This window comes from Cryptomeria japonica, chromosome 11 (assembly GCF_030272615.1).
Source record: "Cryptomeria japonica chromosome 11, Sugi_1.0, whole genome shotgun sequence".
Lineage (NCBI taxonomy): Eukaryota > Viridiplantae > Streptophyta > Pinopsida > Cupressales > Cupressaceae > Cryptomeria > Cryptomeria japonica.
The window spans coordinates 188,442,891-188,587,069 of NC_081415.1; positions in this window are offsets into that span (position 1 = coordinate 188,442,891).

Genomic DNA, 144,179 nt, shown 5'->3' on the forward strand with positions numbered 1-144,179 from the left:
ACACCAACAAGGCAATTCACCAGCACTACCAAGATCAGATTCTACACTGACACTCAGACTACCGGCATCGGCAATAAAAGGAAGCATACCGGCACAGGAAGCCAACATGAATTTTATTGATAATGTATTTTGTTTATTATTGTAAAAACATTATAAGCCGACTTGGCATGATGTAAAATGACTCTTATATAAGAGAGATCATTGTAGAACATTGTGAGAATATAGGATTATTATGGAGGAATGTAATTAGGTGAAATTAGGTAGACCTATTATGTGAATTATAGGTTAAGGGTTTATGTAAGAAGCAGAGAAGAAACCAGTACTAGATCTGGCATTATAGATGCTATTTTGAAGCAGTACAAGACACTGGATTTATATAATCCATTTTGTAAGTCAGTGAGACTTCCTATTTTGTACTTGAGTAGTGAGCTCTAAGCACTTGGCCTTCCTTCATGTGCAGGCCCCTCTTGTAACAGTAATATTCTCTTATTGGCCAGTAAGTGAATATTGTGGGTCACAAATCCCACCGAGGTTTTTCCCATACTAGGTTTCCTCGTTAAAATATTGTGTTATGGTGTGTTTTTCATGTGGTTGTTTCTATCTGTGTTTATTGCATTATTTTCTGCTTACCAGTAGACAGTATTAATATGTTCTACATGTTTTAAGTCAAAAAATTGCTCATACGAATTAGATATTGATTCACCCCCTCCTCTCAGTATCTGTGGGAATCCTAACATTGAGTTGCCTTCATCATGTTTCAGACTAGTAAAAATTTAGACTGACTTCAGGCTTTTGGGAACATAAAATACATTTGTTAAAAAAAATGGGTAAAAAAAGTTCATGATTGGGTTGATTTAGACCCACACCTATTGTGCCTTTTATTGAAAAGGGGCAAGGTTATTGTTCTTGTGTACTTGTTGTGTTTTCTTGTCAAAGAAATTCAAAACAATTGAAACCAAGTATCCATCCAACAAATCTACCTCAAACATTGATAAACAAAACAACATCAACAAGTGAAAACAAAGTATCATTTTATTTTTTTATGACCATCACTCATATCTTGATAAAAAGGAGTCTTCATCAAAAGATCAAATTAAAGAAGAAACAATTTAGTTCAAAATCTCTTATCAAAAGATGGAAGTTTTTCTATATCAATAGACAATATTTCTCTCACATAGGGTATTCTTACATCATATGCACTTGTACCTGCAAGGAAAATCCAACAAATTTGATAAAGAGCCTTTGAGAAATAGAGCTTTTACTTAGTATAGAGCTTTTGATTATCACAAAAACAAAGGGGACAAGATCAATCCTGCTTTCTTTCCTCAAATTTGTATTACATACAACGAAGCTTGAGGGGAACCACCAACCCCTGTAAGAGAGGAAGAGGTAGAAACCCCCTTCATAACAAAAGAATTTTATTAAGACATATATACTCTCCACTTTCACATTCAAAAATCACAAATCCATCCAAACTCTTAAATGCAAAGAGGTCTTGTCCTTATTACTTTCAGATATTGCTTAAATCAAACCAACAAATCACTTTTAAGGTGTCTCTACATCTAGGATCAATCATCCTAAGAGGCATTTCTACAAAGGTTAAAACTAGTTTATGATTGCATCCTCTCATTGCTAGGTAGCTTGGTTTGTAACACATCTCAAACCTTGCTATACCTCATCACATTAAAATGATTGAAAAACACAAGAGCAGTTCACAAAGAACTCTGTTGACATGCAGCCTTCTTTGTTAGAGATCTATCTTCCATCAAACACTTCATCACCCCCTCATAATCACTTTCACAAACATAAAAAATATGGCTCAAACAAGATCAATGAGAAACCAACAACCAGAGATTGAAGAGGAGGAAGGAAACCTCAATGATTTTCATGAGGCCATTGGAGGATGCACTAATGATGAAAATCCCAACACTCCAACTCCATAAGATATAGAAAGAATGCAAAATAATCCCAAATTCAACAAACTCTTTGATGAAATTATTAGAAACAATGCATATGCTCATTTCTTAAAACTTGCTCAAGAGGGTGCCAGACTACCCTCCAACTTTGATACAACACAGATACGACAAACATCCGGGCAACATAGCCATCACGATGGTGGAGGAGGTAGAGACTAATTCCTCTATGACCCTAATCATCAAGTGAATCCTCCACCTCCTCCTCCTCCTCCTCCTTCAGAAATAGACATGTTGAGGAAACAATTAGAAAATCTCGCTCAACAACTGAATAGTAGTGTGAAGACTACTCAGTTTTCACTTAATGATATTTGTTCCTATCCTTTTGGTAGGAACATGATTATGCCACCTTTTCTGCGAGGGTTCGAAACACCCAAATTTGAAAAGTATAGAGGCAAAGGCACAACCACACAATGGTTTTCATGACTACCAGGTGGCATTAGAACATTTGAGGAACTGGTCCAAAAATTCATCACTCATTATGCACACAACATAGAACAAGATGTTACCATGGCACATTTGTACAAAACCAAACAAAAAATAGGGTATTTGTTCTCAACTTTCCTACAATGGTGGAGGCAACTATCTAGTTGACAATCCCTTCATCTACCAGAGCAAGGACTAGTGGAAATTTTCATTTCCAACTTAAATGATGAAATGGAATTTTATTTAGACATGAAGGGCACATAATCCTTGGAAGAGATGATCACTTAGGGACTAAAATGTGAAAGAGACCTCATCAAAAAGGACTTATCAAAATTTACAATGAACCCAAAGATGTTCCTGTTGTCTTCAAAATCTGATTCACTTTAACAAGCGTATAGTGGCATGATAACTCTGTATGCATAAGAGATATTAAAGAGAAGGAAACTTCCAGGACAACATATGACAAGGTTTGATTAACCTTCTACACTTTGAACTTATTCAAAGTCCAAGCAGGTATACCTTTGTGAACTAAATTCACACTTTTAAAAGATAAATCCACAGCAAACCAGTCCAAAAACTAGTGGATCTAATCACCTTAAAACTAACTGAAACAAAGGAATGAAAATTGTACTCATGTTCAGTATTGACCTACAAAATATGTAATAGACAACCTTGATCTATACCAGTGCCTTATCCAAGGTCATAGAGTCATCTAAATTCAAACAATACTCCCACAATCAAATATCTCCACATATCCCACTAGTTTGGTTTCTGTAGATCCCTATATATGCCTGACACATATAAGAATTTATTCATACCAAATTAAACTACGTTCATCAAGATTCAAAGTATCTCACAAGGAATTTACTAGTAGAAGTGATTCCTGCATATTTAATTCCCCTCCTGAAGAGAAAAGCTAAGAAACATATCTACTGAAAGTTGCCTTACAACCCTTATTCAAACGAAATAACCCTAGATTATTCAGAATGAAACAACAAACACTTGCAAACACAATTGAAGACAACACAAAGTTTTTACTCAAAACCAATGGTTTTTATATTGATATTTTCTTCAAAAAAGTATTACAAGAAACATTTGAATATTCTCCATTAAAACTTGGAAAAGCTCAAATAAATTTCTGTAGCATTTTCTTACAATTCTTTGCGATCATTTTCCACTAGACCTCGTATCCATTTATAACAATATGGATGCATACAAAGCTTTAGACTTTCCTAGGAGATTTTGTTACAATCATTACTTTTCAAGAAGAAATTACAAAATCTTTTACAAAGGTGGTTACATGTCCTTTTCAACCTCTATGGCTTCTTCTACTTGTTGTCTAGTTGCAACTTCTTCTAACTACTCTACATCCTGTATGGCATATTTTCTTGTCCACTCATTGTATACATCATTAGCTGGCCATGTGAAGTTAATCACCTTTGCTTTTGTCTTGGCTAACCTTTTCCAAGAATTCCTCATTTTGTTAACCTTTTAATTGAGAAAACCATAATGAGATTTGATTCTCTCTATATCCTCAATTGTTATGACAAAAATGGAAGCATCTTCTGAGTTAATAATTCCTTTTATTCTAACTGACAATTTGGCTTCTAATTCCTTAAGCCATACTTGTTTGTCCTTCAATTGAACTGGGCTAGCAAAACCCCCTGGAATTAATTCAAATACTTGATCAATGTACTCTTTCTTGTACAAATTAATCTTTCTATCTACATTTTCTATTCCTTCTACTAATTTTACTAAGTCCTTTGTGGTATCACAAGTGGATTTGATAATAGGATCAGCCCTTGCTTCATCATAGGATACAAAAATAAGCTCCAATTCCTACTCTCTAGGCTTCTACTTGTCAAAAATAGGCATTAAAACAACCTTATCTCCATTAAGTTCATTCCACATATCTAGAATCTTGCTCATGTTGTTATACAATAATGAGGCTCCCATGCTGTCGGCAAAACTTGAAATTGTAGCCCTTACTCTTTCTTCATATTTCTTTGCATATGAGGCTTGAGCCTATTTTAAATCCTCCAACTCATGAAAAGTGATCTCAACCAATTGAGAGCCAGAAGGTGCTAGAGATGGTGGGAGCTCAATAATGGGGCTAGTAGGTGGAGGTCTTGTAGGAGAAGAGGAGATCATCAATGTTGAAGACTCACCTTGATGGTACTGTCCTGCCAAATGGATTTTTAGCTTGGCAATGATGTTGTCTTTACCCCTTACCTCTTCCTTGGCACTATTATAAGCTTTTAAAACTGTCTCCAACTTAACCTGGAGATCTTCCTTTTCCTTGGCCTCCCTTTCTACCACTGCAACACTAAACTTTGCAGTCTCTAGCACAGTGCTAGCAGCTTCCACTACTCCAGTGCTCTGAACTCCTTTTACTATCATTCCACCAAGGTAACTTGACCCTGAGGTGTCCTTATTCTTCTTATTTTCATCTCTTTTAAGAGACCACATGACCAGTGCAGCATTGTCTTTGCTGAAAGTGACTCCCTCCATAGGTTTGGTCTCATTTCCTACTACCTCTAATACCAAGGCATCTGCTATGTCCCATTCGGGGAGAGTGATTACCCTAGCCTGTGCCACCATGTCTCTTCCCTGCTCAAGAGTGATGGTCTTAAACTCATCGGCCATTTCTTTCTTTATCTCTTCCTCCACCACAGTTGGATCTCTGTGGGGTTGCTCACCTTATCTCTTTTCACACCTTGCATTATATTTGTCAATGTTTTGCTTCCACACAAATTGCATGAATGCTCCTGATGCAACAAAGTTATTGTCAGCCAAGAAATCTTCACTAGCTTGTTTGATCTCAGGGTCCCACTCCTAGCCTTTAAACTCATTAGCAATGATGTTCATTTCAGTAGTAAGGGGCTCTTCTGGCATTCCCTCTTCTACTTCATCATATGTCTATGCTATTTCTCCCAGACTGCCTAACTACAATAGTTGCTCAGCTACTACCTATTCATCTCCTATATGGATAGGGGATTGAGATGGAGAATACAAAGGTTCATCAGATTGTATTTCTTTTCCCACTCTTTGTTTCTTTGGGCTATCTTGAATGCCAATGAAATCCTGTATCTTCCTCTTTCCTTTAGAGGTAGAGGGCTCCCCTATTGTAGGAATCAACACACTATAATTGGACTTCTTATGCAACATGTAGTCACCAGGAGGGATTGCTCTAGTGGATGTAGACCTACTTAGAACTAGTCTTTCTTTCTGAGGGTTGTTTTTAATTACAACTTCCCTCTTTTCTTTTAATGTTTGCATCACATCCTCAAAGCAAAGAATCAAGAATTTAATCTTCTCCTCAAAAGGGTGAAAGCTAGACAATGGGTCATAGCTGGTATCAAATTGGTGTACAAAGTCTAAGGCTTTTTTATAAGCCACCCACTTTTCCTTCCTCAGCTCTTGCTCATCTAAATCAAACTCGTTCCTAATGAGGTCTTCAGGAAACTAGAATTGGTGGGGTTTACCTCTGCATACTACCCTCTTTCTGAACATGATGTTGAAGAAGTCTTTAGGGTCAGCACACTGAGATACTATAGTTGACAAATGATATGGCTGAAGGAAATTTTCAAAATATTTCCAACCTCCTTTAATTATCACAAATTGGTGTGCTATGGTAACTGTAGGGAAAATGGTCCCTTTACCTCTGCTTGTTAACTCTACCTTCTGCAGACCACCAATCTGCTTGAGGATCTCTGCAATTCCCACTTTAAGAGGGACTTGATAGGGTAACAAAAATGGAGTGCCTGTGAAACCATATACTCTGAAAACTGTGGAGACAGGGTATAAGTAAATATCACCCCAATTGTCGACAATTTTAACATTCTCAGCAAACTCTTTTGGCCTAATGAATTCCAAAATAACCTTAGGGACTCTTGGATTCTTTGAACAGATAAGAGTCCTAATCTTAGATGCAAAACACTTATCAAACTTTAGAAAGCTTGCATCTTCTTTGTCCCATGACAGCATTGTACTCCATAACTGCACTGGCATCTTTTCTCCATTCTTCTCTTTTACAAGATCCATCCCACTTGCAAAATAGTCACCACCCTTGAATTAAAACAAATGCATGAGGAAGGAGTACCACCCAAAAGGCCTATCCACTTTCCCATTCTTTATTCCTATCAATCCTTCATGGATAGCATCAGTGATAAAGGAAACATAATTAAAGGTCACTGTCAAAGAGGGATTCAAAATTTGAGCAACCATCAACATGTAATGGGTTGGCATATTTGCTTCAACATCTTCTCCTAGAATTTGGCAGAGTGACCAATATAATCCTTTGGCCCTAAGGGTAAACAAATTTAAAAAGAAAGGCTCCTCAATGTTAGGTCCTACAATTGTTAGCCCACCTATCTTCACAAAGAATTCTTTGAGAGGCCCATTTCTAAGGTGGTTCCTCTGCACACTGTATACCTAAGCTAGTGATTTAAAATTAATAGGCTCTAGAAAATTAGTAAATTCACTAAGCCCAAAAGCATTTTTGAATTCCTCATTATTTATTTCAATGAGGGTTTTCCCACTTATATCTTTAACACTCCTTGTAATTGGGTCATAGTTGTGTGAAATTTGAGTTAGGAGATTCACATCCATAAATACTCTAGGGACCACTAATTTGCCAACATCCAACTCCCAGATACTGTTATGTGGGGCTAAGGAGTTTCTCATGCCAAATCCAATTTTAAACAATCCCAACCCAGACAACCCAATTTGAGGGTCTCTTAGCCAGTTACCCTTATCATATAATCCCTCCCCTATTTTTAAGTGAGGAGCTCTTGGCACAAGTTCTTTTACCTTTGTGGCCACATTAGTTGACAATGTCAACTGTTCAAGGAAGTCATCACAGATAGCCCTCTCCTGGTAATTAACCTTTCCTGAAAATTCTCTCTTAGGTGCCATCTTTAAAATTATGCAAGCAATCTAACTATTACCCCCAACTATTTTGTGACAAATCAAGACCTTAATTTAAACACATTGTTAAGTGATTGCCAAATAAGAGTATAAGAGAACCTATTTTTTGCTCGAAGAAACTTGCTTTGCGACTGAAGAAATTACCTTTGCAACCGCTTCTCTGCAACTATTCTTTAGAATGATACCTTCATTCAATTATATGAGATCATATATGGTAGTCGAGCTCTAACTATGACATTAATACCGCATGCTTCAGCTGTCCTTTCAGAATTGAATTCATAGAAGAATTTGAAAATTTTGCTCCAACAGGTCACAACATGCCTGTGTATTTTCCTTTTCGCTCTTTCACCACTTCACAGAGCATAACATCCTAGCAATTTTGCTTAACAAAATCATGCCAGCCATCCTATCAGATGAGACTTGATCGGCCTTTATACTATCTTAACATCTCTACCTTTGCATCAGGCCCTACCTCTTTTTGCCACTTCGCAAGCTTTATCCCGTGAGCACTTTCCTTTCGTGAAGCTATGCCAAATGTTAGATGGAGCTCTAACCACTTGGCTTTTATCCCTTACCAGGACCGTCAGCTTTTCCACTAACCACACCTCATCCTGATGGCTAACAATTTTTTGCTTTTTTGCATAGCTTAACCCGCTTTCAACTTTGGGTCACGAAACAACATGAAGCATTGGATCAATCTTGAGATGACCATCCTTTAAGCAAGACCTTTATGCTTGCATCACTTACCCTGCTCTTCCACTGGTTACCAAATACCATGTGGTACTCAGCCATTAGCCTTGGAAAACTCTTCGAGTTTAGTTCAAAGTCAGCCACGTGTCGTATTTCTCTTATAACCACTGGTTACACCTTGGTTCCCTCAATCCTTTTTGAAACCACATGTCAATCGACATGTCACCATCAAGATTTACGCTAGGAAGAACTTTCTTTTCTCTTTCACCATTTCGCAAGCCTTAACATTCAATTAATTCGCAGCCACGAAACAACGTGAGTCCTTGGATCTTTTTAGAGTTGATCCCCTTTTACCTTCATGCTTTACCTATTCTTTGGGCCCCAAAAACCTTTTGCTATTTCACAGGCTTTAAAGCATGAGCACTTTACCTTCATGAACTCACGTGGACTGCTAGATTAGAGCTGACTTCCTCAATGCTTAACAACCTACTAAGGTTCAGCAGATGTGGGCCCTCTAACTCAGCTCTATCCTCCTGGTGTCTAATCATTCCCGAACTGACATGTCATCCTTTTATTCACGGAGAGAAAACACTAGATTCCACTTCATCCTTGCCACATGGATCTGCCAAGTCACTTCACACCCCGCAACATGACTCATCCTCTTGGACCCACCTTTTAATCCTTAGATCTGACTTGCTAACTACTTTGACTTTCTACCACGTGCCATCATCTTACTCGCCATCTCAACCAACTGGACTGCTTTCCTAGAATGTCATGTCATTTCACTGTTTCACGAAAGCTATCCTTTGAGCATCTATCTTATGCAAAACTGCGCTAACCATTGGACCTTTGAGAACCTACGCATCCGTTATGCTTTTATAAAACTTATTTTTCCTGAGCCAAAAACCTTTCGCTGCTTTGCAGGGCATAACATGCTTGCATCTATCATCCATGAAACAACGTGAACCGTCAATTTTTCTTGAACTGGATCACCTTTTAGCCATTTGAAAAGTTTTCACCGCCGGGTCCCACCAAGCCTTTTCGCCATTTTGCGAAAGGTATTTCACTTTCTATTTTTGGCTACGAATCAATGCCAACTGTTAGATCTTGAGCGAGATGGAGTCCCGTTAAACTAGACCAAATGCACACAGCTAAACATGTTTTTTCCTTTCACTATTTCGCATAGCTTAAAACATCCGCAACTTCACCTAATGAAGTAGTGAAAGCTGTAGATCCATCTGAGAACTGCATGACACTTACTAGACCCGACAACATTAGAAGGAAAAAGACATAAGGCATAAATTTTTTTACGATTATTTAATGACTGCCTAGGTAAATGACAAGGGAGAACACCTCACATGACCCCAAGACCCATTACTTAAGTGAATTAAAGTAACACAGGAATAGAAACCAAAGGGTTTTAATTAGACATTTCAGTGATTTAAAACCAAAAACCCTAAATCCTTAAAGACTTAACATAGATTTGAAGCAGTTAATAGTGTGCTTGACTCAAAATTTCAAAAAACTTAGCCAATTATGGGAAAAGAAAACCCATTTCTTAAACAGTGATAATAGGTCCTTGACCACATTATAATAGTGATAAACCAAAATTTTGGAACAAAATTAATAACGTTGTTAATGACGGGATAGTGGATGCAAGAATAGTAAAAAATGCACAACCTATGGTCAGGTTTGCAGGACAAAATCTTGCTCCTAAAAACAACACCATCACTAATCCACAAAATCAAGGTCGCAATACGCAACAAGAGGAATCAAAACAAAAGCAACAAAAGTACAAGCCAAAATGCACATATACACCCTTGGGGGAACCTATCGAAAGATTCTTACGTGAATTGGTATCCTCTAGTCTTGTGACCTTACAAAAAACATCTAATTATGAGCCTCAGGTCAATCCTCCATGGTGGCAAGATCATGAACATTGTGAATTTCACCAAGGAAGAGGGCATAAAACAAGCAATTTCCATCGACTAAAAGATCTTGTTCAAGATCTTATTGATAGAGGAGAAATTGAAATAGAAGGAAATGACCCTAAAACATTCAATGATGGTCACTTAATGTTAATGAATCCACTTCCATCACATGATCAAAGGGGTCTTTCCACCTTAGGGAGAAACGTAGATACTACAACTAATTATACACAAATTGCATATAATAATACCGTGAATCACCTTTATGATGTTGATGAACAAGTTGCAACTCTTACCATCAAAAATACAAATCTTTCATTCAACATTGTTATGCATCATAGCAAGATTACTATTCGAGCAACACCACAAGGAATGACACCCCTCCCTAAACAATATAATCTTGTAGAGAAATTGGATAAAACACCAGCTCTCATCTCCATATTAGAGCTTTTGCACTTATCCACCTCACATTAAACAATCTTGGATCAAGCTCTCCAAGAAGCATCAGTCCTCGCCAACCTCAACACAGATCAATTTCAAGCCATGGTTGGTAATCTAAAGTCATCACCATGTCTCACTTTTACTAAAAGTGACCATGCTTCCTTCCAACAACCACATAATGCCTCCCTCCATATCAAAGGATTTGTAAACTATTATAGAATCAAGTGAGTCTTGATTGAAAATGGAGCTGGTTTGAATATATGCACCTTGCAGTTAGTCACAACATTGGGTTATTCAGTAGAATCAGTGGATGCCAGCAAAAAGATAACCATTGAGGCATATGATGATGCAGAATGTTCTTCTAGAGGAGATGTTGTATTACCTATCAGGGTTGGGCCAGTGGTGAAACATATAGTCAGCCAATTTCTAGACCTTCTTTCGCCATATAATCTCTTGCTAGGAAGACCTTGGATACATTTCATGCAAGCTGTTTCAGCCACCTATCACCAATGTATCAAGTTTCCACATAACAGTGTAGAAATTACAATCCTCGACGAAGCTAATCCATTTGCATATTGTAATAATATTCACCATCAGCCAGAGATTATCATACCTAACAACATAGAAGCTATCCCTTCCTCATCATATGTTAATCCAAACTCTCTTTCCAGCTTAACAACCCCTATGCTAAAGCAGAAGAAGTTGAAAATGAAAATGGCTGAGGAAGGTCCCAAGGAATATAATCTTAGACAACTCTTTTATGTTGGGAAATTACTCACATCCCCTAGAAATCATGGCAAACCCCAAGGTTCACTTCAAATACCACTGGCCAAAAGAACTTGCACTTTGGCACAATTCACCCTTGGTAAAAGTCAAGAGGAAACAATGGATGAAGACATGACATAATGGATCTACAAATACCCTATCAAAAAATGTGAGATTTTGCCAAGATCAAGAGCTCAATGAAAATTACAATAGAGAGACAAAATATTGATAGGAATAAACTATATTCTATCAAGATGTAAATACTAATCAACTGGATCATCAATTGTTACATATAATGAATATGAGCCTTATTATATAGGCAAGGCTATATGGATATGTGAGCACACAAACATGACATGTGACTCAATAAGAAATAATGGTAGGTAGGAAATAGGTGTGGATAGGTAGGAGAAACAATATAATATTCCACATGAGGTGGATCACCCACTAAATGTGGAATGTAACAACAAGATAAGTCCACAAAAGGTGGAAATTCTCCTACACACATTATCCCAATGTGGCACAAACACCCAAGTGTCTCATACCCAAACTACTATGAAATGCATTTCCTAAGTAAACTTAAGTAAGGTGTAATAATATCCATGATGGATAATTATTTACACCAACACCCCCCCTTTGTTAGCCACCAAAGCTTGTGACTTTGAAGATTTGATAATCCCCATCTTAGTCAACTTAGATTGCTCAAGTATCAACATCTCTATGAATAAATCAAATGAGGGAGAAGTGTATGAGGAACCTTGAGCTAACATATGGGTGTGAAAGCTAGATACAAAGGATGCATACTCTGAAGGAAGCTTGTCTAACAAGCTGTAAACCAATTGAGCATCCTTTTTGTCAATTCCACAATCCTTTAGCTTTGGTCTTAGCTGAATTGGTTTTGTGACATAATATTGGATTGTATCAAAATCCTTGGGATCCAAAGTTGTGAGTTCACTATCAAGCTTGTAGTCCTTAGTCTCATCAACATGACCATACAATTTCTCAAAAATATCCCAAGCCTCTTTAATTGTTGTACACTTATCAATGTGAAAAATGAGGTCATCTGATACATACTTTCTAAGAGTTCCAAGTGCTATAGCATTCTTAGTGAGCCATTCAAGTTGAGCATTAGGATTAGTTGGTGATGTAGTAGTTCCAGTTACATAATGAATGAGTCCTTTTTCCATTAGTTTACTCCAAGACTTAATCTTCCATGAAGCATAATTATGAGGAGTTAAAAGTGAAAATCTAGGAGAACCCATAGCACCAAAATAAAAAAAAACACAAGATAGAGAGATACACAATCACACAAGACACCCCCCCAAATTCACTCAATCAAGAAACCACCCCCCCCCCAAAATTAAAGAAGGTGATTTGGAACTTTATACTTAGTGCGTATACAATGGGCCACTTGCAAAACAAGGCAAAGTAGAGTTCTGATTTCAATTTACAACTTCTCAAAATGAGATATAAGAGACTTCAACAAATACTACTATTGATCTAAACTGAGATCAAAGTGAAATACAAGTACCAAATATGCCAAGAATGCCCAAATACTAAAAGTAAATTTTCTACTTAAAATAACTACAAACAAATGGCATATTATGAAATTAGACAAAAAATATGCACTTTCAAAAAAAACGGGACCTGAAAAGGAGGTCGTATGACCCCAAACGAAGCCTCTAAAGTTGCAAAATCGGGGATTAGATAGGTACAGTCATGAAGATCTATAATTGCTGAAAAATATGTCTATTAAAATTAGAAAATTCTTCCACCACTATGAAGAGCATGAAATTATAGCCCATTTAAAAAAATATTGCACCAAAAAAGGAGCAAAAATGAGCAAGATATGGCCTTCCAAAGTTGAACTGCAAAACTGAAAAGCTCAATGAGGGGGTTAAAAAAATTTCAAAATATTGCTGACATGGCACTGACATCAGAAAATGATGAGCTTAAATTTGACATCCGTCTGGCCATAAAATTTTTTTTCTTACCTTGCATGGTTGTCTGTACAGTACGGACTGACATGTGGCAAACTCTAATTGGCTTAAAAAATGACATGGCAGTACAAAAATCTGATTGGGTAGGTCCACGTGGCAAAGGTTGCAGACTAGGTGATGGGCCCGATGGCTATCAAAAGGCTAGTGAGATGTTTGTCGGTGGCGAGCCAGGCTAGAGCAGTGGGTCATTGGTCGGGGAGTCACTGGTCATCAATCGAGGAACAACATGCCATAAGAACTACGTGGAGGAGAACTTGGACGACAAATGTGTTGGCAGGGACCGGGTATGGCAGTAAGCGATGGCATTCGTGCAGAGGCAACGCCCTGCAAAAATCTTGCAGCACACATAGGGTACAAATATCACAGTGGGGGCAGGGGGGGGGGGGTCTGCGGACACCCCAAAGAATTTTTTATTTATTTTCAAAAAAAATTTGTTTTGGAAAATATATTTTTTTAAAATTTTGAAATTTGTACGACTATAGCCAAAATAGGCAAAAAAAAATTGCTCACCAAATATAGTTGACTTTATAGTCAAAATTCATGGAAACGGCCTCCCAAACTCAACCGTGATGTCCAAATTGTTGTATGATGCCCCCAAAACATGAATATCCCCAAATCCAAAAATTTAAGCCTCCAAAATGTCTCCAAAAGACTATCAATGAAACCCTATAGGCTCTGATACCATGTGAGATTTTTCCAAGATCAAGAGATCAATAATTAGTACAATAGAGAGAGAAAATATAGATAGAAATAAACTGAATTCTATCAAGATGAAAATACTGATCAACTGGATCATCAATTGTTACATACAATGAATATGAGCCTTCTTATATAGGCAAGGCTATATGGATATGTGAGCACACAAACATGACATGTGGCTCGATAAGAAAGAAGGGTAGGTAGGAAATAGGTGTGGGTAGGTAGGAGAAATAATATAATATTCCACATGAGGTGGACCACCCATTGAATATGGAATGTAACAACAAGATAAGTCCACAAAAGGTGGGAATTCTCCTACACACACTATCCCAATGTGGCACAAACACTTAAGCGTCTCATACCCAAACTACTATGAAATGTATTTCCTAAGTAAACCTAAGTAAGGTGTAATAATATCCATGATGAATAATTATTTACACCAACAAAAAATAAAGCCCAAAGGCTAAGCTCCCCACTGACAAATATGGAAAAGGCTTCACCATAATGCAAAGAATAGTGCTTTGGGACATTGCAAATAAGGACGACATGATCCCTTACAACCTAAGTTGAAACCAAAAGATAAAACTGGAGTAGGTTTTCAAAAAGAATCTCTTCCTAAGCTTCGATTCAAAGGAAAAACCAGCAAACCCTTGTATCAGCCAGTTACTCCAAGGATGCAATCATTGAATAAATCTGTAGCACCAACAACCCTATCAATAAAACCAGCAACACCAACAGCACCAACAACCCTATCAATGGCACCAATAGCATCAATAGAGCCAATAACCCCATCAGAAGCATCAGTACCATCAACAACATCAACATCACCAATAACTCCATCATCAACATCAGTACCATCAACAACATCAACAACACTGATAACCCCATTAGTAGCATCAGTAACCCTAGTTATACCTACAACACTAGCAATCCCACCTATAAAAGTACATAAGCATATAACTAATGCACTATTCAATTCAAAAGACATCCCAGCTTGGTACAGTAATCAGATGTTATAGAGTGATTCAGAGATAGACTCGCATGAGTGGGAATGGGATTTAGTGAATCTAAATACTTCAGATGAGGAAGACACATCACCTCCACCACCTTGTAAGGATATCCCATTTTATGGAGTGGCATGGATTAAAACTTTTTGGGTTCCTGAGCAAGGAGCAACTTCCACATGCCCTACATCAAATCCTACACCATAATTTGACAAGGAGAGTACCATCAATGAGCTTCACATCTCTATATTAACTCTCACTAACTCCTCCTACGAACTCAACTTAATCAATGAAGTAATGCCTATCATCCCTCCCAAACTCATTAAATGGAACCAACCAAATCCCCCATGCCTTGACCATTTCAAAAATGATGAGGCACTCATAGACTTTTTAGAATTACGGGATAACATACAAAGCAAGGATCATAAAGCTAGGGTTTCCATTGAAATTAATAGCACAACATACTTTGGGGTAGATGCCAAACCTTTCAGCTGCAAAAATATTACAATAAAACATGGATCTTCTAGTGAAAACCACACCATGGCATTGTTTGATCCCAAAATAGTAAAAACAAAGAGCGTATCCAAAGGTGAAAACCTCTCCGAGGCACCTAAGGATGAAAGGTTTGACATCCTCCCCTTTAGTACAAATCAGTATAGATCAACCATCCTAATAGAAGAAACAAAAGAATTCATTGTGGGGACCCCTGAGACTCGTCACCAAATACATTTGGTATCTCTATTAGCTCTAGAGGAACAACCAAATTTTGTGGAATTCTTCCAAAACGTCAAATCAACTTTGCATGGTCTTATGTAGACATGCCTGGCTTAGATCCAGATTTGGCATGCATCGCCTAACTGTAGTAGAAAGAGCTAAACTTGTCAAAGGCTGAACTTAAAAAGCTCTTGGATGTTGGTTTCATCAGACCAATTGATTATGCAGAGTGGATCTCCAATATTGTACCTGTTGGTAAACCTAATGGGGGTATCTATATCTATACAAACTTCAGAGATTTGAACAAAGCATGTCCTAAAGATGACTTCCCCTTACCAAACATCGACATGATTGTTGATCTAACAACAGTTCATGCAATGCTTTCTCTTATGGATGGCTTTTTAGGGTACAACCAGATTAAGATTTCTCCAGAGGATCAAGACAAAACTTCTTTCACATGTCCATGGAGAACTTACTATTGGAATGTGATGCCATTTGGCCTGAAGAATGCAGGGGAAACATATCAAAGAACCATGACTACCATCTTTCATGATATGATGCACACCATAATGGAAGATTATGTTGATGATTTACTAAGTAAATCATTAACAAAAGAGGGTCATCTTGCAATACTAGGTAAAATATTCGACAGATTAGAACAATATCATGTCCATCTCAATCCAAAAAAATATTTCTTTGGAGTAACTTCCAGGAAGCTCTTAGGACACATTGTCTCAAGTAAAGGCATTAAGGTAGATCTTGTGAAAGTCAAGGCAATCCTAGACATGCCACCTCCAAATAATATCTGTCAGTTGAGGACATTACAAGGACGGCTACAATCAATTCGGCAGTTCAATGCTCAATTGACTGATAAATGTCATCCCTCCACCCATCTCTTGTTGGAAAATGCACACCCCAATGAGACATTGTAGGTGATTGAAGGTTTTGTCATTGATGGCAACCTTACAATCCTATGACACTGGCAAGGCATTCCACTGGCACTAGTAAGATCAGACTCTACACTGGCACTCAGACCACCAGCACTGGCAATGAAAGGAAGCATACCGACACAGAGACCGACAGGATTTTTGTTGTAATATATTTTGTTTATTATTGTAAAATCATTATAAGCTGACTTGGTAACATTGTAAAATGACTCATATATATAAGAGATCATTGTAGAACATTTTGGTAAGGATGGAGGAATGTATATAGGCAAAATAAGGCAGACCTATTATGTGAATTATAGGTTAAGGGTATATGTAAGAAGCAGAGAAGAAATCGATACTGGATTTGGCATTATAGATGCTATTTTGAAGTAGTACAAGACACTGGATTTATATAATCCATTTTGTAATTCAGCAAGACTTCCTATTTTGTATTTGAGCACTGAGCTCTAGGCACTTGGCCTTCCTGCATGTGCAGGCCCCTCTTGTAGTAGTAATATTCTCTTATTGGCTAGTAAGTGAATATTGTGGATCACAAATCCCACTAAGGTTTTTCCCACACCGGGTTTCCTCGCTAAAATATTGTGTTATGGTGTGCTTTTCATGTGGTTGCTATTATCTCTATTTATTGCATTATTTTTTGTTTACTAGTATACAGTATTAATATGTTCTACATGTTTTAATTCAAGAAATTGCTCATACTAGTTAGATATTGATTCACTCCCCCCTCTCAGTATCTGTGGGAATGCTAACAATTGGTATCAGAGCTTGGTCCTCTATTTTCATAAGCCTAACAACTTGAGGAAGATCTTGACATCGGTAGAGATGGAAAACTTGATGAAGCAACTTGAAGTAGCTCTCTCAGACTATGATGGAGAAAAATTGAAAAATATCAAACTTGAAGATGATCTAAAAGCAGCTCAGGATATTATTCAAGCACTTCAAGAAAATCTTACTATTGCAAGAAATAAGAGAAGAGAACTTTGTGAAAAGATGCAATTTGAGAATGATGAAAAGGAAACTCTTAATGATATGATAAACAAGCTGAAGCTAGAGAACATAACAACAAAGAATGAGATGCAGGATATGACTATGAGATTTTGTAAGGAAATTGAAGATAGAAAGAAGAATGAAGAAGATTTGACTAGAAGACTAAGTGATGTAGCAAATGAGAATACAAGACTTAGCTATGAAAATGATTTGTTGAAGATAGATCTGATGCACACACTGAATGATTCAAATGAACTGATGAGATAGAAAGAAATCTTAGAAAGAGAACTAGATACTGCAAATCAACACAAAGTGAAATTTAAGAAAAGCTTAGAAGAACTTGGTGACTTGTTGAAGAATCAGAAACCTAAAGGTGACACTTGTGGAATTGGCTTTGAAGTGGTAGAAAGCTTCGGTACTGCAAACACACAAGATCATAGCAAATCGGTAAGACAACCTACTGCTTACAAATTTAATGGCAAATGCTATAACTGTAATAAGTATGGTCATAGAGAAAATCAATTTAGATCTAGAATTAATTAGAATACCAATGCACCCACCGGTCAATGTTCAAAATGCAACAAAGTTGGTCATAATTCTGAAAGTTTCAGAATGAATGTAAGATGTTATGTTTGTGGAAGATTTGGACACTTATCTAATCAATGTAGAACACAAACCGGCATAGGTTATCGGAAGGCTATTGAGAAAAATAATGTGACTTGTTATGCTTGTAACAAGATTGGACATATTGCAAAATTCTACAGAAGTAAGGCACCACCGACAGACAACAAAGGTTCTAGTTTGAAAGGAAAAGAAAAAGTTGAAGAAGTTAAGCAAGAATTCTCAAAACAATGGATTAGAAAGTCAAACCTAAATGGTGTTGGGAATACTCCTCCACCAGTAGAACCAAGCAACACTCCACTAATAGAACATAGTAGCACTCCACCAGTACGAGACTCTTCATCTAATTGAAGAAAATTTCTTTGAGGGTTTGGAAATCAAATGTGAAATATGCTATTATTCTCTCGGTTGATGGTGAGAAGTAGAAATTACTTTTATACTGGCAGAAAAAGTTAAGTGACTACTTAACCGACATGCATTAAATGTGGTAGTTTGCAAATTAACATTTTAAAGTAGTGATTTTGGCTCCATTTTACTTCACCGAGCATTCAAACATTCAAAGAGAGCAAAATTTCCAGAGCTAAGGCATTTTGAGTAAAGAGGCAAAGCATTTCAGCAATCAATCTTTCCAAGGCAGAAAAAGGTATTTATAATCATGGCATCCTCTTCTGTACCTAAATTCATAGCAAACCCTACTATAGTCGAGGTAATCAAATGCCCTAGGCCCGTATTTCAGGTAGTTCCCGAGATAGCTAAAAAGGATGATAATGTTGGTGCATTTTCCCAAATCCCCAAAGGAGTTGTTTTTGCAGAAGACCCTAGAATGTACATCCATTGCCATATAGATGAATTAGGTGATGAGGAAATCAAAAACATGCACAAAATTGTTATATGTGATGATTCTGGTAATGTGAAACCTAAACACAAAATTATTGAAACCCTAGGATTCATTGAATTCCTCAGCATTATGGATTTCCCTAAGGAAGTTATTAGGATAGTATTGAGTAGGGTACGTGGTGAATTCTTTTGGCTAGATTCGGTTCATAAAATTACCAAGGAAGTTGTGAAAGCTGTGACAGGGTTACCTTCCACTGGTAATAGACCAGACAAGACAAAGAAGGTCTCAAATGACCTGGTAATGAACCTAACAGGTGCAACATCCGACAAAAGGTCTTTAAGGGTTAATTGTTGGCATATGCACACTCCATTGAGACATTGTATGTGATTGAAGGTTTTGTCATTAATGGCAACCTTGCAATCCTATGGCACCAGCAAGGCATTATACTGGCAAAGCATTACACCAACAAGTTAGTGCACCGGCATCAGCAGATCACACTCTACACCGGCACTCAGGACATCGACACTAGCATAGAAGAAAGGAAGTATACCAGCACAAAGGCCGACATGATTTTGTTATATTATATTTTGTTTATTATTGAAAAACTTTGTAAGCCGACTTGGCAATTTGTAAAATGACTCTTATATATAAAAGAGATCATTGTAGACATTTGATATAGGAGAGGTAAGCATAAAGAAAAATATTAGGCAGACCTATTATGTGAAATATAGGTTAAGGGGTATATGTAAATAATAGAGCATGAACCGGTACTGAATCTGGCATTGAAGATGCTATTGTAAAGCAGTACAGATATTGGATTTGTATAATCCTTATTGTAAGTCAGTGAGACTTCCCATTGAGCAGTGAGCTCTAGGCACTTGGCCTTCCTGCATGTGCAGGCCCCTATTATAAGTAATATTCTCTTATTGGCCAATGAGTGAATATTGTGGGTCACAAATCCCACCAAGGTTTTTCCCACGCCGGGTTTCCTCGTTAAAATCTTGTGTTATGGTGTGCTTTTCATGTGGATGTTCTTGATTCTGTTTATTACATTATTTCTTGCATACCGGTACACTGTTATATTATGTTCTGCATGTTTTAAATTAAGAAATTATAACTACTGGTTAGATACTAATTCACCCCCCCTCTCAGTATCTGTGGGATCCCTAACAATTGGTATCAAAGCCTAGTCCTCTATTTTCAAAAGCCTAACAGCTTGAGGAAGATCTTGACACTGGTAAAGATGGAAAATCTAATGAAGCAATTGGAAGGAGCTCTTACAGACTATGATGCAGAAAAATTGAAAAATATCAAATTAGAAGATGATTTAAGGGCAGCTTAGGATATCATTCAGGCACTTCAAGAAAATCTTACTATTGCAAGAAATAAGAGAAGAGAACTTTGTGAAAAATTGCAAAATGAGAATGATGAAAAGGAATCACTTAATGATCAGATAAGCAAGTTGAAACAAGAGAACATGACAACAAAAAATGAAATGCAAGATATGACTATGAGATTTTGCAAAGAGATTGAGGATAGGAAGAAGAATGAAGAAGAAATGACCAAAAGACTAAGTGATGCAGCAAATGAGAACACAAGACTTAGCTATGAAAATGGCATGTTGAAGACAAATTTGATGCATACTCAGAATGACTCAAATGAACTGATGAGACAAAAAGAAGTCTTAGAAAGAGAACTAGAAACTGCAAATCAACATAAAGAAAAATTCAAGAAAAGCTCAAAGGAACTTGGCACCTTGCTGAAGAATCAAAAACCTAAAGGTGACACTTTTGGAATTGGCTTTGAAGTTGGTGAAAGCTCCGGTACTGCAAATACTCAGGATCACAGCAAACCAGTAAGACAACCTAATGATTATAAATTCAATGGAAAATGCTTTAACTGTAATAAGTATGGTCATAGAGCAAATGAATGTAGATCAATAAATTATCCGAATATCAACACACCCACTGGTCAATGTTCTAAATGCAACAAAGTGGGTCACAACTTTGAAAACTGCAGAATGAATGTGAGATGTTATGTTTGTGGAAGATTTGGACATTTATCTAATCAATGCAAAACACAAACCAGCATAGGTTATGAGAAAGCTATTCAGAAGAATAATGTAACTTGTTATGCATGTAACAAGATTGGGCATATTGCTAAATTCTGTAGATGTAAAGGAACACCGATAGACAACAAAAGTTCTAGATTGAAAGGTAAAGAAAAAGTTGAAGAGGTTAAGCAAGAATTCTCAAAACAATGGATTAGAAAAGTTGATCTAAATATTGGGAATACTCCTCCACCGGTAGAACAAGTCAATGCTTCATCGACAAGATAGAGTGATGCTTCACTGACAAGACAAAGCAGTGCTCCACCGATAGGAAGTTCTTCATCTAATTGGAGAAAATTTCCTTGAGGGTTTGGCAATCTATTGATACATATGCTATTATCCCCTCGGTTAGAGATAAGAAGTTGGAAATTACTTATTACCGGCAAACAACGTTAAGTGAAAACTTAACCGGCATGCAATTAATGTGGTAGATGGCGAAAAGACACTATAAAATTAAGATTTTGGCTCTATTTCACTTCACCAAGATTTCAAATTTACAAAGAGCGCGAAGACTCCGAGCTAAGGCATTTCGAGCAAGAAGCAAGAACACTCCAAGTAATCATCCATCCTAAAGGCAGTAAAAGGTATTTAATCATGGAATCCTCCTCTACAATTGAATACATAGCAAACCCTACTATTGTTGAAGTGATAAAAAGACCTAGGCCCATATTTCAGTTAGTTCCCAAGATAGCAAAGAAGGATGATACCTTAGGTTATTTTTCTCAAATCCCTAAGGGAGTTGTTTGTGCTGAAGACTCCAAAATGTACATCCACTGCAACATTGAAGAGTTAGGAGATGAAGAAATCAAAACCATGTTTAAAACTGTGATATGTGATAAAACCGACAATGTAAAAGATGAACACAAGATCATTGAAACCCTAGGATTTACAGAGATCCTTAGCATTCTTGAATTTCCCAAGGATGTGATTAGGATAGTCTTAAGTAGGGTACATGGAGAATTTTTCTGGTTAGATGCAATCCACAAGATCACCAAGGAAGCTGTGAAAGCTGTCACAAGGTTACTGACCACTGATAAAAGACTAGATAAAACCAAGAAAGTATCAAATGACCTAGTTACAAACCTAACTGGTACAACATTCGACAAGAGGTCTCTAAGAGTTAATGATGTAACAAATATCAATGTGAGATTCATCAACAGGATATTAGGATATAAAGCTACTCATGCAAATAGACTTAATTTAGTTTCAAGCTTATGCATTAAGAGTGCTTATGACATGGTCACAGACAATGCAAAAATTGACATATGTGAGTGGTTAAAGGATGAATTAATTGACAACCTTGGAAAGATCAATAAGGACAAGAAAGGAACTTTCAGATTTGGAAATATGTTAGTATGTCTGATGCTACACATAACAAAAGAGGTTCCCAGTATAGGTTACAAAGAACTTGGATATGATATACTAGTAGGCAAACAATTAACAAAGCTATTCAAAAACATGGGTGAGAACAAGGAAAACAATATTAATGACTTCTTTCAAGCATTAAAGACCAAAATGAAGAAAAGAATAAGGTTATCACAGAAGATTGTAGACAAATACAAAGATGAAATATGCTTTGTCATTAAGAAAGATGAAATCTGGATGGAAGCAGTCATCCCAAGGACAATTTGGGTAACCGAGATGGGCTATGAAATAGATGATCACATAGTTGAAACATATGCTAAAGCACTTCTGGAAGCCCCTAGTGAACCTAAGGAAGAAGTATTTGGTAGTGTTGAGACTATAGAAAGCCAAATACAATCAAAGAAAAGAGTAAAAAAGGTTGAGTCATTTGTAAGAAAAGGTTCTAGACAAACAAAAGCCATAAAAGAAGATGTATTGAAGAAAATCGGTATGATAGAGGATGAGTTGACAGCTCCACAACCTAAAACTCACCTATCACCGATAGGTACTTCTTCGAAAGGTGACATGCTAGCAACATTCAAAAGAGTTGTAAGAAAAAGAGATCCCTCACCAGCAACCACACCCTCACCTAGGAGGACAAGGAAAAAGCAACAAGCAGTGAGATCTCCAGTAAGAAAGGCCACACCAAAAAAGAAACTAACACCCAAGAAGAAGAAAAGGACAAACAAAGACTTGGCCCCTCTTGATATACTGCTGAATGAAATCACAGAGGAAGGTAAATTGAAGAACATAGAGAAAATATATGACACTCTAACAACTGATGAAAAAGAGCAAGTTGAAAATAGTGTTATATTACATATGGATATGTACAAGAAGTTTTTGATGGAAGTAGTCAATGAAATACCAAATGAATTATTCAACAGACTAGAGGCAAGAAGACAAGCAGTAATTGACCTGGATAAGAAAATAAAGGTTGAAAAGTTACTAGCTGTGTATCTGGTAAACTCACCTAAAGAAATTGATGACCTAATTGCTCAAGCCAACCGGTCAGTATTTTCTACTGCACACCGACACATTGCTTTAATGGTAGGAAGAGTCAATGAGGTGATAGAGGAAACTGAAAAATGGATGGGATATATTCCTGGTTGAGAAAGAAAAACAAGAAGAGTATAGGAACCCCAAACCCATAAAAGTTTATCAGAAAGATAGAGACAAGGGGAAAGGAAAAGTTGGTGGACCACCAAGTATCAAGGGTAGAGACAACTTACCCCCACCTTCTTTAAATACTCCACCGGTAAAATCAACAACTACTAAAGATCAACTGGTAGCTGAGAGTATGGATTTAGATGATGGCAATCCTAATCCTGAATTCCTATATACTATGGATGTTGATACTCAGAAGATTAACATAGTGGTAAACAAAGATACAACAGATAAGACAGATATGGCTAGTGAGCCTCCGGTAGCTGAGGAAACTGATAAACCGACAGAAGATAAAGAGCAAAAGGTAGAGACTGTGACACCGACTAAGGCAATGAAACATATAGAGAAACAAACAGAGCTAAAGGCTCCAAAACAACAACAACCGGAATAGGTACATAAAGAAACAGTGCCCGGCAACTAATGAAGTAGGAAAACCATTGCTTAAAGAAATGCATACACAAACAGACCTACCAAAGGTCAAAACAAGCTTGGTTACTTCCACCGGTACTCAGATTGTTGGATCATCATCAGGATATAAATCAACCAATGTGACTGAGGTACTACTTGATTCTATCAAGAAAATAACCGACTACAACTCACAAGCTTACAAAGCAATTTATGATACCATACCAATTTTGAAGGTAATTGCTCCTAACTGTAATATAGATAACAAAGATTCTTTAGGACAATTGGATACACTGTGTAAATATATTTCAAAAAACATTGAGAAAATAAAAGAAGAGTCAGTGAAGGATAAAGTAGAAGTTGAAAAATAGAAATTCTTTGATGAGCAAATAAAGAAGTGTAATAGATATTTTGACACACTTCTACCGGAATTATGTAATTTGTTAAAAGAGTACAAAAATCTGTACAAAGATACCTATAAAACAAACTTTTTGACTGTAGATATAGACAAGAAAATGAGCAAGGTATAGGATGAGATCAATAAACTTGCAGATAGTTTTGTCAACTCACCTGATACACTATCAGTTTTTGAGGAGAAGATAACAAATTTTGAGGAAGAACTACTTAAATTGGAAAGAGAGAAAGAAAGGATAATAAATAAGGCAAAACATTTGAGATCTAAACAAAGTCCAAGATTGGACTATCTAGCATCTCTATGGAAGGAAATTTTTGAGGCACTAATATAGGGAAGCAAAATATCGGCAGAGCACTTGCAGCATCTCACCGGTACAATGAAGAGAATAGAGACAACAATAAAGGATAGCAAGAAGTTTATGGACAGTATAAACTTGATTTTGGGAGATCTTTTTCAAATTATAACTACCTAGCTACAAGGTTGAAACCACAAACTCTACTGACAACTTGACAACCTTTGTCATTGATGCCAAAGGGGGAGTAGTGGGATGAGAAAATTCAAATCACAGGACAGGAATCATATGCTCAGGGGGAGCTCTCACATTTTTGGACTACACATTTTTGGATACTTGTTTGAATTTTGTCATGAGTGTTGCCATCAATGCCAAAGGGGGAGATTGTTGGCATATGCACACTCCAATGAGACATTGTATGTGATTGAAGGTTTTGTCATTGATGGCAACCTTGCAATCCTATGGCACCGACAAGGCATTATACCGGCAAAGCATTACACCGACAAGTTAGTGCACCAACATCAGTAGATCACACTCTACACCGGCACTCAAGACACTGACATCGACACAGAAGGAAGGAAGTATACCGGCACAGAGGCCGACATGATTTTGTTATATTATATTTTGTTTATTATTGAAAAACTTTGTAAGCTGACTTGGCAATTTGTAAAATGACTCTTATATAAAAAAGAGATCATTATAGACATTTGACATAGGAGAGGTAAGCATAAACAAAAATATTAGGTAGACCTATTATGCGAAATATAGGTTAAGGGGTATATTTAAAGAACAGAGCATGAACCGGTAGTGAATCTGGCATTGAAGATGCTATTGTAAAGCAGTAGAGATATTGGATTTGTATAATCCTTATTGTAAGTCAGTGAGACTTCCCATTGAGCAGTGAGCTCTAGGTAGTTGGCCTTCCTACATGTGTAGGCCCCTATTGTAAGTAATATTCTCTTATTGGCCAATGAGTGAATATTGTGGGTCACAAATCCCACCGAGGTTTTTCCCACACCAGGTTTCCTTGTTAAAATCTTGTGTTATGGTGTGATTTTCATGTGGATGTTCTTGATTCTGTTTATTGCATTATTTCTTGCATACCGGTACATTGTTATATTATGTTCTGCATGTTTTAAATTAAGAAATTCTAACTACTGGTTAGATACTGATTCACCTCCCCCTTTTAGTATCTATGGGATCCCTAACATTAATGATGTAACTGACATAGATGTAAGATTCATTAGCATGATTCTAGGTTACAAAAAAACTCATGCAAATAGACTTAACTCAGTTTCTAGTTTATGCATAAAAAGTGCTCATGATATGGTTAAAGATAATGTGAAAATTGATGTATGTGAATGGTTAAAGGATGAACTTATTGATAATCTAGGAAAGATCAAGAAGGATAAGAAAGGGACATTTAGATTTGGCAATTTACTTGTATGCTTAATGCTACATATAACCAAATAGGTGCCCAGTATAGGTAACAAGAACCTTGGATTTGACATACCGGTAGGGAAACAACTATCTAACTTGTTAAACAATATGGGTGAAAACAAAGAGAAGAATATCAATGAGTATTTTCTAGCATTAAAGGCCAGAATCAACACAAGAGTCAGACTGTCACAGGAAATTGTTAACAAATATAAGGATGATATATGCTTTGTGATTAAGAAGGATGAGATCTGAATGGAAGCAGTTATCCTAAGAACAATTTGGGTTACTAAAATGGGTTATGAGACCAATGATCACATCATTGAAACATATGTAAAAGCCCTTCTAGAAGCACCCAAGGAACCTAGGGAAGAAGTATTTGGTAGTGCAGAAACCATTGAAAATCAAATTCAATCCAAAAAGAGAGTGAAGAAAGTAGAAGCAACTATGAGGAGAGGTTCAAGACAGGCTAAGGCTATCAAAGAAGATGTACTGAAACAAACCGGTATCACTGAAGATGAGTTGGAAGCACTACAACTTGAAACTCACCTTTCACCAGTAGCTACTTCTTCAAAGAGTGATATGCCTGCAACATTCAAAATATTTGTAAGGAAAAGGGAACCTTCACTGGTATCCACACCTTCACCTAGAAAAACCAGGCAAAAACAACAGGCAGTAAGGCCACCGACAAAGAAGAAAAAGTTAACACCCAAGAAGAAAACTAAACAAAACATTGCCCCAATTGACAAACTACTGGATGAAATAACAGAGGAAGGAAAGCTTAAGAACATCAAAAAATTATATGATACATTATCAGCTAATTGCAAAGTGCAAGTTGAAAACAATGTTATTTTACACTTGGATATCTACAAGAAGTTCTTGATGCAAGTTGTAGATGAACTACCAGATGAACTATTCAAGAGACTGGAAGCAAGAAGACAAGTTGTTGTAGAGCTTGACAAGAAAATAAAATTGAAAAATTGCTTGTTGTCTACCCAGTTAACTCACCGAAGGAGATAGATGATCTAATTGTAGAAGCTAATTGGTCAGTATTCTCAACTACACACCGACATATAGCACTTATGGTTGGAAGAGTAAATGAGTTTACAGAGGAAACTGAAAATGCATGGGATATATTCCTTGTTGAGAAGGAAAAACAAGAAGAGTATAGAAACCCTAAACCAATCAAGGTATATCAAAAAGACAAGGGTAAGGGGAAAAAAAAGGTTGGTGGACCTCCAAGCATCAAAATAAGAGATAATTTATCCCCGCCGCCTCTGTTTAATCCACTAGTAGCAACAACTGAAGATCAATCGACTAATGAGAGTATGGATTTGTCACAAGAGGATACAAATCCTAATTCTAAGGTACTATACATAGTTGATGTTGATACTTAGAAAGTCAACATTATGATAGACAAGGACTCAACCAGTAAGACAGACATGGCTAGTGAGCCACCGGTAACTGATAACACTGATAACACCGATGGAAAAGAGGCTAATGATAACACAAGGCATCAGGCAGAGACTCAAATAGAAGAAAAAATAGATCAACAAACAGAGCAACAAGTAGAGCGATAGGCTCTAGAACAGCAACAGGTTAATGTGGAAACAGTGCCACCGACAACAGCAGAGCAACAAAAACCTTTGCTTAAGGAAATGGAAACACAGACTGACCTACCAGAGGTCACTACAAGCAATGTTATTTCCCCCACTGGTGGACTTCAGAATGTTGGTTCCTCCTCTGTAGGATTTAAATCAACAAATGTAACTGAAGTTCTTTTAGATTCTATAAAGAAAATAACAGATTGTAGTTCATAGGCATATAAAGTTATAGATGACACAATTCCAATTTTGAAGATGATAGCTCCAAAATGCAATGTAGATAATAAGGATTCTTTGAGTCAACTTGACACTTTGTCTAAGTATATTACTGACAACATAGTGATAGTTGAACAAATAAAGGAAGATGCATTCAAAGAGAAGTTAGAAAAAGAAAAAGAAAAATTCTTTGAGGATCAAATAAAGAATTGTAGAAGGCAATTTGACACACTTCTACCGAAACTATGCAGCACACTTAAGGAGTTCAAAACTTTGTATAGAGATACTTGCAAGACAAACTTTTTGACAGTTGACATTGACAAGAAAATGAGCAAGATACAGGAGGAAATTAATAAGCTAGTTGATAATTTTATTAATTCATCTGATTCATTATCAATTTTTGAGTAAAAGATAACAAGTTTTGAGGAAGAGTTACTAAAGCTAGAAAGAGAGAAGGAAAGAATAAAAAGTAAGGCACAAGATCTTAAATGGAGACTAAGTCTAGAATTGGACTACTAGTATGTTTAAGGAAAGAAATATCTGAGGCATTAGTACAAGGACAGAAAACACCGACAGAGCAAATGCAATACCTCACTGGTATAGTTCAAAGAACAAAGGCAGCAATAAAAGATAGTAAAAAGTTTCTTGAAAGCCTAAATTTGGTTTTGGCGGATCTTTTTCAAATTGTAACCACTTGGTTGCAAGGTTGAGATAGGAAACCGCACTCTATTGACACTTTGACAACCTTTGTCATTGATGCCAAAGGGGGAGTAGTGGAATGATAAAATAAATCAGTAAAAGACTCATCTTTTTAGGGGGAGTTTGCACATTTTTGGTAACATATTTTTGGACTACACCTTTTGAATTTTCTCATGAGTGTTGCCATCAATGCCAAAGGGGGAGATTATTGGCAAATGCACACTCCAATGAGACATTGTAGGTGATTGAAGGTTTTGTCATTGATGGCAACCTTAAAATCCTATGACACCGACAAGGAATTCCACTGCCACTAGCAAGATTAGACTCTACAATGACACTCAGACCACCGACACCGATAGTGAAAGGAAGCATACCGACACAGAGGCCGACAGGATTTTTGTTGTAATATATTTTGTTTATTATTGTAAAATCATTATAAGTCAACTTGGTAACATTGTAAAATGACTCATATATATAAGAGATCATTGTAGAACATTTTGGTAAGGATGGAGGAATGTAATTAGGTGAAATAAGGGAGACCTATTATGTGAATTATAGGTTAAGGGTTTATGTAAGAAGCAGAGCAGAAACCGATACTGGATCTAGCATTATAGATGCTATTTTGAAGCAGTACAAGATACTGGATTTATATAATCCATTTTGTAAGTTAGTGAGACTTCCTATTTTGTATTTGAGCAGTGAGCTCTAGGCACTTGGCCTTCCTGCATGTGCAGGCCCCTCTTGTAGTAGTAATATTCTCTTATTGGCCAGTAAGTGAATATTGTGGGTCACAAATCCCACTGAGGTTTTTCCCACACTGGGTTTCCTCGCTAAAATATTGTGTTATGGTGTGCTTTTCATGTGCTTTCTATTATCTCTGTTTATTGCATTATTTTTTGTTTACCGGTATATAGTATTAATATGTTCTCCATGTTTTAATTCAAGAAATTGCTCATACCAGTTAGATACTGATTCACCCCCCCTCTCAGTATCTATGGGAATCCTACCATCTCTTATACAAAAATATTTGCTTTCAATGGGATACAAAATGCTAGCAAGCATTCCAAATGCTTAAAGACTACCTAATGCATACACCATTGCTAATCCCACCAAATCCAAGAAGACCTCTATTACTATACATTTCAGCTACAAATACAACCTTAGGAGTACTTCTCACACAAAATAATGCGAAAGGAAAATAATGTATTGTCTACTACATCTCTCGAACACTGGTAGGCTATGAACTCAATTACACACTTATTGAGCGAGCTTGCCTAGTAGTTATCTTGGCAACCACCAAATTGAGGCACTACATGTTAACGCACAAGGTACAACTCATTGCCAAAATAGATCCACTCAAGTACCTACTCAACAAGGCAACATTGACAGGCCGCTTGGCCAAATGGGTTATGATCTTGAGTGAATTTGATATAGAATATGCGAACCGCAAGGCTATCAAGGGGCAGGTTATTGTAGATCAATTGGCTGATGCACCACTCAAAGACGACCATCCTCTTGTCTCCAGCTTTTCAGATGAATAAATCTTCATGATCATGACTACACAACCCTAGAAGCTATATTTTGATGGCTCATACACTAGACATGGCTTGGGGGTAGGAATTCTTTTTATCACACCTCAAGGTGACAACATCCCAAAGTCCTACAAGCTCACTCAAATTGAGAAGAATAACACATGGACCCTAGTACCCCGATCGATAAATAAAAATGTGATAGGTACTAAGTGGGTTTTCAAGAACAAGCTGAATGAAGATGGTGTTGTAGTTCACAACAAAGCTAGATTGGTTTACAAAGGTTATGCACAAGAAGAAGGAGAATATTATGGTGATACTTAGTACCTATCACATTTTTATTTACCGGTCGGGGTACTAGGGTCCATGTGTTATTCTTCTCAATTTGTTCTACTATATTATATGGACAAATAATATAGTAGAATATGAAGTCTTGATCACAGGACTCAGATTGGCTATACAATGGAATCTGAAAGAGCTATAGGTATATGGAGATTCCCAGCTAGTCATTCGACAAGTCACTGATGAACACCAAACAAAGGATGATAAACTCATGTCGTACAAAAGGATGGTGGATAGTTTTAAAGAATCATTTATGACTATCACATTTGAGTAGGTACCAAGAGATCAAAATCGAGCTACTGATGCAATGGCTACAATTGCATCTCTCCTAGATCTTCCATAAAATTTGACACGCTATGAGTTCTTGGTAGAATACGTTTGGATCCCTGCTTATGATATCCCTGCAACTGAAATGATATATTTCCTTGTCGGTTTCGACTCCCCATGGTACGGTGAGTTTTTCACTTACCTCTGTGACCACACACTTCCCCCTAGCCTATTAAATAACCAACGAAAAAATTTTATCTGCCAAACCACTTGATACACCATCATTGTCAAAAACCTTTATAGGCAAAGTCTTGATGGTGCTCTTCTTCGGTGTTTGGAACAAGATGAGATAATAAAATCCTTGGAAGAGGTACATGAAGGAATTTGTGGGGCTCACTCAAGCAGTCCTTTGCTAGTAAATAAAATCATGTGAGGCAGATACTATTGGCCCTCCATGGAAAAAGACTCCTACTACTTTGTCAGAAAGTGTAAGAAGTGTCGACTTCATGGAGATCTAATTTATGCCCCATCACAAGAATTACAACCAATCACAACACATAGCCCTTTTGTCAATGGGAACTTGACCTTGTGGGTAAAATCCATCCATCTTCATCCAATGACCATAAATTTATCATTTATCATTACCGCCATAGAATACTTCACAAAGTGGATTGAAGTCATTCCACTTACCCAAGTCACTGGCAAGAAAATCACCTCATTCATCCTTAATTACATTATCTACCAGTATGGTGTACCCATGTCCATCATCATACACAACGACCTTCCTTTCAAAAATTAGGATGTCCCTAAGCTCTGTGACAAGTTTCATATCCAACACCATTTTTCCACTTCATATTACCCACAAGGAGATGGTCAAGATGAAGCATCAAACAAGAATATACTGAGGATCCTCAAAAAGATAATGAATGATGTTGGCCATGATTGGCACATTCGATTAAATCCAGCACTATGGCCATATCAAACTATCATTCAAACCCCTACAGGGGAAACTGCATACTCACTGGTTTATGGAGTAGAAGCCATCCTGCCTATTGAGGTTGAAATACCATCTCTATGGGTCTCCTTGCACAATCTGATAGATGATGAAGCATACTGAGTCTCATGTCTTCAGGGCTTGGAACTACTTGATGAAAGGTGACAAGCTGCATACAACCACCTAAAATCCTATCAACAATGCATGAGCAAAAACTACAATCATTAGGTCAAACCTCACACATTTGAGGTAGGTGATCTTGTTTTCAGGGAGAATCCTTGCAACCAACCAAACAAAGAACACCAAGGCAAGTTTGAATCAAATTGGCTGGGTTTGTATGTCATCACTATCGTCTTCGTGTCTGGGGCATATCAGTTAGCAACTTTAGAAGGAGAACCACTAGCAGATCTGATCAACAACATGCATCTAAAAAGGTTTCATGCATAAGCTGTGCAGAGCATCAGGCTCCTCCAAATATATCAGAAAAAGTCCTAAAAGAAATAAAAATACCAAAAAAGTCAAGAAAATAGTAAAGAAAAATCATGCATCCAAATGGCAAAAACCACTTCGGTGGTGCCTTGGGTAAGTACAATGGTGAAAACTTGTTAAATAGGCACCATTTGTAAAAGGCTATGGCTCCATTGCCTTTCAGAATCATTTCAATCACATCCATTGCATCCATTCATCCATCATTCAAACCATGGCTTGTTATTGATCTGCAATCAAGGTTATTACTTCATGTGTCATGGATACCACTTTCATAGCGACATCTAATTGGGGGCAGTGCTCTTAACCTACTGATGGAAGTGGATTCTATATTACTTGTGATTCATTAAGTTCCTCATTCAAAAATGTCTAGAAATATACCAAAAACATTAAAAAACACTCACAAAATCCATAAAAATAAGATATAACTCAAAAAACAATAAAAAAAATTGCAACACATATTCTTCCTTGTGCATGCACATTGCAAACAGACACCAAACAAACATGTTGAGCTAATCAAATGATGACTACTTATCAAATCAACCAACCAAGTCAAAACATTTGCACACAATCGTCTTCACAAGGATGCATCCTTCCTTACAAAAAAAAGACATGGTAAAATTTTCTTTGACAAGAAAATTTGGTTTGGCTAATAAGTACTGTAGACACCCAAAATTGTCATATCTAATTAAATAAATATTTTATTTATTTAATTATCTAAGCCTAATTCTTCTATTAATTAAATAAATCTTTATTTATTTAATTAATTCATTTATCCTCTTCTAGCCTTATTTCTCATTTAAATAAATACATTTATTTATTTAAATTATGCTTTTCCTAAATTAAATAAATATCTTATTTATTTAATTGATCTCATTTCTTCTATTAATTAAATAAATATTTATTTATTTAATTAATTCATTAGCCTTTTCTACCCATGACACATGTCATTCATCTCTTAATTCCTAGACTACCTACCTCTTTCATTATTTTAATATTTCTTCTACCTACCCTCTAATCCTAGCCGACCTCCTTTTTTACACCTCTCAATCTTATCCCTCCATTTCTTATTGTGTCTTCTATTTAAGGAGATGCTTCCTTCATTATCAAACCCTAATCAACAATCTTGAGGACTCGACTACACTACGATCCTACTTGCAACCACATTCCGTTCTTTGTTGAGCTCTTGTGCACATAAAATCTGAGAGCAAATATATCAAGCAAGATCAATGGAGATAGGAAGAATGGAGATCAAAACCCTATTGGACATGTGATGGTATAATTTTTGTGATTTCATTTTATTTACATTGTCTTAGGTAATCTTCATATGTTATGGTAGATCTTTGTTGTTGTTAGGCTAGGGTTTGGTGGTTGAATTCATTTAGCCTTTCAATCTTGTTATTGTTGTTATCCATTTTCACCATATACATTTTGGCACACCTGGTGGGACCCTTGTCCCTTTGCATTTAACCTCCTTGTTGCAGATTTTGTGTTTTTGAAGTTGCAGATCGGACGTTTTTGACAGCATTTTTTTATATTTCCACGTTTGCGTACATTCAGATCGTGTTCCTGATTTTCTGGCGCTTCTACGACAACCTAAATCATGTCTATTTTATTAGCAACATTTTGTTTTGCAGGTTTCAAAATCTTGCATTTTGTCATGGAGTCACGTCTGTGAGGTTTCTAGAAGCGTCTTTGTTCAAAAACTGCGTCTGCATTCGGGAGACGCGTCTATGTCTATCAGAACCGCGTCTGTGTCACAGAGCTATGTCTGTGTAGAGGGTAATCACATCTGTGTTCACCAGTTTTGAATTTTGGATTTTTCATTGATTCAATTTTTGGATTTTGCATTTAGGGTTTCGGATCTGGTTTATTTCGAGCTAACATTTTTAGATCTAGCTAACAAAATTGGTGCAGCTTGTCTTGAAAGCAAAATGTTTTGTTGAAGGCCCCTATTTTCACAAAGTCTTTTGGGTTTTAAAATTTACCTAACTTGTGTGCTTGCAAGAAGGGGTGATTATTTGAAACAATCCAAACTACTAACAACTTTTTGTTGTAGGTCCTTGGCAAGGGTTTTTGATTTTTATTGTGTGCCTTGTTTTCATAGATTAGCAAACACTTCCATTGGTGCACTAAAATTGAATCATTGTCTTTTGTGTCTTGAGCAATAGGCTCTTTTTGTTTAATCTTTAGAGGGTCTATCTTCTCGTGTGGTCATTAGGACTACTAGTGAGAAGAGAACGACCCAAGTGGTAGCGAGGAAAACCCACCTCTTCTGAACCACTATAATCAAATGTATTCATGGTGAAAACTATGAATAACGTGTGTTGATTAGTTCATACCGACACTATGTCTCCCCATAAACCCGTTTGATCAAATTTATTTGATTAGTTGTAGGGCGTAACCCCTACCGGCTGGGAGCCTTCTGTATTTACAGAGCTGAAAGTGCCACAAGTATGGCCACATGAGCAGATGCCCTTACTAGCACCTTTTTGTTTTAGAAGCCCAAATCCTTCTAGTTGTTGGGGCAGGAGGTTGGACCTCTAGTAGCGGCCCACACACATACGGTTCTTAGTAGAGATACAAAGTTTGCCATGGGGAGTTTTCATGGGGATTGATGCTTGGCTGACCCGAGAAGTGAGTGCCGAGGGTGGAGCCAGTGAGGTCAAGCATCTAAGTATCCGCTCTGAATAGCGTAGCCTCAGGGGTAAAACCCCATGTGGGATCAACAACTATTGTCTTGGCCAGCCATAAGAATTGTGCTTGACTTATGTTAAACATTCAAACATTCAAGACCAAACAACAAGACATTGTGTCTTTTGTGTCTTCAAGTGTATGCAAAAACAATTTTACATCAAACAACACACTTTTTTGGAGTCATTTTGGAGTTTAGATACTTGCAAACATTGAGTCCTCATCAACATTGTGTCCTCTTGTCACAAAAAAAACAGTCAAACAGTCAGATTTGGTCACAACAAAATGACTTCATAGATTGGAAAAAATTGCACAAATTTTACAGAAACGCGTTTGTGTCCGTTTTAATCATGTCTGGGTCGTCTAAACACGTCTGTGAAGGGTAGAATCGTGTCTATTTGTCTAACAACATCTGTCTTGAATAGAGACACGTTTGTGTCAGGGAACCGCGTTTGTGCAGTATATAGGCACGTCTGTGTCCAGAATTGCAAACAAATTTCACAGTCCAGCAAACAAAAGAAATCAGTTTCGAAATTCTTGAGCTTCCTAGGTCATTTCTCCAAGGTTTCATTTAGCATTCAACCTATCTTTGGGTCTCACACAGTCCATCATTGCTTTACATCTCTCATTACATTCACACTTGTCTAAACTTGAGTCAAAAGGTCACTTGCCTGTCCTCACTATACTTTGTCAACACACTACATACAACTACACTTTGCTAAGTGGTCCCTCATCAAGGTTTCTTACCTTTGGGTCTCATTTGGTCCTACGTAGAGTCAAGGTCAACTTACCTCATCAAGAGAAACTATCCTCTCTTTGGAAGTCACACCTACTCTACTACATACATACTTGATCTTACACTTTGGACATTGCAAGTACACCTCAGATTCATTTACACCCCATTCAACCCTTGGTCTTCCATACTTTTTCCATTTTCATCTAGTCTCACACATCTTGGTCAATACCTAGTTCATGGTTGAAACTCATCTTCAAAAATCTAGGAGAGAAGCTAAATAGACTCAAGCATCCATAAACATGAGTTCTTACAATGATATCTTTTTCAATACTGATCACACTACATTACTTGACATGGATGTCTATACAAACATTCCAAATGTTGAGAACATGGACACTACAAACAACAATGATACACATAATGACAATGTGGACAACTTTTCAATACATTCAGCAGATGTGGAAGAATCCATTATGAATCCCCATTTCAATCGGTTGGTTGAGGAAATAATGAGGAGGGATAGACAATACTTCTTACAAATGATGGCACAAAGTGGAGCCAAGACACCTCATGATTTTGACATGTCTCAAATAATGGAAAATCGACCTTTGCAACAAACTCACTCCAACATGGATCAAAGAAGACCTAATAGTGGAGGACATAGAGGACCACATATGGTGCCTGAATCACCATCATCTTTGCTTCAAAAACCAGAGGTCCCACACACACATGGTCAAGCATATGATGCTCACCTTCGCAGACCATTATGGAAGTCTTATGTAGACAGATATGCTCAATCACATACTCAAGCTACGGAACCACCAAAACAATTGGATATTCAAAGGCATGCTCAAAATTTGGACACAAGGAAACCCCGTGTCAAATTTGGGGGCAACACAATAGAACATGACATACCTGTAGAGTATGGCATACATGCACAAAATAGGTATGGTGTTCCTCAACATGAATCTATACCAAGTGGTCCATATACGCAGCATCATTATAGACCCCCTCCATATGAACATGTGTATGATCAATATCATCCATATATGCAACATGCTCCTCCTCAAATTGGTGCCTCAAACATGGGGTATGGTCCAAGAAGTCGATCTCCACCTAAGAGCAATTTGGAACAACAAATCAGGGACTTACAAAAGAAAATGGAGGACATAAATACACTGAAGCCAACATACACAATGAGAGATATATGTCCTTATCCATTTGACAAGAGCATTCCAATGCCTCCATTTCCTACACACTTTGTGATGCCTAAATTTGATAAGTATAGAGGAAAAGGGGATCCTAAGGCACACATAAGACAGTTTTTCACAGCTTGCATTGAAGTAGCTTCAGAAGAGACATATTTGATGAGATTATTCCCACAAAGCTTAGGTGATCAAGCTATGGAATGGTTCTCCCAACTCCCACGTGGTATTAAGTCATGGGGTGACTTAGCAGAGGCATTTATTCAACATTTCTCCTACAATATATAGACAGACATATCAGTCACTACTTTATGCAGCACCAAGCAAAAAGAGGGAGAGTCTTTTGCATCATTTTTACAAAGATGGAGGAATCTAGCTAGCAGATGCTCTTGTGAAATTCCACAGAAACAAATGGTAGAAATGTTCACCCAAAATGTTAACAAGGACATTGGCTATGATCTAAGGAAAGCTTGTTTGTCCACTTTCAAGGACGTCATTGAAAAAGGCTTAGCAACAGAAAAGGTTCTAATTGAGCAAGGAGTCAATGATGGTGTTGTTGATGCCAATACAGTGCGACCCAAATTCATCTTTTCGAGATCAAGTTCTACAAACAATCAAGTGAACACTCAAACAACTTCTAGATCATGAAGGAAGTACACTCCATTGGGAGAACCACTTGAGTTAGTTTTCAAAAAGTTAGTGGCAAACAAGGTAATTACAATTCCAGATTTTCCTCCATATGAACCAAAGGTTAAACCAAATTGGTGGAATGATGATAAGTATTGTGAGTTTCATAAGAGTAAGGGTCATAAAACAGGAAATTGTCATCGACTAAAGAACATCATGCAAGATCTCATTGATAGAGATGACATTCAGATCGAGGGACACTCATCCAATCAAGAACATGAGATGTTTAAGGAACCATTCCCAAAGCATGACAAGGGAAAAGCTAAAGTCATAGATGATCAAGCCAACTATACTAGAGCACCTTACAACAATGATTCAACTATCAATCACATCTCAATGGACAATCATGTCTCTACTATTATCATCAAGGACAAAACTCCAGAGAGTTCTACTCAGAGACCCAAGATTGTCCTAAGAGGTGTTGGATCTTCTTCCGAACCTACCTCTGAATGTCATGTTACAACTCGTTGAGGTAAAATTACTTTTCCAGGTGCCTCCACTAAAAACACCACTTCTTCATCAACCAAACCTGAGTATGACCTTGTAGAACAGTTAGGGAAGACACCCGCGCTCATCTCCATACTTGAGCTCTTACGTATATCCCCCGCTCATAAAGCTATTCTTGACAAGATCTTGAGAGACACTGATGTTCCTACTGATTTGAACGTGGACCAGTTTCAAGCCATGGTGGGATACCTTTCCATTCCACATTCCCTTACATTCATAGAAGCCGATGATGCCTCGGTAAGTCAGCCACATAATGCACCACTACATGTTGAAGCCTTCATACACAAACATAGAATCAAACGAGTCCTGATAGATGGAGGAGCTGGTCTAAACATTTGTACATTGAGCACCATTAAACAATTGGGATATTCTGATAAAGCTGTGAATTCAACAAATCAAATTACCATCAAGGCATATGATGATGAAGAACGCTCATCCAAGGGCACAGTCACCTTACCTCTAAGAATTGGACCAGTTACAAAGGATGTGGTTTGTCAAGTCTTGGATCTGGATCTCACCTATAATATATTGCTAGGATGTCCTTGGATTCATGAAATGAGGGCAGTCCCATCAACGTATCACCAATGCATTAAGTTTCCTCACAATGGAGTCGAGGTAACAGTTAACGGTGATCCTAATCCGTTCATATATTGCAATAACCTGAGATCACATACTGAGACCATCATTCCCAGTAATCATGAAGTTGTTCCTTCTTTGGCATACATTAATCTTGAGTCATTGAAACCTTCGACATCAAAGCAAGGTGAGCTTAAAGGCAAATTTCAGGACAAAGGCATGGGAGAATACACTTTAAATCAGACCATGTACTTACGACAAGTCATGAGTTCTCCAAAAGAATATGCAAGGCCACATCCTAACAAGCAAATAACCATCATGGTACTCGAATAGGACCCTACTACCTTTCAAAGATGGGGCAAACTAGAGGAAGAAAATTTATACAAAATGCTATACAAAGACATTGAAGATGACACACAAGTCACATCAATATACCCTGTGAGAAATATGGTAAAGGCTTCAAGATTCTACAAAAATTTAGGTATGATGGAAAAAGCCCTCTTGGGTTATGAAAGGAAGGTATTATTGAACCTTTACAACCTGAATTGACTTTCAAAAAGGAACGCTCGAAGGGACTTGGTTTTTTGACTTCCAAGGTCCACACTAAACAGACAGAGGAAGCCTTACAAATAAAAGTTGCCAAAGTTCAACAAGAAGATCGCTATTCCACAGACTCCAATGAATGGGAATGGGGTTCAGACAAATCCTCCAGTGACTACGAGCTCACTGAGACATTCAGAGAACCTGATGAACCCACAAAAGAAGAGGAATTTTATCAAAAGTTCAAAGTTGGTCAAGAAACAACCCAGGAGAATTCCACACAGTCTTTGTCTCAAGGTTCTAGGTTGAAATCACATAGGATGAGAATGCCTATCCTGGAATGTGCTACTAGTGATGATAATTTGGATTCGCTTGCGATTGAAACTGATGAGGAGAGTGCCATCAATGACCTCGACGATTACCTTGACATACCCAAATATAACCACATCTTCACTCTTAGCCCTGCTAACTTTGAAGACATTAAAGGCCTTCCCCTTGTTCACCACCAACTCATTGACTGGGATCATGAAGGACCAGCACAATTTGACACATTCCAAAATGATGAAGCTATTATTGACTATCTTGGCATACGAGACGATCTTCCCCCTGGGCACCATAAAGCAGGATACACTATAGAACTCAACAACATGGCATATTTTGGTGAGGGTGTCAGACCTTCCAGTCACAAAAATGTGAAAATAAGAACAAATCAAGGGTCTTATGGCGAAAACCACATTGTGGCGCTATCTGATCCCAAAAAAGTAAAAAGAAAGGATGTATCTGAGGGCGAAAACCTCTCTGAGGCACCCGAAGATGGAAGGCTCGACATTCTCCTAGCATCATATGAGGAAAAGTCATCCATGTTGGTAGAGGAGACTATTAAGACAAACATTGGTACAGAAGAGATTCCACACAACATATTCCTGGCTCAATCTTTGATAGAGTCCGAAAGGTCAAAATTCATAAGCTTCTTCAAAGAATGACAAATCAACTTTGCATGGTCATACGCTGATATGCCTGGACTAGATCCGGATTTGGTAATGCATCATTTAACAGTTAAGCCGGGGGCAAAGCCAATGAAACAAAAATTAAGAAAAATGCATCCACGAGTGGCATTACTAGTCAAAGCAGAACTTGAGAAGTTATTGGATGTTGGATTTATACGCCCAATTGATTATCCTGAATGGATCTCCAATCTAGTGCCTATTAGTAAACTAGATCGCAGCATCAGAATATGTATAGATTTAAGAGACATCAACAAAGCTTGTCCAAAAGATGACTTCCCATTACCAAATATTGACTTGATTGTTGATCTCACAGCAGGTCATGAAATGTTATCATTGATGGATGGATTTTCTGGTTATAATCAAATAAGGATCGCACCCGAGGATCAACACAAAACATCATTCACTTGTCCTTGGGGAACTTTCTTCTGGAATGTCATGCCCTTCAGGCTAAAAAATGCAGGTGCTACATATCAAAGAGCAATGACTACTATCTTCCATGACTACTATCTTCCATGATCTCATGCATGTAACCGTGGAAGATTATGTTGACAATCTCTTGGGTAAATCAATAGATAGAGATACACATTTGGACATACTTTCAGTCGTCTTTGATCGGTTGGAAAAATACAAAGTAAGATTAAACCCCAAGAAATGTGTCTTCGGCGTAACCTCCAGGAAGCTCCTAGGATTCATTGTGTCCAAAAGAGGAATCGAAGCCGATCCAGTAAAAGTCAAGGCCATCTTGGAGATGCAACCACCTAGAAATATCAGTCAACTTCGATCCCTACAAGGAAGACCTCAGTCTATAAGGCGATCCCTACAAGGAAGACTTCAGTCTATAAGGAGATTCATAGCGCAACTTGCAGATAAGTGTAATCCTTTTCAACACCTGCTACATAAAAACATCAAATTCAAATGGGATGATAACTGTCAACAGGCTTTTCAGACGCTCAAAGATTACTTGCTAAATCCGCCAGTTTTGATGCCACCAGTTCCAGATCAGCCACTGTTACTATACATATCAGCTAATCCAGCAGCACTGGGGGCACTCTTAGCACAACAAAGCATTGAAGGCAAGGAAAAGGTAGTATACTATATCAGTCGCACATTGGTGGGATATGAATTAAATTACACACCAATCGAACGTGCATGTCTCACCGTGGTCTTTGCTTCCTAGAAATTATGACATTACATGCTTACTCATAAGACTAAGTTAGTTGCAAGGATAGATCCGTTGAAATACCTTCTCAATAAAGCAACACTTACTGGGCGTCTAGCCAAGTGGGTAATGATCCTGAGTGAATTCGACATCGAGTACGTGGACAAAAAAGCAATAAAAGGACAAGCCGTCGCAAATCAATTGGCAGATGCCCCCATGATTGATGATGTTCCCCTAAGTTCAGAATTTCTAGATGAATCCATTTTAGCAATATCACATGCAAAACCATGGCAACTATACTTTGATGGCTCATACACACATCATGGGGCAGGAGCTGGCATCCTCTTTATAACTCCTCAAGGCAACTCTATACCAAAATCATACCGCTTATCATTTCCTTGCACTAACAATATAGCGGAATATGAGGCATTAACAACTGGATTACGAATTGCAGTTCAGTGGAAGATCCAGGAACTTCATGTTTTTGGGGATTCTCAATTGGTCATCCGTCAAGCAACTGATGATTACCAAACAAAAGATGAAAAATTAATTCCTTACAAACAAATGGTGGATGACCTGAAACAACACTTCACAAAGATACATTTTGAGCAGATACTAAGAGAGCAGAATCGCGCCACAGATGCCATGGCTACAATTGCTTCACTGATCGATCTACCTCCAAATGAGACCTGCTATGATTTCTTGGTGGATAACCTTTTGGTTCCTTCATATGAGACCACTCCTACCAAAATGATGTGTTGTCGGTCCCGAGTCCCAGTTATATGGTTCCATCTTCACATACCTTCACGACAATACCCTACCTCCTAATCTATCAAATAACCAACATCGCACTTTCATTCACCAATCATCTCGTTATGTCATTTTAGCTGATATCCTATACCGACGAGGTCTAGATGGCACTCTTCTTAGATGTCTAGAAAGCAACGAAGCTCAAATTGCGTTACGTGAAGTGCATGAAGGGATATGTGGTCCACATGCTAGTGGTCCTACCTTGGCCAAGAAACTCATCAAGACTGGATATTACTGGCCCAATATGGAAAAAGACTCATATCAGTTTGTCAAGAAATGTAAACAATGTCAAATTCATGGAGACCTCATACATGCGCCAGCATAAGAATTACAACCACTTGCGTCTCCTTGGCCCTTTTGTCAATGGGGACTCGATCTCATAGGCAAGATTCACCCTCCTTCTTCTAATGGTCATAAATTCATTATCACTGCCACAGAGTATTTCACAAAATGGATTGAAGCCGTGCCTCTCACACAAGATACTGGAAAGTAGATTGCTACATTCATACTTAACTATATTATTTGCTGATATGGTATTCTTATTTCTATTATCACTGATAACGGGTGTCCCTTCAAAAATTAGGATGTTCGTGAACTCTGTGACCGCTTCCATATTTCGTATCATTTCTCCACACCATATTACCCCCAAGGTAATGGCCAAGTTGAGGCATCTAATAAAACAATCCTTAAAATCCTCAAGAAGACAGTCGACGACGCTAGCCATAACTGGCATATCCAACATAATCTTGCACTTTGGGCCTATCGCACAAGTGTTCGCACACCTACAGGAGCTACACCTTATTCACTTGTCTATGGCATCGAAGCCATCTTGCCTATTGAGGTCGAGTTACCTTCTTTACGAGTCTCTTTGCAAAACATCATCAATGATGAAGACTATAGGGTCTCTTGCTTACAAGAACTTGAACTACTAGATGAACGGAGACAAACTGCTTTTAATCATCTCAAGGCTTACCAACAATGAATGAGTTGCAGCTGCAATCACAAAGTCAAGCCTCGCACATTTGAGGTAGGTGACTTGGTTCTCAGAGAAAACCCCAAAAATCAGCAAAACAGAGAGAAGAAGGGCAAGTTCGAACCAAATTGGCTTGGTCCTATATCATCACAGCAGCATATGGATCTGGGGTATATCGGCTCTCAACTACAGAAGGTGAACCTTTGGAGGATCCTATCAACAACATGCACCTTCGCAAGTTCTACACATAGCTCTTCGAAATATCCTAATTCAAAAATACAAAAAAATCAAAAAAATTCAAAAATACAAAAAAAAAAATTTAAAACAAAAAAATCGTTACTTGGTGAAAACCTAGCAAACAAGTGCCTTGTGACACAAAAAAACATTGAAAAATCAAAAAAAGTAAAGAGAAATAATTTCATCCAACGGTGAAAACCACTTTGGTGGTGCCCTGGGCAAGTACCATGGTGAAAAATGGGTCACCAGTGCCATGCGTAGAGACATTGTTCCTCCCTCCTTCAGGATTCACTTTCATCCTTTCACTTTGCACACACTCACAACCTATTCATTCATAATAAACTTACCCATTCCCATCATGGCTTGTTATTGATCTACCCAAGATTGGTTAGCCATTCATAATAAATCTCCCTTTTCACCTCCCTTTCCATCCATAATAAATCATATCTTATCTGTGGCTAAGGCAAATCCTACGTCTAGTGATGGGTGTGGAACTAAGAACATCACATGTTTTGAGGAGTACAGTTTCTTCCAGCTTCCTTTAGTCTATCCGTGCACAATCCTCAATAAAGCAACATCTACATCGCCAGTCCGCAATAAAGTTTCATCTTCTCCGCAATAAAGTATCAGCTTCATGGATTCAGTCAGTTTCAGATGAGACAACAGCAACAATGGGCTTCAACAAATCAAATCTTTCAACAGACTCAAACAACATATGGTTCAGTGCTATCTATCATTTTTATGAAAGTAAACATTGTGACCACAATCAAATAAGACTTATACAAGTGACAAGAGACACTAAACTTGAGGACTACAGTGGATGTTGGTGTTGAGTCTTGGTTTTCTTTTGATTTTATCTTTTGGTGACATGTCTTTTAGCTTTTCTAGGATGTCTCTGACTAGAGATTCTATTTCTAGGATGTCTTTGACTAGAAAGACGAGGATGGGGTATCGTCACCTATTTTTGTTTGCTGTCTGTGGATTGTCTTTTAGTAATGCTATGACTTGTCCAAGGATATGAGGACACTGTGAGTCTAGTATGAACTGGGGCATTCCTTGTTTGTGACTGTCTTATCTCCATGCAAACAGGTACAATGATTTTCTGGGTCAAACATATGCCTCGATTGTCATAACCTACTTGCCATAATAAAGCTCAATGATGATAACGCACAAGAAGCTCTTTCACTTTCATATCTTTTGTCTTTCATCCCCCTTTCTTAATTGACTTCCATCGTCCTTCTCGAGTCCGTGTAGCCTACTATCACATGACTGAGTATAATGACACACCAAAAAATATTTGCATTTCATGTAGTTGCACCTGCATTACCACATATAAGCATTTCATACATACATATAGATATCACATCCTGCACACAACACCTGTTAGCATAATTTACATTTGCATTATCATATTCATCTGCATTACATACATTCACATTGGCATCATGCATACACATATAAAACATAAAAAAATAAAAATATTACATTTCATTATATACATATTTGCATCCATATTATAAGCATCACATTAAACATACATCATAAGAACATCCCATCACATAGGTACACATGCATATAGCTGCCGCAAAAATGAATCATCTCATATATATAAAGTGTCATGATACAATGATGTCAAAATCATATAGCTACAAAATCACTCGCAGGTGTCTACATCATCATACAAAAATGGTACAAAAACTATACAAAGGGAGCCCTCTATGGCTATGATGAACTCCCTCCCTCAGAGCCGCCTAGCCTCGATGGAATCTGAGCCCCTGAGGGACCTGCCCCAAGATCATCCCACCTGTCCCCTCTATCTGGTGGTGGTGGAGGACCCATAACCCCACCACTCGATGCCCGTCTCCTCTGACTCCCTCCCGTAGTTGTCGCTATACGCGACGGTCTATGGAAGCTCCTCGCTCGCTGATCGGCTAGCACTGCACCATAGTAGAGGTCCCTCCAATAGGCTATCTCCTCTCCTACCCATAGGACATAAGCATATCCTACTCCTGTGTCCTCAGCTGCCTGTCTCCCTACCTTCAGCACTGTCTCAACCTCTATGTAGCACTGAATCGCCTAATCTCTCTCCCGCTCAGTATCTCTGAGCCTCGTCCTGAGCTGATCCCTCTCCCTCTCCAAATCTTGAATCTCATCTGCCTGGCCCTGGTAGATCTCCCTAAGCTCAATCAGCTCATCCTCCTCTGGGTCAACCCCCTCTGCCTCTGCCTATGGCTCCCCCTCTATGGGTGCCTACCCCTATACCTGTGTTGGTGCCTGTACGGGTACCTATCCCTGTACCTGCCCCTGTGCCTATACTGGCACCTATCCTTGTACCTGTCCCTGTCTCTGTACCTGCTTGGGATCCTGTGCTGCTGGCACTTGTAAAGGCAATCCACCGCAACCCGTCACCACCTGAGCCTGTCTCTCCTCTCCTCCCTCCCTCTGAGGTGCAACCCGCTGCTCTCCAACTACTCCCCTCCTCCTCTATTGGCCCCTGCCCCCATCACCTCCACCATCATCATCATCTCCCCCCCGTCTCCCTCCAATGCCTCTCCTGGATCTGTCAACCGTGAGAATGGATGCTTTGCCCAATAAGCTATATACTTGGCATCCATGCCGGCATCGTCAACCTCTGGCCACATGTCCCAGGGTAGGGGCACCATCTCTGCTAGCTGTGTGAGTGCCTGATCATACGACAGCAATGGCCCAAACTGTGCCTAATCTCTAACCGTGCGAGCATACATGCCTGAGCCCCAGGGCATCCTCTGGATCTGGCCAAACTGTCTGCACACCCTGTCTACCAGCTGTCTCTCTAACACATAGGGCATCCACCCAATCAGATACCTGCTCCGAAAGGTGTAAGGCAGCTCCACTGCATCATCCTCCTACTCCTCACAGCCCAGATATGGTCTCCATATGACCACATCGATATCGTCCAGCACTCGCCGCCAATGCTCTAACCTGCCAATCCGCGGCTATGATGTGATCATGTCATACAAATGTACAAAGTTGCGTCCATGACCTCTGCCCCTAAAGTGTATCGATCGGGTAACCAGCAGATGCTCATATGCCCATAACTGCAGCAGTGTCACTCCACAGCCCAATCCCACTGACCCATGATAAACAAACTAGTGAAGCTCGTAATACAAATGGGCCAGCACACATGGTCCCCAGGCGTATCTGGTGTGCTGCATCACCAGTGTCTCCAATGCTCCTCCCCAGCCCACAGCCAACCCCCGTGTCACCCTATCCAGACACAGGAACCCACTGATAGCTCCTCCGATCACTGCTGGCAATGCTAACCCTGTGGCGGTCATGGTGTCCCATGCCACATGCCTTGCCCTCATCTCTAATCTAGGGTCCTGAAACACCCATCTCAAGGCCTCTTTGTCACCATCTTGATCGTATGGGATCAGATCTCCATCGATCGGCACCCGCAAAATCCTATAGACATCCTCCAGGGTGACTGTCATCTCACCCATCGGCAAATGAAATGTACATGTCTCTGAATGCCATCTCTCAGCCAACACAGTCAGCAAACCCATGTTTTCCCGAAACTCAGGCACATACAGTACATGTCTCAATCCCATCTCCTCGATGGCAGCTCTATCCTCAAATGACAACTCAGGTCGCAACCTCTGCGTCGACGAGAATCTCTCCCGTGACTCCAGCATCGGCAAATACTCCTACAGTTAAGCAACTCAATCATATCAGTCATAGTGGCATTCACTGTTTATCACAAAATGCTACTCGCTATCTAAATGCATATGACTATCTATCCTAGTGACACTCACTGTTTATCACAACGTGTTGCTTCTATCCTAGTAGTACTCCCTGTTCAACACAAAGTGTTACTCACATTTGCACTCCCTGTTCATCACAAAGTGCTGCTCATACTTTAAGTACTCCCTATTCATCACAAAGTACTCTATCTTGGTACTCACTGTTCATCACAAAGTGCCTTGATCTATCCTAGTCTTCCCTAGAGGACCTTCTTGAGTATATCCTCTCAGTAGCTTATCCAATCGACAGTGTATGTTCATCACAAAACTGTCGATTTGACCTAGAAGACAAAATTTATATTTTGTTCAACACAAATGTGCTTACATTACATAAACGCGCCTTCAGACTGCACAAGCGCGCCTGTACAACGCAGATGTGCCTCCTTGACACAAACATGCCTATGTTGTGCATAAATGTGATCAGATGACGCAAACATGCCTGAACAGCATAGACGCGGTCGCATTTGACACAGACATGGGTCCAGACATAGACGCGCCTGGCACAAACACAAGCGCGCCTAGCGAACACAGACACACTTGGCACCAACGCAAACATGCCTAAATGACTTTTGACACTTTTTGGACCCTAGTCTAAGTGCATTTATTACCCTATTCGACATGCATTAATGACAAAATTAAATGTGTCAAAGTACGAGGAGGTTTTGCAACACTTACCGGCTCTCCTGCCTCTACTGGCCTCTGAAATCGGCGAATGCGGTCGAATCTATGAATGAAGGCCATCACTGCTGACTGCTCCTGCTAAATTTTTGCTCTGCAATATGATCTCGTCGATGTGTAGATGACAATGAGGATGTCTTTTGCCTGTGGTCTATCTTATAGCCTGCCATAGCCCTCGCCCTCGTTTCCCGAGTCAATCTTCTTTATCCAGTGACTTTGTCACTTTATCTGGTTAGTCTATTCTATCCCGTCATTCTTATCAAGAGATTGTCTGCAATCTTTTCAGACATTTTCATCCAATCTCTCAAGGGGGCATATCATTCCCATCTTGGGGCAACTCTGTATCAGTTCATCTTATCTTCTTTGAAACAACGCGACAAGCCGCATTGTCTCAAAGAGGGGCAAAATGTAGACATCCAAAATTGTCATGTCTAATTAAATAAATATTTTATTTATTTAATTATCTAAGCCTAATTCTTCTATTAATTAAATAAATCTTTATTTATTTAATTAATTCATTTATCCTCTTCTAGCCTTATTTCTCATTTAAATAAATACATTTATTTATTTAAATTATGCTTTTCCTAAATTAAATAAATATCTTATTTATTTAATTGATCTCATTTCTTCTATTAATTAAATAAATCTTTATTTATTTAATTAATTCATTAGCCTTTTCTACCCATGACACATGTCATTCATCTCTTAATTCCTACACTACCTACGTCTTTCATTATTTTATTATTTCTTCTACCTACCCTCTAATCCTAGCTGACCTCCTTTTTTACACCTCTCAATCTTATCCCTCCATTTCTTATTGTGTCGTCTATTTAAGGAGATGCTTCCTTCATTATCAAACCCTAATCGACAATCTTGAGGACTCGACTACACTACGATCCTACTTGCAACCACATTCCGTTCTTTGTTGAGCTCTTGTGCACATAAAATCTGGGAGCAAATATATCAAGCAAGACCAATGGAGATAGGAAGAATGGAGATCAAAACCCTATTGGACATGTGATGGTATAATCTTTCTGATTTCATTTTATTTACATTGTCTTAGGTAATCTTCATATGTTATGGTGGATCTTTGTTGTTGTTAGGCTAGGGTTTGGTGGTTGAATTCATTTAGCCTTTCAATCTTGTTATTATTGTTATCCATTTTCACCATATACAAGTACTTGGTCGATTTGTTATTTGTTTGTTTATATTAGGTTCCTACGCTACTCCAAGATATCCACAAGTTATTAGAGTATCCGGAATGGATCCTGATATCCTTTTTTCTTTGTTTGTTGTGTGCGGATTGTTCCAATGAAGTTTTGGGGCATATACTAATGGTTTCTACTTGGGAAGTTCACTAAGCTATGTGATCCTATGCAAAATATAAGTCATGGATCACTATGGCTTACTGACTACAACCTATACCTCGACCATTTTCACATGAATCAGAATGGAGGGGAACTTTCCTTGTTTGCGATGTTTTCTTACAAGTGAAACGCTCAACCGTGGTTTTAGATACCTCAACCAAGATCCATATTACCATACTCAATGATGAAAATAAAGAACTATGACTAATCTATGGATCGTCATTTCATCTCATCTATATATATATTGCATTATGTTGCATTCCATCCATCCATACGTCCATATTGTTGCGTATCATTCATACATAGTAATGACAATGGATACTCTCTTTTTTTTTTATCTTCTTCCATAGGAATTAGTCTTAGGTCCTCCATACCTTCTATCTAACATTGAATCCCCCCCTCACCCTCCCCATCTAGGTCATCATCATAATCCCTTCATCATGTCCCATCAACCCAATCAAGCCATGTTCATCACCATCCATCTCTAACAAGAAGGGTTGTGTTTCCCATCTTAAGTCATCTTATAAGCACAACAAATTACTCTATCTACACAGGTACATCAACTCCTGCACACACTATCAACAAATACTTTTTAATCAAGTATCTTCGGGTCTCAGCAAGTAATAAATTATGGTAATCCTAGACTACAACAAGCATGTATTACAATGACCTTGTCTCAATGGGGCTGCTATGATTCACCACACAAAACCTAAAATTTAAACACTATCAATTGATCAACCAATCAAATACAATCAACATAGACAATTACATCAATTGTCTGAGGTCTCAACAAGTATTTTGCTTCAAATACCTTGACTTTGTTGGAATTCTACACTCTTATGAAAATAGTTGATGTTGTCATTGATGGCAACCAACTGGCAAACCTACTGGCAATAGGTTTTTACATGCCCGGCATCAAAGATATCATACACCAAGAGACACTGACATCGACAGGCACTTCATCGGTATTTCGATTACATCACAAACAAAGCACATCAACACTCCAGCTGATATGGGATGGACTTTTGTTTATTGTAATGTAACTATCTTTTGTAAGCCAACATGGTATATTGTAATGACTCATATAAGTATGAGATCTCATAGGTCATTTTGAATAGATGAAAGATAGAGATATATGTATTAGATATGAAAATGTAATAGTGTATGAGGTGATGCTATTTTTTAGCAGTACATTGTATTGGATTTGATTATCCATTTTGTAGTCAGTGTGACTCTTCATTAAGCAGTGAGCTCTAGACAGTTGGCCACCCTCCATGTGTAGGCCCCTATTGTGAGTAGTATTATTCATTGGCCAGTGAGTAAATATTATGGGTCACAAATCCCATCGAGGTTTTTCCCACATCAAGTTTCCTCATTAAAATATCTTGTCTTATGGTGTGTTTCTATGATGTCTCTATTATTCTTATTTACTGCATTAATTGTTATTTATCGATACACTATTTTGAGTTGCAAAGTTACAAATAAGTTTAAATATTCTGCTAATCGGTTAGACACTGATTCAACCCCCCCTCTTAGTGTCTTTGGGACTGTCATTGAATCTAACAATTGGTATCAGAGCCTGGTCCTCTATTTACAAAAGCCTAACAACTTGAGGAAGATTTTTAAACCAGTATAGATGGAGAACTTAAGAAAATAGTTGGAAGGAGCTCTTGAAGATTTTGATGCAGAAAAATTGAAGAATATCAAACTTGAAGATGATTTGAGGGCTGCATAGGAATTCATAAAAGGACTTCAGAAGAATTTTGCTATAGCACAAAATAAAAGAAAAGAACTTCATGATAAAATGCAGAATGATGATGATGAAAGGGAAACTCTTAGAAATATTGCAAATAAGGTGAGACAAGAGAACAATAATATGAAGAATGAAATGCAAGATATGACTACGAGGTTATGTAAGGATATTGAAGATAGAAAGAAGAATGAAAAGACTTGGATAGGAGACTTAATGATGCTGGAAATGAAAATATGAGACTTAGTCATGAAAATGATATGCTAAAGACAGATCTGATTCACATGCAACATGACAAGGATGAGCTTCTAAGACAAGTCAGAATTCTAGAAAATCAGTTGATCACTGCAAATGAGTACAAAGAAAAATTCAATAAAAGTTTAGAAAATCTTGATGACATGCTGAAAAGGCAGAAACCTGATGGAGATACAAATGGATTTCGATTTGAAATTGGAGAAAGTTCTGGTACTACAAATAATCAAGATCACGACAAACCGGTAAGAGAACCTAATGCTTACAAATTTAATGGGAAATGTTTTAATTGCAAAAAGTTTGGTCATAGAGAAAATCAGTGTAGATTTAGAAATAATTTGAATACAAACTCACCCACCGGTCAATGTTCCAAATGCAACAAAGTTGGTCATAATTCATAAAATTGCAGAATAAATGTGAAATGTTATGTTTGTGGAAGATTTGGGCATTTATCTAATCAATGTAGATCACAAACCGGTCAAGGATATGGAAAGGCTATTTAGAGGAATAATGTAACTTGTTATGCATGTAACAAGATTGAACATATTACAAAATTCTGTAGAAGCAAGAATACACCGGTGAACAATATAAGACCTAGTTCGAAAGGAAAAGAAAAGGTAGATGAATTAAAGCAAGAATTCTAAAAACAATGGATTAAGAAGAATGATCAGAGAACTGATGAAACTATCTCTCCACTGGTAGAATAGAGTAATCCTCCACCGATGGTAGATTCTTCATCTAACTAAGGAATAATCCTTATGGGGTATTGCAGCAAGTTGAAAATCATGCATTCTACCCTTGGTTGATGGTGAGAAGATACATTTCTTCTTTACCGGTAGGTGTGTTAAGTTTTCACTTAACCAACGAGCATTTAATGATGTTTTAAAGAACCTTTTTGGCTATAAATCACTAGAAAGCCCTTATTTCAACTCAGTTAGAATTCAAACAAATCAGTGAGCGTGAAACTGAGCAAGAGCATTCTAAGGTAAAGCTGCAAAGTAATTTTTAGGCATTTAGAATTCAGTAGAGGTATTTATCTTTGAAATGGCTTCCTCATCTTCTATTTCTAAGTTTATTTATAACCCTACCATTGTGGAAAACATCAAATGCCCTAGACTTGTATTTAAGATTATCCCCGAGATTACAAAACAAGATGACTCTGTTGGAGCATTTTCAAAAATTCCTAAGGGTGTAGTATTTGCAGAAGACCGTAAAATCTACATACATTGCAACATAGAAAACCTAGGGATTGAGGACTTGAAGAAAATGTTTGATAAGGTTATTACTGATGAACATGGTGTAATTAAACCTGAACATAAGATCATGGAAGACTTAGGTTTTGTAGAGATTCTAAACATTCCCGAATTTCCAAAGGATGTTGTAAGACTTGTACTAAGAAGAGTCCATGGAGAGTTTATGTGGTTAGAATCAGTTAGCAAGATAGCCAGGAAAGCAATTAAGGCAGCCATTGGTTTACCCTCCATTGGTAGTAGGCTGGATAAGACCAAGAAAATACCTAGCAAGGGAGTTATGGATTTAATTGGAGCCACATTTGATAATAGGTCACTTAGAGTGAATGATGTTAAGGATATTGATGTGAGATATGTTAGTATGGTACTAGGATACAAAGCTACCCATGCAAATAGACTAAATTATGTTTCTAGCCTTTGTATTCACAGTGCATATGAGATGGTGAACAATAATGCTAAGATTGATGTGTGTCAATGGCTGAAGGATGAACTTATTGATAACTTGAAAAAGATTAAGGGAGACAAGAAAGGTACTTTCCACTTTGGAAACCTACTAGTATGCCTAGTGCTATACTTTACCAAGGAGATACCCAACATAGGTCACAAGGATTTTGGTTATGACATCTCGGTAGGAAGATAGATATAAGAAGCTTTCACCAGTATGGGCACTGACGGTGTTAAGAACATTAGAGACTAATTCAAAATATTCTAATCTAAGATGAGAGCAAGAGAGAGACTACCACAGAGCATAATAGATAAATATGACAAGAAAATCTGTTTTGTCATTAAGAGAGATGAAACTTGGATGGAAGCAGTAAGCCCTAGAACTATTTGGGTTACTGAGATGGGTTATGAGGTAGACCTACCTATTCTGGAAACATATGCAAAAGCACTACTTGATACACCAAGAGAACCATCTGAAGAAATCTTTGGAAGTGTTGAAACCATTCCAAGTAAAGTATCAATGGAGAAAGGAAAGAAGAAAAGAGACAAGTTCATTAGAGATGCATCTAAGAAAGCTCAAGAAAACAAAGAAAATGTCATGAATATCAGTGGCATATCAGCTAGTGAGCTTGAAGGACTACAATCGGAAGTACATTTTTCACCGGTTAAAACATCTTTTGATACTGACAGTGGTAAAGCTACTGAGTTTAAGAGAGTGGAAAGGAAAAGGAAAGCCCCACCGGTACTCTCTCCTTTACCTAAGAAAACAAGAACTCAAAGGAAGAAACAATAGGTAGTTAGGGAACTGCAAAAGAAGCTTACACCAAAGAAGAAATAGACCCCTATTACCCTCACATTGGATGATTTATTGAATGAGATTATACATGAAGGTAATCTGGTTAATGTAAATAAATTGTATCATTCTTTTAACAACTCTGACAGAGAAACCATTGAAGAGAGTATAATTTTTCATTTGGATATTTACAAGAAAGTTTTGATTGAAGTGATTGATGAGTTACCCAATGATTTATACACAAGATTGGAAGCTAAAAGGCTATCGGTAATGGAGCTTGACAAGAAACTAAAGGTTGAGGCACTTTTGGTTGTACACTCAGTTAACTCTAAGGAAGAGATTGACGAACTTATATGTGAAGTAAACCAGTCAGTATTTGTCAGTGGACACCAGAAAGTAAGCCTGATGGCTGGAAGGGTAAAGGAAATTGTTGAAGAAATTGTGGATAAATGGGATATATTCTTTTTTTGAAAACAAAAAAAAAAGAGGAAAGAAGTAGACCTAAAAAGACATTCAAATTTTATCAAAAAACAAGGACAAGGGTAAAGGTAAAGTTGGTGGGATTCCAAACATAAAGATTACAGATAATCTTCCACTGCCACCCTTGGATACACCACTGGTACACATAGAAGTTCCACTGGTTATTGATACTGAAGGTATAACTCTTGATAATAGCAATCCAGAGTCTGAGATACTATTTAAAATGAATATAGATACTCGAGATATAAACATTGTTGTGGACAAGGAAACTACAGAGGTCAAGACAGATAATGTTGATAATAGAAAGATTTCAAAGAAACTGGCACAAACTATTGACTCTCAGGAAACTGAGATACCAACTCAAACAGAGCAATCGCAGAGACTAAAAATCCTACAGAGGACAAATGTACTAGCACAGGACCACTAGAATTTGAGAAACCGACAGTGGTACAATCAGAAAAACAATTTGAGGCAGAGGTTCATGTTGAGACCGAGAAACTGATAGTTACAAAGACACTAAAACAATATGAGAAACCATCAAAAGTTGAAGTACAAACATAGACAGATCCTCCGGAAGTAAATACAAGTAATAAAGAGGATGTAGTAAAGGTATTTGGATAGACATCTACTGCAATAGCAAGCACAACTATAGGTGAATTCAGACCAACTAACATTACAGAGGTACTTCTAGATTCTATTAAAAGGATAACTGACTGCAATGCATTAGCTTATAAGGAAATTGATAAAACTTTACCTATCTTGAAGATGATTGCACCTAATTGTCAGATAGATCACATTAATGATTCTTTAGGTAAACTGGACGCATTGTCCAAATTCATTGCTGAAAATGTTATAACTATAGATAAGGTGAATGAGGACACCATTAAGGAAAGGGTTGACCAAGAGAAAAACACATTCTTTGAAAGCACCATAAAGAAATGTACTGATCACTTGGATACACTTTTACCGATACTTAACTCTACAATTTTGGAATATAAGGAGTTATATAGATAAGCTTGTAAACCTCACTATTTGATAGAGAACATCAATGAGGAGATTGAAAAGACACAGAAAGAAAAAGATGACATTGTGGATAATATAATAGGTTCATCTGGACATATATCAGTTTTTGAGCAGGAAATGGTAGTTTTTTAGGAGAAGCTGGAGAAACTTGAGAAAGAAAAGGCAAGGATAAGGTCCAATGCTCGAGAACTCAAAAACAAACTTGGTCCAAAGTTGGACAATTTATTACTTAGAGAATTGAAATATCTAAGGCAACAGTTCAAGGAGAGTGATCACTAGAGAAACAAATGCACTATCTCATCGGTATGATCCAGCAAACTGAGGCAACTTTAAATGAAAGCAACAAGTTTATGCAAAGTCTAAGTCTAGTTTTGGTAGACATCTTTCAAATAGTAACCAACCAGTTACAGACCTTGAGGTAGCATTTTTGCACTCTTTTGTTTATTTATGACATCCTTTGTCATTGATGTCAAAGGGGGAGTAGTGGAGAGAAAAATGCATGTACAGAGGAGATCACTTGCTCAGAGGGAGCACATCTTTTTGGGATTTTAGTTTTTGGAAACAGTTTTGGATTTTTCTCATGAGTGTTGCCATCAATGCCAAAGGGGGAGATTGTTGGCATTCTACACTATTATGAGAATAGTTGATGTTATCATTGATGGCAACCAACTGGCAAACCCACCAGCAATAGGTTTCTACATGGCTAGCATCACATACATCATACATTGGTAGACACCGACACCGATATGTACTTTACCGGCATTCGGATTACATCGGCAACAAAGCATAACGACACTCCAGTCGATATGGGATGAAGTTTTGTTTATTGTAATAAAATTATCTTGTGTAAGCTGAAATGGTATATTGTAATGACTCATATAAGTATGAGATCTCATAGGTCATTTTGAATAGATGAAAGATAGAGAGATATGTATAAGAAATGAAAATGTAATAGGCAAATATTGTATGAGGTGAATTAGTGACAATGAAGGTTTTTGTAAGAGGTGTCTCTTTGAGCTTAAACTGGTACTGAACTTGGCATTGGAGATGCTATTTTTGAGCAGTACATTGTATTGGATTTAATTAAATCCATTTTGTATTCAGTGTGACTCTTCATTGAGCAGTGAGCTCTAGGTAGTTGGCCACCCTGCATGTGCAGGCCCCTATTGCAGTAGTATTTATTCATTGGCCAGTGAGTAAATATTATGGGTTAGAAATCCCACTAAGGATATTCCCACACCGGGTTTCCTCGTTAAAATATCTTGTGTTATGGTGTGTTTCTATGTTGTCTCTATTATTCTTATTTACTGTATTAATTGTTATTTACCAGTACACTATTTTGAGTTGCAAAGTTACAAATAAGTTTAAATATTCTGCTAACCGATTAGACACTGATTCACCCCCCCCTCTCAGTGTCTTTGGGATTGTCATTGAATCTAACAAACTTCATCGGGAAATTACATCAATTGTCTAAGTCACAACAGGTTACTTTGATTCACTTACTCAGACTTTATCCTATCTAAGTGAACAAATGACATCAACTGTCATGCTTTGACTCAATTGGTGCAATTCAACCGATTACACCAGATTGTCCAACCAATTTTGATCAATTGTACAATATCAATCAAAAGCACACACTACATTTGCACTGTATTTCTTACTTGACCTAAGAGTACTCACTGGCTTGTTGTTTCTCTATATTAACTCCATTTTCTCCTATTCTTTCACATTATTTCTAAATTTATTCTCTTCTACCTCCCCCCAACTTATTTCTCTTTTTCGAGAGATCGCCCAATTTTTTGAATATTTTTGGCCCATCTCTCAAGGGGGCATACCACCCACTAAATTAAGATTTATGGGGTATATTTCTCATACCTATTTTTCTTTCTTTGAAACAATGCAATAAACCGCACCATCTCAAAGAGGGAAAAATGTAGACACATAAATATATCCACTTAATTAAATGAATATTTAATTAATTCATCCTCAACCTCTTCTTCTATTAACTAGATAAATTATTCAATTTATTTTAATTAATTCATTAAAACCACACTCTAACAATTAACTAAATGAATAAAGCATATTTGTTTAATTTAACCCCTTTCCTCATATTAAATAAATAAATAAATATTTATTTAAAATCTCTAAACTCCCCCCCACTTGCATTCTCCTACAAAGGCAAGTTGCATAGATTTAGTTGAAATAAATGAATTTTATTTTAATTAAAATCCTATTTTCTCTCACCCACAAAACCTACTTGCATCCTAAACCCCTTCTAGATTCTTCTAATCCATTCCAAATTAGCCTAATCCCCCCTAATTATTGTCACATTCCTAAGCAAAGAGAAGTCACTTCTCAAAGCCTCCAAAGTCTTTGAAAGCATTAAAGGCTTTTATTCTCCAACAAGTTAATCCCCAAAGTCTTCCAAACCATTAATGGTTCTTACATTACCATTTATGGCTCTTACATAACCATTAATGGTTAAACTCAACTCACCCACAAACTCATGGGTCTCTTCAAGCATTCAGTGCTTTGACCATGGTTATCCCCACTAACTCTTGCACAAGATTTTGTCCATTGGATAAAGGTATTATTCATTGGATAAAAGATTTATTCAAAAACTCAATCCTAAACCTTACCTCCTAAGGTAACCTTCAAGTCATCTCAAGCATTTAATGCTTCTTCCCTCTCCTCTCAAGCCATCTCATGTTGACATTTGTCATTCTAGGATTGGTTTGAAAGCCATCATATGGATCATAAACCCATCAATCTTGGCCCTTGTTGAGATTACTCAATCTCAACCATCCATTTCTCCATTTTTCCAATAAATAGAGCCCATTCCTTCTTCAAAAAGATCCATAAATCTTGTATGCATCAAACTTATAGTTATTTTGAGAGAGCATTTTAGAAGCTTTTTTTTGTTATTTTGGCTAAAATTAAGATAGAATAATTAAGGTGCTTTCTCATATTAGCTTGTTTACACTTACATAAGTAGTTATTTGCATTTTCATAATCTTGAATATCCATAAGACATCCATAGATAGTGCAAAAAGCTAAGGGCTACACTCATGTGGAACTTGGAGAGGAGAGGAACAAGGGACGAGTGACTATGAGCATGTTGGAGAGCATCTTGGGGGGTTTTATTTCCTTCCTTCATTTTTGTATGCTTTTCATTATCTGCTTTATATCTCTCTTGACATGGATTTTAAGGATCATAGGTTCATTTGTCTTTCGTTTGTGTCACTAACATACTAACGTTTGAACTTGTGTTCTCTTGTGTCCTTTTTAGTGTGCATCAAAAAGTACATAAGTGAGATTATTTAAAACTCTTGGCTAAATTCATGTCAACTATTAGCCTTGGAAAAATATTCTTTGAGACATTTAATTGGCTAGAAAACCCTGAGTGAAACTAAATTTTGGCCCTTAAAACCTAAAACATAATTGATAAGGCTTTTAAGCCTTTTAAATTCTATTCAGACTCTATATTCTAATTGAAAATTGACTAGGTCAACTGGTCAAATCACTTAACTTCTATTAGTTAGTCTTCAAGAATAGTGGGGCCAGGTTCTCCCTTTCCTCTTACAAGCTAGCAGGGTCCTTGGCCTTTTCAACAAAGCTTCCAAAGTTGGCAAATAAATCTTTTGGTCTTGCTGATAGACCTTGTCTTGGTGAACTCTACCTTTGTCAACAAGAACACAGATCATGTGTTGACAAACTCCCCTTTTTGGTCAGACCTTCAAAGGCCAACAAAGAATAAAATGAAACTTGGTAAAAAACCATGTCTTGTAGAAAGGTCCAAAGGGCATGGAAGGTCCCTCATGATACATCATCCCAAGCGGACAAGTCGACGGATGCCAGGTGGTCTCGGTAGATACTTGGATAGATGGGTCCCAAGTGGCGAAGGTGTTTCAAATTAACTTCCAATGGGTGACAAAACAAAAAAAGCATCTTGGAGAAATGGCTTGTCTTGTTGAAAGGGTCATAGTCTATGGTGGGGCCCCTTCCGTGAGCAATGATTGGTCTAGTGGTTCCAACCCAATACGTGGCATGATCTTGCCCATGGAATTTCACTTAAATAGGTGATCAACGATAATGTTTAAACCTATGGTGGGGCCCTATAAGCTCTACATGGTGATTTCATGTGCATCCATCTTCACCTGCCATGGGGATCAAAGGGCTAAAATTTAAACTTGATGGGTAGAAAGAAATTTGAATTCTCTATGCAAGGGGTTGCTGATTGGATGGTCAATGATCGATTTTTAACCTAGTCGGCCCCAAATTTGATTTGATTTTGATCCACCCACTCTTATACATCTACCATTTCTTTCGAAGGGACTTTGTAGACTAATTCCAGATGTCTTCAAAGGTCATTCAATGCGGATCAAAGACTTTTTTACCCTATAGGTTTCACCATGAAGCATACAACTATAGAGATTTCTCTTCTATGCATGATTTTTTGATTTTCCCTAGTGGCAAAATATTTAGAGACTTAACACACACAATTAGATAGATTTATTTATTGGATTCCCCCCCTCTTATATTTTGTAACATAACCCTAGGTAGGGTTAGGGTTTCTTCACTACAATCCAATCAGAGTTATGCCTAAACTACAAAGGCAATTTTGTAGCCTGTCTTGAGGATCCTCTTTCTTTCTTCTATAGAAAAATTATGTCTTTTTGTATTTGTAAAATTTGTCTTGCCTTTACATGAATAGAAATTATCTATTTTGCCTTTATCCAGTTTGGACAATTTTGTGTAACATGTTTACCTTGTTATTTGGATGCATTCATATTTGTTCCCTTAGTGAGGGTGATTGTGTTAATCCCTCTATGGATGTTATTTGAGAATTTCTCTGATTCCTCTTTCCATCCATTAGAATTCCAACCTTCACTCTTCACTTAGGAATCCATTTTGAATAGGATTTTGTGCATGCTTTGGGTAGTCCTATTGAAGTTTTGTGTAGTTATAGGTAGGGAGATCAAATTCTATGTAGGTGCAAACCTCTTTTCCCTTTTCAAGCATTCCTTCTTCCCCTTTTCCTCATTAGAAAAATAGATTAAGATTTATATGTGTTGGGTTAGACTAACACCTGCATCAGATTGATATCTAAGTCGACCTTCTTCGATGACTTAGCCTCACAATATGCAAGATCCCACACTTGGAGGCTATTTCAACGTGTCACAAGGTTGATGCTCAAGGTTGTTCATCAAGTGGCCTAACTTTTATGATAATAGTTTTTGGAATGCCTGGTGGGACTCAATTTCAACAATCATGCTAAGAATTCGGTGCTTCTCTTAGTAATTCAGCCTTTGGAGGTGATTACATTTAGCAATTGGCAACTCTTTGGACAAATTCTGACTCTTGTTCATGGCCAGCTACTGCTTTCATGCCAAGAAAAAAAACTAGAGCTTATTCTAGAGGTAATTTTCATGGCATTGAGCTTTCAAGTTCAAATTCTATGATGAGAAGGGGTATACATTCTCTGTCACTTGTTAGGGGAACCTAAGAAGCAACATATACATCCCTAAGATCCCATTATACCCCACCATTCACAAGAGTAGCACAACCTAGAGACCCTGAAATTCACATCAACAAGATACTATTTGCTATGCAAATCCCTATAGCACATACATTTGTCACCTTTAATGGTGGTATTCCTTTAGTGTTAGCCCAAAAGGATGACATTCTAGTAGCATCTCTAAAGGCCATAACACTTTTTATGGGAGAAACCACTTACCCCAGTTGAGCACATCCAAGATGTTGCAAGCATCTGCACTGTGTTTGATGCCACAAAGGATAATGTTGCAGTAAGGCTCCTTTCCTCATCATGTAAAGGAAAATACCTATAGTAGTATAGGGGTTTAGGCTTTGGCTCAATTCATAATTGGGATGAATTAGGAGAGTGGCTATGTAAGCAGTTTGAGGATAAAAGTGACCATTTGTCACTAGTTGAGCAACTAACAACTATAAAGAGAGAACCCCAAGAGTTCATGGGTGACTTAAACTATAGATTTTAGAAGAATTGGGATATGATTCCAACATTGGTCAATCCCTCTTCCAACCAGGACATTGCCACTATGATATAGTCACTATGAGGAAATGAGTTACGAGGAGCTTATGATGCTTCCATTAAGGCAAATAATTGTATAATATAGGTAGGGAAGTTGTCTCCTATGCCTCCAATGCCTTCATTCCTAGAGCCTCCTACACAACAACCTACTTTTGTACCAATATGAATGCCATAAGCATGTCAAGTTCTCACACCTGCACCAATTCCTCTATCTTTAGAGATTCAAGAACTTAGATCAGAAATCAAAACAATGATGTAGGGATTTGGGAATATGAACTATTTTTAATCAAAAGACAAATTCCATAGGCTAACAAAGGTCCCTACAAACCATCAAATCAAAATTATCTGAAAAGGTCTAACTTTCAAGGGAAAAACCAATTGAGTAATGTTAGACCCTTGAATAGTTTAAATCCTATGGCTATAGGTACCTCAAGAGAATTGGTGCCAATACAAAATAATCTTTCTCAAGAGAAAGAATGGTGCAATCAATACAAGCAACCTCATAATAAAACCTCATATCAGAATGGTGAATTTTCTTAGGCCTTAGTGGCACAAAATGAACCAACAACAATTTGGTGACTGTCCAAATCATCCACAAGGAGATTTCTCTTTTATAAATTGGCAGGAGGTTGACTTATGTGGTATAAATAATATTAATAGTGACCCTATGGCTAGAAATACAAGATCCAATAGGACAACCATAGATCCTAATACAACTACAATGAAAGCTCAAGCTCCACAATTTTCTATACAACCTTCAGTACTTAAGACTCCTAACAAGGTGACTGCTCCAAACAAAGAGAAAGACTTGACTCAAAAGGGTAAACAAGGGGAGAAACCTAAGGATCCTACAATATCAAAAATAGATATTTCTACTACAAAGGCTCCTACTAAGGTCATGGTTCCATTCAACATAGTGGATAAAATGAAGAGAGTCGGCCTTGATGTCTTGATGTGTGATGCTCTTTCTATTCCATCTCAAAGAGACCTACTTCAAGAGGCCCTAAAGGATATAAAGGTTGCAGAAGTCACAAGAAAAGGTTGCATCTTTTAGAGGTAGAGAATTCAAAGAAAATCAGTAAGCCTCCTCCCTTCTATCTTTCTCTGATTGTAGGAAATAATCTTGTTCACAATTGCATGATAGATAGTGGGGCTAGTAGTACAATTATGCCTAAGGGAGTGGTCGACTATCTAGGCATCAAGAATGAGCCTATATCAAGAGAGTTTGTGCAACTAGATGGCACATGAGTTTAGACTGTGGGGGTTATAAAGAATCTAAATTTAATCTTACATGTTTGTCCAGGTTGTAGTTTGTTGCAAGATGTTTCAGTTTTTGACCTCCTAGCCTACTTTGCCATTTGTTTATCAAGGGAATTCACTACTAATATAGGGGGTTATCTATCCTCTGATTGGTCTCACATGTTATTCAGGACAAGATATGGTACAAAGGTGACCATCAAGGCAAAACCTATTTCCAAAGATAAAATTGAGCCCTATACCCCAAGCCCTATCAATATGAACTCCTCTCTACATGAGGATAAAGAATAAATTTTAGTTAGAGAGCCTACAACTCAATTGGAAGAAGTTCCTAATTGCCTACTGGATGAGTGGCAAAATGCATTTTAGTTTGATCCCATTGATGAGTTCAATGATACCTACCTTGGTACATATTGCATTCATGAATAAAATGCCCCTATTCCCAATATTTCAAAGGAAGGCAATGACATACGAGGATTGTGGGATATGTTCTTTGATGGATCAAGGAACAAAAAAGGTGCAAAGGGTGGTGTATTACTTATTTTTCCTGAATGGGAGAAATGTTACTTTACTTTCAGATTTCATTTTAGTTGCACTAACAATGTAGATGAGTATGAAGCCTTGGTTTTGGCTCTCCAAATGGCACAAAGAAGAGGGATTATGTCCTTAAAGGTGTATGGAGATAGTGAGTTGGTTGTGAATGAAATTAGAGCTCAGAGAATCAAAAAGAACAACCTCCTCAAGTCTTATAAGCATAGAGCATGGGACCTAATTGAAGGATTTGAGGCCTTCAATATTTCTAGTGTCCCTAGAAATCAAAACAAACATGTTGACAGATTAGCAATAATCGGTGTGCAACATGGCATTCCAACTCATGTTGTAGTAGAGAAAGAACATCAAATTAGACTTGTGGTGAGACATGCAGTGTCTGATAACCAAGTCAATTGGTGGGTCTGATTTTGATTAGTAAATTGTAAATTTTCTACAAGATGAAGTATAGTTCTCACACAAGAAACAAACTCTACAACAAAATCAATATGGAGATAAAATTATGCAACTCAATTCCAACAAGCTACCCAAAGGATTGATCACTTTGGAAGGGATCTTCAAGACTGATGATCAAATGAAAGGGAGAACATTGAATCTAGCCACAAGCAAGGGAGACAACAAATCAATATCCATGGTGGAAGGAAAAGTTGTCAATTTGGGAAAGTTATGTTCCCAAATAGATCAAAGTATTTTTTTCAATCTCTATCAAGAATATGGTGATGTTTTTTTTTACATATGAGGACCTAAAAGGGTTTGACCCTAGTTTATCTCAACATACTATATCTAGCTAGATCTTAATGCAAAGATTGTTAGGAAAAATAAGAGACCTATAAACCCCAAGGTTGAGCCTTTGATGAGAAAAGAGCTATCCAAGATTATAGAATCCAACATAATTTTTCCAATTAAGAATTCTTCTTGGGTAGCTAATCTTGTTCTAGTAAGGAAGAAGAATGGGGAAATCAGATTGTGTGTAGACTTTAGGGATCTCAATAGATCCTCCCTTAAGGATCATTATCCCCTCCCTTTCATGGAACAAATTTTAGCCAAAGCTAGTGGCTCTAAAAGATTTTCATTCTTGGATGGATACTCAAGGTATAATCAAATCCTAGTCCAAGAATCAGACCAATATAAGATTGTATTCACTACTAAATGGGGCACTTATGCCTATTGGAAGATGCCTTTTGGACTAACAAATACAGGTGCAACTTTCCAAAAAGCCATGGATATGCCCTTTAAGGGAGTATTAGTAGATTTTGTGCTCGTGTATCTTGATGATATCAGTGTATACTCCAAGCATGCAGCACACCATTTTACACACCTTGAGCAAGTATTCAAAAAGTACAGAGAGTATGGTGTGTCCTTGAACCCCAACAAGTGTGTATTTACCACATATCAAGGTAATATTTTAGGAAATATTGTATATAGAGAGGGTTTGGCCATTGATCTAGAGAGAGTGGAAGTCATTGTGTCTCTTCCACTCCCAAGTCATAAAAAAGGCCTACAAAGTTTCCTTGGTAGGATTAACTTTGTATGAAGGTTTATTCCAAACTTGGCTATCATGGAAAAACTTCTTATGGACATGTTAAAAAGGGACATGATCTTTAAATGGACTAAGGATGGAAAGGAAGGCTTTTATCAGATCAAATAGGCCATTACTCAGGCTCCTACCTTGGTCAATCTCAACTATGAGAAGGATTCCATCCTCTACACCTTGTGAGGAGAATCGAGTATATATGTTGTCTTGATGTAGGTAAATCAAGATGAGTTAGAAAAGCCCATACCTTTTTTCAGTGAAGTCTTAAAAGAATATGAACTCAAGTATAGTTATGTGGAGAAGAGGGTCATCAAAGTTATAAGATTATTGAAAAAATTCAGACATATGCTCTTTACTAACCATATTCAGCTCCTAGTTCCACATGCCAACATGAAGGAATTCCTTATAAATAGGGATACAGGTGATAAGAGAGCTAGATGGATTAAAAAGGTCATGGAATATGACCTTAATATCAAGATCATTAGGCTAATAAGAGGCAGCAGCTTGTGTGAATAGTTAGTTTTAACTTTTGGAGAATATCCAGAGGTCTCCCCCTTGCTGTAGGAAGAAGAACAACTTAACAATCAAGAAAATGCACAAAATGGTTTATTTGAGGATATGTTTTCCTTCCTAAGGGATGATAGTTATCCTCTTCACTTTTATAGAACCAAAAGAAGGCATCTCAGACTTCAATCCATCCCCTATGCCTTAGTGAATGGCATTTTGTTCAAAAGAGACCTAAATGGTGTCTTACTAAGGTGCATAAAGGAGGATTAGACCAATAGGTGTCTAGAAGAATTTAATAATGGTCCTTTAGGTAGTTATTTCTTAGCTATAACTACAAGCTATGAGACAGTGCAAATAACTGGAAGACAACTGAGAGGGGTGGTGAATCAGTTGTCACAGATTACAGGAACCATTAGCAATTTAAACTTTAATACTGTAACCCAAAATATTAATACTGGAATAGTAGTTAAACCAATTAAGCATAACCAATAATTACGAAATAAAAGACATCCACATAACAACAATATTTGTACGTGGAAAACCTGGTAAAGGGAAAAATCATGGTGGGAAGTCTACCCACAATCAGGTAATACTTATGCAGTAAGTATGTGAATTACAATTCAGGGGCTTGCACTTGCAGGAACGCCAACAATCTAGAGTGCACTACTCATCACAAAAGGAGCCTCACTAAACACATATAAATCTAGACTACAATCTAGAGAAGTGTTGAACTGCAAAAGATAGCATATCCTATGCCTGAGTACAGTTCTAGTTAAGCTCAATATCAAAGGACTAAATCCTCTTTCATAAACCCAATTTGATCTCCAATGATCAACCAACTCCTCTACTTGAAATATATTACATTATTCACACATTACATTCCTTGACCATGACTGCTAACAATAACCATCATGATCTATAATGAGATCTTAAATCTATTTATACAAAACCCTCAACCATAAACAATCAGGTCGGCCACCAAATAATAAAACCAATTACATAATTACAAACCATGTTGGCCTTAGACCAAATAAATAAAATCAACACATAAGACATCCTAGAAATACGTTAATAGGTCCTATCCACACATTACATTAAAGTTGGTCCATAACCTAGATCAACTGGGACCAAGTATGGGTCCACATGCTACAACAATGATCTCCAACCACCAAGTCTCGAACATGATCACCAACAACATCTTGAAACTCCATCAAAAGCTACACCAATACTAGTTATGCAATTCATCAAAGATTTCCACCAAAAGCTCTATCGGTGAAACCCTCATCGGAACCAAAAAATAATCTTCTAAGCAAGCAGGATATCAACGGATCTCTAGACCAAAACCAACTGACCAAATATGAGTATAAGTATCAAGATCAAGCTAATTCCATCACCAGACTATACTGGAGCCTACCGGATCATGCCAGATCCAAGTTAACCAGAAACCACTCAACCTACTAGGACTAGAAGGGTGTCCGTAAAGCATCCAAATAGATAGCTAGTGTTGGCATCAATGACAAAACATCAATGCAACACATAATAAATTTCACCAAAGGGCCAACAATCTCCCCCTTTGGCATTGATGGCAACACTAGATGTGGAAAACATCTAAGTACCAAGAAATGCCAAACAAGCCTCCCCCAATGGAAGACAACCAAAAAACTCCCATAGATAGCTTTGAATATCAATATCTCCTCATGTGAATGATATCTCTATAAAGCTCTAAATTACTTCTTCTTTTTCACATCAATATCTCTCCTCCTTTGACATCAATGCCATAAATTTGACAAAAATATCAAAGAAAAAATATAAACCACTGAATAACAAAGCTGACTACTCCCCCTAAGCAGTAGCATCCCACATCAGTGCTAGAATGAATAGTATCTCTAATAATGCATGTTGGATTGATGCCAAACCGCATCAATCAAGTCTCTACAGGAAGAAACTCCCAATCTATCTCTCAGGTACTCAAATGATTCCTTGGACAAAGGTTTAGTGAAAATATCTATAATCTTCTCTTTAGTGTTCACATAAACCAGTCTAACTTCATTTGCTTCCACCTTTTCCTTTAAAAAGTTATACTTGATAGATATGTGCTTTATTTTAGAATTAAATACTCGATTCTTTGATATATCAATACCAGCAGAGTTATCACAGTGAATAACTACTGGTGCATCACAATCCACCTTTATATCCTTCAACATTTGCTTCATCCATAAAACTTGTGTACAAATAGTAGCAGCAATAACATGCTCAACTTCAGCGGTAGATAAAGAAGTACATGACTATTTCTTGTTGATGCATGAAATGAATTTTTTTCTAAGAAAGAAAGCTCCACTAGAAGTACTTTTCCAGTCATCAACATCTACAACCCAACCAACATCTGTATATGCACATAAAGTAAAGTTATTATCCATAGGATACCACAAGCCATATTCTAATGTACCTTGCAAGTATCTAAAAATCCTTTTCACCACCATCTCATGATTTTCTCTAGGATCACTCTGAAATCTTGAAACAATACAAACATCATTCATAATGTCAGGCCTAGTCTGAGTCAAATAAAGAAGACCTCTAATCATAGTTTTGTATCTTGTAGGATTTACCGGTACAGAAACATATTTTCTTGTCAATTTCTCACTTGTAACCATAGGACTACTTACCGGTTTAGAATCTCCCATACCAAATTTCTTCAACAATTCCTTAGCATATTTAATTTGACAAATGAAAATACCTTTGTCAGTCTAAGTAATTTGCAGATCTAAGAAAAATTTCATTTCACCAATCATAGACATCTCAAATTATTTCTCCATATTTTTAGAAAATTCTATGCATAACTTAACTTCATCTCCAAAAATAATATCATTAGTGATCTTATAATATAAATTACTGTCAACACTACCCTTAGTAAAACCAAGCTTCAAAAGATATTTATCCAACCTTGCATACCAAGATCTAGGTGCGTGTTTCAATTCATATAAAGCTTTCCTTAACCTACAAACCATATCTATATCATTTGATAGCGAAAAACCATCAAGTTTCTCAATATAAACTTCCTCATCAAGATCCCTATTCAAAAATGCACATTTAACATCCATCTGATAAACCTTGTAATTTTTATAAGCAGCATAGGCAAGAAATAATCTTACAGCTTCAATCCTAGCTACAAGTGCAAAAGTCTCTCCATAATCAATTCCTTTCTTTTGAGAATATCCTTTACAAACCAATCTAGCCTTATTCCTTATAACTTGACCATCCTAATTCAAATTATTCCTAAAAACCCATTTAGTTCCAATAACATTTTTATTTTTAGGTCGGGGAACCAAGGTGCATGCATTATTTTTCTCAATCTGATCTACTTTTTCTTCCATAGCTTTCAACCAATATTCATCTTTACATGCCTCAATTACTGATACCGGTTCAACTTTTGAAATTAAACATATCTCATTAGATACCAGTCTTCTTCTTGTCATCACTCCATTTCTCTTATCCCCAATGATTTGATCTTCTGAATGATTCAATCTCACATACCTAGGAGTCTTCAAACTTTCTGTACCTCTTCTATGTTCTTCAGTTACTGTAGAACTCTCTGATGTTGCTGGAGTAATTGGTTCAACTCTCTATTCTGGTAAAGGTGCCACTAGTTCATATATAACCATTTCCACTACCGGTTCCTTCTCATAAACTTTGATTTGACTTATGTTCAACTCATCTACTTTGACATTAGCACTATCCACAATTCTCTACAATCTCTTGTTATAACATCTATATGCTTTGCTTTCATTAAAATAACCAAGAAATATGTCTTCATCACATATAGGATCAAATTTGCCAATAATAGCATCTCTCTTTGTATTACATTTACTACCAAAAATTCTGAAATACTTAAGTATAGGTGTATTGCCAAACCATAATTCATAAAGTGTCTTACCAGTTTCTCCTTTGATATGTACTCTGTTGAATGTATAAACTATTTTACTCACTGCTTCTCTCAAGTAGATATGAGGTAGACTATCTTCCATCATCATTGTTCTAGCAGCATCCAAGATAGTTATTTTCTTCCTTTCCACAACTCCATTTTGCTAAGGTGTCCAGGGAGTAGAAAATTGTCTTTTTATACCATGCTTGTCAAAAAAGTTATTAAACTCACTGGATGTGAATTCTCCACCATGATCTGATCTCAAACATTTAATCTTCAATCATGTCTCAATTTCCACTTTAGCATTAAATATTTTAAACTGTTCAAATGCTTCATATTTTTCTCTTAGAAAAGTAACCCACGTCATTCTAGAATAATCATCAATGATTAGCATGAAATATCTATCACCTTGAAAACTTTTAACTATAGCAAGGCCACACAAATCAATATGAATAAGATCAAGAATATCATTTGATTTATCTTATATACTCCTAAAAGAGGTTCTGACATGTTTTTACCCATTTGATATTCTTTACATACCATATTATAGGGCTTCATAATCTTAGGCATATCCCTAATTGTCGTAGTTGAACTGATTTGCACAATGTAATCAAAACTCACATGACACAACTTTTTATTCCATAGCCAACTCTCATCAATCTATGTAATCAAACATATCTTCTCACTGGAGTTCAAATGAAATATATTACCTTTTTTTTGTGTACTGGTTGCAATCTCCAATCCATATTTATTAATGATTTTACATTTTCCATCCTTGAACTGTAATTGAAATCCCTTATCTACCAATTGTCCTACACTCAAATCATTATGCTTCAAACCTTCAACATAATAAACATTGTCAGTATTGTTCTTACCATCCAGTGATATAGTTCCTTTTCCTTTGATCATACATGCCTTTTCATCTCCAAATCTAACTAGACCACCATCAAATTCTTGCAAAAATAGAAACTTCCCTTTATCTCTAGTCATATGATTTGGACAGTCGCTGTCAATTACCCATTCATCATTGTCTTCAATTTTAGTAGCAAGTGCCTTCTCTTCAGGTACATTCTCTTCTAGTTCTAGATCATCTTCCTTAATAGCCAGGAATACCCATTCCTTCCCATTGCCGGATCCACTAGCAGAGTCTTCTGCCAGTTCATCATCAGAATCAGTAATGCCTTCCTCATCCACTATGTAGCATGATATCTAGGGTCAGGCTTAAATGATCTTCTAACTCTTTCTTCAAATCTTGAATTTCTTTTAGCACATCTAGATGCAAAATGACCAATCTTATTACATGCAAAAGATTTAAAAGGTTCTTTTCCTTCATACTTACTACCTACCGGTCCTTGAGGTACTCTTCTAGAAAATAGTGCTTCAAGTTGCTCAAACTCGTCATCTTCTCTCTTCATATCTTTGAGCTCCTTTGCATATAAAGCTTTCCAGTCTTGCTTACTAGTTGTAGATGTAGATGCATGAAAAGTAGGTTTAGTCTTCATAGCTCTAGAAGGTTCAAATTTTCTCAAGCTCAAAAGCAGATAGTTTCCCAACCAAAGTATCTCTATTGATAGATGTATTAGCCATTGTTATCAACTCATTAATAGTAGTAACCTTAATTTTTTAAGTCAGTGGTAGGGCTCTCAGAACTTTAGAAACAATTTCATCTTCGTTCACAGTTCCACCACAACATTGAATTCCCATAACAATCTCATTTACCCTTTCCATGAATTTAGTAATCCTTTCATCTTCTTCCATCTTTAGGTTTTCATATCTGACCCGGTTTAACCATCAAGTTCAACAATCTTCACTATAGGGTCACCTTCATTAAGAGTCTCCAACTTATCCCATATAGCCTTTCTAGATGATTTGTTGGCTAATCCCATTAGTTGTTGATCAGATAATGCACACAAGAGGGCTTCTCTTGCTCTATAATCATTCTCAATCTCCTTTTCTAGGTTTGCCAGAGGAGGATTACCAAATCCTAGATTATAGGGTGTGACACCATTCTGTGTGATCTCCCACATCTCCTTGCCAAGACATCTAGGAGGAGTCTCCATTTGAATCTTCCATACTGTGTAATTTGTTCCAGTAAGCCTCAAAATATCCCTTTGAAAGATAGCTTCAGAAGAACTAGATGAACTTGAACTATTAGTCACTATAGGATCTTCCTCAAGCAGTTAAGCTTTCTAGAGAGAGGACCAAAGCTCTAATACCAATTGTTAGACAATTCAAATAACCATAAGAAACTTGTAAGGGGGGGGTGAATCAATTGTCACAGATTACAGAAACCATTAGCACTTTAAACTTTAATACCAGAACCAAAAACACTAATATTAGAATAGCAGTTAAACCAATTAAGCATAAACAATAATCAAATAATAAAAGTCATCCACATAACACCAAGATTTGTATGTGGAAAACACGGTAAAGGGAAAAACCATGGTGGGAAGCCTACCCACAGTCAGATAATACTTCTACAGTAAGCATGTGAATCACAAATGAGGGGCCTACACTTGCAAGAAGGCCAACAAGCTAGAGCGCACTGCTTATCACAAAAGGAGCCTCACTGACTACATATAAATCTAGACTACAATCTGGAGAAGTGTTGAATTCCAGAAGATAGCATCTTCTATTCTTAAGTACAATTCCAGTTAAGCTCAATACCAGAAGACTAAATCCTCTTTCATAAACCCAATTCAATCTCCAATGATCGACCAACTCCTTTGCTTGAATGATATTACATTATTCACACATTACATTCCTTGACCATGACCTCTAACAATAACAATGATGATCTACAATGAGATCTTACATCTATTTATACAAAATCCTTGACCATAAACAATCAAGTTAGCCACCAACTAATAAAACCAATTACATAATTACAAACCATGTCAGCCTTAGACCAAACAAATAATATCAACACATAAGACATCCCATAAATACATTAATAGGTCCTATCCATGCATTACATTAAAGCCAATCCATAACCTAGATCAACTAGGACCAAGTATAGGTCCACATGTGACAACAATGATATCCAACCTCCAAGTCTCGAACATGATCACCAACAACATCTTGAAAATCCATCAGAATATGCACCAACACCACTTATACAATTCATCAAAGATCTCCACCAAAATTGATGCAGAGGGAACAAAGACTTCTTCCCTATCTGCATATTCAAATATCAATATCCACTTAAACTCATTCTTTAGAGGCAAACTAACAACTTCTTTCAATCATCTCTTCATTAATATCAACTTAATGCAATAACCCATATTCATGTTTCACATTTCAATCTTTAAAGTTCCGAGTCATAGACCTGTATTCTGTCATACATAACTTTTGACCCAGATATTATTTTGTAGATCCCTTTGGTGAAATTGTATATAACTAGCCTTATTAAAACATATCAAAAAATTAGGAGAATCCAATGGTTATATTAACCGTTATGGTCTCTGCACCGAGACCCATTTCTGCTGTCCCCAAATTAGACATGTGCATGCTCAGTCTGTCTAGGGCATCAAATATCTTTCACAAAAAATAACCAAAAGACACAAAACCAATTTCATATAAAATATATATGAATATAGATTCAGAATATGTAATCCATTAAATTTTCCAATGTTTAAATCATGAGATAATATCAAAGCATTGCCTGCAACTCCATTGAAGATAGTTTAAAACCAGTTTTCACCACAATCTTCATAACTTCCATAAAACTAAATAAAAATGACTCAAACAAAATGTAAATGAGAGAGGATTCACATATCTATCCAATTAATCTATTTAGAGGTCATAATAATTCCATATGAATCCGTACCATATGCTGTAACATGACTGTTCTCAGAAAACCTCAAATCTGCAATCAACAACTTTCACCAAAAATTTCATAACTTCTTCATTTCTAAACATAATCACTCCAAATAAAAAGGAAAAGAAAGGTACTTCACATATATAACCATACATTATACATTTTACAAAGGTTCCCAGGCCATACATGGTCGTACAAGGCCTGGAACCAACATAAAAACTAGAAAGCCAATCAAAATAACAATAGTAGAATGCACCAAAATGTATCAAAATGTTCTCCTTTCTTTTCTTTCTTTTCTTTATGATTTGGAACGACCATAAAATTACTTTTTATAGACTTTTGGTTAGTTTTGACCTTACAACTACCTCTCATAACCAACTTTTAACCCTTTTTCAACTTTTGTTGCATTTTTGCAACTTTGCTTGACAACATTTTATTGTCAAGTTGACAACTTTTACACTTTTGAATAAATGACTTCATGGCTTTACAAAACACATCACATGACTCTTAAAATGACAACTAAATGACAATTTTACAATTTTTTTTGCCCTTAGGCATTACATTTGATTTTATTATATTGAATATCATATCGAAACATATGGATTAAAATATCTCTCAGGATCTCCTCCAATGTCTTGATGTCTAGGTGCTTCTGCACCATACTACCGACCTTGAAAGCTTTCCAAGTCCCTTGGAAACATAGAGATTATAACCTGCAAGAAAATAAAATTTGTGCTTTGGATTAAAATCATCATCTTCATATTTGTCTTTGCCTCTTCATCTTATCACCATTATCATGCCTTTGCTGCAATCAACATCTCCAAAAGGACACAGGACTATCCTTGTATCTACCTCCTTAATAACTCCTATTAATGGAGTATGTAATGGCTTCCATCAGAGTTCTTTTACCAACCATAAGTCCACCTCTCCATGTTGCATCACCTCACCAAAAACCTCTATGCCTCACCTAGGAGTCCTCTCCTTGCCTCTCTCCCTAGTCTCTTGGCAACCAATGGACCATCTCTTTGGCCCTTGACAGACCTTCCTTGTCTGCCCACAGACAACACCAACTTCCTCTTGCAGCTAGATGGACAAGCACCTGCAACCAAACACATTATCAACACAAAATTTCAACTCTCCTTGGGCTAGGTCCTGGTGTGGATTGCCTCCTTCGGCGCTCTACCCACACACTCAGGCTCTTCTAGCTCTGATACCAATTTGATGCAGAGGGAACAAAGACTTCTTCCCTATCTGCATATTCAAATATCAATATCCACTTAAACTCATTCTTTAGAGGAAAACTAACAACTTCTTTCAATCATCTCTTCATTAATATCAACTTAATGAAATAACCCATATTCATGTTTCACATTTCAATCTTTAAAGTTCCCAGTCATAGACCTATATTCTGTCATTCATAAATTTTGACCTAGATATTATTTTGCAGATCCCTTTGGTGAAATTGTATATAACTAGCCTTATTAAAACATATCAAAAAATTATGAGAATCCAATGGTTAGATTAACCGTTATGGTCTTTTCACCGAGACCCGTTTCTGCTGTCCCCAAATTAGACATGTGCATGCTCAGTCTATCTAGGGCATCAAATATCTTTCACAAAAAATAACCAAAAGACACCAAAACAATTTCATATAAAATATATATGAATATAGATTCATAATATGTAATACATTAAATTTTCCAATGGTTAAATCATGAGATAATATCAAACCATTGCCTGCAACTCCATTGAAGATAGTTTAAAACCAGTTTTCACCACAATCTTCATAACTTCCATAAAACTAAATAAAAATGACTCAAAAAAAATTTAAATGAGAGAGGATTCACATATCTATCCAATTAATCTATTTATAGGTCATAATAATTCCATATGAATCCGTACCATATGCTGCAACATGACTGTTCTTAGAAAACCTCAAATCTGCAATCAACAACTTTCACCAAAAATTTCATAACTTCTTCAATTCTAAACATAATCACTCCAAATAAAAAGGAAAAGAAAGGTACTTCAAATATCTAACCATCCATTATACATTTTACAAAGGTTCTCAGGCCATACATGGTCATACAAGGCCTGAAACCAACATAAAAACTGGAAAGCCAATCAAAATAACAATAGTAGAATGCACCAAAATGTATCAAAATGTTCTCCTTTCTTTTCTTTTTTTTCTTTATGATTTGGAACGACCATAAAATGACTTTTTATAGACTTTTGGTCAGTTTTGACCTTACAACTACCTCTCATAACCAACTTTTAACCATTTTTCAACTTTTGTTGCATTTTTGCAACTTTGCTTGACAACATTTTATTGTCAAGTTGACAACTTTTACAATTTTGAATAAATGACTTCATGGCTTTACAAAACACATCACATGACTCTTAAAATGACAACTAAATGACAATTTTACAATTTTGTTTGCCCTTAGGCATTACATTTGATTTTATTATATTGAATATCATATCGAAACATATGGATTAAAATATCTCTCAGGATCTCCTCCAATGTCTTGATGTCTAGGTGCTTCTGCACCAAAAATATTTGTTAGTGAAACCCTTGTTGTCATCAGAAACTAATCTTCTAAGCAAGCAGGATATCAACCAATCTCCAGAGTAAAACCAACTGACCAAATATGAGTATAAGTATCATGAACCAGCTGATTCGATCATCAGACTATACCAGAGCTTACCAGATCATGTTGGATCCAAGTTAACCAGAAACCACTCAACCTATTGGGACCAGAAGGGTGTCGGTAAAGCATCCAAATAGCTAGTGCTAGCATCAATGACAAAACATCAATGCAGCACATAATCAATTTCACCAAATGGCCAACACAACCATGAAGATTATCAAGGTAGGCTATTATTGGCTATCTTTATTCGGCGATGCTCACAAGTGGATTAGACAGTGCAAAGAGTGTGCACTCTTTTTAGGCAAGCAAAGATTAGTCACTATTCCTTTCCATCCCATTTAATCTAATCAACCCTTTGCATAGTGGGGCCTTGACTTCATTGGTCCCATTCATCCCATATCAAGTTTAGGCCACAAGTAGACTTTGGCCATCATACACTACTTTACCAAGTGGATAGAGGTAGTTTCTCTAAATGATGCAAGTGAGAATTTAGTGGTTCAAATTGCAATTAGATTTATATCCCCTTCCACAATCATATCAGATAATGCAAAGGCCTTTGTAGGATCTTAGATTAGCTTATGGGTAGTCCAAAATTATGTATTATTGAAGACATCATCAAATTATTACCCTCAGGGCAATGGCTTAGCTATATCTTCCAACAAGAATCTCATTAGGACCATCAAAATTAATCTTGATGATAATCAAAGGTCTTGGCACTTGAAGTTGGGATTAGACCTATGGGCTAATATAATCACTCCAAAAATAGCATTAGGTAATTGACCCTTCATGTTGGTATATGGAAGGGACGCAAGGCTTCCCTTATCTCTTGAGCTACCTTCTCTTGAATTAGCACACCAGCTGGAGCTCCTAGAAAATGATGTCATGTCAATCAGGTATGCGATGAATACTAAGAGTGGGGGATGAATTAGTATGCAAAAATTTACTATAAGCAAACTCTTAAATAGTTTAGCAAATAACCAGTGCAACAAATTCACTAATAAACTAGTTAAGATAAATGCAAACCAAATAGCAAACAAAGCATTCACCCATAAGAGAACAATCACCATAACACAAGATATTTGACGTGAAAACCCAAATAGGAAAAACCACGGTGAGAAGAAACTCACAAGTAACTATCTTTACAATAGTAACTAGACCGGTTAAGGTCATACAATGTTCTTCACCATAACAGATCCTATTAGGAATCTAGATCTCTGTTAGGAGATAAGTCCTGTTAAAGACTACCTATTAGAGGATTTAAGATCCATAGTTGTGAACCACCTTGTTAGATGATTTACAAAGGATTTGCTGAGCCTATCTAGTTAAAGGGCTTTAGACTTGTCAAAGATGTGAGTAATCAACAAGTGAATGATCTAACTAGTAGCATAGTATACTTAATTAGATTCTTGACAACTCCTCGTTAATGCACTTCAACATTACTTCAGTCTTCTATATCTCCACACTCTATCTCTTCAATGATCACACATAACCTTTTCTTTTCTATCTCTCAAACATGCAAACCCTAGACATGATGTCCTTATAAAGGAATCTGATTTCATGTCGGTCAAATAGAATTAGACTACAAGTTCCTAGGTATAGTGCATCTAGACACATTTGGTAACACAACAAAAACACACCACCAAAGTGTCCATGGATGATAACTCATCACACATTATAGTAATACTGGTTGGCAACTCATCACAAATATATACCGGCTAATACAATATACCAATTACTGGTTGTCAAAAATGAAGACTGGAAGATCGTCGTGTTCCAATTAACTACCACTTGGGTCCTTCATTCCACTTGAGCTCCTCATACCGCTTGGGGTCTTCATACCGCTTGGGGTCTTCAGTCAATCTATGACCGGTAAACCATTTCCTGCAAAATACCGATAGTCTAAAGACTATACATTCAATAATACACAATAGCAGTTGGAACAATTACCAGTTGAGCATAGCTCATACATCAAGAAAGTGTGTGTCCATCAATGATAATCAAAACATCATCAAAATGCCAACAATCTCCCCCTTTGGCATTGATGGAAACACTTAGGAAAATTTTGACATCTAAGTGTTTTACAACAAAAAAAAGATGCTACAATCAAAATTATTCCCCCTAAGCATATATACTCCTACCTTTGCAAAAATTACAAGTAAGTGCATGAAATGGTAACATTCACCAAAATTTTAATTTACACTACTCCCCCTTTGCCAACAATGACAAATTAATGCAAAGTAACCCCTTTTTCCTTGTACAATAAAATAGAGTAGATGTTCATGACAACAAGGAATGAAATTTCTCAAAAACAGATTTAATGTTTTGTACAAAAGTTTTCATGTCCAATGTCCATGACCCAAATAATGAGGTAGCAACCTCATTTTCAGTCTTCATCTGGAATGTCAGTTCTTCCATTAAATCAATGGTACTCATCTCTTGAGTTACCGTGATAGCTTCCAAGTTGAGAAAACATCTCTGAAGAACCTGTAGTTTTGGCAATAGGAGTAGTTGAAGCTCCTGCAAATCTTGAGTCCAGTTGCTGATCTCTAAGTCCATCTTGGCAGTTTGATGCTGAAAATGATGAATAGTTTATCCATAGGGAGTGAATAAATCATAGGGAATCTTTAAGTTGCTGATATATTCCTATAACTCCAATTGGAATTGAGCTTTCCGTTTGAGAACATCTTCACAAAACAGATGGGGTTGGCAGATTTTACTCAATAGTAATTTTCCCTCACTCATAGCAACACTGATATCATTCTTCTGCTTCAGTAGTTGTGTCCTAAGTTCATTCATTTGCTTTAATAAGGCAATATTGAGTGCCTTTTCATGGTTTTTTCTTTCATTTGCTTGAGCAACATCTTCCAAGCATTGTACTTGGTCCTCCACTATAGTACATAGAAGTTTGAGCTTGGATAGAGAGGAGTCGGTACTGGGGAGGTTAGTATCAGGAATCAGACTGGTAAGGGTGTCAACAACATTTTGTATGACATCCTGCTCTTTCTTCCTCCACAATTCTTCCAATCCCTCCTATGCAAGTTTGATGCCTCGAAGTAGCTCAGACTCATTTGCTGATTGAGTCAAACATGCAAGAGTTAGATCAATACGACTGGTGAAATCAACCTGCTTGGTTTGATCACCAGTTGCCTGAGGAGTTTTCCCTCCTTCTTTGATCTTGATCTTTACTTGTTTTCTCTTCTCTGCTTCCTTTTCCTCTTCCACTCTTTTCTTTTCTTATTCTTTCTTCTATTTTGACTCTTTCTCTTTCCCCTTTTTTGTTTCTTCTCCATTTCTTCCTTCTTATCCTCTTCCTTCTTTCTCTTCTCTTCCTCCTTCCTTTCTTCTTCCTTCCTCTTGTCTTCTTTTTTTTCTTCTCTTCTTATTTTCTCTTATCTTCTTCTTTCTTCTTCTCTTCTTCTTTTCTCTTATCTTCTTTTTGCTTTTTCTTTTCCTCTTTTCTCTTGTTTTCTTATTGCCTTGATTTTTCCTCTTGTTCTTTCTCCACTTTCTCTTTGTCATGTTTCTCTTTCTCATCTTTTTCTTTGTCAGGGGTGACATCCACATTATCTAATGCATCAACATCAATAGGGTCAATTTTTTTTGTCACTCTTTCACCCTGACTATCAAATACCTCATCCGGTTTGACTGAGGATAGGTCAGGTTCTAGATCAGCCTACTTAGCGGCTTCAGATACTTGGTGTATTTTGACAACAACTTTAACATGTATATGTGTATCCTTTTCTACTTTAGAAGTTTTACCTTCTAGTAACCTGAGTCGCCTCCTTCTCATAAAGAAGATTCCTTTGTTCTTATCCATAATTTCAAATAACTCAAAATTTGAAGCATCAGGAAAGTACTGTGCAAAAATTTTCTCCCTGATCTCTTGTTCTTTTTCAGTGGCAATGTGCCATTTATTGTCCAGATAATTATACAAAGAATTTGGAGTAACAAATTTAATCTCAGAAGGTGACCAATCATTAATACATAAATATCTAATGACCTCCTATTCTACATCCTCTTTCCCACTCATTAAAGTCATCAAAATATTCTTTTAAGTCATCAAGCACTTTTCTCCTAATATTCTTTATTATCCTCTGACAATGTGTCATTGATTTATAGGAGGCAATATCCATATTTACCAGTGCAGAAGTTGTTGGTACATTACCAATAGACTTTGGATTTTTTCTTGATTACCTTGACTTCTTTATTTCAATCTTTGATTTAGTGTCCTCTGACTCTGGTGAGTGATTCCTGGATTTCTGCTTCCTCTCGAATACTTTTACTAGAATAATCTTAGGTTTCTTTTTGGCTGGTGACCACTTGGTCACTTTCGGACTGGCAAATTAACTGGTGCAGATATTGATGGCACTACTTTGCCCTTTTTCGTCTTTGATTCTTCAATTGGTGTGACCCTCTCCAAGTAGGTACCGGTTCTTTTCTTCTTTGCATCCAGTGGTGAGGCAAGTAGGGTAGAGGCATACCCGATCAATCTGTCATTCACCACTTCATACCCCATAGGGCCAACTACTTCCTTTCTAGGTTCCACAGCTTCCATTATGCGGTGAGCTATCCTTATTGTGAAGCAGATATCATCTTCATACTTCTTCACTATATCACCAGATATCCTCATTCTCTGGTTCATCTTTTGTTTGAATTTATCAAAATACTTATTTAGAACCTCAAGATATGCAGTTCCCACTACTTGTAGACTCTCCTTAGTCTATCTAGAAACCAGTAGGTCAGTAGACCATTGAACATCACCGACTCCAGGGAAATAACCTTGAAAATAGAAGAATAGACCGACTAGAAGTTAGCCAAACCTGAACCTCAGTGATTTGTCTTGTTTGATGAATTTCAGATTCACCAACAATTGCTTCTATAAGAAGGTACGTAGGTCATATTTAGTATCTTCCTTGATCACCTTGTAAGTAGGATTCACCGCAGTAGCAGGGACATAATTCATTCCACTGGCATAAAATATCTTGTAACCGATCACCATGCAAGCATATTTTACTAGATCATAAAAAATGGTGTTGATGGTCATTGCCCGTTGGTCATTCACAGAACCAGTGAGCTCTATCATTTTAGTTTTGGTGACCTTCCGTAGAACTAGTACTTCTCCAACATTGTAGAATCTAGTGACAACATGAATTGCTTTTGGTGTGATGTCATGGGTCTGCTCGAGATACATCTTGTCACCATGCACTCTAGTGAGGATAATGCGAATATGTTCTTTTGTAAATTCTTCCAGAAAGTATACTGCATTGTGTAGATTCATCTTCTCAAGGATGCTATACTCTAGTTTTATCTTCTTGTCATCTCCACAGAACAGACTTAGCTGGGAGTGAATTACTAGGGATCCTAGGTCTTCCAACTTACAATCTATATACCTTGAAATATCTCCCTCGATAATAACTCCGATAGGAATTTGAGATAGGTCATTGTATCTCATTTTCTTTTGACAAAATTTAGGTGTATCTACGAGTGCACTAGAACTAGAACGTGATACAGAATCCATAACCAAATGATAAGAAAGAATTTTTGAAAATACCTTCACAATCTGAAATTTAGGTTTTCCAATATTGCGCGTAGTACACCACTTCAGCTATTAGTTCACCACTTAGTGTTCTTCACTGATTGCTTGAAGATGATTGCAATATCTTGCACATGATTTCTCCAAATGCTAAAAAAATTGCTCTGGTTGCTCTACTCTTGAAGATTCTTCTTTCAAAAATAGATAAGTGAAAATGACGACGAAAACCCCTTTTAAACAAACTCTCACCAACCATAATAAATGCATCATTGCTAGGGTACAAACCCTAATTTTGCCTTTTACCACTTCAAATCTTCTGCCAATTAACAGGTAACATATACTGGTGAAGGTCTTTACTGATATAAGCTGGGGGTTCAAAATATTTCACCGATATGTTTCCCCTAAGCTTTTCTGAAGCTTAGTTTTCCGGTTCAGAGACTTCAACACTAGGTGTAGAAGCAGGTTCATCCTATGACTCTTCTTCTGATTTCTTTTTCCAAGTTTTATTCATTTCCACCTAAACGGTTTCAACATCAATCTTCCCTTCTGGAGTGATCGTTATATCATCTGATAGGTTCTTTCTCAGTCTGTAAGTTCTGGCAGTGTGTCCCAGTTTGTTGCAATGATAGCATACCATTCTAGGTGTTCTCCATGGTCCGTTATTCATACTTCCATTCTTCCTTCTGCATGTTGCAACAGTGTGACCACTACCACGATAGATCAAACAAGTTGCTCTCCAACTAGTTGCCACTTGATAACCAATTGACCGATAGTCATAGGTATTGTACCGATTGGGATTCCAGTTTGTTGGAAGTTCCAGGATAACTCCTTGAGTCCTTTGAGGATATCTCCTGGTGTTGTGCAAAACTAACCTGCATTTAAATGCTCTATGCCCAAACTTGTTGCATGCATAAAATTTTCCATTGAATCTATTGGATCTAGGCATATTATTTTAAAAATAAGGAAAATTGTTGTAGGCCTTGCTTCTACACACATTGGCAGTATGTCGCTCTTTGAGACAATTAAAGCAAATAGGTTTAAATTTTTGCTTACCTTTATCCTTGGATGTTGGTTGCTTCTTTGATGCTTCAGCTTTTGTTCTAGAGGTCTCACCTTCCTCATACCCAGAGAACCAAGTCCAGTGGTATCCTTTGTTGGCTTTGTCGATTCCAGCTTTTGTTCTAGCTTAGCAGTACTTTGATTGAATTTGGAAAGTATTTCCTTTGACTTAGTAAGTTCCTTGGAAATAACAGCATTGGATTCCATCAAAGTTGCATTCTCAGAAATAGCCATGTTTAGTTCATCTTGTATTTCTTCTTTTCCCACTTTACTCTCCTGGAGATGAGCAGTAAGGGTACTGATTTCTTGCTTTAGCTTGGAGATATGATGATCTTTGTTTTTTACCAGATCTTCAGCTTTCCTTCTGTTCTCAAGCTCCTAGCTCATTTTGATAGTCAGTCCTTCCAACTCCCTTCTTAGATTGACTTTAGATTCATTTAGTTTTTCAACTTCTTCAACTAGGGCATCCATGTCAGCTTCATGAGAAGAGCTATTTTTAGTAAGTTCCATCAGTTTCTCAGCATGCTTTCTTCTCTTGGCCAAAGAGGCTTTATACTTGACTTTGAGTTCATCATAGGCTCTCTCAGTCTGAGTGAGATGATGAGTAAGTTCTCTCACACTGTATTCCCCCATATCTCCTTCCAAGTGGTTAGACTTATAGAAAGATTGGCTCTGATACCAATTGATGAATATTAAGAGGGGGGGTGAATTAGTATGCAAAAAATTACTGTAAGCAAACTCTTAAATAGTTTAGCAGATAACCGGTGTAGTAGATTCTCTGATAAACGGGTTAAGATAAATGCAAACAAAATAGCAAACAAAGAATTCACCCACAAGAGCACAATCACCATAACACAAGATATTTGACATGGAAATCCAAATAGGAAAAACCATGGTGAGCAAAAACTCACAAGTAACTATCTGCAGAATAGTAACCAGATCGGTTAAGGTCATACAATGTTCTTCACTAGAACAGATCCTGTTAGGAATATAGATCTTTGTTAGGAGATAAGTCCTATTGAAGACTACCCATTAAAGGATTTAAGATCCACAGTTGTGAACCACCTTATTAGAGGATTTACAAAGGCTTTGTTGAGCCTACCTGGTTAAGGGCTTTAGACTTATCAAAGATGTGAGTAATCAACAAGTGAATGATCTAGCTAATAGCATAGTATGCTTAATTTGATCCTTGACAACTCCTTGTTAATGCACTTCAACATTACTTCAGTCTTCTATATCTCCACACTCTATCTCTTCAATGATCGCACATAACCTTTTCTTTTCTATCTCTCACACATGCAAACCCTAGACATGATGTCCTTATAAAGGAATCTGATTTCATGTCGGTCCAATAGAATTAGACTACAAGTTCCTAGGTATAGTGCATCTAGATAGATTTGGTAACATGACACAAATATGAATATAACTTATCACACATTATAGTAATATTGGTTGGTAACTCATCACAGATATATATCAGTTAATACAATATACCGATTACCAGTTGTAAAAAATGAAGACTAGAAGATCGTAGTGTTTCGATTAACTACCACTCAGGTCCTTCGTTCCACTTGAGCTCCTCATACCGCTTGGGGTCTTCCTACCACTTGGGGTATTCAGTCAATCTGTGACCGCTAAACCATTTCCTACAAAATACCAATAGTCTAAAGACTATACATTCAATAATACACAATACCAGTTGGAACAATTACCAGTTGAACATAACTCATACATCAAGAAAGTGTGTGTCCATCAATGACAATCAAAACATCATCAAAATGCCAATAGTATGTAGAACTCATAGAGCTAGAAGAAGTTAGAGAAAGGGATATGCAAACCCTAAGTGTCCATTAGGGACAAGTCAAGAGATATTTTGACAAGAAGGCTACCTTTAGGACCTTCAAAGTTAGAGACCTTGTCCTGAAGTAGGATGCTAATAGAGAAAAGCCAGGAAGACACTCAAAGTTTGACGCAATATGTAGTGGTCCTTATATGATTACATGCTGCAAGGAGGAAAATTATTTCAATTTATCAAAGACTAAATGGTCCTCCCTATTACAATTAATGGTATTCACCTCAAATAATGTGCTTAGGGCGATTTTCAGGTTTCTTGTCAATATTTATAAATATTTTCCAGTTTTCTCATGAAGTGCACGTGCATAGGTTGTTCTTTCTAGAATGGAAAATTTTTGATGTCTCATAGGTTGTAGGGGTACAAGTTTGTTGTCTCTTTTAGACCTTGACTCTATGCCCAATGAAATATATAAGGCCTTTGGTCTTTTTCCCACGCAAGCTTTTCACCCTCATAAGTTGCCAAAAATGTTGACTAATTTCATGTCAACTATTAGCCCTAGAAAAATCCACTCTGAGACATTTAATTGGCTAGAAAACCCTAAGGAAAACCTCCTTTTGGCCCTTAAAACCTAAACCCTAATTGATAAGGCTTTTAAGCCTTTGAAATCCTATTTGGGCTCTAGATTCTAATCAAATGTTGACTGGGTCAATCATATCACTTAACTTCTACCGACTAGAGGGTCTTCAAGCATAGTGGGGCCGATTTCTCCATTTCCTCCTATTGGCTAGTGAGGTCCTTGGCCTTTTTGACAAATCTTCCAAGGTCAGTAGAGTGAACTTTTGGTCTTGCTGATAAGCCTTGTCTTGGCAAACTCCTATCTTTGTCAGCATGACCGCAAGCCATGTCTTAGCGAACTCCCCCTTTTCAACGATACCTTCAAAGGCCAACAAAGCACAAAATGCATCTTGATGAAAAAACCATTTCTTGTTGAAAGGGCTGAAGGGCATGGAGGGCCCGACATGATACGTCACCCGAGATGGTCTCGACAAACACTTGGATTAGTGGGCCTTGAGTGGTGAATTATTTTCGGTATAGCTTCCAATTATAGACAAAACAAAAATAAGCATCATGGCGAATGGTTTGTCTTGCCGAAAGGACCAAATTCCATGGGGGAGCCCCTCCCATGAGCGACAATTGGTCTAGTGGGTCCAGCTTTATATGTGGCATGACCTTGGCCATGGATTTTTACTTAAAGGGGTGATCAACAATGATTGGGCCCTATAAATGCTATGTGGCAATATCGTGTGTGTCCATATTTGCATGCCATGGGGATCAAAGGGCTAAAATTAAAACTTGACAGGCATATACAAATTTGAATTCTCTATGCTGGGGGTTGTTGAGTGGATGGTTGATGACCTATTTCTAACCTATTTGACCCTGAATCTGATCTGATTTAGATCTACCCACTCTCAGACATCCTCCATTACTCCAAAAGGGATTCTACAAACCGATTCTAGATGCCTCCCAAGGCCATTCAATATGGATCAAAGACTTTTTTTACCCTACAAGTGACACCATGATGCATACAAACATAGAGACTTCTCCTCTCTATGGGATTTTTTGCTTTTCCCTAATGGTAGAAATATTTAGAGACTTAACACATGCAATCAAATAGATTTGTCGATCAAATTACTATTGCTATTTTGGTATGGTTTTGTCATTGATGTCAACACCTACTAAAACTCTAGCACTTTGGAGATCTAGCAACATTCACCAGCAAGCAAGTGAGTTTTGCATAGTCATCGGTATATGGTACACCGATAGGATATAATGTTCACCGACACTTAAAATGGCATGGAAAACACTTGGTAATGTCAAAGACATTGTTTGGACATCTTATCTTGGAGAATTGTTTATTGGCATATTCGTGTTTGTATATTTGTTGTTATTGGCAAATAGGTCTAGGTTATGCACCAATAGGTTTATCTTTTCCAGATTAGGACGACACACTATGGAGATGATTAATTATTGTTGAAAATGCATTAAGCCAACATGTTGTATCGGTTATTGCATCGAATATTATATTGTTTGTAAAGTGATTTTATTGTAATATCTTGTAGAGCCGACCTACTAAAATTGGTCTTTGGTTATGGTATAAATGTAAGGTCTTATTTGTAAGATCGAATGTGGAATGCGAAAAAGAGTTATAAGGAGGTATATGCAAGATTAAGTAGAGCTATACATGTAGACATCATTTGAAGATGAAGCTTGATTTTTGTGAAAGCATATCAGAACTACACCGGTACTGAATCTAGCATATGAAGATGCTATTTTGAGTACTACATTCTTATTGGATTTAACCATCCAGTTGTAGTCAGTGTGACTCCCATTTGTGTTTGAGCAGTAAGCTCTAGGCGCTTGGCCTTTCTGCACATGTAGACCCCATTTATGTACACTTACTATCTGTAGTAGTATCATCTGATTGTGGGTAAGGTTTCCCACCGTGGTTTTTCCCCTTACAGGGTTTCCACATACAAATATTGGTGTTATGTGTTTGTCTTTTTGTTTCATGCATTAATCTTTACCGATATTGCAATTATCTATTAAATCTGTCCACAAGTCTAACAGACTATTTCACCGATATTAAGTAGTAAATTGGTTAAGTTGATTTTGGTTTAAATTTATTAGACAATTGATTCACGCCCCCCCCCTCTCAGTTGTCTCTGGGACCTAACAATTGGTATCAGAGCCTAGTCCTCTTTTGTAGAATTTTAACAACTTGAGGAGATCCAATGTCTACTAACTATTTCAGGAAGGACAACCCTAAACTTGATGGAACCAACTATGGCATATGGAAGATCAGAATGGAGACACATCTAGATTGCATTGGAAAGGACATCTAGGATGTTACAAAGATAGCTATATTGCTCCCACTTCCAGTCAGCCTAATCCACCTAACTTGACTAAAGATGAGGAAAATGATTGTAAAGCAAGAGAAACACTTTTGAGCACATTAACATATCAACTGCTAAAGCTATTTGGGATCATTTGGAAACACTGAATGAAGGAGATTCCACAATCAAAATTGCAAAACTTGAAATCTTCCGGGTCAGGTATACAAATCAGAAAATGGAAGAAGATGAAAGGATTTTTGCTTTTATGGAAAGAGTTAATGAAATTGTTTTGGGTATTAAATGTTGTGGAGGAACCTTAAGTGAAGATGAAATTGTTTCAAAATTTTTAGGAGGATTTCCACCGACATATAAAATGAAGTTTACTACTATAAATGAGTTAAGAACAATGCGTAATACATCAGTAACTAGGGATACATTGATTGGAAAACTTTTAGCCTTTGAAATTGAGGAATTTGGTCTTGTTGCTACTATAAAAACAAATTTAGCCTTTAAAGCATCAACATCATCTGCATTTGACAAATCTGATTGGAAAGCCTTTTATGCAAGAGAACTTGAGGAAAGCAGGAGAGAAAATGAAGAACTTGAAGAGCTTGAAGCACTATTTGCAAGGAAAATTCCTAAAGGTCCAGTTGGAAGTAAGTATGAAGGCAAAGCACCCTTTAAATGTTTTAACTGCAATAAGATTGGTCATATGGCTTCAAGATGCCCTGATAGACATGCTAGACTAAGAGAAGAAGCTAGAAGGACATACAAGCCTAACCTTGATTTTCAGAGATACAAATTTAAGAAGAATAAAGACAAATATTGTTATATTGCTAATGAAGGAGTGACTAATGATTCTGATGAGGATCCAACAAACAATGGATGGGTTTTTCTTGCTATAACAGAAGATCAATCGACACTTGCAGTCCAACTGGTAGAGCAAGCCTTGGTAGCTAAAATTGAAGTAAAGGATGAGTGGATCATTGATTCTTGATGCCCACATCATATGACAGGAGATAAAGGTAAATTCTTGAACTTTCAAGAATATAATGGAGGCTTAGTGAGATTTGGAGATGACAAAGCTTGTCTAATCAAAGGTAAGGGTTCAATATCTCTTGATGGTAAGCATAACACTGACAATGCTTACTATGTTGAAGGTTTAAATAATAACCTTTTGAGTGTTGGTCAATTAGTTGAGAAAGGATTTCAGTTACAATTCAAAAATGGAAAATGCAAAATCATGAATAGAACTGGTTTAGAAATTGCAACTGGTAATCAGACTAGAGGTAATATCTTTCATTTGAATAATAGTGAAAAGACATGCTTGATTGCACATATAGATGAAAGTTGGCTATGGCATAAAAGACTCTGTCATGTAAACTTTGATTGCATGGTAAAAATCAGTACTACTAAGGCAGTTAGAGATTTATCTAAAATTGTCAAACCTCACAATACTGTATGTAAGGAATGTCAATTTGGAAAACAAGTTAGAGCTAGTTTCAAAAGTATTATAGAAAAATCCAATAATGCTCTTTATTTAATTCATACTGATTTATGTGGTCCAGCTAGAACTAAAAGCTTACAAGGTGATAGATATTTCATGCTAATCATTGATGACTATTCTAGAATGTGTTGGGTTACTTTACTCAAAGAAAAATTAGAAGCACTTGGAAAGTTTAAACTGTTCAAAGCAATGGTTGAAAATGAAACTGGTATGAAAATCAAATGTCTAAGATCAGATCAAGGAGGTAAATTTACATCTAGGGAATTTAATGCATTTTGTGAAGTGAATGGAATCAAAAGACAACTATCAACACCTCAGACACCACAACAGAATGGAGTTGTTGAAAGGAAAAATAGAACTATCTTGGATGTAGCTAGAAGTATGCTATTAGAAGCAAATCTACCACATGTGTATTGGAGAGAGGCAGTAAGTACAATGGTCTATACACTCAACAAAGTTCACATCAAAGGTGAAATCGGTAAGACCCCTCATGAACTATGGTTTGGTATTACTCCTACTCCTAAATATTTCAGAATATTTGGAAGTAAATGTTACATTAGAAGAGATGAGTATATTGGGAAATTTGATCCTAGAAGTGATGAAGGAATATTTCTTGGTTATTCATCTAAGAGTAAAGCATATAGATGTTTTAACAAGAGTTTGCAGAAAATTGTTGAGAGTACAAATGTAAAGATTGATGAACAATTCAGAGGAACTTCAAGGTATATAGATTCTAAACCAGCAACAAAAATTCTAACAAATAAACCTACACTGAATCCACCGGTACAGAATGAAGATCCAGTTACACCGGTATCATCTAAAAATTCCACTATGACTGAGGAACAACATCAAACAAAGACACCCCAGTATGTAAGATTGAATCATTCTGAAGATCAGATAATTGGAAACAAGCATAAAGGAGTCATGACAAAAGGAAGATTGGAAAATGAAGAGGTATGTCTTATTTCTCAAATTGAACCATCATCAGTTAATGAGGCATGTGAAGATAAATATTGGACTAAAGCTATGGAAGAAGAATTAGAACAAATTGAGAAGAATAACACTTGGACATTAGTTCCCCGACCTAAAGATAAAAATGTAATTGGAACAAAATGGGTATTCAAAAACAAACTTAATGAAGATGGTAAGGTTATCAAAAATAAAACAAGACTAGTGTGTAAGGGATATTCTCAGAAAGAAGGAATTGATTATAATGAAACCTTTGCACCAGTAGCTAGAATTGAGGCAATCAGATTATTTTTCACTTTTGCAGCACATAAGAACTACAAAGTATATCAAATGGATATTAAATGTGCATCTCTGAATGGAGATCTTGAAGAGGAAGTTTACATTGAATAACCTGATGGATTTTCTTTGACAGATGACAAAGATATGGTTTGCAGGTTAAGGAAAGCTTTGTATGGATTGAAGCAAGCTCCAAGAGCTTGGTATGCAAGATTGGATAAGTATCTTTTGAAAATTGGTTTTTCTAAAGGTAATGCTGACAACAACTTATACTATAAAGTGACTAATGATGACATCTTGTCTATATAAGTTTTTGTTGATGATATAATATTTGGAGGAGAAGATGGATTGTGTAAAGACTTTTCTACTAAATTGCAGCAAGAATTTGAAATGTCTATGATTGGTGAAATAAGATTCTTTTTAGGATTGCAAATTTCACAAACTAATAAAGGTATATTCTTGAGTCAATCAAAATACTTGAAAGAGTTATTAAAGAAAATTGGGATGCAAAACTCTAAACTAGTAAGCACACCTATGACTACAAATGACAAACTATCCTTAAGGGATGAATCTACACCTATTAATCCAACTAGGTACAAATCTATGGTAGGAGGTTTACTGTACTTAACACAAACTAGACCTAATATTATGAATGCAATGTGTATTGTTTCAATATTTCAGAGTAATCCTAGAGAAAATCATGAATCTGCAGTAAGAAGGATTTTCCGGTACTTACAAGGTACTACAAATCTTGGATTATGGTATCTTAGAGATGAAAATTTTGAACTATGTGCATACACAGATGCAAATTGGGCAGGAGATGTGGATGATAGAAAAAGCACCACCGGCGGAGCATTTTTTCTTGGAAGCGGATTAATTTCATGGTTAAGTAAGAAACAAAGTTATACATCTTTATTAACAGCAGAATCAGAATATGCTGCAGCAACAACTAACTGTACACAGGTACTATGGCTTAAACAAATGTTGAAAGATTTAAAGGTAAAATGCAAGGAACCTATAACTATCTAGTGTGATAACACATCAGCAATTGATATATCTAAGAATCCGGTATTATATTCTAAAACAAAACATGTTTCTATCAAACTGAATTTTCTAAGGGAAAATGTTGAAGCAAAAGAAATAAAACTGGTTTATGTGAATACTAAAGAACAACTTGTAGATATTTTCACTAAACCTTTGCCTAAGGAGACTTTTGAAAATCTTAGAGAATAGCTTGGGGTCATACCCCCACCGGTAGATACTTAGAGAGTTGATACTTGTCATCGACCAATAGAATTAACAGAGAAATATTTTACTTCAGCTTTGATGAGGAAGCTACTTCTCAGAGGGAGTAGTTGGTATATTGACTTAATTGGTATTTTGTATATGAACTTGGTTTTGTTGTAACTTTGGCACTTGATGTCAAAGGGGGAGTGATATCTATGGAAAAACACATTATCTTTTGGGGAGAGATTGGTATAGAAAAACATAAGGAAATTCATGCTACTCTTAGGGGGAGAGATTATTACTTTAGGGAGATTGTTGGTTTTTGAATTTGGTATTTCTGTTTTGGCCCTTTGATGGTTTTTCCATCTTGTGTTGCCATCAATGCCAAAGGGGGAGATTGTTGGTATTTTGGTATGGTTTTGTCATTGATGTCAACACCTACTAAAACTTTAGCACTTTGGAGATCCAGTAACATTCACTGGCAAGTGACTTTTGCACAGTCACCGGTATATGGTACACCAGCAGGATATAATGTTCATCGACACTTGGAATGGCATGGAAAACACTTGGTAATGTCGAAGACATTGTTTGGACATCTTATCTTAGAGAATTGTTTATTGGCATATTTGTATTTGCATATTTGCTTTTACCGATAAATAGGTCATGCACTGGCAGCTTTATCTTTCCCAGATCAGCATGACACACTATGGAGATGATTAATTATTGTAGAAAATGCATTAAGTTGACATGTTGTATCAGTTATTGCATCGAATATTGTATTGTTTGTAAAATGATTTTATTGTAATATCTTGTAGAGCCGACCTACTAAAATTGGTCTTAGGCTATGGTATAAATGTAAGGTCTTATTTGTAAGATCTAATGTGGAATGCAAAAAAGAGTTATAAGGAGGTATATGCAAGATTAAGCAGAGCTATACATGCAGACATCATTTGAAGATGAAGCTAGGTTTTTGTGAAAGCATATCAGAACTACACCGGTACTGAATCCATCATATGAAGATGTTATTTTGAGTAGTACATTCTTATTGGATTTAACCATCCAATTGTAATCAGTGTGACTCCCATTTGTGTTTGAGTAGTGAGCTCTAGGCACTTGGCCTTTCTGCATGTGCAAACCCCATTTATGTACACTTACTATTTGCACTAGTATCATCTGGTTGTGGGTAAGGTTTCCCACAATGGTTTTTCCCCTTACAGGGTTTCCATGTACAAATATTGGTGTTATGTGTTTGTCTTTTTGTTTCATGCATTAATCTTTACTAGAATTGCAATTATCTATTAAATCTGTCCATAGGTATAACAGACTGGTTCACCTGTATTAAGCAGTAAATTGATTAAGTTGATTTTGGTTTAAATTTATTAGACAACTGATTCACCCCCCCTCTCAGTTGTCTTCGGGACCTAACAATTACCACCCTCTGATATTTTTTAAGCTAACCCTAGATAGGGTTAGGGTTTCTTCACTACAATCCAATCAGAGTTATGCCTAACTACAAAGGCAATTTTGTAGCCTATCTCAAGTATCTTCTTTCTTTCTTCTACAAAAAACTTATGTCTTTCTGTATTTATAAAATTTATCTTGCCTTTACATGAAAATAAATTGTATGTTTTGCCTTCATCCAATTTGGATAATTTTGTGTAACTTGTTTATCTTTTTGTTTGGATGCATTCATATGTGTTTCCTTAGTATGGGTGGATGTGTTAATCCCTCTATGAATTTTATCTGAGAATTGAACCAATTCCTCTTTTCATCCATTAGAATTCCAACCTTCACTCTTCACTTTTGGAAACCAATTTGAATAGGATCTTCTGCATGCTTTGCGTAGTCCTATTAATGTTTTGTGCAGTTATAGGCAGGGAGATCAAATTCCATCTAAGGTGCAAACCTATTTTCCCCTTTCAAACATTCCTTCTTCCCCTTTTCCTCCTCAGACAAATAGATTATGATTTATATGTGTTGGGTTTGACCAACACCTACATCATATTGATACAAAAGCTGACCTTACTCGGAGACTCAACCTTACAATATGCAAGGTCTCACAGTTGGAGACTATTTAAATGTGTCACAAGGTTGATGATCAAGGTTTTTCATCAAGAGGGATGACTTTTGTGACAACAATAGTTTTGATTTACTAATGGGAAATGGATGGAAAAAAATATAGTAACTGTATTGAGTTGTTGGAAGAAATAAATAGCCTGGATTCAAAGTTGGAAAAATCTAATATCTTATGAGAAGAAGACCCCAATTTTCTAGATAAGTACAAAGAAATATTACATATTTGGAATGATATAGTCACTGAGAATAGAGAAACATTATTGAAAGAACATCATGGCTTTCTCTCAAGTTTTATATGTAGGTTAGAAAATAGGAATCATCAAAACAAGTAGATCAATCAAAACACAAGACATGATAACTCAATCAAAAGAACACTCATTGAAATGAACCTAATTCTAAGCACACTCAATAGAGATATGAAAACAAAGCATTCAAAATGAAAGATTATGCAAACCAAATGCAGAATTGAATGCTCCTTCCATGCGGCTCCATTGTTCTTCTTTCCTCTTCAAATGGATTTGTGGATCTCACCTACAAGTGCTCACACAATTGAAAGCAAGATTGATGAAAAGCTCAAGAGTACTAGAATCATAAATTCATTAGTCTGATAGGAATTAAGATTCAAGGTTATTAAGGATTAAGAATCAAGGGATTTGATTGAAGAAAATCATCCAATTTATAGAGAAATTGGAGAAATGAACAAATTAGCATGAAATGGATTCGAATAGAAATTCAAATCAAAAATAGCAAAGTTATGACATATTGCTATGCAAAGAGGATTATGATAATTTTATGACAAATTTTATGACAAATTTCCATGTCAAGACAAGTTCTATGACAAATTTCTATGTCAAGACAAGACTCTATGACAAGTTGCTATGTCAAGACAAGACTCTATGACAAATTTCTATGTCAAGAGTATGACACATGAAGCACACAAATAGGGAGAACTAGAGACAAGTTAATTAGGTGGAATTTGAATTGGAAAAATTAGAAAAATAGGTGGAAATTAGGAATTAGAATTTAGGAAATTAGGAAAATTAATGAAAATTAGAAAAATTAGAAATGAGGAAAATAGGAACTTAGTGAATTAATTAATAATTTCTCATTTATCAATTAATTCACAAAGAGGGAATAAAAAATTAGGAAAATTAGATAAATTAATTAATAATTTTTCATTTATTAATTAATTTATAATAAGAGGAATAATTGATGAAAGATTGGGAAATTAATTAATAATTTTTCATTTATTAATTAATTCATAAAGAGAAGAATAATTAATTAGCCAAGACCTAGGATAAATAAATAAATTATTTAATCCTAGAGGAAGAAATGACACACAAGGTTAAATGATTAAATCACAAAACCCTGGAAGACAAATTAGGTCTTGAAAGATAATTGACTCGATTTGATTTGATTTTAGATTGACAAATGACCAATGTGATAAATGATTTGATAAAATACACCAATTGATGAGGAACAATGACAAATTGATCCAAATTGACATGATTAAGACAGACAATGATCGATAGCGAAATGATCGCAAAATGACAAAATTGACAAGAGGACAAGGATCGACGACAAAATCATGATTAAAGATTGTTGACAAGACCAAATTCGAAAGTGAGACAACTGAAGAATGTAGAAGAAAGACTCGATGCTCGCAAATGATAAAGACCAAGTGCGTGACATAGGAGAAATGTTAATGCGACGCAAAAACCTAAAATGAGGCAATGCGCAATTGTTAAAGTATGACTTCGCAAGCGTTGACCATTTTTGGGTGTCTACAATATATAATTTGAGAAGTTTATCATGGATGCGATAAGTCAAGACATTTTCATGAAAGAAAAACATAGGTTCGATACTATAGATAATGCTCTTACATCCTTGGATAAGAAACTGGGAAAATATTTTGATATTCCAAAAGGGGTTGTTATACACTTTTTAGACAAGTGTGCTAATCTAAGAGTAACTCGAAGGTTAGCTATTGAAATCATTGAAGAGCTTAAAGCGACACTTTTTCATTTCCAATAGAAAATTTAAAAGCACTAAATTAAGGGTGGAATGGGTCAATGGGTCTGATGAGGAAGTATTGAATCATTATTTTACAAGCTAATATTAGTATAGAGGCAACAAGAAGAAGATGAAGTAACCCAAAATTTTAAATTTTGAATTGGTAGCATATTCTTTGATTCTTTGGCAAAATATTCTTTATTCTTAAATGATTTATCTTCGGGAGACTTATTTGTGTGAACAAAAATATGTTGGATTCCTCCTCAATAAATAGATAGTGCCAATGCATATTTGGGTATGTGATTCCTCTTTCTACCTATAGGCACTTTAGGGCATGCATGACATGAATCTTTTCTTAATGATATCAGATTTCCACCATCCATAATTATTTTTGCTACAAGATTTATGGATAAGATTGTGTAATAGTTTTTGCATCAACATTTCAGATGACACTCTATGATCCATCATTAGGATGAAAGAGAGCTGAGGAACATAAAATGGAAAGTTATAGACTATAACCCTATATAAAAAGAAATATAAGGAGAGAGTAAGAGGCACAAGGTCCAAGAAGGTAGGACAAAACAAAAAAGAAATAAAAAACTAACACTTCAAAAATTAAAAGAAGATAAAAACACACACAAAAAAGAACAAACCATGAATCAAGACAAATAAGGGAGAGAATTGAGAAAACAATGAAAAAATTAAAATAAAAATTAATTAAAAAATAATCAATAAATAAAAAATAAAAATAAAATAAATAAATGAATAAAAATAATAAAAAAATAATATATAAACATGACAAAAGAAAAATAATAAATAGCAATGAAGAAAGATAAGACAAAAGAAAAAGAGTAAAAGAGAAAACAAAATAAGAAGAATAAAACATAATAAAAGGAAGGGCAAAGAAGAAGAGGAAAAGAAAAAACAAAGTAAAGAGAACACGAGGGGTCGACAACAAGGGAAGAAGGGAGGAAAGAGAACAAGACTAGGAAATCAGACAAGCAAAAGGATCATAGGGCAGGATGGTAAAGAAGGTTCTGAAAATGGCTAAGGTTGGATAACAAAGGTTGCTAGGCTTGTATGTGACTCCACCCTTCATCATGATTGAGGTTCAAAGGATGATTGCTAATGGCAATAGCTTCCTTAAGTTTCCTCTTGAAAAATTCCTCCTCCCAGGATAAGATTTGAACACTTTCTAAACAAATATTGTTCTTGGACAAAGAAGAATGCTTGAAGCTAGTGCAGATTTGGAAACATTGTCATGTCTAATGTTTGTATAGTGCTCTTTGATCCGGATGTTGAAGGAGCGACCAACTTCACCTATATAAGGCATTCCACAAGAGAAAACAATCATGTAGACCCCATAATCAAGGAGCATATCTTTGGGGTCTTTGAGAGAGGGAAACCAACTCCTCACTATGGCAAGGGGCTTAAAATCACAATAAAGGCCTTTCTTAATAAGGATCTTGCTGATTTTATGGGAAAGGCCTTCAATATAGGGTAAGGAAAAACATGGAGGGTCAAAGGGCAGGGGGTTAGGGCTGGAGAAGAACCTAGAAATATCTTCATGGAAATCTCTAGAAATTTTCTTTCTTGAGCACCAATTTAATCTAAAGACATTGGAAAGGTGGGTCAACTCAAGGTTTATGTTTTCCTCATCACATATACGATAGGCCTGAGTGGACAGGGTTTGAGAATCCCCACTTTTTGACAAGGGTGTTGATGAGAAGGGGCATGCAGGTAGAGCTATGTGTGTGTATATTTGAAATACACACACTAACTTGAGGACCCATCAGAGTTTTTGATGAGCAAAACGTCCAGGAAAGGAAGAAGGTTGTCTGACTCAAGCTCCTTTGTAAAAGAAATACATTGAGAAATGGTGTGGTGGTGTGTTTGTAAATCTTCTAACTTGTCAAGGTTGTGAGTCCAAAAAAAATTAGTGTCATCCACATAGAACTTCCAACACTTTGGTTTGAGGAGAAAACAGTGAAGGGTTAGCACCTCAAAATGTTTCATGTAGAGGTTGGCAATGACAGGTGAAAGTGGGGAGCCCATCACTACCCCATCCACTTGCTCATAGATGATTCCTTGGAAAGACAAGAAGGTGGACCTAAGACATAATTCTACCAAGCTAGTGACCCCAATGTTAAACTTGCATCTAACAATCTCAATGGAGTCAAGAATAGGGACCTTGGTAAAGAGGGAGATGACATAAAAACTCACCAAAAGGTCAAAACTCTCTAAACTTTGGTCCTTAATAAAATTGATGAAATGGTAGGAATCTCACACGAAGAAATCTATTTTTCCTACCAAGGGGTGATTAATTTAGCTAGGAACGAATCCAACTTATAATTAGGAATGATTCTTTTCTCTCTCATGAATTATTTTTCCTTTCTGCATATGACAATTCACTCTCTTCAGTGAACTAAAGGTCTTTTGGGTAGACAGATATCATTGGGCATGATTTGTCAGTCAATCTAGGATCTATGGAGTGACTATTTTGGAAAGGATTGATGTTCTCTCATTCTTTATTATAAATGTAATTGTTGGATCATTTATTAGGGTTTGAAAGTTGAAGAAATGCTTAGGTCCATAGTTAGATTGTGAGTTCAAGTTAAGACTAGTGATATCAATGTGTAGCGTAGAAATTAGGATTCATCACAAGATAAGATATATCAATCAAAATACTAGACATGATAGCTCAATCATGAGAGCACTCATTGCAAATGAACCTAATTCCAAGCACACTCAATAGAGGTATGAAAACAAAGCATTCAAAATGAAAATTATGCAAACTTAGGATAAATAAGTAATTTATTAATCCTAAAGGAAGAAATGATGCACAAGGTTAAATGATTAAATCATGAAACCCTAGAAGACAAATTAGAAATGTGAAAATGACAATTAGGTCTTGATTGAAGATAATTAATGTCATGATTTTGGATTGATAAATGACCAATGCGACAAGATGATTTGATTGATAAATGTGCCAAATGACGAGGAACAATGACAAATTGACATAATTGAGATAGACAACGATCGATGACAAATCGATCGCAAAATGACAAGATTGACAAAATAGATTGCAAGACGACAAAATTGGAAATGACGACGATCGATGACAAATCGGTCGCAAAATGACAAGATTGAAAAGAGGACAAAACCCTAATTAGGATTGACGATGTCCAAAATGATGACAAATAAGCATGCTCATTGATGCAATAAGATAAAATCGATCAAAATCATGATTGGATAATGTTGTCGACAAGACCAAATTCAAAGACGAGATGATTGAAGAATGCAAAAGAATGACTCGATGTTCGCAAATGATAAAGACCAAGTGTGTGACATAGGAGAAATGTTAATGCGACGCAAAAACCTAAAATGAGGCAATGCACAAATGTTAAAGTATGACCTCGCAAGCGTTGACCATTTTTAGGTGTCTACATTTTGCCCCTCTTTGAGACAATGCGATTCTGAGCGTTGTTTCAAAGAACAATAACAAAAATGCCCCAGACAATGATAATGACATATGCATGCCCCCTCGAGGAATTGGCCGGAAACATGCGGAGAAGAGGCCAATTGATCGATAAAAATGACAGGATCGAACGGACTGACAATCGGAGATCGGATGCATGACAAACAATCAATTTAATGTGCACAAGACCGTGACCAACATAAGATGGAGAGGATGCACGTCCATCTATGCAATGACAAAGAGCTATAGATGGGACCAAGAGGGTGAAAATGACTCATTTGCACTTGCTAAAGAGGAGGATTTGTTGCTCTGGACAAGGACACTTGCAGAGAGATGGCGAACATTCCAAGGGCAGATCACCTCGGAGAACGTGTATGCACATTCAGACGATCGGACGATGCAGGAGCAACGGTATGTATCTCGAAAACCCATGTGTTGAATTTCATGAATTTGACGTGTTTGCGGGACATTGCGGGGATGAGGAGGACAGAGGAAGCACCCAGTGACAGAGGCACGTGCTCCGTATGACAGACAGTGGACATTATGTAGTTTGACATTTTGTAGTCAGCCTGCGGGCCATACTTAGGACAGACAGTCTGATTTTGTACTCCGACATTATTATGATATGTGATATGATATGCATCGATATGATGGATGCAATATGTTATGACTTATGTTTTTTGCATGTATGGATGACTTATGCACTTGTGTATGAACATGTATGAATGCATTTTTATTGATTTTTGATGTATTTATGAAATGAAATGGATAAATGTTTGATGTAATATGTGATGGAATGCAAATGTACTAACCAAATGGATGCAGGATGCATCATATGTACTTGGATATCGGAGCACTAGACCGAACTGACTATCCGACTGGACGGAAGAAGTGTTAAGAACAAATGAGACAGAGGAAAATTAGAGATGAAAAAAAAACTTGCTTTCAGTAATGCACTTTGTAGGTGAGAACCTTTATTTTTATGTAGCAAAATGGATGCGTAGCATCATGGCATTGAAGGCCAGAGCTGAAATGCAACCCGATTTGCGAAAGACAGACACAACATAGACAAACGACAATCACAATCAAAAAAGAAAAGGATCATGAACCATCCCGGTCACTCTAAATCACTCAGTGACATCATCGAGCAACATAGGAACATGATCGAAGATAAATCAATAAAAAGATAAGATGCGCAAATTCAAACAAACAAACAAACATCTTGATCTTCATTGTCAAAAGTTGAACATGCTAATAGGATGATCATGCTGTCTAGTTTCAGGAAATGTGGTACCCCGTCTAAGACAGGACACAGTCTGGTTTCGAGTATACCACACCCTATATAAGACCCATGATAATGTGACAAGGACAAATGATTTTTTAATGCGGATATTCGATTGATAAGACAATTTGGATCAGTTTGAATGCTTGGTTTGAGTTGAAAAAGTTCATCTGTTAATGCGTGATTTCATTAAGGCACAGCGTTTGATTGCAAGTTGTTGGATGTATACTCAGTGATTTGTCGATGCATAAAGGGAATACTTTATTGCAAAAATGCGTGTTTTTGTTTTTGTTTTTGTTTTGCTTTTCGAGTTTTACAATTTTTTTTGTGTTCATTTTTTTAGGACTTTATATGATTTTTAGAGATTTTTTCAGGACATTTTTGAAATTTTTAGGATTTTTTCATGACATTTTTCAATTTTTATGACTTTTTTCATGACATTATTTGATTTTTATGACTTTTTTCAAGACATTTTTCAATTTTTAAGACTTTTTTCAGGACATTTTTCAATTTTTATGAGACTTTTTTCAAGCATTATTTGATTTTTATGACTTTTTTCAAGACATTTTTCAATTTTTATGATTTTTTTCAAATTTTGCCCCCAGTGTCTAGCAAGGCAAGGAATATGACAGGTGAATAAATAGGCTTGCTGAAATGTTGGTGGATATAAGGAAGACAAAGGCCTTTTATTATGGAGACAATGCAGATGCAATTTCCAAGAGCTATTGTGCGATGGTACAAGAGACTGGATATGACAATGTAAAGCAGGAACATGGCATGAGGGACATGTCAAGAGGTTTGTGAAACCATGTTTAAATTTTATGTCCTTATGTCAGATCAAGATCAAGAGACAGAAAAAGAGTGTATGGATAGGATAAGCAAGACCAAGAATGGATAAGGGACATGGACTGAAGGTCGGGATAGGATACGAGATAGTGGTAAAAAGTTGCAATAAGGTAGGGAATATGGATGAAAGGTTATAATAAGCAAATGGATAAATGACCAAAAGCTATGATAGACTAAAAGCTGCAAACAAGATGCATGATGCTCATGATAATCCTCAGCCTTGTCAAGATCAAAGGTGGAAAGAGAAACTGGACATGAGTGACAATAGGATATGAAGGGTAATGACATGGTATGATAGGATAATGAAGGGCAATAGGATATGAAGAAGGGAATCTGCCCCCAAGTGTGGCGTGCAAGAAGTTCATAAATTACGCATGACGCCTGTTTGCTAGGTTTTCATCATGGTACTTGCCCAAAGCGCCTGTTTGCCAGGTTTTCACCAGTGGACGAATTATTTTTGCTTTACTTTTTTTTTTCTTTTTCTCACTTTTTTTTTCTTTTTCTTTTTTCACTTTTTTTTTTTTGTATTTTGACTTTTTCAAGAGAAGATGGACACATGATAGGGGATGGAAGAAGGACTCAAGCATCTTTTTTGTTTGGATAGTAGCCTTGAAAAAAAATGGACCATGACCTTTAAAAATATGCTCAAAGACGTTGGTAGGATAAGGACATGGAAAATGAAATGAAACTAAGGCAAGGATTTATGCAAAGGATTAGATCAAAGGGATGGAAGGATGGAAAATATGCATTGGATAATGGATAGGGTATTGGAAGAATTGTGCTTTAGTGGATGGAAATGTTGGCAAGATCGACATTGGCACACACCTTGAGGGGTGATGGACTAATGGAGGAAAAATGTATTTTGGATATTGAGATTTTGATGGAGGAAAGGCTTGGGATTTTGGGACATAAGGGCCCAAAATGGATGAAGAAGGTGATGGAGGAACAAATTTGAGAGGGTTAGATGGAGGAATAGCAATTTTGGATGCCAAGTTGGATGGTTCTTTAGGCTTTTGTGCTTCAAGGAGCTTCTTAGGGATCCACATGGTTTTTGATTTTTCATGCTTTTGTGGTTCCTTGGAGTGCATTGCTTGCACAAGGGATTTAGGAACCCATATATATTTTGACTTTGCTTTATTTTGCTTAGTGGGCCTTTGTGGCCTTTTGTATTTTTCTTTTTCTTTATAGATCATATTGTTCTTTGTTTTGACATGTCGATTATATTGGACATGTTGATCCTTGAATACATGTGGATTGCTAGACTTATGACTTTTATGCTTGGCATCCAAATTGCTTGGAAGAGGGAGTGAATGTCGGTGTGGATGGGAATGATATGGAGGCCTGTGGGATTGATGGAAAGTTCTCCAAGATGTGTGCCTTTGCTGATGTTGCATAGGAGATGGAGGGATATAGGGACCTAGAATGGATGGAAGCGATGATGGGGAAGGTGGACATTTGGATTTTGACTTTGAAGGGATACCAACGCCTTGAGTGTGAGCTCAGTAGCCATGACCATTAGTATACTCTTTCACGTGAAGGGATGCTTGCTTATGGAGATCTACTCCTTTGCCTTTATCAATATTTTGACTAATAGGATACTCTTTTCTTTGGGAAGAAGACGCTAGTCCATTATGAGGTGGAGGTGATATGAGAGAAATAATGGGATCCTGAAGTGGATCAGATTGCACCAAAGTGGAAGAACCCATTATGCATGTCGAGGGTTCATGAACATCTTGCACTGACACATTAGAATCATGAAGGGGATCAGGATCATGTTGGGGACTAGGATTGTGTTGTGGACATGGTTCAATGACAGGCTCTTCAAGAGATGGAATGGGAGAAATAATGGGATCATCAAAAGGAATGCGATCTTGGAGTGTATATGCTGGATCAGGACAAGGAGATGGAGGAACAAGTGGATCTTGTGGAGGATCTGAAGGAATGATAGGGTCTTGACAAGGAGGAAGATCATTGGAATCCTCTTTAAAGGTGCTTTGCTCTTGACTTTCAATGGGATCATCGGAAAGGATGGAAGGAATATCCGGAATGTCAATGGGATTTGAAAGGAAATTTTGTTCTTGGAATGGAAGGGGATTGTTTGGGATTGGATGGACTGGGATATCTTGATCTTGCTCAAGGAATGGAGTGCTAATAGGACTTTGGGTAGGATGGACAAGAATAGGGGAATCATTGTGAGTGTCTGGGGAAATGGGATCCTGGTCAACAATTGGATGGGATGATAAGGTTTCAGGATCTTGATCTTGATTTTCCTTAGGACACGTTTCTTCATGCTCTAAACTATCCTCTTGACATGAGGTTGGACTTTGGATATGCATGGAGGATTCTGACAAGGGATTAATGCTTTGGCATGAAGGAAAGGCACTTTGAAAATTTGTGATGGATTCTGGCAAGGAATCAATGCTTGAACATGAGGAAGAGGGACTTCGAATGGGGTCCTCTAAAACAGGTAATGGCAATAAAGTGCATGGTGGCATTGGGTCTTGTATTTCTGAAATATGACAAGGATGTGCGTCACAAATTGGATTATCGTGGCAATCAATTATGGATAGCTCTTGGATAATTGCATCCTTGGGTGTATTGTTTGATGAGGACAATATGGAAGGTTCTTGTGAAACTTTTAAAGGTGTAGGGATAGATGCCACTGGAGAGTCAATTTGCTTGTGGGGAGATGAGGCATTGCTAGACATAAGTGTATTATCTTTATCTTCCTCAAAAGACTCACTTAGTCGTTTCCTTAAGAGCATTGCAATAAGGCCACCCTTCTTTTTAGGTTTTGACATGATTGGACTTGGAATTTGAACTTGTTTTTGATTTGATGTCATGTTTTGATATTGGACTTGATGTTGATCAGATTGGTTTGACATGTTTGAAACTTGGGTTGGTGTGTGTTGCAACCTTTGTTTTTGAATGTTTTGTGGCAGTTGTTGACATTGATATGTTGATTGAACTTGAACTTGTTTTTGATTTGATGTCATTTTCTGATATTGAACTAGATGTTGATCATTTTGGTTTGACATGTTCAAAATTCGGCTTGGTGCATGTTGCAAGTTTTGTTTTTGAATTGGTGATTGTGGTTGTTGACATTGATATTCCACCATTGGTTGAACCATTTGTTGACATTGTATAGTTGGTTGGACATATTGTTGAAATTGAACCATTGGTTGTGTTGGTTGCATATGTTGAACAATTGGTTGTGTCATTGGTTGTGATGGTTGAAAATATGATTGATAGTAAACACCTTCTTGTTCTTGTTGTGGAGGCACATAATGTTGAAATTGATGTTGTCTCCTTTCTTGTAATTGTTTCATCATCTCTATTTGGGAGAGGAGAGCTGGTATGTCTGATCGTTCAAGAAGAGATCTTACATTAATTGGCTCAAAATTTGGATTTTGACCTGGAAATTTTTGAAACATTTTGGACATTTGAGATCTTATCTTCTCACTGTTTATCACTTTTTGCTCCAATATCTCCTTTTCTTGAGCTAGTTTCTCCTCTAGTTTTTGTATTTGGACATTTAAATCATCATGATAAGTTTGACCGATATTGCCTTGTTGTTGGGTTGGATATAATTGTGATTGCCTTGGATTAAAATTTGATTGCATTGTCGGTTGATATGTCAAACTTTGTTGCATCATTGGTGCTTGGAACCTTGTTTCAATAGACATGTCACTATGCAAGTGCAATATTTTTGGAATTTTTCAAGTATAATGTATGATATGCAATTAAATGCAACCTAAATAAATGAAAATGCAATCTATGTTTTTGGTGTTTTTGAAGATTTTGACAAACTTTTGGAATGCAAATCTAAGAGAGACCCTTAGGATATTGGAATGATGTCTAGACCTCAAAGGACAAAAGGGCTTAATTGATAAAGGACAAGATGACAATGTCTCCCCTATATGCTTGGATACTAAGCTAGGTTTGACGAAATGATATTGATGACAAAAGGACAAAAGATTTGATAAGGTCTAGACTTCTTAACAATGACTTAGGGTTTATCAAAGATTTGGATTGCTCAAGTATGACAAGACCTAGGTTTTTGAGACTATATGCAAAGGATAATTAATATGCAAATGATCTTAATATGATATGATAATGACTTAGGTTTAATGAAGAGACTTGGGATATGCAAATGCAAATGTATGACAATGTCCACCTAAGATGAAACCTAAGGTTTAATTATGAAATGATATTACTCTTATGCAAGAGGACATATGCAAATGATCTTAATATGATATGACAATGACTTAGGCTTAATGAAGAGCCTTGGGATATACAAATGCAAATGTATGACAATGGTATGACTTTAATGCAAGAGGACATATGCAAGTGGATGACTTCTCTTGATATGCAAAAGAAGTATGACTTAAGTGAAACCTAACCTTGATACTTGACAATGACTTTGAAAAATGCAACCTAGGATGAACCTAAATGTAAGTGACATAAGAGTTGAGACAAGTTTTTGAACAATGTTGGATCATCATGTTTGAAGGAATATGATCTTTGAATCTTGTTGAATTTTTGTTGGATGAATATCTCTTGTGTTTAATCTTGTTTTGATTAAGGTGTTTTGCTTTTGAAGTGGGATAACATTCAACTTTTGACAATCAAAGAATACAAGATGTTACAACTTAGACTCAAGGCAATCATGCTCATTTCCACATTCCCTATGGTAGGAAAAGACATTAGGTACTTGAGAGGTAGACTCATTATGGGATTCAAGGAGAATACATAGATGCTTGACCCCACGGGCTCCCCTCCACGGCACTCACTTCTCAGGGCAGCCAAGCATCAGTCCCCATGGAATCTCCCCATGGCGAACTTAGTATCTTTTCCAAGTATCCGAACTTGTCCTTCTCAAGCAACTAGAAGGGTTTTTGGCCTCTAAAAACAAGGTATTTAGTAAGGATTTCTGTTAAGCATTACTCCTTGATGTCATGCAAGCATGATTGAGACATTAAGCCCATCAAGATACCAAACAAATGTAGTCGCGCAAGCACGATTTAGACCAAGAGGCCCTACTTAGATGTTGATATGAGAAAGAGTCCAAGGGTCATCACTTCCCAAGTAACTGTAATTCCCACGTAACACTTCCTTCAAAGCTTTCGCTCATCGGGTATTTTTTTATAGTGAGTTAGAATGCCAAGGAATTCTAGCCGTACTCACTTTGGGTCGTCCCCTTCTCACGATTATCACTTGCTTGCAAAAGCAAAGTGGTTGGGAAGGCAGGCCCTCTAATGGAGACACTCAATCAACAACACAAGCATGGTATCGAAGATCTGGATTTCTGATCACCCTAAGAAGGATGAGAGCATACTCTCCTACTCCAATGTCATACTTAACAATCAAAGCAAACAAAGGTTCATTTCCACCTATTTATAAATCACTAAGTGCCTAATTAAAAAACTCAAACACACAATTTGGTTGTTTCTCCAAGGCAACCTGCAAAACACATGTCAGAAGTTTGATTTGTTGTCTTTGACCATCGAATCTGCATAACACATGTTAGTAGTTTGATTTGTAGTCTTTGTCATGCGTATGCCAAGATCCTGCAAATGATAATTAGTACCAAAATCCAAAGCACAGATGATCTGATTTATGAAAACTAAATATAAAATTTCAGTCCACTTTGAGAAGGCATAACTTTCTCATCCTAGCTCCGAATTACAAACCGTTTGATGCGTTGGAAAGGTATTCAAATAATCTAGAACCAAATTTTGGAAACATCAATGATGTCTCATCATGTTTACGGGACCATATTTGTCCACAAATGCATCGAAGACCCTCAAAATTGCAATTTACTAAAACATATAAAATTTTTCAAGTAAAAACTGCATTTTTCACCTCTGTTCTGGACTTTACACAAGCGCAGAAGTCATGACACAGGCACAAGATGTCTGACACAAGCGCAGAATGTCTCAATATAGGTGCAAGATGTCTCAACACAGGCACAGAATGCTTCACACAAGCGCAGAAGTGTCCAGAATGCACTGGACGGCCCTGTTTTTGGGTTTTTGACCTGCAAAATCAACTTAGAAGCACTCATAAACACAGTAAGATGGTTAGAAGGTTAGTATTCACGTCAGGTTCACCAGTTAATGTAGCGTAGAAATTAGGATTCATCACAAGATAAGATATATCAATCAAAATACTAGACATGATAGCTCAATCATGAGAGCACTCATTGCAAATGAACCTAATTCCAAGCACACTCAATAGAGGTATGAAAACAAAGCATTCAAAATGAAAATTATGCAAACTAGATGTAGAATTGAATACTCCTTCCATGCGGCTCCATTGTTGTTCTTTCCTCTTCAATGGGTTTGTGGATCTCACCTACAAGTGCACACACAATTGAAAGCAAGATTGATGAAAAGCTCAAGAGTACTAGAAGCGTAAGTTCAATAGTCTGATAGGAATTAAGATTAGGTTTGATTGAAAATCATCCAATTTATAGAGAAATTGGAGAAATGAGCAAATTAGCATGAAAGAGATTTGAATAGAAATTCAAATCAAGAATAGCAAAATTATGACATATCTATGACAAATTGCTATGCAAGGCTTATGACAATTCATGACAAATTTCTATGTCAAGAATTTATGACATTTTATGACAAATTCTATGACAAATTTCTACGTCAAGAATTTATGACAAATTTCTATGTCATTGCCATAAATTTAGGAGAGAAATAGGTGGAAATTGAATTTAAGAATTAAGAAATTAGGAAATTAGAAATTAGTGAATTAATCAATAATTTTTCATTTATTAATTAATTCACTCACAAAGAGGAATAATTAGCCAATTAAATGAATATTTAATTGTAATGAGAAAACTTAGGATAAATAAGTAATTTATTAATCCTAAAGGAAGAAATGATGCACAAGGTTAAATGATTAAATCATGAAACCCTAGAAGACAAATTAGAAATGTGAAAATGATAATTAGGTCTTGATTGAAGATAATTAATGTCATGATTTTGGATTGATAAATGACCAATGCGACAAGATGATTTGATTGATAAATGCGCCAAATGATGAGGAACAATGACAAATTGACATAATTGAGATAGACAACGATCGATGACAAATCGATCGCAAAATGACAAGATTGACAAAATAGATTGCAAGACGACAAAATTGGAAATGACGACGATCGATGATAAATCGGTCGCAAAATGACAAGATTGAAAAGAGGACAAAACCCTAATTAGGATTGACGATGTCCAAAATGATGACAAATAAGCATGCTCATTGATGCAATAAGATAAAATCGATCAAAATCATGATTGGATAATGTTGTCGACAAGACCAAATTCGAAGACGAGATGATTGAAGAATGCAGAAGAATGACTCGATGTTCGCAAATGATAAAGACCAAGTGCGTGACATAGGAGAAATGTTAATGCGACACAAAAACCTAAAATGAGGCAATGCGCAAATGTTAAAGTATGACCTCGCAAGCGTTGACCATTTTTAGGTGTCTACACAATGAAGTAAAGTTAGCATCTGATTGTGATTAAGATTAATGGAGATTGAGTTTCTAGATTCATAATTTTCTAAATATGTCTTGTATATGATTCTTGTTCTTTTTCATTTAATACCTTCCATTAATTTTGAGAGATTAATTTATAGTGTTATTTATTTCCTAATCTAAAATGTGCATGTTATGGTGGTTAGTTTAGTAAATGAATACATTTAAAATATGAAACTTCCTTATAATTTGAAACTATTGGCATTTACAATTAAAAATGATTTTAATGTTAATAATAATTTATTTTATTGTATGTCTCATTGATTAGAAAGAAATAAATCAAATTTAAATATTAATTATTTACTCTTGCATGCCCTCAACCATGTTTTTCATATTAATTCATATTCTTTATGAAAAAGGATTAGTTTAAAATTTTTCTAAGTTTGAGATAACAAAGCCAACAAGCCTTTTTGTTAAAACAACCTTAGTGACCACTTTTCTTGTACAATACTATCATGACCCAACTTTCAAGACCTTGGGAGGTGATAGATCTTTAGGTATATTGTCTCTTTCAAGATAGGGTAGGTAGATTTACCAATCCTATATTCCTTGTGTCATTTAGGTCATCAACAAGTCTCACACATGTGTGAGAAGATATGGAAGTGTAAAGGGGAAAAAATTAGGTTTTCCACCCAGAGGAGGATGAAAACCAATAAATTTTATGAGTTAGGACCTTTACATTCAAAAGAGGGTTAAAATCCACTAGATCCAGTCACAAATTAGATAAGGACTGAATACTAAGTGGATTGGATTGATTTGGTTAATTTGTGTTTCCTCTTTTGAGAGTTTAAATGTTGATTTAGGGTAAAGTGCTGAAATTGGAGACAAAACTGAGAAAATAATGAGTTATAGGTTCAGGAATTTGTCATGCACTTGGATCTAATTAATATAAGTTGATTCAGATCTACCTTGAAAAGATAGGGACTAGGACACAAGAACATGGTCCTCCAACTTTTCTGCATAACAAAAAGGGTCGTTCCATCTTTGTGTCTAGAGCTTATTTTAAAAACTAGAGCTACACACATGTTTCCTACATGTGCACACAAAAAGAAAGGGGAAAAGGTTGGGAATAGGGGTTTGACTAAGTCAAACCTCAGTTGAGGAATCAACCTTGAATTAAATTTTGTAAATACTAAAATAAATAATGAAAATGTATACATTAGATCTGCAATGATTGATGATGATACTTCTCTTTTTTAATGTAATCACTTATGTTGTATGAAATGGCATGAACATAAAAAACCCTAACACACACACATGCTTGCAAATGATTGATGTAATGTTGCTCGACAATGGATAGATGAATAATATGCATCCTTGAAGACCTCTAGAAATGCTTGATGATGAATGCTCGAATGCTTGACTATAGTTCTCCTTGCCTCATTATCATATCCACCTTATTGTCACCTTCCCCCAAATGAGAGGGGAATACCTCCTTATATACTTGACTTTCATTAAACATATTAATTTTTTGACATAAGTCAACATAGAGGAGGGTTTCCTACCCAAATTTTGGATAGGGCCAAGGGTTTGCATTAGGTCCCAATTAGGGAGGAACATGGTATCACACCATGGTCCTAGTGAGGACCAAGATGCCATGCCCACACCAAATTGGGCCAGGGTTAAGGGGTCCCAACAAGGCACAAGATGAAAATATGATGTTTATTGTATGGAAGAGGCATAAATAGGTCCTGATCAAGAATGAGGATGAGAACATTAAGGTGAGGGCCCCAAATGTGGTCAAACTTGCAAAGGGGTGTAATTTTAGGATGGTACAGGAAGTCTATCCTAGGAAAGGAAATTGAACTTGAAATGTCTCACTTCCCGATTCAATAGGATTAAAAGTTGAATTACTATATATTATTCATGATTTGATGGGTTTGGGGATAATCCCTTTGTTTTTTCAATTCATCTTCTTGCTTGAGTAGTCAGGTAATGATAGGGAGAAGAGAAGTGAATGAAAAATATCTTGCATCATGGAGAGGAATTTTGAATCTTGACATGATGTTGGAGAAAGGAGAATCATCCCTTTACATATATAAAGAGATAAGTATCATTTTCTATCGACACTACTGAAATGGTTTTGTCTTCCCACTTGTATTAGTGGTTTATATTTTGTTCCTTGTTTATAAAGAAAATGGAGTAAACAGGCTATTTGATTTTTAGGGAATGTTCATAGAATAACGAGTTATGAGAAAGTATTTTTGTTATTACATGAAGTGTGTGAGTGTTATTTGAATTTATTTTAATTCATTGAAAATAACAGTTGAAAGGTGGTTCTCCTTTCTCAAGGGAATGGATAGAGCTCTAAGTGGCTTTATGATGTCATTTATGGTAGGATGATACCTTTCTCTTTTCATATCCTCTTTAGAATTAAGCATGTCCTGTACATACCTTCTATGAAGACATGGAAATACATATGATTGGTTTTGAAACTCCTACTATTTTTTAATATATAAGATATATCAAAATGTATTAAATTATAATACCACTTAATATGTAAAAATTGGGATTGTTAAATTAAATTATGTGTTATGTGCATTACACAAATCATGGAGAAAAAATATTATATATTGATGCTCTGCAAAAAGGATTAGAAAATCTATTTGATGGCAACACACACAAGAGCACAAGAAACAAATGTTAGTGTTAGCAACAAAAGATTATCCTAAACAGGCATATCAAGAGAGATATTAAGCATGAAATAGAAAGCATATAAACATAGAATAAAATAGCTAATCAAGATGCTCATAGTTGCTCCTCCCTTGTTCCTCTCCTCTCCAAGTCCCAAATGAGTGTAGCTCTCAGCTTTTAGCACTAGCCATGGATGCCATATGGAGATTCAAGATGGTTGAATATGATAAGCAAATGCTATGCAAGTGTAGATAGTGATGCTATGAGAAAGCTCTATGCTAATGCCAGTATAACAACAATACTCTAATGCTTCCTTCTTTGCTTGAGGAGAAGGGTTCTATTTATAGAAGAAATGGGGAAATGAAGGGTTAAGATTGAGTAATCTTAACAAGGGTTAGGATTGAAAGATATTCAATCCATGTGAGACTTTCAACCTAATCCCATGTTGACAAGTGTCACCATGAGGAGGCTTGAGAGGAGAGATAAGGAGCATTAAATGCTTGAGGGACATGATGGTTACCCTAGTCAAAGAAATAAATGCTTTGAAGAGACACATGGGTTACATGAGGGTTAAGTTAGGGGTCAAAGTCCTTAACCATGGGTGCAAGTGGAATTAACCATTAATGGTCATGTAAGAGCCATAAGTGGTTTGGAAGACTTTAGAGGTTAATTTGTTGAACACACAAAGCATTAATTGCTTTTCAAAGACTTTGGAGTCTTTGAGAAGTGACTTCAATTTTCTTAGGAATGTGACAATATTTAGGGGATGGATTAGGTTAATTAGGAAGGGTTTAGAAGAATCTAGAAGGGGTTTAGGCATGCAAGTGGATTTTGTAGGAAAATGCAAGTGGGAGAAATTTTGGTATTTTCAATTAAAATAAAATAATTTATTTCAATTAAATGGTGTAATTTGCATTTGGATAAATATTCAAATAAATATTAATTTATTTAAATGAGAAAAACGAAGATAAAGCATTAAAATGCTTGAAGACTTTGAGGGAAACCATTAAAGGCTTGAAGACTTTAAGGGAAGCAATTAAAGTTTTAAGAAGACTTTAAGGGAAGCCATTAAGTTTGAAGACTTTAAGGGAAACCATTAAAGGTTTCAAGTGGGTGAGGATAAATAGGATTTTAAATAAATAATTTATTTAAAATAGTTGTGCAACTTGCTTTTGTAGGAAAATGCAAGTGGGTAGAGGATAAAGGTGATTTAAATAAATAATTTATTTACAATAATTGGGCAACTTGCATTTGTAGGAAAATGCAAGTGGGTAGAGGATAAAGGTGATTTAAATAAATGTTAATTTATTTAAATGTGAGAGGTGGGATTTTGGGGGATTTAAATAAATATTAATTTATTTAAATATGAGAGAAGATTTAATTAAATAAATATGATTTATTTATTTAATTAATGGTCTTAATTTGGTTAAGTGAATTAAATCAAATAAATTGAATAATTTATTTAATTAATAGGAGAAGAGGGTTAAGATGAATTAATTAAATATATTAATTTAATTAATTATTGATTGATGGTTAAATAATCAAATAAATACTAAGTATTCATTTAATTAAGTGGACAGATTTATGTGACTACATCTATATTAGAATATAAGTGAAATTAATTTGGGGTATTTAGCCAGCCAATGTCATGTTGAATTAGCTAAATGAAAATTAAAGCAAAAGATGAATAAGTGCATCTTTAAGAGTATTAATAGTAGCAATTAATTATAATACACAATGAATTACTTGAAAGTAGATTTAAGTTTAAGTAGGATATAGTTTATTTATTTAAAACTCAAATTAAACTACATAAAAAAAAGGGATGAAAAGGACAATCTCAAAATTAAGTAAACAATGTTGAACATGTGCATGTATAAGGTTATTAAGTATCATGTTAGTGACATGTTACCTCTGTAGCTAGGATTTTGGAAACCATCAAAGCAATAGCAAATTGGACTAGCTCAATCATGAAAACTAAATTGCAATGACAAATCCTAAAAACATTCAATAGAAACATGAAAACAAGACATTCAAAATGAAATCTAAGCAAACCAAATGCAGATGTCTCCTTCATGTGGCTCCATTTTCCATCTTTCTCCTTCAAATAGCTTTGTTTTGTGGATCTCACCTTCAAGTGCATAAGCCTAATGTGAAAACAAGATTGACAAGATGAGAGGATAGCATAAGAGTACTAGAAGCGTGATTGATTCGACCTTTTGATTGAAGAAATTCATCCAATTTATAGATAAATTCGAGAAAAGACAAGATTAGCATGAAATTGATATTTAGGCAATTGATTTCAAAAATGGCAAAATTGAGTTGAAGGAAGAAGGTTATGAAACCTTCTATGTCATGAATTGTGACATATTGCCAATGCAAAGGTTAGAGGACTAAAAGCCTATGACATCTTGCTATGCCAATAGTATGATGCATGAGAAATTCATGCTTCCACCGAAGCACAAAAATAGGGAGAGACTAGAGAGAAATTTATTAGGTGGAAATTGAATTTGACAAATTAGAAAATTAGGTGGAAATTAATGAATTGGAAATTAGGAAATTAGAAATTGATGAATTTAGAAAATTAGGTGAATTAATTAACAATTTTTCATTCATTAATTAATTCACAAGAAGAGGGGGAATTAATTAGCCAATTAAATAAATATTTAATTGTGACAAGAAGACTTAGGATAAATAAATAAATTATTTAACCTAGAGGGAAAATGACAATCAAGATTAAATGAATAAATCATAAAATCCTAGAAGATGAATTAGAAATGCAAGGACGACAATTAGGTCTTGACAAAATATAATTGAGGTCGATTCAATCATGATTTTAATTGGCAGAGGATCAATGCTGATAAATGCACCAATTGATGAGGAATAATGACTAATTGATCCAAATTGATATGATTGAGAAGGACGACGATCGATGACAAATTGATTGCAAAATGACAAGATTGACAAGTTGATAAGGATCGACCAAAATCATGATTGAAAATTGTTATCGACAAGACCTAATTCGAAAGCGAGAAAAATGAGAAATGCAGAAGATGGACTCGATGCTTGCAAATGATAAAGACCAAGTGCACAACATAGAAGAAATGTTAATGCGATGCAAAAACCCTAAAATAAGGCAATGCAAAAATGTTAAAGTATGACTCCGCAAGCGTTGACCATTTTTAGATGTCTACATTTTGCCCCTCTTTGAGACAATGTGATTTTAAGTGTTGTTTCAAAGAACAATAATGAAAATGCCCTAGACAATAAAAATGACATATGCATGCCCCCTTGAGGAATTGGTCGAAAAAATCTAGAAAAGAGGCCAAGTGATCAATAAGAATGACAGAAGATGATAGGTTCGAACTAACTGTCATGATTGACGGAAGAAATGTTAGTAAGCAAAAATTAGACAGAGGACAGTTAGAGATGAAGGAAAACTTGCTTTCACCAATGCACAGAAGTAGGTGAGAACCTTTATTTAATGTAGCAAAGTGGATGCAGAGCATCATGGCATTGAAGGCCAGAGCTGAAACGCAACCCTTTTTGCAAAAGACAGACACATCGCACACAAGGAATGAGTGAAGCATCCTAGGGTGCATACATCAAGGGTCGAGGTCTATGTAGCATTCACAAAGTGAATGTACTTATCACAGACACCCCATGATATAGTTGCCCCAGTTTGTGACAAACATTCCACAAATAGCAAACACAACAAAAAAAAGGGACCACGAACCATCCTGGTCACTCTAAATCACTCAGTGACATCATTGAGTAACATAGGAACATGATCGAAGCCAAAGATAAATCAGTAAAAAGATAAGACACACAAATTCACACAAGTCAAACAAACATCTTGATTTGCATTATCAAAAGTTGAAAGGGTTGATAGGACGATCATGCTATCTAGTTTCAGGACATGCGGTACCCCGTCTAAGACAAGACACAGTCTGGTTCGAGTATACCACACCCTATATAAGACCCATGATAGTGTGACAAGGATAGATAATGTTGATGTTCGATTGAGAAGACAATTGTGATCAGCTTGAATGTCTAGTTTGATTGAAAAAGGTTCATCTGTTTATGCATGATTTCATTAAAGCATAATGTTTGAAGCGAGTGTCATTGGAGGTATGCTCAGTGATCTGTCTATGCATAAAGGGATCATTTATTGACAAAATGCAAAATGCCAAAGGAATTGTTTTTGGATTTTGATGTTTTTCACTTTGTAGGAATTTCGAGTTTTTTTCATTTTTTCAGGACTTTATTTGATTTTTAGGGATTTTTTCAGGACTTTATTTGATTTTTTTGGATTTTTTCAGGACTTTATATGATTTTTTTATGATTTTTTTAGGACATTATTTGATTGTTAGGGATTTTTTCAAGACATTTTATGATTTTTTTGGATTTTTTCAGGACATTATTTGATTTTTTTGGATTATTTCAGAACATTTTTTTATTGTTAGGGATTTTTTTAGGACATTTTTCAATTTTTTTGGATTATTTCAGGACATTTTTCAATTTTTTATGATTTTGCCCCTAATGTCTAGCAAGGCAAGGAATATGACAGGTGGATAGGCTTTCTGAAATGTTGGTGGATGGAGGGAAGACAAAGGCCTTTTATTATGGAGACAATACGGATGCAATTTGCAAGGGCTATTACGTGATGGGACAAGAGACTGGATATGACAATGTAAAGCAGTGACATGGCACGAGGGACATGTCAAGAGGTTTTTGAAACTATGCTTAAATTGTGCATCCTTATGTCAGATCAAGATCAAGGAATGAAAAAGAGTGTATGGATAGTGATAAGATATGGATAGGATAAGCAAGACCAAGAATGGATAAGGGACATGGACTGAAGGTCGGGATTGGCTAAGGGATAATGGCAGAAAGTTGCAATAAGCCAGGGAATATGGATGAAAGGTTGTAATAAGAAAATGGATAAATGACCAAAAGCTATGATAGACTAAAAGTTGTAAACAAGATGCATGATGCTCATGATGATCTTCAGCCTTGTCAAGATCAAAGGTGGAAAGGGAAACTGGATATGAGGGACAATAGGATATGAAGGGTAATGACAGGGGTTTAATAGGATAATGAAAGGCAATAGGATATGAAGGAGGAAACCTGCCCCCAAGTGTGGTGTGCAAGAAGTTCATAGATTATGCATGATGCCTGTTTGCCAGGTTTTCATCACGGTAATTGCCCAAGGTGCCTATTTGCCAAGTTTTCACCAGTGGACGAATTATTTTTGCTTTACTTTTTTTTCTTTTGTCTTTTTTTTTTGTATTTTGACTTTTTCAGTAGCAGATGGACACATGATAGGGGATGGAAGAAGGACTCAAGTGTCTTTTTGTTTGGATAGTAGCCTTGAAAAAAAAAATGGACTATGACCTTTAAAAGTATGCTCAAAGAAATTGGTAGGACAAGGACATGGAAAAAGAGATGAAATTAAGGCAAGGATTTATGCAAAGGATTGGACCAGAGGGATGGAAGGATGGAAAATATGCATTGGATAATGGATAGGGTATTGGAAGAATTGTGCTTGAGTGGACAGAAATGTTGGCCGGATTGACATTGGCAAACACCTTGAGGGGTGATGGACTGATGGAGGAAAAATGGATCTCAGATTGTGAGATTTGGATGGAGGAAAGGATAGTGATTCTAGGACATAAGGGCCCAAAATGGATGAAGAAGGTGGTGGAGGAATAGACTTGGAAGTTTTGGATGGAGGAATAGCAACTTTGGATGCTAATTGTGATGTTTCTTTAGGCTTTTGTGCTTCAAGGAGCCGCTTAAGGATCCACATTGTTTTGGATTTATCATGCTTTTGTTGTTCTTTGGTGTGCATTGCTTGCATAAGGGATTTAGGAACCCATATATATTTTGACTTTCCTTTATTTTTCTCAGTGGGCCTTTGTGGCCTTTTGGATATTTCTTTTTCTTTATAGAACATATTGTTCTTTGTTTTGACATGTTGATTATATTGGACATGTTGATTCTTGAATACATGTCGATTAATAGACTTATGACTTTTATACTTGGCATCCAAATTGTTTGGAGGGGGAAATGAATGCATGGATGGATAGGAATGAAATGGAGTTCTTTTGGATTGATGAAATTTACTCAAGGATGTGTACCTTTGTTGACCTTGCATAGAGGAGGAAGAGATATAAGGACCTAGTTTTGATTGTGATGGAGGGATACCAACATCTTGAGAGTGAGTTGTGTAGACATGACCCTTAAGATCTTCTTTAACATGAAGGAATTCTTGCCTATGGAGATCTACTCCTTTGCCTTTATGAATATCTTGACTTGTAGGATACTCATTTCTTTGGGAAGAAGATGCGAGTCCATTATGAGGTGGATATGATATGAGAGAAATAATGAGATCTTGAAGTGGATCGGATTGCACCAAAGTGGAAGAACCCATTATGCATGTCGAGGGTTCATGAACATCTTGCACTAACATGTTAGAATCATGAGGGGGACTAGGATTGTGTAGTGGACATGGTTCAATGACAGGCTCTTCAAGAGATGGAATGGGAGAAATAATGGGATTATTAAAAGAAATGAGATCTTGGAGTGTATATGGAGTATTAAGACAAGGAGATGGAGGAACAAAAGGATCTTGTGGAGGATTTAAAGGAATAATTTGATCTTGACAAGGAGGAAGATCATTGGAATCCTCTTTAAAGGTGCTTTGCTATTGACTTTCAATGGGATCATCGGAAAGGATGGAAGGGATATCTAGATTGTCAATGGGATTTGAAAGGACATTTTTTTCATGAAATGGAAGGGGATCATTTGGGATTGGATGGACTGGGATATCTTGATCTTTCTCGGGGAATGGAGTGTCAATAGGACTTTAGATAGGATGGACAAGAATAGGGGAATCGTCATGAGTGTCTAGGAAGATGAGGTCTTGGTCAACAATTGGATGGGATGATAAGGTTTTAGGATCTTGATCTTGATTTTCTTTAGGACTCATTTCTTCATGCTCTAAATTATCCTCTTGACATGAGGTTGGACTTTGGATATGCATGGGGGATTCTAACAAGGAACCAATGTTTTGGCATGAAGGAAATGCACTTTGAACATTTGTGATGGATTTTGGCAAGGAATCAATGCTTGAACATGAGGAAGAGGGACTTCGAATGGGGTCCTCTAAAATAGGTAATGGGAATAAAGTGCATGGTTGCATTGGGTCTTGTATTTCTGAAACATGACAAGGATGTGCATCATGAATTGGATTATCATGGCAATCAATTATGGATAGCCCTTGGATAATTACATCCTTGGGTGTATTGTTTGATGAGGACAATATAGAAGGTTCTTGTGAAACTTCTAAAGGTGTAGGAATAGATGCCACTGGAGAGTCAATTTGTTTATGGGGGGATGAGGCATTGCTAGACATAATTGTATTATATTGATCTTCCTCAAAGAAATCACTTGGTAGTTTCCTTAAGATCATTGCAATAAAGCCACCTTTCTTTCAAGGTTTTGACATAGTTGTATTTGGAATTTGAACTTGTTTGGCAAGGAGTTGGTTTTGATCTGATGTCATGTTTTGATATTGGACTTGGTTCAATTGTTTAGACATGTTTGAAACTTGGGTTGGTGTGTGATGCAACCTTTGTTTTTGAATGTTTGGTTGTGGTTGTTGACATTGATATTCCACCATTGGTTGAACCATTTGTGGACATTGTATAGTTGGTTGGACATATTGTTGAAATTGGACCATTGGTTGTATTGGTTTTATATGTTGAACAATTGGTTGTAATGGTTGAAATTGTGATTGATAGTAAACACCTTCTTGTTCTTGTTGTGGAGGCACATAATGTTGAAATTGATGTTGTCTCTTTTCTTGAAATTGTTTCATCATCTCTATTTGGGAGAGGAGAGCTGGTATGTCTGATCATTCAAGAAGAGATCTTACATCAATTGGCTCAATCTTTGGATTTTGACCTAGAAATTTTTGAAACATTTTGGACATTTGTGATCTATTCTTCTCAATGTTTTTCACTCTTTGATCCAATATCTCCTTTTCTTGAGCTAGTTTATCCTCTAGCTTTTGTATTTGGAGACTTGTTTCATCATAAAAAGTTTGATCAATGTTGCTTTGTTGTTGGGTTGGATAGAATTGTGATTGTATTGTCAGTTGATATGTCAAACTTTGTTGCATCATTGGTGCTTGGAACCTTGTTTCAATAGACATGTCACTATGAAATACTTTTGGGATTTTTGATTTTAAAAGGATGATGTATGATATGTAACTAGATGAAAATGCAATCTATGGCAAGAATGCAACCTATGTTTTTGTTGTTTTTCAAGATTTTGACAAACTTTTGAATGCAATTCTAAAAATGAGACCATTAAGAAATTGAAATGATGTCTAGACCTCAAAGGACAAAAGGACCAAGTGACAATAGGACAAATTGACAATGTCTCACCTATATGCTTGGATACTAAGCTAGGTTTGACCAAATGACATTGATGACAAAAAGACAAAAGTTTGATAAGGTCTAGACTTCCTAACAATGACTTAGGGTTTATCATAGATTTGGATTACTCAAGTATGACAAAACCTAGTTTTGACACTATATGCAAAGGGACAATTACTATGCAAATGACCCTAATATGATATGATAGTTTCCTAAGCTTAATGAAGAGACCTAGGGTATGCAAATGCAAATGTATGACAATGTCAACCTAAGGCAAAACCTAAGGTTGAATTATGAAATGGTATTGTTCTAATGCAAGAGGACACATGCAAATGGATGACCCTTATTGATATGCAAAGGAGTATGACCTAGGTGAAACCTAACCTTGGTAGTTGACAATGAATTTGCAAAATGCAAACCTAGGATGAACCTAATGTTGGACATGCAATATGACACCTAAGTGAAGACCTAATAAGGACATGCAAATGGACACCTAAATGAAATGGACCAAGTGGAATGCAAGAATGATGCTCTAAGCCCTAAGTATGGACAATGGAGGACCTAAATCTAAGTGACATGAATGTTGAGACAAGATTTTGAAAAATGTTTGACAACCATGTTTGAAGGTGTTTTGATCTTTGTTGAATGAAATACTCTTGGGTTTAACCTTGTTTTTGAAATGAGACACAACTCAACTTTTGACAGGTAAAGAAGACAAGATATTTTAACTTAGACTCAAGACAATCATGCTCATTCACACATTTATTATGGATGGCAAGGGTAGTAGGTACTTGAGAGGTAGACTCATTATGAGATCCAAGGAGAATACATAGATGCTTGACCCCACGGGCTCCCCTCCATGACACTCACTTCTCAGGGAAGCCAAGCATCAGTCCCCATGGAAACCTCCCCATGGCAAACTTAGTATCTCTTTCAAGTATCCAAACTTGTCCTTCTCAAGCAACTAGAAGGATTTTTGGCCTCTAAAAACAAGGTGTTTAGTAAGGATTTCTGTTAAGCATTAATCCTTGGTGTCATGCAAGCATGATTGAGACATTAAGCCAACCAAGATACCAAACAAATGTAGTCTCGCAAGCACGATTTAAACCATGAGGCCCTACTTAGATGTGTGTAGGGGAAAAAGCGAGACTAGGTTAATCATGCCCTAATCCTACCTTTTGACACACATTACGGAATACGAAAGAGCCTAGAGATATCGCATGGTTGGCTACTTCTTTTGGTGAAAGAGAGAGCCACGGGATATCTATTAGGATTTCTATTCCCTTGTTGAAATTGAAAGCTAAAATGATACGAGTTGAAACCCTAACCTCAAAATGTAAGTATGAACTAGTAACAAGTTTGCAGAATTGAGATTAAGCAATGAATAGCTGTAAATGTAAGGATAAAATAAGAATGCAGATATGTACCCGGAGTCGAAATCGGACTGAAAATGTTTGGGACGGGGGCGTGGGTGCCACTGTCCTGAAAACTGCACCGGAAACCACTATTTTGCACCCTGAAACACTGTCTGGAAACTGTCGGAAAGCTGTCTGTCCGGAGGACCAGGGCGCCCAGCGCCTCTGTCCCAGGGACCAGGATGCCCAACGCCCCTGTCCCAGTCTTCTGAGCTGCAATTGCACACAGAGTTCTGTCTCAGTCTCCTCTTTCCGGATCTGTGTCCTGCGGCGTCGTCCGAATCCCGAAACCTGCAATAATATCTGAAAAGGGGGAAGGGCGGCTATATAGGGTTTTGCCTTAGTCAAACCCCCGCTTTGGTGATTTCCACCTCCACGAATAGCCAAGTTGTTTTGTAAAATGTATTGTGTGTGCAGATCTAGTGTGTGTGCAAGGTCCAAAATGCAAGAAAGCAAACTAGAGCAACCTAGAAAGTAAACCCTAACTGCTTGTAAATGATAATGCAAATGCTCTAAATCAAGATGCAATGTGATCTAAAGCATGAATAAATGATATATCAAAGCTTATGTAAGGACATGAAAACAATATGAAATCATACCCAACCCTCAAGGGAGGAGTACAAGCCAATCTTCAGTCGGTAATCTCTTATTGTTCTTCAATGTCTTCCAAGCCCTAATTGGATGAATGAATGAATTTGATAGATGCTTGATAGAATGATGTTGAGTGTTGTTGAAGTCTTCAAAGATCTGCTCTTTCGCTGCATATGAAGTTCCTGGAAACAAAAATCCGATCCCTCCAAATGAGGAAAGAGAGCTTTTATGTATGAAACCCTAGGTCGTAAATTCATATTTTGGCCGACCTAGAGATTGAATATCCCACCAATTTCTTGGGGTTAAGCTTTATTTTATGATTGGATTACGCTCCTAAAATTTCGGGAAAAATGTCCGGGACCATGTTGCACGGGCGCCATGGTCCCGACAACTTTTCACCAAATTTTCAGGGCCGTCGGATATGATGATTTTAGAGAGAATCCCGAAGTTACAGGTGATTTCGAGATGTTTAGACCCCGAAACCAAGCCCCCAAGTTCGAAATAGGACTTAATTAGGGTTTTTGATTAAGTGGTGTATTGGAAGAATAAAATGCGAAGGGCGCGCTTTAGTGAAAGGGCCCAACTTTGTGATGTAGAAAATGATGAAATAGGGCCTTAGACCTAATTAATTTGATTAATTAAGTGCTTAAGGAGAAATGCAATTCAGAATGCAAAATGCACTAAGGCGGGTGCTAAACTAGGTGCGAAATTGTATCACCCTAGCGAGTGCGTACAATTTACGACGCTACATTTAGCCCCCACTTTAGCGGTCATATGAGTACTACGTGCATATGCAAGCTAAAGTACAGAAAAGTAAACATTATTTGAAAAAGGATATATCCATAAGTCGTCAGATGAAGCCCCCAGCGGTATCTGCAGTACACAGTTAGGAACCGCACCCTACAAAACAAACGTTAGATCACAAAAATCACCTAATGCTTACTAGGGAAAGTGATGAAATCTGTGAGTAGCTATATGCCCCCGCCTGTTTTGACTTGCTTATTTAGGGAGGTGAAACAGGGTAGCATGTTTACTTGCGACAAATTGTGTAATAGAGTATTGATGAGGGGTGTTCACTAAATAGGCTTCATCAGAGCACTTTTTGGAACATCCTGAGAGTAGGAGAAGGAAAATACGATTGCAACGCAACAAACGGTTCGAAAATCGCATCTCCCAAACTCAAGTTATGATAAAATGAAGGATAGGATAAAAATTAGGGTTTTAAGAAGTAAGAATAAACAAATGAGAGTATATACTTCGAAAGTGACACTTGTATTCGTCACTTTGTCGATTTCAGGATACTATTCAGTGTAGCGGAGCCCACCTAGTCATCATGCCTTCATGACGACCGGAGCGTCCCACGAGGATCGATATCCTGCGCCAGGCCGTGATCGACGACGAGCCACTGGACGAGGTGAGTTGACTGAACGTTTGACGTTTTGATTTCTCGCATGTTTGACTTTTTTGTGATCGAATGCGGACCCTGAATGCCGACCGGGGCCCACCTAGGGTGCCCTGGTCCCTGAGGGGCGCCCTGGTCCCCCCAGGGCGCCATGGTCCCTGACAGGGGCGCCATGGTCCCTGACAGGGCGCCATGGTCCCCTCAGGGCGCCATGGTCCCTGACAGGGCACCATGGTCCCTGACAGGGTGCCATGGTCCCCAATTAGGGCCTAGCGAGGGGTTATAAGGCAAGCATTCAATGTTCAACAGTTTGCATTTGCGATTTCGATGATTGAGTACTGATTTTGGTCATGTTTTCATTTTACAGGGTCTCCCGTACATGAGAGAGCACACAGCGGGACACATCCTTCGCACTTTGTGAGACCAGATTCCACGGCTGACTCAGTCAGAGAGAGACACCCTATCGATAGTAGGATTGTGGTACATGATTCTTATGCCGGCCATTCGATTTCATCCTACGATGCTGATGGCACTGATGGAGAGATGGGATCCGGACACCTGTACCTTTCACCTTCCAGTAGGAGAGCTGACGGTCACACTCGAGGATGTGTACTGTATACTGCGTCTTCCTATCAGAGGAGCGACAGTCACATATGCGACTGATCGGGTAGCAGAGGATCATCAGAGGGAGCAGATGTACTGCATAGGGAGAGTCATGCCGAGCGAGACGAGAGGTCGTATCATGGTCAGCTGGCTCTTACATCCTACAGGAGAGATACCACTTCTGAGATGCCTCATGATAGCCATCATAGCACTAGCCGTCTGCCCTAATGGGTGAGGGACACACATGCATGGGGGCCTCACATGGTGTATCAGAGGGATGGAGAGACATAGGAGAGTTTATGCATGGGGTCAGAGTATGCTTGCACATCTCTATCACGACCTTGAGGAGTATGTATTCGGACAGGGTTGTAGTTTGATGACATGCACACTTCTGCAGGTGTGGATCTTAGAGCACTTCACATGCACCAGGCCCGTCGGCTATCCACTGAGTATAGCGAGCGAGCGACCTAGGGTGTTCGCTTATCCACTGACCAGCGAGTGGAGGTTTGGGGATTTGTTGTATTGGAGAGTGACTATTGATAGACTGACAGCCGAGGTGACAGTGTGGAGACCTTACCTACGGATGCACAGATGGGATGGTATGGAGAGACAGTTAGCATGTCTATAGAGGAACCGCCTACTGCGAGGATGATATGCACACATCATAGTCCCTTTCTACTTTGACCGAGTACGGAGGCAGTTCGGACTAGAGCAGTGTGTTCTAGCCGATGTGCCCATCTATACTCGACACTCACGGGTCCTTCCCAGACCTAGAGCAGTAGCAAGACTGACGGTGGATGATATCGAGACAACAGACTTAGAGGGATCAGATCAGGATGTAGTCACTGACTATTCTGCAGAGCCTGGAGCACAGCGTAGATATGTTTCATGGTTCATGAGATCATATCCAGGTCCTATCTTTCCACTAGATCATCCGACAGGCTATCCAGGCCCATGGAGACATTGAGACCGAGATGAGGATGAGGGATCCAGGTCAGAGGAGCCAGATGAGGGAGAGGGTCATGAGGAGGTGGGAGATCCTGATCCACCTACAGGCAATCAGCCCAGTGACGAGGAGGAGGAGGATGCAGATAGAGAGGAGGACGAGGAAGATGCAGGTGATGATGCGGATGAGGATGAGGATGACGAGGAGGATGAGGAGGAGGATGATAGAGATGATGAGGAGGAGTCGGATGCAGCTCCCCACCATTCAGGAGACGATACCATAGCTCTGGACCCACCTTTTATTCCCCAACAGGGGGAACAGGAGGCGATACGGAGACCTGTCACCAGTACCGTCCAGCCTACACCCATCGTGGATAGAGTATTCGAGCGAGGGGAGCCTAGCGGTTCCCAGTCACAGATGCTACCATATCATGATCCCTACTGGCGCGAGGGAGATCCAGGTATAGTAGGTTTATATTGATTGATTAATGCTTTGATGATATAGAATGGTACTAACAAAGATCTATTCTACTGCCACAGCTAATGTGCAAGAATGGCGTTCCTTGATTCAGCAAGCAATGATAGACATCTCCATGATAGCATAGATTCCTAGTTCCTCATAGATTACCTACAGGCCTCAGGGGAACGCGGGTTGGCATGAGGATTTATTTTTCCCATTCTGATTACAGGTAGATATATGGAGGGAGAGAGAGATAATCCTATCAGAGGACCTCCGTCAGGCGCGGCAGAGAGAGGGAGTCCTATCGGAGGATCTCCATCAGGCGCGGCAGAGAGAGAGAGTCCTATCGGAGGATCTCCATCAGGCGGGGCAGAGAGAGAGAGTTCTATCAGAGGACCTCCAGCAGGTACGGCGAGATCTAGTAGCGGCCCAGACCGAGGCTACCACCTATCGTGCGATCCTCATGGATAGGGATCGTAGGAGTTCCTCTTGGAGTCACTCACGATTTGTATCGCGCTACACACCCATGGGTCCACCTCCACGGCCAGATCAGGAGGGAGCATCCAGTCGTCACTCTCCAGCCACTAGCCCTAGGGATAGGAGATGATTGTATGATGTAAGAGAGAGATCACATTTTGGATATACAGTGACCTATTGTTTGTACACGATCCACATATATATATGTATATATACATGCTTCTCGTTTTGTCTCAAATGTGTTATCTTTAATGCCTAAAACAATGTATATTTTGTTTTGATTAAATCTAATACATTTGGTAAATGTACATGTACGTTCAGAATTTAATTTCTATGTGATTGATTTCTCAATGCTCCATGATTAAATTGATACATGTGTGACTTAATTAACATATTTAATCAAGTACGACATTGATGATAAGGAAGAAATATGCATTAAGTTTAAGAATCATACAACTAATGTGATTTAATTTTGAACTTAAACACAACATGATACGATTCTACTTAACACATAAAGACACTGTATAATATGCTAGTATTATGAAAATGTAAACCTTTTACAATTTACATTAATGAATTCAAGACAAACTATAAAGTAAGAAGAAATACTTGTCAGGAACGAAGCAATATAGATCAAACATCATAACATTTAATTATATTTTGCTTTTAATTAAGAAACACTAACATATTATCCAATGTTGAAGAAGTGAAGATTTTAAGCATAATATCTACGCAAGTGCATAACATTGATAGGTTCTTTAAGAGGTGTATCGTCTACATCTGCTATTTTGTAAGCACCTGATCCATAATCCTCAATGACGATATATGGTCCAAGCCAATTAGGACTAAATTTTCCCTTTTCGGCCGGCAAGGCATTCACATTGCGCTGATTCTCATAAAGGACTAGATCACCTACTGAGAAGGAACGTTGAATAACCTTATCATTATAGCTTCGCTGTAGAGTTTTGTGATACGCTTGAATATGCTCAAGAGCGTTTATACACTGTTCATCAAGCATCTCAAGCTGTTGAAGTCGTTGTTCTCTATAGGAGTCATCATCTACTATACCTTTAAGAGAAACCCTAAGTGATGGAATTTCTAACTCTAAGGGCATAATAGCGTCAGCACCATAAACAAGATTATAAGGAGTAGTTCCCGTAGCAATTCGTACACTCATTCGGTAAGCCCAAAGAGCGTAGATTAGCTAGTTACTCCAATCCTTACCATGCTTATTTATGGTTTTACGAAGAATTTGCTCAATTATCTTATTGGATGATTCGGCTTGACCATTCGACTGAGGGTAATATGGTGTAGAAAATCGATGTTTGATATGATACTTCTCGAGGAATTTCTTCACATCCTTGTTCTTAAACGATGTTCCATTATCTGATATAATAGTGGAAGGTATCCCAAATCGAGAAATAATGTTTTCTAGAAGAAATTGACAAATCACTTCAGCAGTAGTAGAGTGAAGGGGAATAGCCTCTACCCACTTCGTAAAGTAATCTGTTGCGGTTATAATGAAGGTGTGTCCTTGAGATGAAGGAGGAGAGATTTTTCTAATAAGATCCAAACCCCATGCAAAGAAGGGCCAAGAAGCTACTTGAGAGCGAAGTTCTTGGGCGGGAGCATGAATCAGGTTATTGTGTTGTTGACATTGATGACATTTCTTAACAAATGAAAAGGAATCCTTCTACATAGTTTGCCAATAGTATCCCATACGAAGCAGCCTATGAACCAGGGATTTGCCCCCAAAGTGCCCCCCACAGGCACCCAAATGTGCCTCTTCAAGGGCAATAGGGATTTCTGACTTGTTAAGACAACGAAGGAGAAGACCATCATAACCCCTTCGATAAAGGACATTAGAAAGGATGATATATCTAGCAGACAACTTGCGGATTCTAGCCCTAATGTTCCTATTAGCAGAATCAGGGAAGGTACCATCGGTCAAATATCTTACAATATGCGAGAACCATTCATCTGAGTCTACAAAGTCACAACATGTTACCAAGCTAGAATCATCTTCAATAGCTGGAGAAGTAAGATTGTGAATAACGAAGTTAAGATCAACCATAGGGTCCTCTAAAGATACTAACAAAGCCACACATGCCATTGCATCCACATGTTGATTATCTTTTCGAGGAACAGGTTCCATGGTATAAGAATCAAAATTTTGTAATAAGGATATAGCAAGGTCTTTATATTGTGATAATTTGTCCTGTTTTGCTTGATATATTCCTGTTACTTGTCTTATAATCAATTGCGAATCTCCATAGATATGTATGTGTTTTATATTAAGAGCTAAGGCTGCTTTTATTCCTGCTATAAGAGCCTCATACTCAGCAATGTTATTGGTACACAGGAAATTTAGACAATATGATAAGGGAATAGGTTTCTTTGTAGGAGAAACCAAAACAACACCTGCCCCCGATCCCGTACGACACTTAGAGCCATCAAAATACACCTCCCAAGTTTCATCTTTCTCTATAGAAAGAATGAAGTCATTAGGAAAGGACTCAGGGTTAGGGAATGAAAAAGGTGAAGGAGCCTCAACTAAGTGGTCAGTCAACGCTTGTCCTTTAATTGCTCTTTGTGAAACAAATTTAAGGTCAAATTCAGTTAACATCATAACCCACTTAGCGAGATGTCCTGATAAGTCAGTTTTAGAGAAAAGATGCTTCAACGGATCAAACTTAACCATGACATGGACTTCTGAATTTAAAAGATAATGTCTCAATTTTTGAGTCGCAAACACCACGGCCAAGCATTGTCTTTCTATCACAGAATATCGGGTCTCATAATTGAGTAAAGTACGACTTATGTAATACACCGGACACTCCTTACCATCTTTATCATGTTGTGCTAACAATGCTGCGAGAGCATGAGAAGAAGCAGCTGTATATAGGATAAAGGGTTTAGAAGGTTCGGCAAGTTGAAGAATAGGAGGACTAGCTAAATACACTTTTAAATCTTCAAATGCTTGTTGACAATCCTCATTCCACTGAAAAGTGATATCCTTTTTAAGAAGTTGAGTAAAAGGAAAGGTACGATCCGCAAGTTGAGACACAAACCTACGAATAGCTTGAATCTTTCCTTGTAAGCTTTTAAGTTGAGACACATTTCGAGGAGGTGGCATGTTAACAATAGCATCTATTTTCTTAGTATCCACCTCAATCCCACGATGCGAAACTATGAACCCTAATAGTTTTCCACTATCCACACCAAAAACACATTTTCGGGGATTCAAGCGCATGTGATATTTATGAATTCTTTCAAAGATTTGATGAAGGACTTAGCCAAAATATCATCAACATAATCCTCTAAAATCTTATGCATATAATCATGAAAGATAAGGGTCATCGCTCGTTGATAAGTTGCATCGGCGTTTTTTAGTCCAAAAGGCATCATTATCCAACAAAACGTACCCCAAGGAGTGGTGAAAGCGGTTTTGAATTGATCTTGAGGGTTTATGAAAATTTGATTATAGCCTGAAAAACCATCCATGAAGGATAACAAGGCATGTCCTGCTGTAGAATCAACTATCATGTCAATGTTTGGAAGAGGGAAATCATCTTTTAAAGAAGCCTTATTTAGATCCCGAAAGTCGGTACACATCCTTATTTTGTTATCTGGTTTAGCCACAGCGACAATGTTTGAAATCCAGGGGGAATAGTCAATAGGGCGGATAAATCCAGCCTCTAATAATTTTTCAATCTCAGCTTTAACAAGCAGAGCTATCTTAGGATTCATTTTTTGAATCTTTTGTTTCACGGGCTTAGCATCAGGAACTAAGACAATATTATGAGTAACAATCTTAGGATCTATACCAGGCATGTCAGAATATGCCCAAACAAAGATCTCAGGGAATTCATGCAATAGCTCTTCATATTGTTTCTGTTCCTCTTTATCCAAACATTTTCCAATTTTAATGATTTTTTCTTTGTTGCAAGGATCCATCTTAACATCAAGGGTATCACTTATGAGGAGGTTACTTTGTTGAGGAGTATCCTTTAACTGAGGGAATTCTTTCACAATCTTATCATTATCAATCTCTTTTCCAAAATAAGCTTCAGTGTTCAAACAATAAGGGAGACCCCTATTGTGATGATAACGAGGAAGAGTGTCATAGGCTCCCAAGAACTCAGCTAAAGCATCGTCAGTAGGGAAGATATCCAGAGCACAATCATCCAAAGAATCCTCATCAATATACTCAGGGTGTTGTATTGATAAAGATGTAGAGACAGCATTAACACTAATGCATGGTCTTTTAGAGGCTTTAGTACGTCTGCAGGGATTATAACCAAGTCCAAAGGCATAATTGTGAAAATTAGTCTCTAGAGGAACTCTAATCCCTTGTTCATTAGCACCACAACCTTTTCCGTGATACCCATGCTTAGCAAAAATGCGAAAACCACGACCATAGCGATCAGCCATTTCAGGAAAAGAAGGTGGTTTTTCATAAGACAAAGAATCAAACTCTTCATAGTTATAGATGTGAGAAGAGGAAGTTTGAGAAGCGGCCACAAAGTTATTACTCATAGCCTCAGGCAGGGTTGATTGATTTTTAGTTTCTTCTTTCTTTTCAACTTTATGATTTTCAGCTTCTTCCTTCTTTTCAACTTTAAGCTCTCTAGAAGGAAGTTTATATTCACCTACAAAGGTAGGATTAAAATCAAGAGATCCCCAATCATCTTCTACGAGAACCTTCTCAGGATCAAAATCCTTTTTATGTGTAATGTCAAGCCGAGAAGGATCTTCCTTAGGAATTCCAGATTCATCCCAAGGATTTTGATCCTTGGGAAACGAAGACTCATCAATAGGTTTCTTGTTTAAAGAGTCATCACTAGACGAGGATGGCCTAGAAGAATCTCCTTTAGATGTTTGTAGACATGCTTGAAAATTAGTGTCTCCCATCAAAGTATATGTCTTATTGTTATAGATGAATTTAACTTGTCTATGCAATGTAGAGGGGACAGCTTGCATGCTGTGGATCCAAGGCCTCCCTAATAACAAGTTGTATGTTAAATTTCCCGGCATAACATGGATAGGAGTAGGAAAAGTAACAGGTCCCACTGTGAGAGGTAAGGTGATGATACCCAATGAAGTCTTAGCCACATTGTCAAAGCCACGAATGGAATGAGAGTCAGGCTCCATAAGAGATGTATCCACATTCATCTTATGCAATAAATTGATGCTACACACATTAAGGCCAGAGCCATTATCTACTAGTGTTCGTCTTATAGCAGTGTCTTTCATGACAACCACAATCATCAAGGGATCATATTGTTGTTGGACTTCACTAGTAGGCAACTCATCTTGCGTAAACACAATTTGAGGTTTAGGATTCATCACAGAGTTAACAAAAGATGCTATATTACTAGATGTATTTGGTGGAGGAACATTCAAATCTTTCAAGGCATCTTGTAACATTCCATGATAAGCGGAAGAAGTTTGAATCAAATCCCAAAGGGATATCTTAGCAGGGGTAGCTTTAAGCTGTTCTATGAGATCATATTCCTTACCCATAACTTGCGAAATACGGGGAGCTTGAGGAAGAATTGGTTGAGGATTAGGAAGAGAGACTGGAATAACAGGAGGAGGATTAGGTTGCCTATTATTTCTGGTATGATAGGTATGGGCAACCGCATGATAACTCTCTCTAGTTATTTGCTTAGCATAATTGTATGGACTTATAGATTTTCTTCCTTGTACGGTGATGATTGGTTTATTCGGAGTACAAAAGGAATCATGATCATACCTCCCTTGGACAGTAAGGAGAGGAGTCTTAGGAATTTGAAAGGTGGGAGAAGGATAAGCACCTTGGACTTCAAAGAGAGGTTTGTTATATTCATTCAAATTTATCATGTTAACCAATTTAGAGGTCTTGTTTTTGTTTATAGGTTTCGACAAAGCCACAAAGTCATCAAGAGCATCATCCAATAAAGCATGATCATATCGGTTAAAAGGTTTGTCTTTTGATTCAAAAGGAGACATCTCCTCATAGAGGGGATTATTGAAAACAACCATGTTACTAGATTCAGGGGAAGAGTGGATAGGAATGTATCCTTGAGAGGAATCATTCGACTTATCTTTCTCATCACACCTAAATAGCATAGTAACAAGGTTTATGAGTTTTTGGTAAAATGAAGGTTTGGCATCCTTAGGGTTTAAAAACTCATCTAAGGCTTCATCTAATTCATCTTGGCTATACTCATAATAATCATCAAAAGCATGAACATTTTGCAAATAAAAATCTGACATTTTGAAAAGATAGCATAAACCTTTAAACACAAAATGCAAAGAAACACAGTTTTTTTTTTTTGTTTTTCTTTTTCTTTTAATGAAAGCACACTAAATCTAGATCTAGGAATAACAAATGCAATGCAAGAGGAAGCAATGATAGATTCACGTCGGGTTCACCAAAATGTGTAGGGGAAAAAGCGAGACTAGGTTAATCATGCCCTAATCCTACCTTTTGACACACATTACGGAATACGAAAGAGCCTAGAGATATCGCACGGTTGGCTACTTCTTTTGGTGAAAGAGAGAGCCACGGGATATCTATTAGGATTTCTATTCCCTTGTTGAAATTGAAAGCTAAAATGATACGAGTTGAAACCCTAACCTCAAAATGTAAGTATGAACTAGTAACAAGTTTGCAGAATTGAGATTAAGCAATGAACAGCTGTAAATGTAAGGATAAAATAAGAATGCAGATATGTACCCAGAGTCGAAATCGGACTGAAAATGTTCAGGATGGGGGCGCGGGCGCCACTGTCCTGAAAACTGCACTGGAAACCACTGTTTTGCACCCTGAAACACTGTCTGGAAACTGTCAGAAAGCTGTCTGTCCGGAGGACCAGGGCACCCAGCGCCTCTGTCCCAGGGACCAGGGTGCCCAGCGCCCCTGTCCTGGCAGGACCAGGGTGCCCAGCGCCCCTGTCCCAGTCTTCTGAGCTGCAATTGCACATAGAGTTCTGTCTCAGTCTCCTCTTTCCGGATCTGTGTCCTGCGGCGTCGTCCGAATCCCGAAACCTGCAATAATATCTGAAAAGGGGGAAGGGCGGCTATATAGGGTTTTGCCTTAGTCAAACCCCCGCTTTGGTGATTTCCACCTCCACGAATAGCCAAGTTGTTTTGTAAAATGTATTGTGTGTGCAGACCTAGTGTGTGTGCAAGGTCCAAAATGCAAGAAAGCAAACTAGAGCAACCTAGAAAGTAAACCCTAACTGCTTGTAAATGATAATGCAAATGCTCTAAATCAAGATGCAATGTGATCTAAAGCATGAATAAATGATATATCAAAGCTTATGTAAGGACATGAAAACAATATGAAATCATACCCAACCCTCAAGGGAGGAGTACAAGCCAATCTTCAGTCGGTAATCTCCTATTGTTCTTCAATGTCTTCCAAGCCCTAATTGGATGAATGAATGAATTTGATAGATGCTTGATAGAATGATGTTGAGTGTTGTTGAAGTCTTCAAAGATCTGCTCTTTCGCTGCATATGAAGTTCCTGGAAACAAAAATCCGATCCCTCCAAATGAGGAAAGAGAGCTTTTATGTATGAAACCCTAGGTCGTAAATTCATATTTTGGCCGACCTAGAGATTGAATATCCCGCCAATTTCTTGGGGTTAAGCTTTATTTTATGATTGGATCGCGCTCCTAAAATTTCGGGAAAAATGTCCGGGACCATGTTGCACGGGCGCCATGGTCCCGACAACTTTTCACCAAATTTTCAAGGCCGTCGGATATGATGATTTTAGAGTGAATCCCGAAGTTACAGGTGATTTCGAGATGTTTAGACCCCGAAACCAAGCCCCCAAGTTTGAAATAGGACTTAATTAGGGTTTTTGATTAAGTGGTGTATTGGAAGAATAAAATGCGAAGGGCGCGCTTTAGTGAAAGGGCCCAACTTTGTGATGTAGAAAATGATGAAATAGGGCCTTAGACCTAATTAATTTGATTAATTAAGTGCTTAAGGAGAAATGCAATGCAGAATGCAAAATGCACTAAGGCGGGTGCTAAACTAGGTGCGAAATTGTATCACCCTAGCGAGTGCGTACAATTTACGACGCTACAAGATGTTGATATGAGAAAGAGTTCAAGGGTCATCACTTCCCAAGTAACTACAATTCCCACGTAACCCTTCATTCAAAGCTTTTGCCCATCAGGTATTTATTTATAGTGAGTTAGAATGCCAGGGTACTCTGGCTGTGCTCACTTTGGGTCATTCCCTTCTCATAATTGTCACTTGCTTGCAAAGGAAAGCAAATGGTCTGGAAGGCAGGCCCTCTAAAGGTAACAAACAATCTGAGCCATGAGAATGGTATCGAAGATCTGGATTTCTGATCACCCTAAGAAGGATGAGAGCATACTCTCCTACTCCAATGTCAAACTCAAAAATCAAAGAAAACACACGTTCATTCCATCCTATTTAGCAATCATACTAGGTGCCTAATTATGAACCACAAACACAAAAGTTCGGTTGAAATACATGGCAACCTACAAAATCATCAAGTTAAAAGTTTGATTTGTTTGGTCTTTGACTAGCGAACCTGCATAAACTTTGTTAGTAGTTTCATTTTTGTCTTTGCCATGCATAATGCCAAGGTGCTGCACAAAGAATCAGTACCAAAGAAAAACCAAAATGCAGAAATAGAATGCAAAACAAAGTAATTTGCAAGTAAAAACACTACTTTTTACCTCTATTTCTGGCCTTACATAGGCGCAGAATGTCTTACGCAGGTGCATAATGCAGTAACACAGGCAAAAAATGCACTGACACAGGTGCAGATCCCTTTGACACAGGTGCAGAACTCTCCTACACAGGCGCAGAAGTGCCCAGAAAGCCTTGAATTACCCTGTTTCTTGGGTTTTTCACCTGTAAATCAACTCAAAAGCATGGTTAGGGGGTTAGTTCACGTCGGATTCACCAATTAATGTAGCTAGGATTTTGGAAACCATCAAAGTAATAGCAAATTGGACTAGCTCAATCATGAAAACTAAATTGCAATGACAAATCCTAAAAACATTCAATAGAAACATGAAAACAAGACATTCAAAATGAAATCTAAGCAAACCAAATGCAGATGTCTCCTTCATGTGGCTCCATTTTCCATCTTTCTCCTTCAAATAGCTTTGTTTTGTGGATCTCACCTTCAAGTGCATAAGCCTAATGTGAAAGCAAGATTGACAAGATGAGACGACAGCATAAGAGTACTAGAAGTGTGATTGATTTGACCTTTTGATTGAAGAAATTCATCCAATTTATAGATAAATTGGAGAAAAGACAAGATTAGCATGAAATTGATATTTAGGCAATTGATTTCAAAAATGGCAAAATTGAGTTGAAGGAAGAAGGTTATGACACCTTCTATGTCATGAATTATGACATATTTCCAATGCAAAGGTTATAGGACTAAAAGCCTATGACATCTTGCTATGCCAATAGTATGACGCATGAGAAATTCATGCTTCCACCGAAGCACAAAAATAGGGAGAGACTAGAGAGAAATTTATTAGGTGGAAATTGAATTTGACAAATTAGAAAATTAGGTGGAAATTAATGAATTGGAAATTAGGAAATTAGAAATTGGTGAATTTAGAAAATTAGGTGAATTAATTAACAATTTTTCATTCATTAATTAATTCACAAGAAGAGGGGGAATTAATTAGCCAATTAAATAAATATTTAATTATGACAAGAAGACTTAGGATAAATAAATAAATTATTTAACCTAGAGGGAAAATGACAATCAAGATTAAATGAATAAATCATAAAATCTTAGAACATGAATTAGAAATGCAAGGATGACAATTAGGTCTTGACAAAAGATAATTGATGTCGATTCAATCATGATTTTAATTGGTAGAGGATCAATGCTGATAAATGCACCAATTGATGAGGAACAATGACTAATTGATCCAAATTGATATGATTGAGAAGGATGACGATCGATGACAAATCGATCGCAAAATGACAAGATTGACAAGTTGATAAGGATCAACCAAAATCATGATTGAAAATTGTTATCGACAAGACCTAATTCGAAAGTGAGAAAAATGAGGAATGTAGAAGAAGGACTTGATGCTCGCAAATGATAAAGACCAAGTGCGCAACATAGAAGAAATGTTAATGTGATGCAAAAACCCTAAAATAAGGCAATGCGAAAATGTTAAAGTATGACTCCGCAAGCGTTGACCATTTTTAGATGTCTACAACCTCTTTTAAATCATCAATAGTCTCTTGGGTGATATTATCCAAATACAATATAATTAAACTATCTTAGAGTGTTGAAATATAGCCTATATTTTTAGTCTCGATTTATTTTAATTAGCCAATTTTTATAGTAAAGCATATTAAAATTTGAGAGAAAAAAATTGGAACCTAACTACATGAGCTAAATTTATTAACTTTCCAAGGAAAATTAATGTGCTTGTGAGATGGATTAGATTAGGTTGGCCTTCTTCCCTCACCAAGTATGGTGAGAACTTATGGTAAATAATTAGTTATTTCAAAAAAAATTGTTGCTATTTGACTACTGACTTGGGTGATGATATTCCTAAAGGGAGAGGATTTCAACAAATAGATTGTCAAAACTAGTGATCTATGAATTTGGTGTTTTTGTTGTTAGTGTATTCACTTAAATATTCATGGCCATGCCTACTTTCACTTTGTGTGATAGAAGTTCTTGAGGGTTTGTTCATTTCCTTGCAACATATTATTGTGCCAAATTTTTTTTGACAAGAGTGTACTTATATGATTATAATTCATTAAGTGCGAATGTCAAAAAAAAAAAAAATTGTGTGAAATTCCGTACCATCAATTTTTGGGCATGATAAGATGAGGTTTAGTAAGATCACTAAGAGATACTATAGATGTACCAAGCAATGAAATAATTGATAGTGTAGAATAGGAAACAACTATCTTGGGTGGAACCAAGTCAAGAGATGGTTACATGAGAGGGGGATGTTCATCCTTTTCCATCTAAAAATTATCTTATTCATGAGCTAATCCTTTCCTATGATTCTTACATTCATTCACAAGATAGTTTTGATGGGTATTTGAACCTAGAATAGATGTTTGAGAAGAAATAGAAACACCTCATTCTATTGGCAGATATATCTTCAACTCTAAAAGAGATAGAGGGAAATACTAAATAGGAGTCAAAGGTGCCTTAGGTGCACACAATATTTAACTCACATCAATTTCCTTTACCTACCTTACCTTTGGTGTAGTAGGAGGAATAAAAGGTACCCCCAGAGGATAAGGGACAAAAGGTACACCTAAGGATCTACCACAAATCGATTGTTTCCACTTTCTTAGTGATCCTTTCCTAGATATTGTATGAGATTTAGGTGATTGAAAGACACAAGGGGAAGATTTAGATAGTATGGGCATATTTCCTTTCTTTTTCTTGGGATAGAGGTAGGAATAGAAGACACTGAAAAGGGTTCAAAATATTTGGGGAGAGGGGGTCTACTCAATCATGCATGCTTATCTTTAGCTCTAAAATAGGAAGACATAAAGGGATGTTTAAAAGGTTGAGAGATAGAGAAAGACACCAAGCAGATGGCTTTAAATTTATAATAATTTTTAAATAATAAATTATTTTTTTATGCTACAAGGGCCTGTCAAACAAGGCCAAAAATGATCAAGAGAGAATCCCCTATGATTTATTTATGACTTATGTCCAATATCATGGTTAGTGTGCACAAAATTATTATGGGAGAATTTATGATATTTATGAATAACTAAGGTGATCACATTCATGGAAGCTAGCCATGGAATTCCTAGTTCCACTCTCAAAAGGTTATATTCATGGATAATGATAAATGTTTTGTTTACCATTGTGTGTTCAAATTGGACCAAAAAGGTGAGATTCCCCATACATGGTAAAGATAGCCCAAAATGAGTGCAAATGGTCACAAAAATTATCATATTTTTCTTGATGGAAACTGTTAATAAAAAAATCTTATTCACTAATAACATTAACCTTGTTGGCAAGATCAACAGAGACACCATTAATGGTCTTTTGGCTAAAACAAGTAGGGATGTGAAGAGGAGTGTATTCTCTTACATATGGAAGATCATTAGGTGAAAATGTTATAATAGGATAATCAAAATCATTATCCAATAAATAAATAGGAGCAATTCTAACCATGTTAATATACTCACAAGATTTTGAAGGAGAAGTTATGCTTGTAATCAATTTACTAGAATGCGATGCAAAGGGATCTATGTAAATTTGTATCTTGTAGTTTGGTTTCATAATATATTTTTTATTACCTCCTATTTGATTAACACCATTATCAATGTAGTCTTGGATTGTATCTAAGGCAAATATATTGCTTGGCTTTATGTCTAAGGATACACTAATATTTGACAAAATGTGTGCTCATCAAACCAACTTGGATATGGATTATATAGATGAAGGAGTATAATTTTTGGAAGAGTGAATAATTTATTACATATAAGCCTCTTTAGGATACTATATTACCTATTAGATAGTTTGGAAAATTGTTTGCATCATTTACTGATACTAATACAAAAGCCTCAAAAGATTGCGATATAGTAATTGCATTGGCTTGAAAAGATTTTGTTCTTTTTATATTCCCTAAAAGAATATGTTGTACCCTAACTATTAGAGTGAAATGATGAGTAGCCCCAATATTGAGCTAGTTTTTGTTGATATTCACATGAGGAAATACAAAAATGTATGAAAGAGTTGTATTTCATTGATAAATATTTTTCCCTGAGCATTGGCTACATATTTTTGATGAACACATGTTGGACATCAAAATTAGGAAAGTGTGTAGGGGATCTATGAGGAAATATATTGCTAGTAGAAAAACAAATCAGCTACCTTCTCTTTATTTATTTTCTTACAATGGACAAGACCTTAGTGAAGGTGACTTGTGGACCAATCTTGTCTACAAAGTGTTATAAAAAATAACTGACCAAGTAATCAAAAGGGTTGATACAATGGTAAAGGAGAGAGTAGAAACAATCCAACATGGTTTCCTTTGAGGATTGTGATAACAGATTCAATAACAACTCATCCTGACATAAAAAGTCAATACATGAGGTAGTGAAAGTAGAAACATGTGATTGTAGATCACTTTTCTAATAGTACTCAATTTTTAATGTCTTAAACCTTTATATTAAAGGAATGCTCAAGATATGCAAATCTAGAGGATTGTGGTGAAAAATAAGGTTGTACTAGTGGTTGTGATAAAAGCATGTTGGAGGTTAGCAAGTTGACTCTACATTTGACCCATGTTATGAAGTAGCATGATAAGGATAGGGTTAAGTACATAAACAAAAGTTTGAATTATTGATGTTGGAATGTTATTAGTTTGAGTTGTGGTAGATTGACCAATAATAGAGGTAGTAGAAAAATCATGTTGAAATATGAAGATAGGTTGCATATGGATCAATGACAGATAGGTGTAAAAATGACTTAGAATCGTAGCATTGATAATTTTCTAGGAAATCTTATCGAAGGCATAGTCAATTTCATATGTGAAGTGGTCACCATATGAATGATAGGTCCTAGCATCAACATAGATAATTTTGTTCCAATGATATTAGACTACAAATCTCCTAGGTTTCCCAAAGGTGTAGGATGGAACATAGGTCTCAATGATGTATACCAACATTCACCAGAAATCTTATCATGACCCATTTTCTCTCCACTATAGAATAATCCAATGGTTAGAATTTTAAATTCAATTCATTTATTAGTATATTTTCATTTAATAATATAGAGATTTAAATATTTAATTTGGTTAAAATTTTATCTCTTTAAGAACATTTAAATCCTTTATAACTGACCAACAAAAGAGATGGAACAATGCTAAGATTAAAAAAATTAAGAAATCATGGAGAGAGTAGGCAAAAAGGAACTCAACTCTCCATTGTCAAAAGAGGGAATGACACACAATCTAGAAAAATGGGGATTCATGGTGCTTGATACGCATATCTTGACAGTAATTTTGGGTTCATCATGAGAACAAAGATAATTAGAGTGATAAAATTATGGTAGGTCAAAAATAAGTTCATGGTAAATGGTGAAAGTGTAAAAATATTAGTTAAACCCATGAAAACCAAAAATACTAGTAGAGCCGCAAATCACATAATTGCATAAATTGAGAAGTAAAAAATTGTGAATAATTTCTTTTAAATGACTTAGGAATGAGTACAATATATAAAAAAGGAGAACGACCATCTAGAATAGCAAAAACTTGTTGGCAATTGACACTCATCTAGTGCATTTTGAATCTTGATTACTGATTTAGGGTTGTCATTGATGGAAAATCTTCATGGATATTTGATTTGGTAGCCTTAATTATTCTCAACCAGAAGCAAGTGTTAACTAGTAACCAGTTAACCGATGTCTCAGAATTGGTCAGAGTAGTTTTGGTCTGAAAGCATTCTAGTATGTAGTCTTGGATTGTATCTAAGGCAAATATATTGCTTGGTTTTATGTCTAAGGATACACTAATATTTGACAAAATGTGTGCTCATCAAACCAACTTGGATATGGATTATCTAGATGAAGGAGTATAATTTTTGGAAGAGTGAATAATTTATTATATAGAAGCCTCTTTAGGATACTATATTACCTATTAGATAGTTTGGAAAATTGTTTGCATCATTTACTGGTACTAATACAAAAGCCTCAAAAGATTGCGATATAGTAATTGCATTGGCTTGAAAAGTTTTTGTTCTTTTTATCTTCCCTAGAAGAATATGTTGTACCCTAGCTATTAGAGTGAAATGATGAGTAGCCCCAATATTGAGCCACTTTTTGTTGATAGTCACACGAGGAAATACAAAAATGTATGAAAGAGTTGTATTTCATTGATAAATATTTTTCCCTGAGCATTGGCTACATATTTTTGATGAACACATGTTGGATATCAAAATTAGGAAAGTGTGTAGGGGATCTATGAGGAAATATATTGCTAGTAGAAAAACAAATCAGCTACCTTCTCTTTACTTATTTTCTTACAATGGACAAGACCTCAGTGAAGGTGACTTGTGGACCAATCTTGTCTATAAAGTGTTATAAAAAATAATTGACCAAGTAATCAAAAGGGTTGATACAATGGTCAAGGAGAGAGTAGAAACAATCCAACATGGTGTCTTTTGAGGATTGTGATAACAGATTCAATAACAACTCATCCTGACATAAAAAGTCAATACATGAGGTAGTGAAAGTAGAAACATGTGATTGTAGATCACCTTTCTAATAGTACTCAATTTTTAATGTCTTAAACCTTTATATTAAAGGAATGCTCAAGATATGCAAATCTAGAGGATTGTGGTGAAAAATAAGGTTGTACTAGTGGTTGTGATAAAAGCATGTTGGAGGTTAGCAAGTTGACTCTACATTTGACCCATGTTATGAAGTAGCATGATAAGGACAGGGTTAAGTACATAAACAAAAGTTTGAATTATTGATGTTGGAGTGTTATCAGTTTGAGTTGTGGTAGATTGACCAATAATAGAGGTAGTAGAAAAATCATGTTGAAATATGAAGATAGGTTGCATATGGGTCAATGACAGATAGGTGCAAAAATGACTTAGAATTGTAGCATTGATAATTTTCTAGGAAATCTTATCGAAGGCATAGTCAATTTCATATGTGAAGTGGTCACCATATGAATGATAGGTCCTAGCATCAACATAGATAATTTTGTTCCAATGATATTAGACTACAAATCTCCTAGGTTTCCCAGAGGTGTAGGATGAAACATAGGTCTCAATGATGTATACCAACATTCACTAGAAATCTTATCATGACCTATTTTCTCTCTACTATAGAATAATCCAATGGTTAGAATTTTAAATTCAATTCATTTATTAGTATATTTTCATTTAATAATATAGAGATTTAAATATTAAATCTAGTTAAAATTTTATCTCTTTAAGAACATTTAAATCCTTTATAACTGACCAACAAAAGAGATGGAACAATGCTAAGATTAAAAAAATTAAGAAATCATGGAGAGAGTAGGCAAAAAGGAACTCAACTCTCTGTTGTCAAAAGAGGGAATGACACACAATCTAGAAAAATGGGGATTCATGGTGCTTGATATGCATATCTTGACAGTAATTTTGGGTTCATCATGAGAACAAAGATAATTCGAGTGATAAAATTATGGTAGGTCAAAAATAAGTTCATGGTAAATGGTGAAAGTGTAAAAATATTAGTTAAACCCATGAAAACCAAAAATACCAATAGAGCTGCAAATCACATAATTGCATAAATTGAGAAGTGAAAAAATTGTGAATAATTTCTTTTAAATGACTTAGGAATGAGTACAATATATAAAAAAGGAGAACAACCATCTAGAATAGCAAAAACTTGTTAGCAATTGACACTCATCTAGTGCATTTTGAATCTTGATTACTGATTTAGGGTTGTCATTAATGGAAAATCTTCATGGATATTTGATTTGGTAGCCTTAATTATTCTTAACCAGAAGCAAGTGTTAACTGGTAACCAGTTAACCAGTGTCTTAGAATTGGTTAGAGCAGTTTTGGTCCGAAAGCATTCTAGTAATTCCAGTGATTGGTAAATATGTTTATAAGTTATGTGGGACCTATAAGAAGCGTGTTTTTATATTTTTTGGTCCGGTGCTAAGTTTTGATTTGGATTCAAGCCAACTTGCAGTTATATGTTACATATTTTCATATCTTTGAAAGTCGACTTGTAAAAGATTGTTTTTGGTGTGTGTGGATATATAAGATTAGTTTGGATAATATTTTTTGGTGTGTAGTAGATAAAGTGATCTATTGTGTGCCAAATGAGTGTAGTTTAACTTGCACACTTTTGATCTTTGGTGATCCAATGAGCAGAATAAAGCAAAAAAATAGTTTGAAGACAACCGATCATCTACACTTAACCGGAACTCATCCAAGAATAGATTGATGCTATTTTAGAGTTCATTCACTGTAATTCATCTCTGTATATGTTTTTTAAGGATGTGATTCTTTCAAGGTTGTAGCCCTTATTGTATTTGAGCAGCGTGCCTGAATGCATATGCTTTCCCATTTTGTAATATTGTTTTACTATTAGCCATAGTGGAATAATATTGTGGGTTTAAATCCCACCATGGTTTTTCCCATTTGGGTTTCCACATAAAAATCTTGTTGTTATGATCTTGTGGTTGATTGTTTTGTGTTCATGCATTTTAGTTTAATGTTTATGCTTCCAGTGGTTTAAGAACAAAGAAGAAGATTTATGTACTGGTAGATCACTAATTCACCCCCCCCCTCTTAGTGATCCTTGATTCCAACACAACCAACTAGAAAATAGGCTTTCAGCTTTATGCAAGATTGCACAACTAAGCAATCATTATCCTATCTCTTAGCAACTAGCAAACTTATCTAAAGGAATATTCTAGGCAGAATATTCTACACTAATAGAAAGAAGAAGAGCGGAGTGGAAGAAGTAAACCAACGTAGTACAGTGAAACCAATATGGTTATTTCCTTCATTCATTTTAGAGAATATATAAAATGGGTTTATATTATTAAGAATAAATGGTAATTTTTTTTTAAGAGCTATTATCTTTATACTTCAAAATTCTGGAAATGGAGAGACTTTGTTCAATTTTAGTTCTATAAATATATAGTTGCATTTTATTATGCATGTAGGATGTTAGATAGATCATGTTGCACTAAATTCCATCAATCCTATTGGTTTTGGATTGTTAGGAATCCTCATGTAGAGTAGAGTATTCTTCATTCAAAAGAAAAAGGAGGAAAAGGTGTAGAAAACATTTCCTAATAGTAATCTAGTGTGAGAGATGGTGCAAATTTTCTTACAAATAATTAACTATTACAAAATAAGAAACACATATAGAAGGAGGTACTAAATATGCATAAATATTAATACAATGAACACAAATTATACATTAGGAAAATACTTTTAAGAGAAAAACCTTGCACTCTAAAAGCATAATACATTGTATTAGCTAAAAAAACTATTACAATACAATGATAGTACACTACTTCAATAGGATTCTCCAATAATCAATCCAATAACACTCTAAATTAATTTTAGAAGCTTATTATTACCTAGATAAAACTCTTCACTTACATAATTCTCCCCAAGACATCTGTTTATAGAGAAATACAAGCATAGAGGTGTAATACCCTAAAAATGGTCATCTAAACCATGAGCCCCTAATCTCGACAACGTCACCAAGGTCCTAATCAGAGGCAATTAAATCAATCTTGAGCACACAATTAATTTATAAAATCATCAATGTCACATGGCAAATCAATAACTCAATATTAATTAAATCATTCCAAGTAAATCATTTTAAACAATTATCTTATTTATTTTAATTAAATATCTTTTGCATATTTAACTAAATAAATCAATTTGTCATTAAATCATCAAAAAGAGGAATTAATTTGAAAAATAAATAAAAATTGTCATAAATCTTCAAAAAGGGAAACAAATCAAGAAAGAGGAATTGGAAATTATGAGCACAAATCTTCAAAAAAGGAAACAAATAAAAAAAGAGAATTAAAATTTGAGAAAAGAAATCAATTGGAGATAATATTGAAAAATAAATTAAAAATTGATAAATAATCTCAAAGAAAGCAATTAAAACAATTAAATATTAAAATTGAATGAAATAGAGAATAAATCATTTTTTTCTGATTTTATCTTAATTTAGTTCAATTTCTTTTAAAACTGAGAAAATCATCCAATCACATCAATTCATCTGGATTGTGCTTCCTCTTGGAAAATCTTGACCACTCATCATCATTTGATCTCAATTGTCGGTTTCTTTCTGAATTTTCTATAAATTCAAGCTCTCATCTCTCATTCAAAAATCCTAGAGAATATATTGTTATTATGTTGTTTTTGCTCTAGTTCATTGAGACTTTGCATTGAGATATTTCATATTAGTTATGGCATACATACTTAGATTAGTTATTTCATATATTGCTTAAATCATGTTAAATTAATCTTGCATATCTAGCTTAAATCTTGCATCTATTTAGCTCATATTCATGCTCATATAGATTTAAAAATCCTTCGTTTAGGTGTTGTCTAGTCACTGGATAGCTTAGCAATC